This window comes from Tasmannia lanceolata, unplaced genomic scaffold (genome assembly GCF_043159265.1).
Source record: "Tasmannia lanceolata isolate RefF3 unplaced genomic scaffold, GAP_Taslan_0.1 ptg000005l, whole genome shotgun sequence".
Classification (NCBI taxonomy): Eukaryota; Viridiplantae; Streptophyta; class Magnoliopsida; order Canellales; family Winteraceae; genus Tasmannia; species Tasmannia lanceolata.
In genome coordinates this window covers 11,736,658-11,839,495 of record NW_027518682.1, presented here as the reverse complement: position 1 = coordinate 11,839,495, position 102,838 = coordinate 11,736,658, and the positions used below count along the sequence as shown (strand labels likewise).

Sequence of the window (102,838 nt, the reverse complement as noted above, 5' to 3'; positions counted from 1 at the left end):
TGAGGCTTGAGGCTTGAGGCTTGAGGCTTGACAAATTAAAGGCTAGTGATCATCTGATCCAAGGTGTTTTCACCATTTGGATCAACGGATCTGATCAATTGCATGATGCACAAGTGGGTCCAATAAGTGTGTTAGAAAGGAGCGGAAAAAGCCCTTCTTTTCGAATGTTCCTTTCCCAAAAGAAAAGTCACGATTGCCTAAAAGTTACTTGCGAAAGACGTTTGGCAGTTTTGCCATTACAAGTCTAGACCGTCTCACACGGGAAGGGTACGATTGTTATTTTCAGTAAAGTATTGGTCAATTAGAAAGTAACGAAGGACACCTCCTCACTCCGTTCCTTTATCCTGCCTCTAATCCCCAAACTACCCAAACTATAAAAGGCAAAACAAACGGGCTATTAGCCTATTTTGGTCAGTTTGCAAATAGCAAAGGGACAATCCTGTCATTTCATCTCATCCCGTTCGTCTGAGTTTCTGACTTGCTACTGTTCCCGCACGCCCTCACATCCGTGCGGTCAGAGAGATTAAAGGTGAATGAACTGACACGTGTCCATCCGTACCGGCTACTAGCCTTTGGCTGGCTAGTAAAATCCTCGTCACGAGAGGGTGAGTCTCCCCCGAAAAAAGGAGCCCCCCGTTTTTCCCATGCGCACCCTGCCCAATTTCTTTTTACTTTCTCGCCCTTTTCTCTCTATGTACTCTCTGCAGATAAATACTCTGCTTCGCCTCTACGTTTCCTCGCCTTTTTATCTCCACATTCTCCCCCAAATTCCAAACCCTAGAAATTTTCACAATTCACCTCGTCCTCAATCCGTACGGACAATCATTCCGTCTCGTGTATATCTTGGCGCGCTCTGAGAATCGCCGAGGTGAGTGTTTCACAGCATTTAAGGTTTTCTTTCTCGTTTTTTTGTAAGATTCTGGTGTTTTATTGATAATATTGTGTTGGAAAGCTTTCTGTTTTACTGCTTTTGATGATTTTCTGAGGTTTTTAGGGTTTGATGAGGTTTTTTTGTGAGGATTGATGGGTTTGGGGTGATGGCAGGGGTAATTTATGAGATTTGTTGGGATTCTGTGTTCAATTTCATGGGAATCGGTAGCTTTGGTTGCCGTTGGGGTTTCTTAAGGTGGATTTGAGTGTCGAAGGGGAGGGTTAGGGTTTCTGTTGGTGGTATTGAGTTTAAAGAGGATTTTTTACTTTCAAGTTTAGGCTTTGGTCTCATGAGAATTGTTAGGGGGATGCAGAGATCGATTTGCGAGGATCAGAAAGCGCTGGGCTGGAAAAAATCGTTCAGCCGAGGGACTGGGATCACTGCCCCAAAGGTTAGAACACGAGACAAACGGCTGATTGAGAATTTGGGCCTTTGAGTTGCGTGTGAGAGACGAGAACAAGGTGTCTGTCAGAAAAGATGACTCGAATTTTGGTTCAACGAGGTTCAACTGGTTCTTCATCAAACCCTAACAGATCTTCCTTGCCCGGGCCTTCCTCAGCGCCACAGCTCCCCTCTCCTCAAATTCCTTCGACCTCGAAAGAAGACGAATTGGAGAAGGAGGGGCAAGACCCAGGTGCTTTAGATGATCTTCTCGACCCTTGTGGAAGCAGTGATGATCAGGTTGCTAGAAATGAGGAGTTTTTAATGGAAAATGCGCTGGGTGTTAGAGATGAGATTGCATCAAATGCAAGTGTTGACAAGGAGAAAACTGCTAATGTCGGCGTTGTGGATTTGGGAGTTGTGACAAAAGAGTTGGGTGGGCTACGGATTCCAGAGAGAAAAGATTTGGATGAGAAGGAGGGTTCTAGTGTTGGTTCTTCACAGATTATTACAGGGAGTTCATATCCCCCACCTCCGCCTGTCCCACCCCCAAAACCTTCAGTGGGGAACTTGAGTTCCAGGAGAACGATGTCGGGCGGTTCAAATGCTGTGCGTATTGGTTCGTCTAGAAGGGCAGTGGCATGGCCTGTTGTTTCAACTCGGACTTCTCCATCGGGCTCACGGCCTTCTTCTCCTAGGTCTTATGGGGAAGGCGAAGGTTACAATAGCGCAGATGAGCAGAGCCCTTGTTTTGGATCATCTTATGATGACGCGGTAAGTTTTATTTTTTTGACAAATTTAGTAATGAATTAAGTGCCAAATATTTTGGCAATATTTGTTAGCTTAGATGATCATACAATGCATTCTTTTCGTTGCCTTTTCATTTTTGACTCCTGTTTTTATTTTATATTCTATTTGTTTTTGTGGTAAACAATTCCATAGGCAATTTTGTTATTTGAGTAGAGTTGTTGAATTAAATAAATGAGTTTGATCTGTCATATTCGGGCTTAGAGGGTCAAGTTTAAATTCATGCTAGTTCATGTGGCTATATTTGGGCTTCCAGCCCTAGCTTTTTACCCTTTCTGTACTGCTGTGGATCAAATTAGGATACCTGGATCATCTTCCCTAACAGTCCTACATCACCCATCTCTATTCCCCTTTCATATCACTAAAAAAATTCAGCTAACTTAAAGAAATATGGAGCATCTACAATACCCCTTCTTAAAGAATAACTAAAGCCTCTTTTTAATCGTTATAACTTATGATAGTAAATTCCTAATCTCTTAAGCTTCCAAAACTCTAATAAAAGAAGAGGCTCAGCCCCCTTGGTCATGTGGTCCTTTTGGTGGGCATGACCCTTAGGCATTTGTTCCGCAGGTCTTTCGCATGCATCATTCTCCCTGTGTTGGAGAGGAACTCCACCTCGAGTTTGGCTGCTATGTAACGCTTATCTCCTCACTGTGGTACTTGTGTAAGTTAGAAATATCGAAATTTTGAATGTTTTCATGTGCTCTGGAAAGTCAAGAAATACATTACTGGCTAGCTTTTTCAATACAATGAATGGTCCATCCTTCTGTTTACTTAGTTTTTGTATGCACCCAATTGACACTGTCCCTGTGCAAGTAGAACATTAGGGGGTGTCATTACCAATATAGAGATAGAAGAGAGAGTGAGAAGAGAGAGAGAGATAGAAAAGGCACCATTCCGAAGAAATTTCAAGCAAGACCACCATTTTTCGATTTTGGCTTGGATGTTACAAGGATGGAACAAGAATGCCACATCAGCAAACATTCAATAATTACCCATGAGACAACCGTAGGAGCCTCCGGGGAGTTCAATGCTATATTGGCCACCAAAAGGGGAATTTTGCAGATGTGGCAACCAAATCCTAAGCAAGATCCCTAAACCTCTCTTGCTTTTGTGCAGCCAAACACACCCTGAGGGTTGGGTGCTCTCTCTTCCTTGCACTTTCACTCCCTGGTTATCTTGCCACTCACAATTGGAGTTTCTCAACAAAGCTGGCTGCGTTGTTACTTCATTGTGTTGCTGTTCTCTTTTTTCTGTTTTCAACCTGATCGCTAGATTGTAGGCATCATCTAATGCCCTATATGGGTGGAGAGTCACCAAATCCTGTATGGGCATGTGCAGTCCTATAACGAAGTGATGGATACTTTTGCCAAGTACCGGGTCGAGCATGAGTCATTAGTTGTGGGAGACCATATTTCTTTATATGTATTTTAGTTTGTAGTGTTGTCCTAGTAATCAATGTTGTGATTTTGGGATCTGAGGTTGCATATCTTCTTGTATTTATTTCCTTTATTTCACAATCCCTTTTTACCCCTTAAAATTAAAGAAACAACCTGGGGGTGGGAGGGAATACCTTCTCACGAGAGTCTAAAACAGCTTGCTCAGCTTGATCTTTTGCTTCCTAAAATTGACTTGGCCATGCATATGTTTGTTCCATTTATGAGCTTTAGTAAAAGATGGACACCTGACGTTCCCATAGTGATTGTGACTTCACTTTTACTGCACAAATCTGTAAGTTATTTATGAGATGTCTGGGTCAATTTGAATTACAATTGCAGTGCTTTCACAATTCTCCTATTGTCTCTAAAATTTTCAGTAAGTGGTTGAATATTTTCCCGGAGAGGCGAGAAGCATGAAATCTTCTTCTAATTTAAGTGGAAGAATTAACCAATTTAATCTACACATCTATAAGTCCTCACAAAGGGTAATGTAATATTTATATTCATATTTTCTATGGATATTTACTTCTGTTAGAAAATATTATAGCCTAGCCTGTAATTTTCTATTATACATTATGTTTTATCAAAGTTATAAAGCATGTCATATATGATGTTAGATAACTTTTTGTTAAATCACAACATCATCTGGTATGGTAGTTTGTGAAGCTTATAAGCTTGTTGACATGGTTCATCTACTTGGGGGGTGGGGGTGGGGGTGGGGGTGGCGTAAGCGGAGTCTTCTTGTTATTCCGAGGCAGCTCATCACATTCGTTGCTTTAATTCACTCTTTTTTCACCTTGTATTTCAATGAGTTTTTATTCTCATGGATTGCTCGAGCCAAGTCAACTTGGATGTGTTTTGAGGCGCGCCACCAAGATTTTAAACCATGGTCCATTGATAAGAAAAATAAATATCATATAACATGCTGTAAAACGTTGTGTCCTTATAATGTGTAAGTATATTATAAAATAATTTTCACTATCTTGTATATTATTAATTGTACTCTTTTCCTGGTGAAATTCATGAAGCTAAATTTTCATGTAGCAGTAACAGTAGCCTTGGGCCTAGCTGTGGACCTTCAGGATGATGCAGCTGGTTTTGCTTTGTTATGCTACTGCAGTTTTAGTGGCACAAATACAGAGAGGTAGTCTCAATGGTGGTACTTTTCCCCCTCTCCCTTCTACACCTTTGGTGAATATCAGTGGGGGTCACGTCTCTCAGCATTAACTGTGGGGCAAGGAAAGAATGTCCTTGGAAACCGCTTTCCCTCACATGCTCAAGGTTGTAATTTTTGCTACCAAATTAAACAAACGTGAATCAAATTTTTTCTATATGTCACATGGTTCTAAATTGTGCCTCTGCTACCTCTTTGACGACACTTAGTAAATTGATCTGCGCTGCCTATTAAGAGATGAACCACTGTAAAAATGTTTTTGCATTGTTTTATTTTTGTGACATCTGAAAAGATCTTTGAGCCGGGTAGATCCTTTCACCTTCTGCATGAAATTTTTCTAAAGGGTTCATTAGCCGACCCCAACTAGTTTGGGACAAAGGCTTACTTGAGTTAAGTTGAGTTCATTTGAGTTGGGTTGAGTTGAAAAGATCTTTGAGCTGGGGTTTTTTTCTAGGACGGCTTGATGTTATTCTTAATTGGTGCATCGTAAGGATGTTGACACTTTGTAGAGATTGGGGCATCAGAGTGTCATTTTGGTCTTACAGGGCTGCTGAGCATCTTCTCCATACTACAATTGGTAACCTTCCGGCTTAATTAGCGTTTCTTTCTTGGATACAGAAAAAGGAATTTAATTGAATGAACACATGTTGGGCGTGACCTACAATGATTTCATCCTTACACTGATTAGGAGGCAGGCTGCTATGCTCTTCTTGGGCATGTAGAACAGACATTTACGATTACGTACTGTGTGTGAATCATTTGAAAGAACATAAATGTTCTTTTCTGCCCCCAACTTGGTTTTCTAAAATGACTTGTAATGTGATAAATGAGAGACAACATTCCTGCTTAAATATTTGTACACTAAGTCCATTAATACTCAGGATTCAGTATCATCAAAATATTAATGCCACGGTCTTCTTTCAGGAAAAAGAACGACAGTTCGTAATTGACGTTAGGCGAGCAAAGGGCTTGGAAGTCAAACGGATGGTAGAAGATGGAAATTGTCTATTCCGTGCTGTTGCAGATCAAGTTTATGGGGACACTGAATTGTATGATTTAACTAGACAGATGTGCATTGATTATATGGTATGAACATATCTGGTACTTCTGTATTGCATATTTGGTGTACAGTTGATCAATTAGCGGGCCAGTGTTCATGATTTGATCTTGTTACTGAGAACGTCAAAATGATATAGTATTTCTGCTTTTGTTTCTTCAGGAGAGGGAGAGGGATCACTTCTCACAGTTCATAACAGAAGGTTTCACATCATATTGTAAGAGGAAGAGGCGTGACAAGGTATGGATATTTGTATAGGATTTTAGCTCAACCTTTTCAGTCTAACGACCACAAACTAAATTTTAGTACATTTTATTTGTCATTCATAGTGTCTTTAATATTATTATTTTTCATTCTGCTCAATATGGTATTATCTTGGTTGTGATTAATATTTTGCTTCTTCCCATAGTTGTTTTGTTTCTAATTGAGAAATCCATTTCTCCCAGAAAACAGGATGGTTTTTTCCTTGCATGTGAAAGAATGGAACTTGGAAAATGTACAAATAATATAACATGAATGATCTTACAGAAGGTGCAGGAATTTTGTTTGGAGGCCTTGTGATTGGAAGGGAAATATTTCTCATGTGAAGAGTGAATGTGGTTTCTGACCTTGAAAAAGATCTTCTGAAAATCTTGTTTTATGATTTATTGAACTCGGTCCTTTCTCTTAAATTTAATTATATATATATATATATATATATATATATATATATATATATATATATATATATATATATGAGAGAACATTTCCTACACACTTGTGTAGGTAAGTTACCTACACACTACCTTAAAATACAGTGGGGGCCCGCATTGTTTGGGTGATCCAAACCATTCATTTGAATGATCCTCACATAGATAGGGTGTCCACAAAAAATCAGATCCATAGGATCATGCTAACCCTACGATTTGTGGAGGTAAAATGGACGTGTATAAACCTTCACAAATTAGTCCATTTTTTGCCTCCATAGTTTGAATGGTTAGGATGATCCTATGGATCTGATTTTTTTTTGGACACCCTATCTATGTGAGGATCATTCAAATGAATGGTTTAGATCACCCAAACAATGTGGGCCCCCACTGTATTTTAAGGTAGTGTGTAGGTAACTTACCTACACAAGTGTGTAGGAAATGTTCTCTCTCTCTCTCTCTCTCTCTATATATATATATATATATATATATATATATATATATATATATGAGAAAACGGTTCCTACACACATGTGTAGATAAGTTATCTACACACTAGCTTAAAATACAGTGGGGGCCACATTATTTGGGTGATCCAAACCATTCATTTTTAAGGCCCTCTCATAGATAGGGTGTCCACAAAAAATCAGATCCATAGGATCATCCTAACCATCCTAACCATTCGAACTTTGGAGGCAAAAAATGAACTAATTTGTGAAGGTTTAAAGACATCCATTTTACCTCCACAAATCGTAGGGTTGGGATGATCCTATGGATCTGATTTTTTGTAGACACCCTATCTATGTGAGAGCCTTTAAAATGGATGGCTTGGATCACCTAAACAATGTGGGCCCCCACTGTATTTTAAGCTAGTGTGTAGAGAACTCTCTACACATATGTGTAGGAACCGTTTTCTCTCTCTCTCTCTCTCTCTCTATATATATATATATATATATATATATATTTATTTATTCTGTGAAGGAGCTTCTATATGACTTTTGTCCCTCGAAATCAAGACTTGTGCATCAGTGTATTTCCTAACAGCCATGTGATTCTATTTGTTGACTGTTTTGTTCTATCTGTCATTAAGAAGTCAAGTTTGTATTGTTTTGTTTCCTCTGATACCGTGGGTCCATTTTTTCCTACCTGTATATGGGCATCTTTTTTTTCCTTTTTTTTTCTTACATTAATTAGATTTTGGTAACAGGTCTACGGAAATAATGTGGAGATCCAGGCTTTATCTGAGATGTATAATCGCCCTATCCATATATATTCCTACAGTGAAGGTGCTGTTCTATTCGAGATGACTAGCTGTATCACCAGCTCTATAGTGGGCAAACATTTTCACTGTTCTCATTTTTTTAATGCAGAACCTATCAACATTTTCCACGGAAATTACAATACAGATACACCACCGATAAGACTGAGTTATCACCATGGGAATCATTACAACTCGCTTGTTGATCCACTCCGATTGAACATTGGTGCAGGTCTTGGATTCAGCAGTCTTCAGGGGGTGAGTGTTAAGTGTGTTCTTTTTAAGTTCCTCCAGGCTTATACTTTTTGTCTATGATTTAGCTGGCACTTTGAATTTATTGCCGACACACGTGTCCTGCCGTGTCCGACATGACACGAGTGTCCATACTTGTCGACACTCCTTTGGACACTTTTAGTTTGTTGAATGAATACAATATTTATATTATTACAAATTATTATAGTAATCAATAATTTTATATGTATGTATGTGTTACTATTTCTAAATTTTTAGATGTTACCATGTCAGACAACTCGTATCCGTGTCGGAACCTGACACATGAATCCATACCTATGATCGTGATTATATATACTTTGTAATTTAGCCGTGTCCCCGTTTCTAAATTTTGGGGGTTTGCCGTGTCCGACACTCTGTTTCTGTGTTGACACGGATCACTTGTATCCGTGTCCACAAATCATAGCTTTTTGTTGAAATTTACTTTGTTTCCATTATGTTTTTATTGGGATTATGTCTTTTGTCAATCTATTTGGATCAAAGTTGATAAATTTGCTCAATTTCTATTTAGTTAAGGGCTCATTACATAAGTTGCCGTAATCCTTTCTAATGGTTCTTTGTATTTAGGAAAACGCCTCAGAATATTTTATATAGGCTACTGATATTGGCACAAACTCTCTCTTTTTTATTTTTTTGAATGGTAACACAATCTCTCTCTCTCTCTCTCTCTCTCTCTCTGTGTGTGAGTGCGCACAATTTTTATTTTTTGAAGAATATTGGATTTTTTTAAAAATATGGATGGAAGTTTCAGTAAATTCCTATTGTTTTCAAAATCTATTGTTTGCCAAAATGAATTCTTCTTGCTTCCGCATGTGAATTGTTTGTGCTCTTGATTCTGGTCATTCAGTCCGATATGGAATATTTTGAATGCATATTTATAATCCGACTATTTGTTACTGTGTTAGTTTCTTTCCTATTCTTGCCAAGGGGATTTGTTGTTCTCCATATTATTTTCCAAAAAAGAAGAGGATTTGTTGTTCTTACACTTTGCTGTTGCTCTCTTTGTAGACAAACATCGACAAAGATCAAGTAAAGGCGGCTATCAAAGCTCAACAAGATCAGCAAATTGATCATGTGAGTTATCTCAATTTGCACTAACAAGTCACACTCATATTCCGGAAATATTGAAACGACAGAAGTGATGTCATTTTTTTCCACCTGCTTCAGCCTGCGCCTATTTTAGATGGAATTGGAGAAAAAAATTGTATTTGCCTGTATGGTTACTTAATTTATTTATTGGAATTATCACTTCGGATGCTATTTAATTATATTTAATCACATTTCTCATATTCCATTATGTGTCTTTCCTTGTTGCTATTGACATGTCTTTTATTTTAATTTTCCTGAAACTTGTTAGCCACCCTCCACTCAGCTTTTGTCAGTTTTCATTCTTGGAATTACTATAGTTGCATGGATGAAGATATCATCAAATGGAGGGCTAGGGCATGGTTTTAAATTTCCACCGAAATCGACACTAAACTGTCATAGTGGTTTCGTTTCCATCCCACCGAAACTCATACTGAATTTAAATGCACACCGAAACCAAAATAAGTATATTAATGGTATGCTATACCAATATTTGTTTCCTTTTTTTGAATGGTACCATTATTTGTTTCCTAATAATATTTATATGAATTGCCTGTGAAACATGGTGTATGTATTTTGTATTAGTATTATATCATTCAAAAAATGTGGTGTCCTGTCTTTCTGTGGAGTGATAAAGACGACTGCCACACCTGCACCATCTCTTCGGGCAGCCCCATCAAAGAAGACTTGCCATAATGGTAGAAGGTCCACAACGAAAACTTCTTCATCTGGAAGATCTTCTTGTAACTCCCAATCAGCTTGAATCGGGTGGTCGGCTAAGAAGTTAGCCAATGCTTCTCCTTTAACGGCCTCTTGTGGAACGTAAATAATGTCGAACTCCGAGAGAAGCAACGCCCATTTTACTCGTCTCCCTAATAGTACCGGCCTTGACATGATGTACTTCAAGGGATCAGCTCTCGAGATAAGGCGGACTGTGTGCGCCAACATGTAGTGTCGGAGCTTCTTTGCGGCGAAGATGAGAGCGAGGCACATCTTCTCGATTGGAGAGTAGTTCAACTCGGCTCCCACCAAAGTTCGACTAAGGTAGTAGAGGGTTATTGAGTGCCCAATCCCCCTACAAGGGAAAAAGCCTTTTTGCAGGAGAGGAAAGCCATATTTTCATACTTAACCCCATGAACTCCTGTTTCAGGGTTGCACTAGTTCCAATCCCTAGTGGATGTGATACTTAAGGAATCTTTTGCACAGATGAATTAGGAAGCGGTACGTAGAGTGATTATCTATGCAATATGCAATAGCAGAACAAGTGAGGTCCCCAGGCGAGGGACCGAACGGCTAACGCTTCCGGAGTAGGAATAAAGCCCTCCCTTCCGCGCTTGCGTGCGATAGTAGTGTGAGGGAGGCTTCCGACCGAGAGGATGGCGTTACGAAACATCTCCCTTCCCCGTGCGTGCGAGAGTGCGCGAGTCGTGAAAGGGAGGTTTAGCCGACCGCTTTTAGAGAACAGATCTAACGAAGGAGTATAGAGGTAGATCCATATCAAGTCAAAGCTCTTTCGAATTTAAATTCTTTTCGATTGAGAAAATCTTTCTCCATGAAGTGAGGCCAATATATCAGACCAATCATCAAGCTCAGTACGACTAGCATAAGTACTGCTATGGGTTTGGTCGGTACGGCGTGGTGGTTCCGAGCTAAGGGCATAACTGGCTTAGGCATAACTTTCGCTTGACATCTATGCCAGAGCAAGGAGTTCAATGCATTGCATTGATTGAGTGAAAAGGGTGAAAGGTTCAAATTTGCCGTTGAAGCACGAATTGAAGCAGTTCCAGGTCCCAATTAAGGTGACTCAGGCGCCCAGTATCAGATACTACAGTTGATCCATCAAAGGCACTAGTGAGGACACGATAGCAGAAAGACTAGGCCCATAGCTATAGCCTTCTAAATTCCCTCTGTTGTCTTATGTAATGAATTATTAAACATGTGTAACAACGCATATTACTTGATGTTTTCAATGTCGTTAAACCATTATGGGTGACTTCTTGCTTTTGTGATAGTTTTATACGGTGAAATTTTTTTAAAGGGTTCATTAGCCGACCCCAACTAGTTTGGGACAAAGGCTTAGTTGAGTTGATAGTTTTATACTGTGAATCTGTGCTTATTCCATCACTTTTCGAATTTTCATTGAAATAGTCCATCATTTGTATATGTTTCTACACTTTTTTATGATTCTATAGGGTTTCTACCAAATTTACATCCGAAACTGGGATGTTTATATTTCCATCATGACCAATACACATGCTGAACCGATGCCTGAAACCTTGGGTGAGGGTGTAGACAATTATGGTCCTTATTGATAGATCGAGGATGAGGTATTAACAAGTCCATCCAAGGGGCAGTAGTGATCTTGTCTTTGCATTGGCAGGGAGATCAGTAGATCTTACTCTATGACAGTGGCAATGGTGAAGAGGAAGGTGTGATTCAGCAAAAAATTTATCTCTAATTATAGCATGGGGGAAATCCTTTGGAAATTGGACAACGGAAATGGTCGAAAAAGGAATAGTGTTTAAAGCTCTGGCAAGGGGGTGTCCTCCCCCAACCGGATTGGTGAAATTCAATTTTTTTTGTTTTGAAAGTTGACATAAGTATATTTTATACTATGAGAATTACATTGGGGACCAGAGATCCCAGCTTGCATTTACATAGTATCTGTTCAAAAGTATATTCCCAAACCAGAAGGAAGAACAAAATTAAGAACTACAAACAATTTCATCAAAATGTAATAACACTAACTAATCAATCCTTCAGCTCCGCTGCTAACACCATCTTAAGGAAAAGGTTACAAGCTTTCCATCAAGCCGACAATCTGAACTTCTTAACTCCAGAGTCCCCGAGGACAAGTAATGTCTCAGCAAACAGATGCCACTAAAAGCGAAAGGCCAGGGCCTCTCAAGCTGATGGGGTTCTTCTTCGTTGCTTCTGCTCCACAGCTTCCATGGTTAAAGCAATGCCTCAAAAAGGCCAAAGAATTTGAAGCTTGGTGAAGATCTACCTCGTTAGATTCACTCATTTACTTCCTCTAGAGACATTGTGATACAGCAACCCTATCAAGCATTTCATCTAAGAGACAACCATAATAGAATGCCTCATAAAGCGAACGACCAAAGGTCACTCAAGCTTAGCGAGGATCTATTTCGTTTAATTCGCTCCCATGGTTTCTCCAGGGAAAAAAATAATAATAAGACAGCCTATTGCCAAAATAACGACCCTCCCAATCCAGTAGACAGACAACCTATCTCCGAAACAACCAGCCTCCTAAGCCCTATGGACATCACCTACAAGCTGACCGAAACACCCGTAGATACAATTCACCGTTCCACCTCATCTGCTTAGAAAAATAATGCAACCGAGATTACCTCCCAACTAGATTCTCGAACCAAACCTCTGACCACTAATCAGCATCAATAAGAAACACCCAAAACTTATCCTCCAAAATTCCAGCCAAAATCTAAAAAGACAAAACTGAAAATAAGATATCCTAAAACAAAAACTAAACAGAAACTATGAACTGAAGAGGGCCAGAATGCTACTTCTAGAGGGTTTTCAATTCATGTCCCCCTTCTCCATCCACTCTCACTTTTTCCTTTTTTTTTCCCGGAAATTAAATTTTGATGAAAGCTCAAAAGGCAACTCCTTGATGCATGGGCATCGACAACATCTTTTGTGACTAGTGGGCGAGTGCTTACTCCAACTGGAGTGTGGGACTCTAACGAGGCGGAAGCAAGAGCTCTTCTATGGGATTTGAGATGATACACAAAGTTTACGATCAGCCCCTTAATAGTAGAAGGTGATCCAGTAAAAGTTATAGCATGGGCCAACAACAAAGCAACCGGACCATGGAAGTTAGCAGACATCATCATAGAAACTAAGGGATCCAGTTCTGAAAATTGGACTGGACTTACCGTTCAAAAAAAAATAATTTGGACTGGACTTCCATCATATGAAGAGATCGGCAAATGGACATGCTAATAAGTTGGCAAAAGAAGCAGCGGATATTGTCAATTCAGCTCTTAAGGATGTGAGGGAAGTGAATTAGGGGCTAGGATGGTGGGCAATTTTGTTGGGGGTGTTCGTGTTTTTGAGCTTTTTTCTGTAAATACTGCAGGGCACGTCTTGTCCCTACGGCTTTCTTTTTTCTGCTTTATTTTCTCTTAATAAATTTGTTATGTTTAGGAAAAAAGACATTTTGACTAAATATGTGTCGCTCGTGTGCCTTGTTGTGTTCCCTCGGACTCCTAATTGTTCATTGATGAAATCCTCACTGTAGTTTATGAGCTATATATATCTGATCGTTGATCCCACATGGTATCTAATGGCAGGCACTTTTAGCTGAGGGGCGCTTCTACTCAGATTTGGAGCTCACTGAGAAGGAAATGGAGCGCATGGTAATGGAAGCGTCTCGAGCTGAATACCTTGCTGATGACAAGTTCAAGCCACAGCTTGGCTTTAGGGAGTCATCCACTTCTGGGGCTGAACCATCCTCTTCTGGGGCTAGTAAGTCTGTTTACTTATTTATTATTAATGTTGAACTATCCCAAAAAAGTTTTCTGGCTTTCCAAGAATGACATCAAATATAATTTTGCGTAAGAGGAAAACTAGTTTATATAGCCCAAAACTTTCAAGTAACAAGCTTGCAATCATTGGGACCAGTGAATGGGACCCACACCACGTCACCAGGGCGTCGATGTGTTTAATTGCTTGCCCAGATGCCACCCATGTGGGGAAAAGGCTTGAGTACCTTCTTGGGAGGTGTTTTTGGGTACTGTTGTCTCTTTGAATTTTTTTTTGTGCTTCATCTTCTGAAACTGATTATTCCTCTGATGAAATGACTGTTTTAAGCTCATGTATAGTACAGTACCATATTACATATCGTTTGTACTCTCTAATGAGGGGAAGCACCCTATTTTTATTAGGGCAATGGGACATGTACCATAACACTGGTGGTCCCATTTCAGTTTACTGGTCTGTACTCTGCATTCCTATGTTGATTTCACATTATACCTGGAAATAGTTCTTGTAGAGGGGGTTGTTTCCTGCGCGGGGGGGGGGGGGGGGGGGGGGGTTTGAGAAGTTATGAAAATGCATGTGTTTTCTGAGAAGTTATGAAAATGTCCTGTAATATTTATTATCTCAAGGGACCTACCTTGCCGGCCAAATGAGAAAGTGGAGCTTTCTTGAGCACCGTCCTAAGAAACCAATCATTAAGCCGCCCTGTAAAAACAAGGATTCCCCGTATTAACCTCCTGTATTGACATATATTCTACAACGTTTGGGAGGTTTAGAGTTTTGGAAAGTTGTCTATACTTCAGCGGCTAGAGTTTTTCAGTATGGTGATCTCCTTGTCAAGATTTTATCTGTTTTCATCAATATTCAAAAAATCGCGGACTTGAAACTTGTGGACTCTTAGTTCGGTTACCAGCCAAAACTCTTTTAACCTGTAAATGATTGGCAACTCGGCTGATATTATAAAATCCTAGAGTTGATCACTGGTGATCGTGGAGGGTGATTCCCATGGTTTGAACCCTTAATGTGATTCATTGGAAACTTTAGCCCAATAGTGATTCCTTCTTGATTGAGGTTAAGTTTTAATGCTTTTTTGCCTTCTTTGTGATGCATCTCTGACCAGCTTGGTCATTTGCTTCATGTTTCTTTTAGTCTCCGTTTCTTTCAACCTAAAATTAGTGAAGCAAATTTTATTCCCATATTTAAGTAGAAAAATATGATTTTACGAATTTTATATGGAAAGAAACATAGCCTTAATAAATTTCTTTCTATCATTTAGAAAAAGGGAAAACCAGGAAGTTTTTCATTGAGTTGGCCGAGTCGATTGCTGCTTTTCTGAGTTGCAGTTTTTAGTTTTTGGTGAGCTAATAAAGTTTGCAACAGGGTCATCGTTGAGAGTCGAGGGTGGAAGGGAAAAGGCTTTGCCTGATACTGTTCTGAGCAGCGCCATGCAGATGGTGCTTTCAATGGGATTCAGCTATTTGCAGGTGGTGGAGGCTTACAGCATTTTCGGAGATAATGTTGATTCCATGATTTGCTACCTGTTGGAGACGGGCGGAGGCAGCACTGGCCCCTGCACCTTAAACAGATCCAAAGGGAAGGCTACTGAATGATATCGGAGATGAAAATTTTAATGGCTCCCTTCGAATGATATATGTAATACAGATAAATGAACATGTTCTGATTATAAAGCTCTAAGAACGTCAATGTCTAGTTTATTTATTAGATAAAAAGCTAATGGATCTTACATTACGTATTAGTAGATATTGCTTGTTAATTCCCATAGGACACTCCTATGGCGCATTCAGTTGCATCACTTTCCGACGGTAGGGGATGGAAAAGGGCTTAGGTTTTCTACTTTTCTGCTGCCACCATTCGTTTTCTGCTCGACTGACTTAAATACATCTCTCTCTCTCTCTCTCTCTCTCTCTGCAACAAAACATGTTTTATCTTATTTTCATTTTCTTGTATTTTCCTTTTCTTCCTGGCCGTTCACTTCCTTGTGGCCTTTAGTTATAAATGATAAATGAGCGCTGCTAGATTTCCTTAAAAGCATGGAGCCATTTTTATCATGACGAGTGCCCTAGATGACAAGAAACTGAGCCATGTTTATTTGGCCAAGATATGGTTTGGCGATCCGGGCCATTGATTTTGAGTCTAATAAACAGTTTGGAATTCCCAATTAGTCTAAGCATGAATTTGAGTCCAATGATCAGTTCTGTACTCATGATAGGTTCTCAAAATCCAAAACAAACAGGGCTAAAGGGTCAACACCTTGGACATTGTAGGGCAACATATCTGATTTTTTTTTTCAAAGATTTCCTTAAAAATTAGGTCATTGAATTTGACCTAAGAGAGAAGGTGTTACACACCAACCATTGTCGCATAGATTTAGGTACCATGAATCAAAAGGGACTGCAATCAGCCGATTGGTCCATTGGTTAGAATAGTCTAATCGATTTGATCCCACATTTTGGAAAAAGAATGGGCTCTTATTAAAATTAGAGAGCGTGCTTTCAAAGCAATAAAAAGAATATTTAATAAATATGTAAGTTGATCATTAATCAGTAATGATCAAATTAAGTACTGTAAAAAGGTTAAATCGTTCGGAAAAAGACTCTAACTCTAGTTTATCTGTATACCATGCAAGAAGAGTTACGAAAAAAAGGAATCCATAAAAGCAAAATTATGTAGTTTGAGAATGTGTTCCTCAACTTTCTATTTTGGAAGTTCTAGAGCTCAACGAAATTTGAAGTTCTCTTAGTTGAGTCGTCTTAGGATTGCAACTCTCAAGCCATTTTTTTTCTTCTAAAAAATCATAATAAAAATTTGCTTGAATTGCATCTGCAAACCTCTAAGATTACACTTTTAATCTATCGAGCTATATTAAGGGAATCTCCCTCAATAATGAGATATTGAGATGATAGAACTGTCCATGGTTCTGCCAGCCGAACTTCTTTAAGAAGTTTCTATAACTTTTGACATTTGCCACACAAGTCTTTCTCTTCCGTAACCAAAGAAACCATCTAAGCTCTCCCTTTTCCGTTTGGTTGCTGGGTTTTTTTTTTTTCCCTAAGATTTATGTGAGAGAATATTTAGTGGTCACATCAGCTTTTTCTTGGTGACATCAGCAAAATCTTGTCTTGAAAATGGTGGTCTCTCTTTCTCTCTCTACCCTCTCTCTCCACTCATCATAATATCTTTCTCTAATTAATGTTTGTCCCCTCTTTTGTCTCCTACCTTTACCCACATAAATCCCAGGAAAGTTTAACTAAAAAATCTACAATGTTATCTTTAACAAAGTCATTAATTGGTCTTTAATTAAAAGATAGACTTTGGCTTTCCTGATGAATGATTTTGATGACCCCCAAATGGAGAGAGAGTAATTCTTTTCAATGAATAATTGGATGCACAAAACCTCATATATTCCCTACTCCTCGACCAGAGAGAGAGAGAGTAAAGATCCGGGCCCCATGAAGATAAACAAATATCTGCTGACATTTACTTATTTTTCTAATGGATTTGCTAGCGTCCATCGCAAAAGGTATTTTGCAGATGTCTGTCGCATGATGGAGCAGCCACCCACGCTCACTTTTCAGCATATTGTTTCTTCATTCACGACGTGGCTGCTCTGACATGCAGTAGACCATCTGTCAAATACCTTTTGCGAGGCTAGCTAATCCCTCAGTTGAAAGTTGAAAGTTGAAAACCACTTATTAATCGATCTATACCTTTCATTTGTTGGCCCCCACGATAGATTGGTCTTCTTCTCTAAGATATATAGTGGACCCATGTCTCATTGAAACTTTGAAAGTAAGGCTTATCAGATGAACGGCTAGGATCATCGGTGTACCCACGTACACTTTTCCACGGTATTTTCGGAAAATTTTCTTTCCAAAAGTACCCTCGTCTTATCGTCAAAACAAAAGGAGGGGGGTGCTAATACCAATTTTCATGCCACAATATCAAAAGTAACTCTATATATTTCGGCCGTGGTATTTCTCGTTTCTCTCTCGCATCGGGGTTCCTGCTCATTTGGTTTTCTGGGAAAGACAAGAAAAGAGGAGTTGAAGCAGCTTACCAGTTGGAAATCATGGCTGCATCCAAAGATGAATCTATTGTTCTCCAACATTCTTCTCGAGCAACCAGAGGGAAAAGGTAAGTAATCTCCGTTTCCATCTCCCTCCCCGATCTTTAATTCCCTCCATGGCTTTCTTAGCATCTTAGAGAAGTTTCAGGTTAAAAAACCCTAATTTTCGCATGGAAACTGATACCGGACGATAAGGAAACCCTAATTTTCTCAATGGAAACTGTGGTTTGAAATCACAATGTCTGTGATCGATCTAAATTCAGAAGTGTTCTGCCGGTATGTGAAATCGTAAAACTCGGAATTCGGTCTTATTCTTCATTTTTTTATTAAAAACTGTCATTGTTTTCCTAAGCTGAACTCGGCAAAGTTAAAACCTAACCGGTCTTGGGCTGGGTAGCTTGAAATATTAAAGCACTATAAAATGAGTCGGCTCGGTTGTGGCCCTTCTGAGACCATAAAAAACTCATTTGACTTGATCGAGTTGATAGAAAACTTGTGTCAACCATTCACTCGTCTGATTAGGTTTGGTTTTAACTTTAACAAGTTTGTGCCCATTAAAAGAGTAGGTAACGCCATCTCCACCAGCTTAAGCTTTTGGAGTAATTGTTTGTTTCGCATGGTACCAGAGCCATTGCCTGGGTTCAAAACTCTCTGATATTAAAAATCCATCTGTTGGCCAACCCAAAAAGAGGGGGCCACACGTGAGGGGGAGTGTTAAAGTGGAGAGAGTGATAAGGAAGGTGGCTGTAAGTGGGATCCTACACCTCCTGGGTTCCTGAAAATCAACTTCGACGGATCGAGCCTGGGTAATACTGGGCCTGCGGGGATTGGAGGTACTCAGGTACCACGCAAGGTTTAAAATTTCGGTTTCGGTACCGGTTTCGGACCTTGAAATTTCGAAATTTCTGTCGAAATCTGGTGCCAAAAAAAACAATATTTTATTCATTATTAAATTTCGGTGAAATATTAAATTAATATTAAAAAAAACAGATTTTTATGTCAAATTTCGGAAAAACCAAAATTTCGGCCGAAATAAATGACTATTTCGGGTTTGTGTGATTTCGGTGTTGGTAGATTTCGGTCGAAATTTAAAACCATGGTACCACGATATGGGCCTTTTCGGGTCTTATAGGCATGGGAGACTCCAACGAAGCGGAGATTAGAGCAGCTTTATAGGGTATCAGAATCTCTGATTCTATATACCTGAATAAGGTAATAGTGGAAGGGGACTCTCTTAACGTAATAGGTTGGCTTAAGGGAAGGAAGACTTTTCCCTGGCGATTCTCTGCTTGGATCGACAAGATAAGGGACATGATAGGAGAATCGGTTGTGGCATTTTAGCATGTCAAATGATCAGCAAATGACGAGGTGGACAATCTTGCTTGAGAAGGCATGGGAAGGCAAGAGTTGGAGATTTTCGATTTCCTCCACCTTAGAGGAAAGACTGTTCTAGCTTTTTCTTTCATTATGTGTTGCTTTTATTTTGCTCTTGTGGTCGACTTTCTCGGTCAGCTGTGTACTATGTTTCTTTTTTCTCTTTAACGGCTTAAGCTTTGGGAGTAATTTGTTTTTTCACACCCATGATCAATTCTTGAATGCTATAGCTTCTAAAAGTAGTTGACGTGTTGGAGGACCGAGCTGATGATTTGCATGACCACAACAGAGAAATTAGTTGAAGGAGTACAAGTGGCAGTGAGAATGCAATACAATAGTACCTAATACCTATCATCCATAAACAAATGTGCATATCGACGTTAACAACAACCATGGAAGCAAATTGAGGAGTATTGTTGGTAATAGGAAGAGGGAGATTTGGGATTTTACCATGGCCGAGATAACAGCTATAGATGTAGACCAATCGAAAACAATGCTTTCGAAATTGTCTATGGGAGAAATCCTAATCTTCTACTAGACTTGGTACCCTTGCTAATGCAGAGGCTGTGCCGAATAAAAAGAGATCCATGATCAAGTGTGGTAGAGATTAGCGAACAGTCATGCTAAATACAAAGGGCAAGCTAATAAGCATCAAAGATATCGGGAGTTTCATGAAGGGGATCTCTTTATGGTATATATGCCGAAAGAAAGATTTCCAGTTGGCACAACTTTTATATGCTTTGCTAATTATTAGTTATATCACTTTTTGTTGTTTTGTTTTTTATTTAATTACTTAAAATAGGGTGTTTTGGTCTTTTACTTTATGGATCATGTATATGGTGCATTCTGGGATTTTAAAACAATGTCGGGCCTAAGGATTTCTTCTCTATCCTCTTTTCATTTCATGTTTTCCTCTTTTGATCCTCTCTTTCCTGTCCCATTCTTCTATTTTTCTGTTCCCCTTTTTATGTGGTCACCACTTGAAATGTGCCCCAAAGTTTGAGGAAATTTCTTTTGAGGCCAAGGTTAACAAAGTGATATAAATGGTTGCACCATAGGTTTCCAGCTCATCAAGGTTTTTACTATAGTTTATCCTCTGACACATCTTTTTCTCATGAGTTCTCTCAATGGGCAATGTTCCTATATTTCTGTACTAGCCACACTTTTCGCTGTTAATTAAAACTTCCTTTATATATCTATTCTATTAGTAGAGATGCCAAAAATGGGTTGATTAGCTGATCCACTTATGCAACTGATTAATATTTTTATCTTTGTTAGGATGACCAAGTTGCTTGACGAGGAGATTGAAGAGGATGAACAATTTTGGAATCAGGATGCTCTTAAAGATGTAATCTATGAATTTCTTTCCGTCAAATGTAGATGTAATTTTTTAGTAATAGGCTACTTTTTTTCCTCTTGTACGTATTGCTTGCAGAAAGTTTTTCAATGTGAATTTCTGATCTAGGAGCATCTGTATTAGTAGAATGTACTACAATATGATATGTAATTTTATAAAGGAAAGTAAACTTCTCGATTTATTAAGAGGTTGTAATGGACTGTAGTTTGAAAAGGAAGTTTTAGAGCTCTACGATTTTTTTACCTTCATGATTATCTTTTTCTTTGATGTAATATAGTTTTTAGTCTGCTCATCTGACCAATTTACCATTCAAAAAATAAAAAATAAAAAAAAATTAAGAGGTGGTAATGGAATCATATCAAACAGGGCATAATTTGCAATCCAATCTAATCTTTCCCTTTAACTTATATTAGATGCTTCAATGAAGTAGCTATGCCAATTTTGTGGGATTAAAAAAGAAAAGACAAAGAAGAAGAAGATGAAAACCATTTCATTACTAAGTAGTGTAAGCATTGCTCTAGATGCATATTCCAACTTATAAGGGTAATACAATCAAACATTGCATGAAATCCCCTTATATGCATCCATAAAGCATGAAAAAAAGAATTAACAATTTCTTAGATTAAAGACAAAAATAACTGAAGTGTTCCCACCCTATCATTGTTCTACTTCATGTTTGCATTGGCAGCCCTGTCAATGCTGTAGGAATAAGATTATTGATTTTTTGTATTTGATTTGGTAGGAAGATTCCTCAAAGCTGTTACAACTCGAACGTGATATTTCCTGGCTCGCAATTACATTTCAATTAAATGTATTCTGGGGTTGATCTTGTTAATTGTTCTAAACTTTATGCCTCAACCTTGATTTTGTAGTTCAAACCCACTTACCTACCAAAAAATAGAGGAGTTATCATAAGTGAATTTCAGTGTATTGGTTATGTCTATTGCTTACCTTGTAAATGTTGTAGTTTCAACTCTCATCGACCACATCTTTTGTTAGGTGAGCTTCCTAGCTTGTTTATCAATTAAATAGTCAAGATTTCAAAGATCACATGTCCAACTCTTCTGATCCTCTTTTATGGTGATGGGTCGACCTAATGATCTCCATATCAGTTCTATATTCATTATAGCTAATTTGTCTATCACGGGTTTGATGAATCCAATGATCATGCTCCAATAATGATTGGAAGAAGCAAGCAACTACCTAAGAAGCCCAAATAGGTAAGTGAAGAAGTATTAGACATGAAAAAGGCATGTTCTTGTCAAGGTAACCACTATGGACGATCGCCAAGCGAAAGTACATGGATTTTAGATGAAGAAATAAGGCATCTAGATCCATCCATGCATCAACAGTACTTGAATGCTTTCTTGTCGGAATTGAGTTCTCTTCAGTCTTGGGGAGTTGATGCTAGAGCACTAGTTTAGTTGCTGCGGAAGAGCTAACATTGCAACTTTCTTTTCTTCATTCATTTTAGGGGTTAGACGACTTAAGTGGTTGGGACCATCAACTTGTCACTGCTTTAATAACTTAAGTAATAAGTCATTGCTTTACAATATAAATGATGGGTATCATCGACGTAAGTTACTGCTTTAGTGGTCTTTTGGTGCATCTGCACCCTAGAGATCGCTGACGCCCTAGGGATACACAAAGAAGACTTTACCCCCTAAGTAAATGCCACAAGCGTCAAGGGTTATGGCTTGCTTGTCTTTGTAGTCTATGAATATTATGTATGGAGTTTGAAGGAAAGTTGTGTGTTTGTGTCCGTGTGGGGGATGTGGGTTGTTGGGGAGAAAGGGCAACTCTTACAATGGGATTGCTTGAGATCTTTGGAGGAGTCTAAGTCCTTGGAAGTGAGTTGATGCAGTATGAGATCTTTGTGATTTGTAGAGCATGATTTTTTTTTTTTTTTTTTCATATGTGATGTGACCTGGCCTTTGTCTACATGTCATCCTTACAGATTTTCCATTTATTTAGTTTCTAGGGCTTTATATTTAATTATGCTGCTATTTTAGAGCCTATATGTGGGGCTTGTTTGCATCAACTGGGCCCCACAACACCTCCCACACATCCCATCACCTACGTTACCCATATTACCCTGAAGTGGTCGGTGCTTGTTTTATTATTAGGTTGGTGCATTTAAGTCATTAATCTAATGACTGAAGTTCCTTATATCCTATTGGCCATTGGAGTGGGCCTATCGCTAATACCACTTAAGCTTTATTTAAAGAGGCCAAGAGGAGACAAAAGCCCTAGTTTTTGAAGTGATTTTCTTGCAGCCCCCAAGGAGCAGCTACAAGTGTAGTTTCTCCCCCTCCTTTGACGCTAAAAGTAGAAAAATCTCTGCTCCTTTGTGCAATGTATCTTTTTCCGTCCATTTTCTCCCATTCTCTTCTATTTCTTCCTCTTTTCTTCTCCTTCTCTTCCTCTTCTGTCTTCATTCTTCCTTTCTTCCTTTCTTCCTCATTCTTTCTCTCCCCCAGTCTTTATGGTTTCCCACTTTCCCCCTCTATGATAGTCCCTTGACTGTTGTCGCAGTCTTGTTTGCTACCCTCTTTGCTGTCCTAGTCTCCCATCTTATTCCAATAGTCCTAGTGACTTAAGTTCCTTATGTCCCACTGGCCGTTGGAGTGGGCCAATCACTAAAACCAAAACCTTTATTTAAAGAGGCAAAGAGGGGAGAAAGCCCCTAGTTTTTTAACTGATTTTCGTGCAGCCCCAAGGAGCAGCCACAAGTGGACTTTCTCCACCTCCCTTGACGCAAAAAGTAGAAAAAATCTCTCCTCATTTGTGCAAGGTATCCTTCCCCCCTGCCTTTTCTCCCATTTTCTCTTATATTTCTTCCTCATTTCTTCTCTTTCTCTTCCTCTTTCTTCCATTCTTCCCCATTCCCTCTTTCCCCACCAATCTCTATGGTTTCCCCCTTTAAAATAGTTCCTTGACTGTTGTCGCAGTCTTGGCTGCTGCGATCCTCTTTTCCTATCACATTTCTCTCCTCTCTACGTCCTTTGTCGTCCTCTTCTCCCATCTTATTCCAACAGTCCATAGGACTGTTTCCAGAGCCATTCGTCATATCAACCCTTCATTTTATCTTCTGCAGCCTCGTGACTCCCTTCTTGCCTCAGCTTTTTTACATTGCTGTTCGGGGGTTTACGCCAGTGTTTAAAAACGCGGATGTGATGCGGAAGTCGGCCAAGAAAAATCCTTGTCGACTCGGCACGGACGCGGCCAAGAACGCGGTTGATGCGATCATAACTCGGGAGAGTCAAAGGAGTTTTTATTGACTCTGTAGGGCAAAATGCAGAATGCGGATGCGGTGCAACGTGGAATGCGGATGCAGTGCAACGTGGAACGCGGCTAGGGTAAAAGGGAGTCGACTCGGGAACGTTCTGAGTCGAGTCAACGAGTTTTTAAACTCTGGTTTACTCGGAAATATCAGTTAGAGCCAAGTCGTAGTTTATCCAGGTTGGTTTTTCTTTGAAAATATTGTTTTGTTTCTAGAAGATTGTCTTTAGCAAGTTTTTTTTTTATTTTTATTTTTTAGAGATAACGACGAATATATTATCGAAGGAAAAAATTGATAAGAGTGGCTGTGATTGCCCTTCCCCCAAAGAGTCCCTATTTACACTTTCTCTCAATAACCATGCACCATCTCATTGGCTTCCCTTAATATATTGGTGTAAACCTGGGGGTTCGCGGATAATTCCTGGGGGTTCGCGGATAATTATAGAGAACTTTAGGAGCAAAATGTATTAATTTTCAATGTTAACATAGTACCCTCAGCCCCCCTAAACAGATTAGTGTCTGAATATTAATCAATTCATGCTAGAAAATTTACTGAGATTTAAACCTTTGAGAAAATTCAACAATAAGCCTACAATTGTACACAAAGTCACAAACATACATTAAGAATAGTAGATGACACCGATCAACAGCAAATATATAAATATGGCAGCAACAATAAAAGGTCTCAAACGACGTCTAACAGGGATAAATAAATTCATGAATATTTGCTAAAGGTCGAGGGCTAGAGTACCAATGAGTCAAAAATCAGGTCTAATGGGCTGAAAATAACAAGATCAGATATTACCGGAAGGCAATCACGTCATCCACAGATCTCACGTAAACGAGGCCATGATGGCAGAGAAGCCATCTTATAGCAATTAATATATCTTTTGACCAATTAGAACATGAAAATTAGGAAAAATAACATTAAAAGCAAGTTATACTGGTTATTGTACATAGCACAGTCTTTCTATAATTCTATGTAGAAATTAAAAGCATATGTAGGAAAAAATTTATGGAAAGAGTCTACTTAAATTAGAAATCTTGTGTTTCTTGAATATTACATTGGCTAAAAAGAATCCTTCGAATAAAATTTGGTACCCGTGATTCTGATTGTGATTGCCCTTTGAATCTGATATCTGTTTGATAGTGACTTTGTCAATAGCTCTTAACAGCCAGTAAATGTAAAGCATAGTATTTTGAATTGTTACTAATAATGTCTACGAAGCATTGTTTAAAATATCCATATTGATTGTGGATGTCAAGGTATATGTGCATTATCATTTATAATTGCTGATCTGATCAGAAAAAGGCCAGGGAATTGGACAATATGGTCAAACCAGACTGCTTGCTAGTCGTTCTTTGATGCTCTGAAATTGTGGTGGTTTCGTAATGCTCTTTTTTGTGAAGACACCGAGTCATTTTTGATACTAAGAATTGAATTTTTATCGATTTCTCTTTTTTCTGTTACATGGTAATGTCTTTTTCAGGAAGAGGATGATGTTAATTATCAAGAAGAAGTGGAGGTGGCTGACGTGTTTGATAGTGACTTTGATGAAGATGTGAGTAGTTTACTCTCTCTGTTTTCTCTTCCGTCATACTACTTTTTTGCACTGTTAGTTCTATACAGTCCTTTGTGTCTAAGATGATGTGTATCTGCTAGTAGCATATCCTGAGTGTTCTAATTTCTCCATAATTATTTTTTCGAATGGTATTTGAATATGAAAATGGGAAAACTTTTCCTGCGCTCGAGTGCAGATAGCTTATCTGCGCTCGAGTGCAAAAAAAAAAATCATGTGGGCCCCACATTTTTGGGCCGATCCAAAGCATTCATTTGGAGGGCCCTTCCATAGATAGGTTGTGTACCAAAAATCAGATCCATAGGATCATCCTAACCCATCCAAAAGTGGAGGGAAAAAATGGGCAGTGTCTGCCCATTTTTTCTCTCCACTTTTGGATGGGTTAGGGTGATCCTATAAATCTTTTTTTTTGTGGACACCCTATCTAGGTAAGGGCCTTTCAAATGAATGCTTTGGATCACCCCAAAATTGTGGGCCCACCCTTTTTTTGCACTCGAGCTTATATGCGCTCGAGCGCAAGAACAGTTTTCTCAAATGAAAATATCTAATTCCTCCATAATTTACAATCAGCTTTTGTTATAATCAGGAACCTGAACCAGATGATGAAGTGGAAAATGTTGCAGATGACAGGTTTGACTTAGTTCAACATGGGTTCATTACTGAGAAGTTCATAGTGAGGTAGAGATTGACATCTTCACTCTTGCCATAGGGAGCGGGTGAAAAAGCGACTGATTTTTCCGGGAAAGCCAGTGACAAAGAAGAAAAACAAAAAGAAGGTCCTTTCAAAATTAGAGAGAATCCCTGAGGATGAAAAATCTTTGCAGGGACAGCAGTCTAACCTTCCTGAATGTCAGGACATTCCTGATGATTTAGAGGGTGAGCGAATAGTGAGGAAATCTACTAGAACTTCAGTCATTGTGAGGCAAGCTGAGAGAGATGCAATACGTGCAGCTTTGCAAGCATCCATGAAGGTTAGCTTTACTGCCAGGATTGTTTTTCCCATGACCTGGTTTCACACCTTTCCTTTCAGTAGAATAGCATTATTAGTTGATTCTTTCTGAAAGTTTTATTGATAATATTTGATGTGAATATGAATTACATACTTTTGTGGGTATCAAGTTTTGGATGTTCTTAAATTAACGCATAGACCAGTTAAAAATATTTGGAATAGCCTTGCCAAGTTACATATATGAGATGTCTATTCATTATTTCATTATTTGTGACTGTTTTGGTTTACAAGCACACATTTACAGCTTCTGTTTTCTGCCACATGCATGAGTGATGCCCTTATTTGCTAAGAAATTGTGTACCTTACAATATAATTGGGCCGGGTAAGGTTCTCTTGTGTGCCTTGCTATGTGGTGTCTTTTTTATTGTTTAGTCGTGGCTTATTGTTTTCTGTCTGTGTGATGGGTAAGTTGGCTTTGGCTTTGGAAGCATAATTTGATTTCTAACGTTCCATAGTTTGAGTTGAGAAGTCTATCAATTTGCATGCCTTCATTTTAATGCCAAAATGAGGTTTCTCTTTAGATGGAAGACTTGGCATATGGTTTTTCCCCGTATGGAAAATTAACTTGACAATCTTGGGTTTATTCTCAGAAAGTGCAATTATTAGCTGAAGAGAGGAGTTGCATACTCGATAATGCATGTCTTTCTTTATGTGGGAATGGTCTTCGAGGAAGCTGAAGAACTCCAGCTAGGAGGACTTAGAAAACAAAATCACAAAAGATTTTTTTTTTTCAAATTAAAACGTGTAATTTAGGGCTATATTGTATGACAATACATGAGAAATTCTCAGTAGGTTGGTCGAGTAAATTGCTTACTTTGTAAAAGTCACGGTTCCAAGGAGTTTTTATATGGTGTCGACACGTATATGAAAATACAGCTGGGCTCACATTATTTGATGACCCAAACCATGCATCATTTTAGAAACATCTACTATCGAGGGTTATGATCATCCTATGCAGATGATTTTCTGGGCAGCACTTATTTAAGTCGGGGCCTAGAAAATTAACGGTTTGGATCAGCCAATAATTTTGGCCCATCATTTTTTTTGCCGTACTTGCATGTACATGTGGACACCATATAAAAACCCCGGTTTCAAGTCCCATTATCCTACCTTTTACATATATATTTTTTAAAATTATTGAGAGAAATTTGAACTTAATGTGGATTACTTATAAATTTAGCTACTAATTCGAATTTATTTATTTTTTAATTTTTTTGATTTTTTCTATTATTTGCAAAAGTTTGTGGAAAAAGGTCTTGTAAATATTTAGTGACTTCATTCCACTAGTAGTGCACAATGAACACAGGCATATTCCCATACCAAATGTCAGCTGACCAAGTAACCTTTGTTGAACCTTATAGTACAGGTTTCTTTCATAAAAGGCTAATCACATGCATGATTATAAAACAACAATAACCAGATGATTTGATAGTGAAAATGTAAAGATTGGAGAATACAAAGATAAATATCCCAAAAAATCCTAAATCAACACGTAAGTTCATAATACATGAATAGGATAAATACTTGCATATTTACAGGGAAAACAATGAAAAACAGAGTAAAGAAAAGGTGAAAACAGCAAATAATAGCACAAAGTGACATAAATTAATGCATACATGCATTAAACCTGTACAGAGCATATATTTTCCAGTCACAAATGCATATGCATGAGGGAAAAAGAAAAAAATAATGGCAAAAAGTTGGAACATACCTTTAAATTCCAAAGCATCCCTAACTATTTGATCTGCACTTGAGAAGCACATATAGTTCTTTTCCATCACTCTCTCTGGTTTCATCATGTCTATCAAAGGAAACCCCCCTACAAGTATGACTAGAAATTCCCTGAAAAATCTGCAAGATTGGAAGAAAGATTAGAAAACAAGGATTGGTTGCTTTCTTGGATGGTACCCAGGTTGCATATGCGACTCGGCTGATTTGTGTGAAACAGAGATGCAGCAGAGATTCAATGTGAGTCGGTCATGTGAATTTTGAAGTGATTGAGTCCCTTGGGTTTTTACTCGGCTTCCAGAAAAAACTGAGTCAAATCGGCCAAGTTCCAATCTTTGGTAATTGTATGTAATAGGTGCTCTGCACATGTTCCTTGGATTTTGCAAATGGCTTTTTATCTCTGTGTTTCTTAAAACAACTTTATGTCAAAATAATTTCAAGCTTAAGAAATGTTGTATTCTGATCTGAACTGCATTCATCCTTTATATCCGTTCTTCAGCCTTTTAAGAGGAGAAAGGAGGGCGAAGAGAAGCGAATGAGCCAAGAGGAGATGCTTTTAGAAGCAGCCCAAACAGGTTCTGACCATAAGGCTGTTCAATACCTACTTCCCTAGATACAATAGAGAACATGCAAAAGCTGTAAATATTGAAAATTGACAAGAAAATTTCATTGCCTTTGACGCCAACTTACTGCAGAAATCATGAACTTGAGAAATTTGGAGCGTGTGTTAGCAAGGGAGGAAGAAGTTAAAAAAAGAGCAGTTGTGCATAAAGAAGTGTACAGTGGCCCTCAGATACGATATTCTTCAAGAGATGGCAAGTCTTTTCCTTGAGCACAATTTTCTTTCTTCCTTTCTTTCTTTGTTTTTTGAATTAAATTTCGCGCATATTACAACCTTTTCGGTACGGAAAATCAGCCCTCAGGCAAATCACAATCTTTTCGGTAGTAAAAATCAGCACAAACTGCAGGATTTATTGCGAATTTTTTGAGTTGATTTTCCCAATTGGACCCATTGAGCACACTTTTCTTGAGAAATTCTCAGTAGCAAATCGAAGGATTCAGATGTTGCTTCTGCTCCTTTTTTTTTTGTTCAAGGTTTATTTCATTCAGTTTGTTGTACTTGATGGTTGTTTCATTTTGGTCTTGAACACTGTATAGGTAAATCATTTCTGGAATTCAGCAAAGGGTTGTCATTTCAATCAGAGATTTGTACCACACCTGTCCCATGTAAGCACATGCAAATTCCTTTTACTGTTTTGAATTTTTTTCTCTGTTGGATCTTATACAGATAAATGGTTGTAGCACGCAATATATATAAATATTAGGTCACATCCTCTTTCATTATTTGTGCATAGTTGTTAAATTTAGTATGGCCTTCAGCACATCATATTTTTATCTCTCAGTGTATGCCGTATGATTTGCTTGAGGCATCAAATTACATTGAGCATGATGATTTATTCTGCATAATGACTTTAAATTTCCCAAGGCGCCATTTCAGTCCCAGTTCTATAAATATAACACAAGGCTAATTCTATTTTGTCAAATAAAAATGAATTCATAATGTTTATTTTGCTCTCTCTTTGAGGCTATTAAGTTTGTGAATAAGGATAATTAATTCCCGAGGGTGTCCTTTCTCAAGGTTGAGTAGGCGATGGCTTTTAAGCGGAGGCTGTGAAGATTTAATGGGGCCATGAGTGTCTAAGTAGAATGGATTTGAAGATAAAGGATATAAGGACTGAGAGAAAGAGAAGACGAATTTTGGAGAAAGAGTCCAACTGAAATTTCATGACCTTTCTCCTCTCCAATATTTATTAAGTGAATCGTAAATCAAATTGTGTCATTGCTCTTCCACATGCACATACCTAACCCCCTACAACCTGTATACACCATAAACCATAGACATCATATCAATAGTCTGGAGCCTGCTCTGAAGATGGTTATAACTCAACTCAACTCAACTAAGCCTTTGTCCCAAACTAGTTGGGGTTGGCTTCCTCTGAAGATGCTTAGAAATCATAATTTTTTGATGTACTTGAATTTTGAAAAACATATAAAGAAAAGATTACATAAATAATGTACTTGAATTTTGAAAAAAAAAACATATGAAGAAAATATTACATAAACGTTCCTATAGCGCGCCCATAGATTGTTCTAGATGCCCACGCTTCCCTGCCCCTTCACCCGTTTCATGCTTCTAAGGTCACAGGCTACCGTCAAGCTTCTATAATCACTGCGAAAAAACAACAAGGTATCCCTTTCCTCTTCTTCGATCAGAAACTTGTCTTCTCTTTGTCGTTGGGTAAAAAGGAGAGGAAAGAAAACCCAACCCATAATCTCTTAGGCTTTATAAAAACGAGTAATATCAGCACTGACAACACTCTTTTCATTTTACTCTTTTTTAACCGGCTATCAAAGGCTATAAAATGAGGAGAGTGGTGTCATTATCAAAATATGGTGGAATGAAAAGAAATATTACAAATGGAAGTGCTTATCAGATAGGTGACTGTTTGTAATGCGTATAACAAAATATATATTAGTCCCTTTTTATAAATTATAACTATCTATTTATTCAGCACTACCTTATTTTGATAATGCAATATATTGTTCCAAACATGACGACAAAGTATGTCACTAGGTGTTCGATGTATTTACACTTATTCTAGCATCTTTTGAAGCTTCATCTTACATTTCTATTATTTTTATTTTTTTTAATGGTAACAGAATTCATTAAAAGAAGACTGAGAAGGTCCCCCTTCAATTACAAAGACGCACATATAAGCCAAGAAAGACAGATACAACCCCGCAATATATTAGGGAGGTAAAAAATCAAAAAGCTCTAAAACCTGCTTAGAAACTCCATCTTTTGCTAGCTTATCTGCCATAGCGTTAACAGATCTTCTCACATGCTGATATATAACCGAAAGCCCTTCCGATAGGTCTTTTATCTCATCAAAGAAATGAAGAAATCTCCACGGAGGAATCAAAGAGCTCCTGAGCCATCTTATAACGTTAAGCGAATCACCCTCTACAATACAACTGCCTAACCTATTCCTTTCCAAACTCAGAACGCCTTGGTGAACTGCTCTTACCTCTGCTTCACTCGAATCTGCTGTTCTGATTGGACCAGAAAAAGCCTGAACGACCTCTCTGGCACTGTCTCTCAGGACACCACCGATCCCAGCAGGGCCAGGATTACCCAAACTGGAGCCATCGAAATTTAACTTTATTAGCCCCTCAGAAGGAGGACGCCAGACCTGAGTAGTAACCATAATATTTTCCTTACTATTGCATACTACTCTCCATCCCTCCCACAGCTCGAAAGCCGAAACAAATTGGAAAAGCGGAAGAGCCCGAGCCCGAGCCCAAGAGATAGTTAACGCAATGGCCTTGATAAATAAAAAATAAGAAAATATAGATTTACCTTCAAATACTCTATTATTCCTTCCGATCCACAGAACCCACAATGTGGCTATCAATGAAAGCCACCATAAAACTTTTCCTTTTTTCCTCCATGGATTACATGGCCAGCTTTCAAATAATTCTTTAAGAGAGGAGGGAAAAACCCAATTCATTCCAAACCTTGCTAGAATCCTTCCCCATACCTCTCGAGCAACTTTGCAATGGATGAATAAGTGATCTACCGACTCTCCTGATTCGATACACAAAGCACAATGATCAATAATTATCATATTCCTCTTTCTCAGAAAGTCCACCGTTTGGATCCTATTGCCTATTGCTGACCAGCCAAAGAAACAAACTCTTGGAGGAGCCTTGATTTTCCACACCCTTGCTGTCAATGGATTTTCCTGGTAAGGAATCAGGCTCTTATAAAAAGACTTAACTGAAAAGAAACCGGATGAATCTAAAACCCAAATCCTTTTATCCACCCCTGATAAACTGATGTAATTCTGTTGAAGGACCTGGAAGAAATTGAGCACCGAAGGCATTTCTCTATCAAAGAAATTCCTTCTAAAAAGAGGTTTCCATATAACTTTACCAGCTATTCTCTCATAACAATCTTTCACTAACGCTGACTTATCATCAGCAACTAAGAAGAGGTCAGGGAATAACTCTTTCAAGGGGGAACTAGAGCACCATCGCATGGACCAAAAGGAAATCCTGTCGCCAGAATACACTCTATATCTAACACCTCGATCAAAAACGGAATTTAGGCAGAGAATATCCCTCCAAATTGTATTATTTGCATAGGTAGAGAATTTAGGCAGAGAATACACTCTATATCTAACACTTCTTACATTTCTATTATTTGCATATGTTTCCATATATTTCCGCAATTTTACTTGATTTCTACCAACATTTTCAACCAGAACCAAAATGTTTCCATTTCCACAATGACCGAAATACATAGCAAAACCGACATTCTAATCCTTTCTTGTGTTAACAAAGTGTTTTGGGGGCACATTGTAACAAGTTTATCTTTTCTAGCTGCAGTTATTGAATAGTTAGATTGTTAATGCAATTTTAACTACTTTTGCAGATCCTGAGAAGGCTATATGTGTTGTTACTGCACTGGCTGCCAAGTATGTCATCTTTGTCAATAGGGATGGTCAAATTTTCTGTATGTATGGTTGAAATATCACTGGCATTAGAGAATTGCTAGATAATCATTCTTGAACATTTTATCAACAATTTTGTGCATGGTTCTTCTTCTACTTTAGTGAAGGTGGTGTTAATCAAAAACAATATTTTACTGCTCCCTTTTAACTCTGCATTTACATTCTATTTGATAACCAAATTATTTATTTATCATTTATTTCACACATTTTACTCCAGCCTTTAAATTCAGTTCAGCATATTCTTCCTTGCAGTGGTGGAAAATGTGCCTCGTGGTTGTCTAGAACCATATTTGGGGTGCAATATAATTATATCATTTGATTTTTCTATTCAATAACAAGTGACTAAAAGTTAGATATAATACTGACAAAAAAAAATTATAAAACAAAAGACAGAATATAAATATTCATGGGATGTCTGGTGCACGAGAGAATTTATTCAACATATAATAAGGGTTTATGGGTATGGTGAAATATAATCAATACTCTTGGAATGTGCCATATCATGCAGGCCTGTTTAGTGTTTTATATATGGAGTTCGACTTGTATTTGTTCTGTTTTGGAGCTGTTCTCTGTTTGTGTGTTGCTAGCCTAAATATTCATTTGAGCTGATGCATTTCAGTTTGTATTTCTCTATCCCTTATGGTCTGTTTTGTTTATTGTCTGTGTTCAAGCAAATTTCATCACGTGTAGTAAGAAGGGAAATACATGCACGCAATGGAAAATGACATTACTTCCTCCCTCGGGTTTTTTTTATCTCATTAATTTCAAGTGATTATGGCTACAACCCGTCTGCTCTGAAGACAGTTAATTTCATTTTTTGGATAACAGAAAACTATCTTTAATTATCAGTCATGCAGTCCTAAGAAAACTTCCAATGTTGAGAATATAGCTTTTGTTTTTTGAAGATGGATTTTATATATATAAAGTGTGAAAGAGGAAAAAAAGCAACAAAACCTACAAACAATGCATCTAATGCCACAACATCAAAATTCACCAAGTGATTGCTGGAAGAGTTTCCTCCTTATGAATATGGGAGGAGCACACAATACAACTCAATAAGTCAAATATCTCTTGGAATAGGGCGTGAAATCTCCGTGGAGGGGAGGTCTCCATTCTATGCCATCAGATTGTGTTAAAGGGAATCATGCTGCTTTGAAGCTCCAATCTTTGAAACCAACATGATGCCATGCCACACACATTACGAAGGTCTGCCTCGGGCGCATAACTATCTACACAAGGGCCTGCAAAGGAGAGGATAACCCTAGAATTAGGAGGTTTGACCATGGGGGAGAACTCCTCATTGATCTGAATCATATTATAAATAATAGCATGTGCCGAGACCCCGTCAAACCATTTATTTATTTTGAAGTTCACTCAGAAACTTCAATGATAATCTAGTTTATGATTTTACCAATTGAATTAAATTTGTTATTAAAATTTCTCTCATGCCTTTCTTTTTACATCATCCGTTGTTATGAGTCTCCACCATTGTTATTTAATATATTGTTAAATTTGCCCATTGTTATTGAACAGTCTCCACCACCACTAGCCTCAAGGTATCATTATGAGTTACTAACATTCTGAATTTCAAGACCTCCAGCAGACTGAGAATGACACATAACATCCCAGTTAATCAGATTAAGTTTCATGAAAATCACATCACTGGTCCATAAAAAATTACAAAATTAAATTAATTATTTTCAGCTGAGGGGAATCATATAGAAGGATAAGAAATAGGTAGGGATGCTAACAAGAGAAACCTTTAACAGAGTAATCCTACCTGGGAGGGAAAGATATTTTCTTTTCTAAGAATCGAGACAGGATTTGATCCTTTCTATCACAAGATCTCAATAATGGGACAGAGGTTACCAACTTTAAGATGGCATCCCGTGGTATTTTTTTTGGCAAGGTGGTCACAGAAAAATCGAGGACAATGACAATGGGATCTATCTCTGAGATATCGAGACTATTACCGTACACGTTAGATTTACTTTGATTAATCGTTTGAACAATAGTTTCTTCAATGAGTGAGATCAAAACACCGATCCTAGTAGCAAGCGATAAAGAAGCCTCTACAACGACAGTCATGCATCAGTATACTGAAGATGGAAAATCACCAAGGCAAGCAGCACCAACAAGGAATTCCGAATCAGCTGTTCTAGGGATAATGAATTCAATATCTTTAACCAACAGTGAACAGAAAAAGAAACATGGTATCACTTGCCTCTGACACCTCTGGAAATACCAAATTGGCCAAATTGACCCCCATTAATAAATATGGAGAAATGGACAGACAGAGTACACCATTCAATCCACTTTCTCCACTTAAGACCAAAACCCATTTTCTGTGTAAGGTCTACATAAGATGAGGCCACTCAATTCTACATAAACTTTCTCAAGATCCAACTTAAGAAACATAACATGAGAGCAAGTAGATTTTGTAGAATCAATAACTTCATTGGCTACCACAATTCCATCGAGAATTTGATGAGTGAAGACAAAACCACTCTAGTTGGAAGCGACCAATAATAGCATAACTTGCTGGAGTGTTAAAGATAGAACCTTAAATGTAATTTTATATAAACTATCGATCGGAGTAATAGGTCTAAGCTTATTGATATCCTCTGCATTCGATGAAAGATGCATTGAAGGCATCTGAGTTGCGATTCAAGAGGTGATGCTTCCTCCTCAGAGGTTTGAGGCATATCCCCGAATATCCATGATATGCATTGCCATTCAGTTTGGAACATTTTTTGAAAATATTTCACCATTTTCTCCTCCGCTGAAAGCGGGATTGACTCCTGTTTCCTATCTAAAATATCAATCTCCTCCTCGATTATAATCTTTCGAATTGCGTGATTATTAAAGTGAACCGCATTCCAGGAACCTCATTCTGAGCGCGAAGAGTCCCTTTCAGTGCTTTAAGCTTACGAAAGAGGCCTTTAAGCTTATGAAAGAGGCTGACCCCAAGGGTCACTCATAGGTGGAGGAGGACCACCAATTGGTCACACAAACGGTTTGAACTCGCTATTCGGTAACCAAATTTTTTCAAACCTAAAGGGTGCCGACCTTCACAGGTCAGCCTTCAATTTAAAGATGATCGACGCATGATCCGTTATAGGATGGAACAGCAATCTTTTAAAAGACCTAGGGGAAGCGTTCTTTCCAATCCGGAGAAATTAGGAATCTATTTAATTGACACAGGATTGGATGTTTCTCTATTGGTCCACATAAATAATTCCCCCCCACGGCAGAGAAAGGTCGATGAGGTCATGGTTGGAGACAACATCAGAGTATCTAGTTATCGCATGAGATACACAAAGTACTGAATATCTCTTCAGGCCAGCTTACCACATTGGAATCTCTAGCCACCCATCACCCACCATGAAATCCAGATCTGACATTGTCAAGTTTGGCCAAGAATAGGGGTCAATGATTAACTACTCTGAAATTTACCACTCATGAATCATCATACCACTTTGAAGACAAGTGGGCTCCCACAATACCCATAAACCCTTGACTAAACCTTGAGACAGGAGGATGGCTATGAATATCCTTGATAGAGGTCAATTTGAGCTTAGTTTCCATAATCAAAGCCACATCCGTCTTGACCGAATAGATAAATCCCTAACTGAAGATTTTCTATTTAGTTCCATAATTTGCATTCAATACAAGGTCGGTCAACTCCCTAGTGCTCTCCTTAACAGACTTGGTAGAATTCTTACCCAATCTACCAATAGATTTTGCACTAGAGCTATTTTTAGGAACCGCAACTCCAAGATTGGAGGCCCATTCAGAAACCAAACAAACATTAAGAGTGTTGCTTGCCGAGTCTGATGGATTGGTTGTGCTATTTTACGAGAATATAAACTCATTAAGCTCCAAAAGGTTCTCTTGATTAACCTTGCAAACCCCAGGGTTTGCACTAAGTTGGCATCAGAGCTAAGTTCGCATCAATTTAGTATCAGAGCTAGGTTTGCATCATGGAGCCATTGTAGACTGTCATTGCAGTATATTGCTTACATGGCCCAAGTCTATACTTCAAGCCTGTTTATAGGGACATCCCCATGTGGTTGTAACAATTTACAATAATTCTGTAATACTTTGAGAGATTTGGTGAATGTTCTTCCACCTCTGTCAGACTGCTGTTGCGGTATTGCTTTAGCCCAAGTCTACTGCACGTCTGCAAGCATGTTTATAGGGACATCCCCATGTGGTGGTAGCAATTTACAATTTTCTCATTTATCATTCAGTAATACTTTGATAAATTTGGTGAAAATTCTTCCACTGATGCTCTTCCCTTCATCCCCCCTACACCAACAATCCCGAAGCTAAAAAAAAAGGACGTGAGGAATATTATTGATTTTATTGTGTTTTTTTATTGACTATATGTGAAGAAATTTTGCTTGATATGATCCTGTTCTTGGATGATGGGGTTTCATAAATAGAATGACCTCTCTTTACAGGTAAAATTATCATTCAATTGTTTAGTGCTTGATGTTGCAGGTATCGTGACCCCAAGACAGGATTACCTTATGCAACAAAAGAAGCCTTCAAAATTATTCGGGAACGGTAAACCTTGATCAGTTGCCCTTTTAGCATTCTATCTTAATTTTGCTGGAATACTATGACAATCTCTTGTTTGCTTTGATTTTGGTTTTTCCATGTTTGTATCATTTGCCTTTTCTTTTCGGATTTGATCATTCACTCTTGTATCTTTACAATGAACAATATTTGTGTGGTCATTTGTACAATTGCCACATGAGGCATCTTGTTTGTGAACCATCTTTTGGAATTGGTTTTGCAATTTTCCTAGGATTGTGTTTTTGCAAGTGTTAAATTGATAGCCATGATTACTGTTAGTTTTTTTTAATCATAATAGTAATAGTAAGAATATTATTAGTATACTTTTTTTTCCTTCTCTCTAAATGTGGCTCAAGTGACTGGAAATTGGCAAGGTTGAGAAACAGTTAACTCTTTTAGTTTCCATTTGGATCTAATAAAAAAGATATTATGGAAAAAATCATAAAAAAAATTCCATGGAGAAAATAGTTCCAGGGTCTTGTAGGACTGCAGTTTTTCCTAGAGAACATGGAATTGGAAAATGCGCTAGCCAAGTGCCAAACATTGATAAAATCATTTTATATGGAAAAAAAATTCAAGATAAATTTCTGTGCATTGAAAGGACACCTAAATTTATTAGTATATCTGTGCTTGCCATTTTGCAATAACGTTGGTTTCATACTCTTCTAGTTGACGGGATCATAGTATGACTGTGTCCTCTGTTAAACGATGGTGCTAGCCAGAGTATACAAAGGCATTGACTGGATCATTCTGTAGTTCTGATAGGTGTTCTATTTGGATCGCATGTTCACAGATTATTTTTCTAGCTCTGCTATTTTTATAACAACTATAAGATTGGTTGCCCTGCTCTGTCCATCTCTACAATTTTAAGAATCACAATAATGCGCCTCCGCTTGTCTTATAGAGTGACCAATTCCAAACATTAAAAAAAAAATGAGAAATAGTATGATCAATTCCTAGCGTAGAAAGGAGCCAATGTTCATTGACTTTCTTATCTCTCGATCTTCTTCAAGTACAATATGATTGTGCTTCATTTTGAATTTTCTATTTGCATGGAGTTATGTCAATTTTTCTTCATTTAATTGTGTAGAATGGATAATTTCTGTTAAAAAAGAAGAAGAAAAGAATGGATAATCATGTTGAAAAATCAGTGGTTCCTATTCCTTACTATGTTTTCCTTCAATTGTTAACAGCATGGCAGGTAAGGTTAGCAGAGGCAAAAATATTATCAGCTGTTAATAGTGCCAATTTGCATTGACATTTTGATTTTAGAGATGATATGAGTTTTTCTGTCATTGTAGTTTCCAAATGGTATATATATTGCTTGGATTTTTTTGGTAATGTCCTGGAAAAATGTTTGCACCTCCTATTTTTCACCCTTTTTCAGTTTTCTAATACCCTTTTATTTCTGTGACTTGTGTCATAGTAGATTGAGTGCTGCTATGGAGACCGAGAGTGAGCCGAACAAATCCCCACATGCCACATGGCATGGGAGGGGTAGTTTTGCCGTTTAGGGGGAAAATCCAAAATAAGGGAACGAGATATGGGAAAATCAATTTGTTTGGCTCCACTCCTGGTCCCCAACTCGGTTACCATATCGTTATTCTAGTATATTATATTTAGTTGGCCTCCAACTCTTTGTTGTTCTTACAGTTTTTCTCAAGAGGAAAACAATCGGGCAAAAATGGAAAAGATGGATATGGGCTATCTATTCGAATCGATTTCGGGGCAAGGATTTTTGGTCAGGCGGAAAAGATCTAGAGCTACAAATACAGCTGAAAGTTTGGATTTGCGATTAGGAGCCCGCTTTCTGAGGATTCCTGTTCTTCAAAACCATGCACTGGATTAACTGTCCAAGGTCAGGAGGTATGTAGAATTATCTTTTTGTGTTGCAAGATCTTTTTTTTTTTTTTTGTTTAGTTCGAACTCGAGGGATAATACGTGAGGGACTATCTCTGATATCTACTTCCATTCTTAGATTAATTTGATCCTAGTATGCAGGTTTCTGATTTATGGTTTGGAGGGCTGTAATATTGCCGATACTGAGAAAACATCTATATTTAGCTCTGATGCGTAGATAAATAATCAGCATACTCTCTAGAGAAGTTCCTCATACATACAAATACAATGATAGGTGATCTATATAGCAGACAGTTATATTATCGATGACTTCCGATACCTGGAGCTTTGTAACAAAGGCCATCCATTTTAAAAGCAACGTTGATTGGACATATATTAGTAACAAACCTAAAAATATCTTGCATTGTTGTTCTACTCATATAGTAGTAGTTTGAAGATATTTTTATTCAACGAAAACGAGGGGCCTATTAAGTAGCAGCAATCCTTTTTTTATTTTTATTTTACCATTTATATGCAGGGTCAAATAGTGCAACCAGGATTATCTGATCGGTGTGGTTTTTGCATCGCAGCCATCCATGGAAGGGTGTGATATGCTCATATTAGCATACACGCTTTTTATATGGTGGACACATAAACAGGACACCAGTTGTGATGGAGATTGCACAGTGAACCAGTCCTCTTTTATTTATTTAGATATAATTTCTGCACATGTTTTCTGAACTAATATCTATAGGTGACAGTATGTGCATTATTGGGTCTTCATTATTGCATCATTGGGCACTTTTTGTCTCTGTTATGTATTCTTATATCTTCAGTAATACAGAGTATACACACCAAAAGTGTTGATGTAAACGTGCAGAGTAGAGAAATTGTTCACCAGTTCTGATTACTTAACTTCTTCCAGGTCTTGAGTTAGTCCCTCAGTGCCCGGTGATGTGATTCTTTGTCTTATTGATCGATAAACAGGCAAGATGGAAAGTCACTGCCATTAGTGCCATACACCATGGAAGAAGTTCGCACATGTTTGGATTGAGGTACTCTTAAGGCAGTCCATTTAAGCTGAAGTATGATTGTGGAGTTTCTTTTACCCTATACCTGGTTCCATAATGTGAATTAATGTCTAATTGGGTTTTTCTACTTTATATGCACACTCTAATATTTTTTAATTGGAACTGCAAGTTAGGCCTTATTCTTTAAGATTGTACGTTCTAATAATCGACTATAAAATATCCAACGAACAGGACCTTAGCGGACGTTTGGATATCATCATTTTTAAATCCTAGATTGAAGAAAGCTGGATTATTCTATAACAAGACTACATAAATGAAGGGCCTAGTATCATCTGATCAAGGTGTTCTTCAACGCAAATCAAATATTTGTCTCCTCCCTGTTGACTACTGAGACCAGCGACTTTTATTTTAGCATTTTTAAGACTTGTGTCATTTGTCTTTTAGGATAGAGCCTAGCAAGTAGCAACATTAAATTGAGGCTCTAATAAGTAACAAGGGTTTTTATATGGTGCCAAGCCTCAAGTTCCATGAAAGCGGTGTTAGCGGTACCACCCTTGATATTTGATCCAATAGCTTTTTAAAAGGCTGTTGTTGGATCAAATATCAATCAAGCGTGGTACGTTTGATGTACCACCTACCTTCATGGGACTTGCCACTCTGGCACCATTTAGTTTCTCTAGGTTACGGGGTTTTTTATGATGCGAGGTATCACCCTTGACATTTGATCCAACAGCAGCTCATTTTTTAAGAGGTTGTTATTGGATTAAATATTAAGATTGTACGTTTGGCGTACCACCTTTACGGGACTTGACACTCACACCATATAATTTCTCTAAGGTTACGAGAGAGAAAGCGAAAGACAGAAAAGAAGAAGAAAGAGGGTTTCTTCTTGGGGTGTCTTCTCATGTTTTCTCTTAATTTTTCTCGGGGTTTTCTCTTGTATTGCTCTTGGTGTACGGTCTTGGGTGAGATAAGCAAGGAAAGGGTTGTGAGTTTGGGATTAATTTATTGTAATCATTTTATATTATTTTTCTCATATTGAAGGTCTTGTTTCTCGTTCGTGGATGTAGGCTTAGATGAACCACGTAAATCTAGATGATCATCTTGGGGCTCGTGTTTATTTCTACATTTTCATTAGCTTGTACACGATCGGATCGGATTTGCTAGGTGGATTTTCTCAACAATTAAGAAAATTAAAAGGATAATGTAAATTTGTAAAAGGATGAAATTTGATTCACAAGCAGACAAAAGTCAAAAAAAATGATTAGAGGTTAAACAACAAGCTATTCCATAAGCTTAAGTTGTTGGAGAAAGCATCATTTAATCTTTTATACTATAACACTTCCCCCTCACGTGTGGCCCCTCTTTTAAGGGTTAGCCTACACGTGGCATCACATATGGATTTCTAACAGCAAGGAGTTTTGAATATATGTGGATTTTTAATAGCAAGGAGTTTTGAACCCAAGGCAGTTGGCAGTTGCTCTATTGATCTGAATGACAACCAAAGGCCGGCCAATTGGTGTTCAGATGGTTTTGAGATCAACTTGATCGGATGTTCCTACGCCGTTGATCCCTCAGGCCTCAACGGCTCAATTAAACCTCATTTAGGGTCCCACCAAGAAAAGAGAAATTGTTGATTTTTTTACAGGGGAATTGCTATATTCATCCCCTTTCCTTCCTCGGGCCACCCGCAATGTATTTATTAGTTTATTACTACTCTTTTTAAGACCAGTAAAGGGTTGCCCGGGGAAGAAAAGGGGAAGAATTTTTTTAACAACCCTCACCTTTGCATGTGAAGGAAGGGATCCCTTTTTCACAGAATTAGGGTTTCTCGCCTCGAGAAAAATGTTGCAGAACGGTAAATTGATGCCGAATCTAGATCAGCAGAGCACCAAAGTTCTAAATCTTACCGTCCTTCAGAGAATCGATCCCTTCGTCGAAGAGATTCTCATCACGGCAGCACATGTCACCTTCTACGAGTTCAACATCGAGCTCAATCAATGGGTTCGTTCTCCGTTTCTCATCTTCTATTTGCATCAATTTCTCATTTTTTCTTCAATCTATTCATATTTTTTTATTTTCGCAGAGTCGCAAGGATGTCGAAGGATCGCTCTTCGTTGTCAAAAGGTGAGGATTTCTGTTTTTTATCGCGTAAATCGTATTTCGGGTTAAGATCTGTGATTGAGTATCAAATTTTTGTTTTTATGTTCACCTTGTTTATTTCTCTATTGGCACGATTTTTTTCTTCAGTTTGGCTCTTTTTTTAGCTTGATTTGGTTAGGAATTGGGGAATTTGGGTTCTAGGGTTAGGGTTTTGATGTTTGCAATCCGAGCAATTGTTTTGTTTGTCGATCTTTGGGGAATTTGGGTTCTAGGGCTTGATTTTTATAGTTTCAGTTTGAGCAATGATCCAATGCAATTCGTTCCCACCATATAATATGGTGCAGTTCTCATGCATTGCATGCATCGTGTGATGTTCATAGGTCAGCACGGTTAATTGGGTGTGTGCCTCTACAGTTAAAATCATCTTGTCAGTGTGCTTCCTTGTACTGTGGATCATCAATGTTGAAGAGTGATCCAGTGCATATTCTTTGCTTTATTTTGTTGTCATCACACGCACACAAAGTTATATTAAAGGGTCCAATTTTACAAAGAAATCATGTTGTTTTTGCAGGAATACTCAACCCCGATTCCAGTTCATTGTTATGAACCGGCGCAACACAGGTGTGGATTCATGCTCTATTGGATCATTTATTTATTTCTTTCTGTTTGACTTTAAGGGGGCAATAGTTCTAGGGAAATGATGTCTGCACTCCATAGTTTTTATAATGACACTCTTCTCTCTCTCTCTCTCTCTCTCTCTCTCTCTCTCTCTCTCTCTCTCTCTCTCTCTGTGTGTGTGTGTGTGTGTGAAAATAACACTCTTCACAAAAATTGTGGATTTTACTTTCGTTAGTGTTTGTTGCTGTGAATTCCTGTTCATTTGACCTAATGATAGAAGGATCCTTTTTGTTTTAGTGATTTTGATAAGAACTCACGATACAATCTTTGAAAAGTAGAAAGGATTTATAGAATTTGATTTTAGTACAGTTGGAATTTTCTCTGATGGCTTTAAACTATGTAAGAGATGGTCTCCTATAGGCGAGGTGGATCTTGCCATTCAAAAAAAAAAAAAAAGGCAAGGTGGATCTATTTTGTAAGGCGGCAATATCTTGTGTAAGGCAGCTCTAAAAGAGAATTACAATAAGATCATCATCAGATCAAATGGAGACAACAATCCATATCTAACTTGATGAAGTAGGGTGACAAGAACATAACATATTTTCACAGCATTACCAATGCTAGAAGGAGGTCCAATCACATACATCCGTTATATCAATTGGTCCACGAGCGATAATCCTATACTGACAAGAGATTACATTTCATTTGATCGACGTGGCTACCATTAAGGAGCTGGAGCATGCATTCTCAAAGGATGAGGTGAAAATGATGTGTTTTCCATGAAAGCGGATCGTACCCATGGCCCATAACAGTTTTGTTTGGCATTTTTTCGAGAGGGTTGAGAACAGACGAAAGATAATATGTTGGATTTCTTTTGCAAGTTCTTCGAGGGTCGAGCATCGAGAAGAGTATTGTGGCGTCATTTATCACTCTTGTGCTCAAGCGCAATGTAGAAGACTGCTTTACGAATTTCCAACCACTAGCCTTGTGGGCTTGTATTCAAGATTCATACTAAGTTCCTTGCTAATGGACTGGTTGTTTCCTGGTAGGATTATCTCCAAACCCCAAAGCTCATTTATTATGGATTGACAGATTCTTGACAATGCACACATTGCAAACGAGTGTCTTGACTACTATCACAAAAAGAGATTTGGTGGGGCCCTTTGTAAGCTTAACATGGAGAAGGCTTACCTCTTATGATAGGGTGGAGTCCATATGGAGAAGATGGATCCAGTGGTGCTTATCTTCCGCTTGGGTACTCCATACTGGTCAATGGATCTCCCAAAAGCTTCTTCTTGAGTTCTAGGGGATCCATTCTGTCCTTTCCTCTTCGCAATTGTAGTGAAAGTCTTAAATCGTATGCTGTATAGCTGACCTCATCGAGAGGTTCGTCATTAACTCGATTAATGAAAAAATTGCTAGACAAGGGGAACCATTGTCTCCTTTTACGTTCTTTGTTATATTTTCTTTATAACAAATGTCTATGTTTCAATCATTCTAATGTTTCCTGTGCGCTGATGTACCTGATGATCCTGTTACATCTTACTTGGCTGTTAGTTTAATAAAACTATAAGTTAAAATCAAGTGAACTATTATGCTAAAAAAAAGAAGCAAGTGAAGAACTAGAGCAGAAAATAATATTATTATACATCGTTAAGAAACAATATAATTGTGTAATACGATATCAAAAGCTACACAATGTCAAGTTCACTGACACAAAACTGCCACGATACTCCAGATAATATTATTATAAGATGAATATCCAATAGTACTGCAATATGACATAGGTTACATACTTACATAATCCATGGCTTTAAATTTTGACCGAAATTTCGGATTTCGGTGAGGAACGAAACCAACGAAATCTCGGATCGAAATTTCGGGAATTTCGATGAAATCCGATACAAAATATTAATTTTTTATTCCGTTGGATAATTTCGTACGGAATTGCCGAAATTTCGTCCCAAAAAAACGGCATTTTGTTAGTCGTATGGCATTTCGCCTGAAATTTCGGGATTTCGGCTGAATTTCGGTTTCGGATAAGCCCGAAATTTTAGCCGAAACCGAAATTTAAAACCATGACATAATCTATGTTACATAACACATGCATACACACAGATCTAGGTAAGGAAATGTCATATATCTAGCATAGAAGATATATATATATATATATGTAGAGAGAGAGAGAGAGAGAGAGAGAGAGTGAGTGAGAGAGTGAAAACCCAATGGAAAATGCAATTTTTTTAGTAGCAAAAATGGCTTGGTAACTAGACCCTTAGATACACTCACCAAAGCTCAAAGATATGTAGATAGCTCAATGGAAATAAAATTTGCATCAACCCCCCACCCCCCCCCCCCCCCCCCCCCCCACCACCACCACCACAAACAACACACACACGCGCGCACACACACAGAGTCCCGCCACCCACCCTCCAATTTTCTCCATAATGAGGATGCAAAAAACATGAAGAACACACCTGCATACATTAAAAGATGGAAAGATAATATATAAACAAAATGTATATATAGAATAATGTAACAAAATAAGATAACATATATATATATATATATATATATATATATATATATATATAATATTAATCTCATCAATTCACACCAAAACCGTGCATAGTCAATGAATCATGCATGATTTTGATTGTTTACTACTAACCCTAACAAAAAATGGATGAAAATTAGATTGTTTGCCTCAACTGAGCGTCACCAAATCCATCAGATCCTCTTTTGATTCATGCTTCAAGGAACTATAGGCACACAACACATGGTGGCGAGGGATCAGCAACAGAGAGATGAATTCGACATGAATAAAGAAGAAAGAAGTAGAGAAGGAATGGGACTAGGTTGGAGACAGAGTTTGTGAGGGTTGAATTTCAACCACATGGTCCACATAAAGTATAGATGTGCATTCACATATGCTTATTACAACTTTACAAGTATGCCATTAGGGTCATCCATGATGTGCCCCATCTTAATTGGACATGAATAATAAAAAATTACATAATCAAAGTAATGTAAATAATACTAACTATCCCAACTCATAAAATTCCCTCTCAAATTGGAACCTAGATATCATCCATCCCCATCTTGGGATGGGTTTTAAGTTGGCAAGCTAATGCAGATGTTTTATGATAATCAAGTGGCTACTTAAATTGCTAATAATCTAGTATTTCCATTAAAGTAGATTGTCAGTTGGTTAGTGAAAAGGTCGCTGGCAAATTGATATCTATTTGTGTAAGGTCAAAAGATCAACTGGAAATATATTCACGAAGACACTTGATCGTAGCCAGTTTGGCATGTGGAGGGTAGACTTGAGGAAGGCAACTATTCAAACATGATCTTTTGGAACCACATGAGTAGCTATGTTCCATGTAGGTATGCTAGATATATCAATGAGATTAGAGATACGAATAGTGGTTGGGAGATAGTTATGATTTGTTCGACACTTTGAATTTATTGTTGACACACGTGTCGTGTCGTGTCGTGTCTGACATGACACCTATCTCCACACGTGTTGACACTCTTTTCGACACTTTTAAATGTCTGCTAGAAGTGTCGGTAACTTTATATGTATGTAAGTGTATGGGCGTGCCACTATTTCTATATTTTAGGGGTTAGCAGACATCACATATCTGTGTTGAAACTCAGCACACAAATCTATATGCACAAATCACTTTCTATTTTAGGCTTTTTTGCCGTGTCCGCGTTTCTAAATTTTGGGGATTTGTTATGTCCGACACTTCATGTCCGTGTCCACAAATCATAGGGAGATAGTATTTGTTAAAGTATAAAAGATAAATAACGCCTTTCTCCAACAGCTTAAGCTTTTGGAGAAGTTAGTAAGTTAACATGGTATCAGAGCCAAAGGTCTCGAGTTAGCAAAAATCCACATGCGATGGTCAGCCCAAAGTGGGACCACATGTGCCACGTGTTTGCCAAGTGGGCCACACGTGCGGGGGAGTGTTAAAGTATAAAAGATAAATAACGCCTTTCTCCAACAGCTTAAGCATTTGGAGAAGTTGGTAAGTTAACAGTATTCACTCACATTCCGAGGAGTACTGATGATTTAGCCGACAAATTGGCTAAATTGAGTGTTACTAGAGAGCAAATGTACTCATTGCCTTTACTATCCAATGATGTGAATCTGTAATCTATTTTTTGTCCTTAATAAAATTCTTGTTATTTGGAACAAAGGCTTTGTTGAGTTGAGTTGAGTTGAGAATAAAATTCTTGTTATATTTGTCAAAAAATGTATCTCCAATACGAGTCAATATGAGTTTGTATCATAAAATAATGTGCATATTGAACAATAAGCCCATAATTTTATCGTATCCCCATCATGGTTTTAAATTTCGACCGATCGAAACCGAAACCCACAATACACGAAATGGTATTGGATTTCCCCGAAATTTCGGTAATTTCGCCCGAAATGGGTGAAATCTCAAATTTTTAAATCCAAAAATCTAAAATTTCCTAATAATATATAGTATTAGTCGGAAATTTCAGCCGAAATTTGCGACTAAATAAAATAGTATTTTTTAATGGTGAGAGGATTTCGGCTGAAATTTCGGTTTCGGGGAGGACCGAAACGCATACCGAAACTGAAATTTAAAACCATGACCCCTGTTCCAAAAAACTGATACATATCAGGGGACACATGTTAGACTGGATGATAGTTAATTCATTGCCCTTGTTTCCTAAATGCAAATCTCATTACGTCAATGGTTGCAGCAATCAAGGAGTGGAAAGGGGTATGTGAACCCATCTCGAACTTGAGCCACTTCAAAAAATCCTTCCGGCCTTCTAGTTGTACAAATGAAGCACGTTGTTGAAAAAACAAACATGTCCAATTTCGCCGTATTCTTCAAACGCCCATCCTTTCCAATGCTCAGATAAGTATTTGCAATTTGATAATGAAGTGTTTGTCTAAACTTGTTTATGCAAGTAAACTACTAGGAATCCACCTAATGTAGAAAGTTTACTAGGGAATTAAGCAATAAATATTCAAACAGATCTTCACACACAATGATATTTGATCAAAACATGACCAAGATAGGGTAAAATCCAATACCCACATAGGCAAACTTGTGACTATTCATTTACCTCTTAAAAAGTACATAAAAATAAAAAATCATATATTTAGGCTGGAAACAGCTTTAAATTCTAGATCAGTTTCAATACATAGATCAACCCAAATAAATCCTAATTTCCTTTCTAGATCAAGCCCATGATAAAAATAGAAGGTTTATTACGTTGTCCCAAAAAATACCATACACATTTTCATTACTCAAGGCCCACCAAAACCTACTTAAATTAAACCAGAATCGCTATAAATCACCATAAACTCTCATAACAAAGTTTACCAATTTTTGACATTGGAATGACATTGCGGTTCCCTTTGAGCCTACTTTCGACATCTGAATGAAATTTCGGTTCCCTCTGAGACAACTTTTGGATCTCTATCGACTCTCTTATTCGCTCGAATCATTTTTTCTGAATGATGGGCGGCTTCATGAACTTTGCTTTCATCACCTATCATGATAGCTATGCTCACAAAAATAGTTCTTTATGCCAACATTTGAGGGTTCAAAATAGTAAGGCAAATAAATTCCTGGGATCCATCTCTTAGTGATGTGTATTTTTTTATTTTTTTTTGAAATGGACTCTTAGTGATGTGTATTCTTTGTTACTGTTGTAGCAACAATTCATGCTTGTTTTTGCATTTGTAATTTTCTATGTTCAGCTTCATGAATCATCCAATTTGTCTTCACCATCTTTTCTTCTGCATCGATGGCTCAACATTTGACATAATCAAGCCAAATGCAGGATTGTTAAGGAATCTATCCTAGGGATTTGCACTATCCAACAAGATTCTCTAGGGCATTTCATTGGGCAGCGGTTCTCTCGGATTTCAGAGGCATTTCAGAGCCTGCCATCTGATTCTCTTGGCACATCTTTTGCATTAGTGTGGTACAGGTTCATCAACCTTCTCCTCGGTGGTTCTCTCCGGCCTTGGGTTTATGAAGCTGAACTTTGATGCTTCTCACTTGGGGAACCCAAAGCCTACGGCATTGGTGGCTTGCTGCATAGTTTTGGAAACCCAAATCCTACGGCATTGGTTGCTTTCTGAATAGTTTTGACTTTTGAGAGTATTGTTAGGTGGGCATTTTCGTGTTCTCTTGGATTAGTCGACTCCATTGATTTCCATGTGCTTTGAGGTCCATGTGCTTCTGAGTAGGATTCGTCTCTTCTTGATTCTTTCATGGTGGGAATGATTCACACAATGCCGTTCTTTGGGTGAAAGATGCAAGGGTTTCCCTTGAAGATTGGCCAACACTAAGGAGGAGATTTTGGACCTTGTGGATGGTCATGCCACCACGTTCCAACATATCTTCCATTCCACCAATCTTAAAGGGAAACCCTGTAGAATGTAGTTGTTAGTGCCTTCAAAAAATGTGACCAACTGCGTAGGCATATGATTTACTGTCACAGGGTGTTTTTAGCTTCTAACTAGCTAGGGAATGATTCCTCGCAGTATCTTTAATGATTAGGATTAGGACTTCCGAGTTCTGGTTACTATGACTCACTGAATTTATTGATCTTATTGTGGTCAATCTGCTGTTTGATCAACTTATATCTTTTGATTGACATGTACTTGCATGCAAGGTTTTAAATTTCGACCGAAATTTTCCGAAATTTCGGGTTTCGGTCGATAACGAAATCGAAATCGACTAAACCCGAAACTGTAGTTTATTTCAGCCGAAATTTCCGAAATTTTGGTAATTTTGTCTGAAATTTCGGGATAATATTAAATAATTATCAAAACTTGAGATTTTTGGGTGAAATCGGGGGAGAGAGAGAGGTGGAAGTAGGCTATATTTTGGGGCGATGTTTTAGGCTCGAGCAGAGTCGTCGTCCTGGCCACACAGAGAATGATTTCGAGGGTATCGAAAGAAGAGAGAGAGAGTAGAGAGACGACACGTAGGGCTGCAACTTGAGCCGGGTAAAGCCCGACCCGCATCGACCCGACCCGAAAATAGCCTGGGTTGGGTTGAGGTTTCTCGGGTTTCGGGTCAGGTAGGGTTTAGGTTTCTAAAACCCGGATGAATCTCGGGTCGAGCCAGGTTTGAAGGGGCCCGACCCGACCCGAGTTGCTTAAGTTAGCATTTTTTTTTCCTTAAAACTTCAAGCGTTAAAAACTAGAAATAAAGTAATAAACGATTAAACGAAAGGTCGAGAGCCGCGCACACGCCTCTTTCCCTCTTCTCTTCATTCCCCCCTTTAGCCCTAGGGTTTCAAGAGGAGAGAAAATAGAAAAAGACCATTACAAAAAAGTTCAGTGACAAGTTTTTTTCCTCTCGAGAAGACGTCCAGTGAGTTTACTTTCCTTACATGGCTTACTAAAGACATCCAATATGTTTAATTTCATTGCATGGCCTGTAATTTCGTTCCTTTTTTGTTTTTTATGGTCATCTTCTTTGTGTCATTAAAGAATCAGATTCATTATTTATCTGTTGTCTTTGCCCAATTGCTTATAATATTTATCTCATATGAGTATAATCATTTTCATTTGGTAATGCATCAATTTATTCTCATTGGACTAGTTATTAGTTAATGCACTAAAGAGTTTGCCATGCTTGAGTTTTCTGCTTCTATGAGTTGAATTGCCTTGCCAAACAAGAGTTTTCCTTAAAAAATTGCATCAATGTGAAAAAATCCGACCCGACCCGTGATTTTTCATGGGTAGGGCCGGGTTCGGGAATCGTGGGTTTTCCGAGAAAAAACCCGACCCGACCCGACCCGAGATATTTCTTGGGTAGGGCGGGCTGGGTTTTTCAAAACTCGACCCGCCCGACCCGAGTTGCAGCCCTAACGACACGTTTAGGGGGACTCAGGAAGAGAGACACGTTGCCCGTGAAGAGGATACGTGGAAGACCGAGGGAATTTCGCTGGAGTAAAAAAAATCGGAAAAACTGAAGATGGGGCACAGAAGGAATATTTCTATTTCATGCGGATAGAATTTATTACGAATGAAAAAGTTTCACCCAAAAATCTGAATTCTTGATAATTATTTAATATTATCCTGAAATTTCAGAAATTTTGTTTGAAATAAAGTCGGAGAAAAATAGCCGTCGAATAGATTTCGTCAAATTTCGACCGAAATTTGGAAATTTTGAAATTTCGGTTTCAGTGTGGACCGAAACGCATTACGAAACCGAAATTTGAAACCTTGCTTGCATGTCCGTTGGGGGCTCGACAGCCTAGATATTATTGTAAAACTCTGTTCAGTTATTATAGTTTTGTTTCTTGTTGAGTAAGCAGTCTGTTTGTCTTCTGGTTTAAACCTTTAATCATCTTGTGCAAATGTGCTATAGTTAGGCCTTGCATATGAATCCTTCAAACTGACTTTGGACCTGTTAGAAGGGAATGCCATCTGCTTCTCATGTCTTTTACTTCAATTGCTACAATTTGCACTTTCAATATTTTAAATGCAAGAAACAGAGCTTCATTTAAATGTTTTGCATGTGTGGTATCAGAACTTTGGTATTTGACATCAGATCGACCCCTTTCTGCAATGCTGCCTTAACTTTTAAAATATATTTCTTGTGTATGCATGGTGTAGGCTTGTATATAACCATGTTTGAGCTAAGGAATCTCCATATATCTCTATAAACAGATAACCTCGTGGAGAATCTGTTGGGAGATTTTGAGTACGAAGTCCAGGTTCCATACTTATTGTACCGGAATGCAGCCCAAGAAGTTAACGGTATTTGGTTTTACAATTCACGTGAATGTGAAGAGGTTGCAAATCTTTTCAGCAGGTATATGCAGTTGCAAATATGCCTTTTGACTCACATACAGTTTGTCTTTTATGGTTTAGAGCTTTTTCTATGTGGTTTATATGATGATTGACCAACATAAATGAGAATTTGAGGACGCCTCATCTGGTTGCTGTTTTTTTTTGTTTTGAAAGATTGCAATTTCATTCATAAAAAAAGAGAAGACCGAGATGGTCAACTCCAAATTACAGCAAAAAGAGACAAATAAGATAGATAACAATGATAACCACAATCGCGGAGGAAGGAAATCAAACATCTCCAACCCCGCTTTCCCCACTCATTGGCGTGCAAGGCTATCCGCCACACTGTTCGCCGATCTTCTAATGTGGTTGAAGACAATAGAAGATTCTCCAATCTTATCTTGAATCTCATCAAAGAAATGTGCAAATCTCCAAGGAGGGACAATAGAGCTTTTCAACCGCCGAATGACGTTCAAAGAATCACCTTCCACTATCATGATATCCAAGGAATCTCTATTACGACTTTGTATGCCTTGGTGACCGCCCTAACTTCCACCTCACTAGTATCTGCCTCCCCAACCTGACTTGAATAGGCCCAAATAACTCCCCCCCCTAGAATTCCTTAGGACTCCACCAATGCTAGGGCTGCACATGGTTCGGTCCGGTTCGGTTTAAGGGAATTTCTTAAACCGAACCGATCCCATCGGTTTGGATTTTTTCCAAACCGTAACCGAACCGATTGGCAGTTGAACCGAACCAAACCGAACCGGTTTTGACCGGTTCGGTTTGGTTCGGTTCATGGTTTATTTGTATTTTACCTATAAGTAATGGGCAGTCATAAATAGAAAAAGACATAATAGATTAATATTGGACGAACCGTTTGATTTTGGGGATAATGGACAACTTTGGACCATTTGATTTTGGGGATAATGGATGAACCGTTTGAAGTTTGAAGTTGAACGGCAAAAAATACTAAAAAGAGATATCTGAACCGGTCGGTTCGGTTCGGTTCGGTTTTGCGTATTAATATTTTCTGAACCGTGAACCGAACCGATTGGATCGGTTTTGTGAAAATCGTAACTGCGACCGAACCGGTAGATATAAAAACCGAACCGAACCAAACCGAATGGCCCGGTTCGGTTTATCAGTTTGAGCGGTTTTGTTGTGCAGCCCTAACCAATGCCTCCCGGACGGGGATTGCCCAGGCTAGACTCATCTAGTTGCTGATTAATGGTTGAAGCTGAAGAATAATTTTTAATTATAAAGAACCTTAGGAATACCTTTGATGGGGCCATCAACGAAGGAGGAAGATTCAAATTTTACAAACGAAGAAAGAATCGTGGGAAGGAGAATGACTGATTTTTGCATGAGAGATAGACGTTCACACATGTTGCATATACCACATGTGCTGGGCCACATGACATGCGTATTGGGCGTCCACTCTATGTTGATTTTTTCTTTTAGTTGTTTTTTTCTATTTTCGTCATTTTATTAGTAGACTACTTTTTATGCATCAAATCTCATCCGTTTGGTGTGTTTTTTGTATTATTAGAAAGGTTTTTCAATTACCTATCTAATGGGCCCAAGATCACATGATTTAGATGTGATTTGAGCAAGTTATGAGTGTTTTTAGGAAGTGGTATAGGTCTATTTCGTGATTACTATTTTACGTAAGTTTCTAACTTTATTTAGTTTACTTTGGATTAGATGAATGGTTGAGATTAATTGATTAGGTTTTAAGTTATCTTCTAAGGTTTATTTTCTTATAAATACATCTTATGAAAGCAATGTGAGGGACTTTTGAATATTGAATAGAATTGACGTTTTTTTGCGAGAGCTATTGTGGCTTGGACTTCTTCTTCTCTTCTCCTCTTGGTGGCTTGGAGCCATTCTTCTTAATCCCCTCTCATCTTCTCACTTATATTCTCCTCTCAAATCAGCCATAAACAAGTCATTAGTTCTTCAATTATTTTGTGTTTTTGAACCCTAAAATACAAAAACCCAATATCCAAATATCTCCTACATCGTTTAAGATCTCATCTTGAGACTTTGAAGGACTTTATTTGGGACTAAACCTCAGCCAAAGCATCCAAGATCCATAGTTTTAAACCCCTTTTGCAGCCAATTGAAAAGTCGCACCCTTTTCAACCCTAGTTAGTTAACCCGTAGGTGTCTTTAGCCTCTTAAGAGTTAGCCCTAAACTTTCCTAGAACCCATTATCCCATTAGGAGTGTAGGATTTTCCCTCATTTAGGTATTGTCCTGCATCAACCTTTCAAAAAAAAAAAGAAGCATCTTACAAAATGTGATGATATACCTTTTCAATTTATTGCTTATGTGTATTTGTCAACGAAACAGAATATGCGTTAATTAGTACACAGTGTTTAATTGTTTATTCATTACTGCTCCAAAAATGCCATTCTTTCTGTTGCCAACCCTTTATTGTGGATAAAGGAGGGATTCCGTTCTATTTTCTAGTAGAATTCTATTCACTATTGCATTTTAATTCTCTGTTACCTAATATGGACAAGGGTACACTTTTGGACCTTAAAATCGAACCTTCAGACTGGGGTATGGGCCTAAGTTGCAACTTTCATAGTGCCTGTATCTCCTTCCTCAATTCTTGATCCAAAACTAAGTTTGGATGCGGAATAATGAGCCGCTCTCTACACAATCTGCTCTTGGTTTGCAGCACAATCGTAGCTCTCATTAGATTTCCCAAAACACACCAAACTTGCCCTTTCAAAAAAAATACCTCACGGTTTCAATAATGGCAAAAAACAGAGACCTTGTAACATAGATGGGCATTATGATATGGGAGTGGAGGCTACCCCCACCACCCCCTCCCCCCCCCCCCCCCCCCCCCCGCTCTCTCATTATCTCCTTTTATATGCTAAAGAAAGAAAACATGAACCGTGCGATCTAATGCCCAAGTTACATAGAATTCTAAGAGAGAGAGAAAAAATCCCCTAAAAAAGCTCTCTTAACCGAATTAAAGAAACTATGCTATCTATGCATCTATGTGGCATCCAATAAGAGGACTTTGCAAGTTTTGGGACTCCAAGTCTCAAGTTTTGAGATAGTGCTGATCTCATATACTTCCAGATTTTGAGAAATCCACTACACTGGTCGTCATTCCAACTCCATTCTTCTTTCCTATATTTTAACAGATGTATTTGTCTCTTTATTTATAACATAGAATGTTGTAGTGCTATTTGTTTGATGGGATTTGCTTGGCAATTTCTCGGAAAGGCATTTCTCAAGCGTCTTTTGCATGTGATGACAGCCACACGTTGACTTTGTGGCAGATTTTGTCTTATTCAATTAATTCATCTGACATGGAGTCATCACTTGCAAAAGATGGCTGAGAAATGGCTTTCCGAGAAATTGCCTAGCAAATCCCTTGTTTGATAGGTAATATTATAGTAGTATTATTATTCATGGCTGATTAGATAAATCGATATTTCTCATCGACTTTTATTTACTCTTCTTCGTGTTCTATTATAATTTGGTAGATTAAATTTTGAAATTGGCAATTTAGTTTTAAAACTGTATCCCCATATCTTACATCTAAGATCTTTACCTGCATTGGATAAAAACATATTAGATCCCTTGTCATATTGGATACGTGTATCTAGATCTAGGCAATATAGCCTGCGATAGAGGAGTGCACACTACAAAGACTTACCAATGAAACTACTTTTCCCATCCAAACTGACTTATCTATCCCAAACAAGGAACATAGCTTTTCTTAGTTTCTCCAACCTACCCAACTGCTCCAAGGTTATAAATTTCAGTTACCGTTTCTTGGTTTCAATTGCCGTGAAAACGGAAACTTTTCGGTTTCTGCTGGAAATTTTGGTGGAAATCATGTAAAATCACGGAACGGTATAGAAACATATGCAACTGATAGAGTTTTAATATGAAACTTCAGGAGATGATAGAAGAAAGCACACATACACACCTAGAAACCATCACATTAGCAAGACAGCTATCCATAATGGTTTAACAACATCGAATGCCTAGTGACCTCCACTTTTGCGCATTTCTAATAATTCCCTATGTACCACATTTCACATGTAAGGCATATAAATGTGTATACATAATACATATATTGCATTTCATAAGCAATTTATATAAGAGCAATGATAGATACAAGGGAGCCCTTGCATAAAGAGCCGCAAAAGAGCTCTTCATTGGATCCAAGTCATTTTCAGTTACAATTTAAAATTGGTTGAAAAAGTAAAATCAGTTATATTTGATGACGTGGATCCAATCAAGAGCCCTTTTTTGGCTCTTTATGCAAGGGCTCCATTGTATCTATCATTCCTCTTTATATAAATATAAATATGAAATGCAAGCAGATATAGTGTACCACTAAATCACTAATCACTTAAGATTCTGGTTTTGGTACACGTTTTCAATTTCGGTATTGGTTTCGGTGGGGAGGGGAACAAAATATATCAGTTGTTTCGTGTCAGTTTCATTGCAAAATTAAAACCATGAACTGCTCTAGAACATAAACAACCTCCTTATCTTCAAGGTATCTCCTCAATTCACTAAACCAAAGAATCTTTTCTTCCATCTAATTAACTTCCAAACTACAACACCGCCCATGTGCCTAACTCCCATGAGCTTGAATATTCGACACACAAAGCCTTCTTTCCTTACCAAATATCCCCTCAATCTTCCTGTGGCTGTTGTGGTAGTAGAGAAACATAAGGGCCATCAAAGGGGTCTTCAGGTTGGTGCATGCGATTCGCCAAGCTATTTTCTCCACGGTGTGATGGTTTATGGGCAAGAGTGAGTTTAGTAGTGTTTTGGAGAAAGATCTTCAAGCTGTGAGGCAAGCAAGCAATTCAGATTGGTCCCTCCATGCGCCCTCTGAAATTCTGGATTTAGTTAGATTTGACCCCCTCAATTTCGGGATTTTTTTTGTTTCCCCTTCAATTTGGATTTTTTTGTTAGGTCGTTTTCTAAAACTCTCTCTCTCTCTCTCTCTCTCTCTCTCTCTCTCTCTCTCTCCAGATTAGCTGAGCTAGCAATGGAAAAAAACTGAATAAGGGGCTTTGGGAATGGCACCGTAGCTATGTAACTAATTATGAGATTTTTTATGTTGTGTGGACCTAAAGTCTGGTATTTTTCAAAAAAGTATTGCGGGCCCACTTTATAGGATGATCCAAACCATTCATTTGTTAGACCGCAACGAAAATAGGCTGCAAGTGTACATCATCTCCATAGGATGATCCTAACCCTCCGATCTATTGTGGCTTTTATAACAAGCAATCCCAATGTTGTTGGGCCACAATGTAAATAAGTTACTCCCTGTAAATCATCTCCATAGGATGATCCGATCGGAGGGTTAGGATCATCCTATGGAGATGATTTATGGGGTGCAACGTATTTACATTGTGGCCCAACAAATGGGATTGCCCGTTATAGAAACCTCTATAGATCGGAGGGTTAGGATCATCCTATGGAGATGATTTATGACATGCAGCCTAGTTATGTTGTGACCCAACAAATGAACAGTTTGGATCATCTTATGAATCGGGCCCTATAGTATTTTTAAAAAAATACTGGACTTCACACATACAATATATAAAATTTCTCATCTAAAGCACTAACATTGTTGGGCCATGTTATGCATGGGTGTAAATTAGCGGGTAGTACGCATCAGAACATGATGTGTAAATAATAGCCCCACTACACCAAAATATGAGGCGTAAATTGTGGGCTTGACCATATGCATGGGTTTGGGGGAGATAGTGGTACCACCTATCAAAGCGTGAAGGGTAAAATGGTGGGGCCAACATGCTATAAGAACCATTCTCTGCCCCCCCCTGGAGCAGATTCCTGGCTCCGCCCCTATGCCAGACCAACCCTCTATTCAGTGGTCACCTCTACCTCCTAGGGCCCTTAAGGGTAACTTTGATAGTTCAAACATTGGCAAACCTGGTCTGGCTGGGATTGATGGTATCATTGGAGGACACGGCAACTCTGTTAGGTGGTGTTTTGAGGGCCCATTTGAGTGGCATATTCCATAGAGGCCGAAGTCCTTCCACTGAAGATGACAATCGTCGTCGATTTTGTCACGTGCTTGACTCCTTGATTTGTGTGGGTGATTTGCTTAATGTCTTTCATTGGTGAAAGGGGAGAAGGGCCTTCCCTGGAGACTTGCGGATGCGATAGAGGAAGTTCTTAGTCATATTGTTGGCTAGACGGTTGTTTCCAACATGTCTATTGGTCAACTAACAACGATGTGGACTCCTTAGCCTATGTGTTGTGATTAGTGAGACCTTGACCAATTGTGACCATTTTCCCCTTGGAGGTCTTGCTTGAGCTTATGCTTTGTTGTTTCTTTTAATTCTTTTGCTTGACCAACTCGGTCAAGTGTGTTCTTCCTCAACTTGTAAATTTTCTATACTCGGCATATCAGTTTAATGATTGGATTGGTCTTTGAGGATCACTATAATCAGCACCACACAAACGAGAAACAAAATAAAACACCCAACTTCAAAGATACATTTAGTATCTGTTTTAATTGAAGAAATCTTAGAAAACCAAATTAATCTAAAAATCCTGAGAAAAAACTGAAAAGTTCAAAATAACCCTAGAAATTTTTTAGAACCATATTGCCACACTATTCTTGCGAATAGCTACTGCAAATGATTTTCATTTTGGTAAGGCTTTGAGTTAGCCCTATAAAGTATGTGTGAGATAAGTTGTAAATTTGACTGCTGTAAATTTGATTTTAAGCAGTTACTTCTAGCTGTAGTGGATCTTACATCTGTTTTGAAGGAAGATAGAAATTGTGTTCCAGAGACATTCGACTATTTCTCAGAGGCGTAGTTAAGTGTTATCTAAATTGAGATCTTATTATTTTAACCAACAAATGGTCGTGAGCTTATCCTGGCATGTAATTAGTTATCTGTGGATAGCTAGTAATCCTATAGAATATTTGATAAAAAATTGTTAGTTGTGCAAAATTATCTGTAGGGGCATAGTAATAACTTGATTAAACTAGAAATAAAAACAATTATAAGGAATAGTTTTTTAAAAAGAATGAGTTTAGATACTCAATGGACAGTTTTATACATGGATGGAATTTTATTTTAAGCTCATTGTATGTTACATGTACAGGATACTTAATGCATTCTCCAAAGTTCCTCCAAAGCCTAAAGTATCTTCAACGAAAAGGTAGTGTCTAATTCTCCTTATCTGTGCTAGTCCAATAATTAGTCATACGTATCCATGCCTTTACAGATTGTTTGGCCAATGGTGCTTGGCTTCATAGAACTTGAAAGTCAAATTTTTGTTATTGCTTTCTAAAGGTTCATGTGTGGAGCTTTTTCAATGCTTCATCTTTAGAGCTATTTACATTGTAATGTACTGTTGTTCTCTGTTGTCTTGCTTATTTATCTGCGTCCAGGATTTTTTCTCCTTTTTAACAAGTATCTCATCTTCATCAACCATGGTTTTTAATGCGGAGTTTCGAACCAGATGGCTGGGCTCAAAAGGAATGAATGTGGGCAATTCCATTTTGTCGGTATAGGCCGATTAAAATGATTGAAAGTGAGAAAATGGGCGTAATAGTAATAAAATTCTTAGGTTTTAGATAAATGAGAAGATACGTACATTAAAAAATGTAGGTATTAGATTCCAAAACAGTAAGCAGAAACATCACATGCTACATAAATTACACCTTCATCCTTAAGCATACTCCTTCATTCTAAACCACATCCTAAACCATACATTAAGACCATCTAAAAAAAGAAGAAGAAGAAGAAGAAGAGATTCTGAATACTATCGAAGGGCACAACTTCAGTTTTTAGCATGTGAGGAGACCAGCAAACTGCAAGGCTAATCACCTTCCAGTTTGCTGCAAGGTGAAGAGTCCAGCAAACTGTGATGTAGGACCGTGAAGAAAAATAGAAGAAAGGGGAGAAAAGAGACGAAAGGGGATAGAAGAAGAAGAAGAAGAAGAAAAAGAAGAAGAAGAGAATAGAAGGAGAATAATAGAAGAAGAACAGGGGAAGAAGAGGAAGAATAGAAGAAGAATAAGAAGAGAAGAAGAGACAAAATTAGGGGAGAAGAGAAGAATATGAGAAGAGGAGACGAAAGAAGAAAATAGATGACGAAGAAGAAGAAACCTGTAGAGGGGAGAATCAATCTTTATTAATCATCAAAGTTAACAATAAAGTTATAAAGAGGCCTATATATAGGCAAATAAGCAACCTAAGAAATAGAAACCTTCTAAAATAAGAATTCCCTAAAAGACTAAACTTCCTAATTCTAAATAACATGGAAAATAAAATCCTAGAAACTAATAACATGAAAATAAATATACTAGAAACTAAATAATATGAAAATAAATCCTAATATCTGCATCATTCTCCCCCGCTTGAAAAGAACTCGCCCTCGAGTTCTAATCTGCCTGGATCAAATACGTACACAACCCACTCAAGTAGCATGAGTCGCAATCCGCCGAACTCTGGAATGCTGGACAACGCTCGTAATGACTGGGATAGTGGTATGGAATGCGAGCATAGTAAATTGATGTCCCACTGCCTCGCCTTTTTGATAAAATTTGTAACCATTATAAAAAAAGAGAACTTAATGTCCCACTGCACTTGGTGGTGCAGGACTGCATGTTGTAGTTGTCTTAGGAGCTTAGATTCCTCCGGAGTGAATTATGGGTCACATAATAAAGAGGGTCAGCCCACCATTCAAAAAATAATAATAAAGAGGATCAGCCCCTCAATTTTATTTATTTAAAGCACTGCATACTATAGGTGCAGACTTATATATGTATAGAGTATAGACTCATTGTCTTGGATTAGAAACTTGAGGTCTCACTGCACTTCGTAGTGCAGAACTGCATGTTGTAGCATAGTAGCCAGAAACTCCTTGGGCGGGTGGGAAACTTGTTTCCCCTAAAATGCGTTTTGGAAACATTTCTGAAACGTGATTGAAAAAAAATAGGGTAAACGTCTCCGAAACACACGGGAAACATATAAGAAACTCACGTGAAACATGTGTGGAACGTGTGACAAACGTATGAAAAAGTCATAGAAAACTTATTGAAGCATGTGGGAAATATGTGTGAATAAAAACAGATAATATCGTGTTTTTTTTTTTTTACCATTAAAAAAAAACATGCGTGAAACTTATGAAAATCGTTTTGGAAAAATGCCAAAAAATTGTGGAATAGGTATTAAAAAGGAAAACAATATCATATATTGTAATAAAAAAATAAAAAAAAAAGAAATATTCAAATATAAACTTGAAATTAACAAATTTTAAATGTACAAAACCATATATTTCGTGTTTTCCTTGTCTTTCATATGTTTTCATTGGCGTTTCTCCGTTATTTCTGAAACATTTCTAATGTGTTTCTCATACGATTTTCTATCGTTTTTCCGTTTCTCATTTCCCCTCTATTTTCCCCCAGAGTTTCCCGTTTCCGTTTCACGTTTTGCTTCCCGAATTCATTTCCCACCCTAGTAACTACTATTTGTTGCAGTCATCTTAGAGCTTAGACTCCTCCTTAGTGAATTGTGGTTCATATAATAAAGAGGTTCAAATCATTCTTAACCATCCATTTTTAGCCTTCGCACAACTGTCATGACTTCATCATATATAGGCCGCACTAAGGCCTAATTCAAGGATGAGTCATGAGCCAATACGGAATATTCTTATGTTCTTTTTTTCTTTTTTATTTATTTATTTATTTTATTTTGGGGGGGGTAGGTAAGCTGGGATTGAACCCCACGACATCATGGTTGTGATACAAAGCCTCATCCAATTGAGCTGCAGGCCCCAGTCCCAACCCCGTTATTATGGTTTGAAAAAGACAAAGGATATTTTAATATCGTAGCACGACAATGCACACTTTGAGGGCATGGAATGTCTAATTTTTCGGAAAGAGTTATATCTATACATATGGGAAATTATATTTCCACCCCTTTCCTAGCATTTCCACCCTGTTCCGATAAACGAAAGCTTTTTTCAAAATTGGCAAAAATGCCCTTCTTGCCTTTCTTCCCCATTGCCCATGAAGCCCCCCTCCTCATTCTCCTCTCAAACCCAAAACCTTAAATAAAGAATCTCTTTCTCTAACCACTCTCGCCAACCTCTCCTACAAACCCTGATAAACAGTATCTAAAACCCTAATCCTAATTTCCTCCTCTCATTAATCACATGTCTTCCTAAACCCTAGGCAGGAATTCCCACCTCTGTCAAATTCTCGGTCCCTCCCTCGACCAAATCATCGAGAATGTCGCCTGGCATGAACACTCCCACCTCATCTCCACCTACAAATCACTCTTGGCCGTCTCAAACCCTAATCGACTCGTGCGATCCCAATCACGACTCCCCAATTCAGATTCATCTCCTTTGATGTGGAATACGTCTTCTATCCTCTCATCCTAGCTGTCGATTTTGCCTCAATGAAGGTTTTCGAATGGAACAAACACATCTCCCATGGCCTGACCCCATTGTAGATTGATTGCGATGAGGACAACGCAAATGCCTATCCCCTGTTGTCGTCTTGTGGCCCGTTGATTCCCCTTGTCATTGTGGCAAGCTCGACAACGATGTTGTTGAGCTCTTCGATCTCAAAGTATTGTTGTCTTGCATCCGATCTCCCTCTCTGTTGGCATACAACGATTGTTTGGTCCAGATTCTTAGGAGATGCTACAATATGCATCTTGACGGCCTTGGTGAGACCAATCGGATCTACACAAAGGCAGTCTTGGCATAGATTATGTGATTGTTTAAACAGGTTGAATTGATGAAGTTGCCTTATAAGATCTCGACTGGTTGGAATTCAATTCAAGGTATTCAAATCCTCACTAATGAAGCCATGTATGAAATGAAGGGCTCCAATTATTCCAACTTTGAGCCATCATCATTGTCACCTCCACTGTCAGAATCTCAGAATGGTGATGTTCTAATGTCAGCCGAGAGCGGAAAAGACAAATTACAATGTCTCCATTATCGATCTTTCCGACAACATGCATCAGCAACTTCGGCAGGCCATAGAGATTGGGTTACTTTCCAAGATTGGGTTACAACTTTGGCTATGCCGACCAAGTCCGGGTGATCGTACACCCCTTTGTGAAGGGAGTTTGTTCCAAACTTGGAAAAAATGCTTATGTACTATAAGTTTAAATAATGTGATTATGAGAGAATCTGCTCATATTATGTCTTATTCTATGTAGAAGAGGATATTGTCCTCATGCAGAAGAGGATGGTGTCCTCGTGTAGAGATAAATCTATGGGTCCAGATGATACAAGGGGAGTTTGCTCTTCATTTCTGTCATGTACAGGCAATTGGTAAGTGGATTGGTCTACATATGCTGATAGGAATGGAATTCCCATGGCCTTTGTAAGGCCAAGGAGTTTGAACTCCTGTCAGATAATGTGACACATTCCATGTTGGCAACTTGGGTTGCTTGGTGTGTGGCTTTGAAGCCATGCTGGAACTCGAATTCCAAATGGGACACATGATCTTACTGCTATGAATATGTATTCTTATCTTTTTTTTTCATTTAGGATCTTCAAAGCAGGTGCGTAAAGACCGCTAGATCGTCGCAATAGAGGCCATCAGATGGGAGAGATAAACACATCGAAGGAGATTTGTACTTCACCTTTTGGGAGTTTGTAGCTTTTCAATCCGTTAGATCTTAGGCTGGATGGTTTTGGTTGCACACCCAAGAAGGGATAGCTTTGGCGGGCTTTTTTATGAAACTCATAGGTTTCCGATGCTGGAATTAGAAAGCGAACTTAATTAGAATTGTGAATATTCCTAAGAATACCTCCAAAACCTCCGCACGATGAAAATTACCGAAGTACTCTTTGCCTCCTTTTTTTTTGAATGGAAGTATTCTTTGCCTCCTAATAATTATAGTTATCCACAATATTGAAATTATTTACAAGATTTATGCTCTTATACTTACTATATTGTGTTACATCCGCCTAAAAATGATCAATCAATGGCACTAAACCAAACCCCAAATTACTCCTGTCTAGACATTTAACTTTGATCTATCGTACTTTGAACTAAGCGGCTAGACCTTTGTGACAGTACCAAATTCCCATCTGACGAGCATGAAAATATATTGAATCCATTTTACTTCCTTAAATTAGCATGATATACACTGAAGTGGCTTAGGTCCAACCTCTTGCAATCTTATTGCTTAGATCCTTTATTCACCCCATGACGCACATATTCACTTATTGAGTAAGCAACTATTTTGCTAACCCATGTTCTTGAAATAGATATGTTGACTATATAGATAGAGAAAGCAATTTGCAAATCAACCGATAAATGACAATAACATGTGGTGGATAAATAAAGTTGTGTCATGACTTATCTGTCTGTAATTAGATGCCCCAGTTGATTAACAAATCTCCTTTACTCAAATTGTAGATATAACATAATCTTCCATGTTATTAAACATCAGTCTAGTTGCTTTCCCAGCAATGACTGTCAATCATATCAATCTTGTCCATAGGTAACATGTTAAAGTACCGATTACTAAACTTTAGCTTCCTAACAAAGTGAATGGTTGCGAAGGGCACGAGGTTTGCTTACAATTGCGACTTTTCACATAACATGAAGTGGGGTCAATTTCATACCTATAGGTAATAGTCTCTAGCACTTGTCATATGATATGCAAGTTATGGTGTAATTTCAAAAAGCTCATAGCGATTTTGAACTAGAAATTTCATCGTATAATTTTTTTTTTCATCATATAATTACACCATGCAAGGTTTTTTTCCAATCACTGTTAGGGTTCATCCAACTCATCTAACATTTCCTATTCTGGCTTTATAACTAGTTAAGCGATTAAACATGATCTCCTAAGGAATCAAGGCAGCTTATGACCTCCGTGCGGTTCCCCTCATTCTGGACACCTACATGGAATTGGTCTATGGTGTACGACTAGCAGACCTCCCTATTGATGATCATTACTTTATTTCGCTATTAGTAATTGTTTTCTAATTATAAGATTGCATTCACATAACACGCGCGTGCGCACACATATAATGGAAAAGAGAGCTTTATTGAAAATAGAGAGAAAAAGTCAAGAACCGCAATAGAGATAGATACGGTCGGTACGAGAAGATAGAAAACATAACAAACCATTCAAAAAATAAGTGTGCGCTCGAGCGCATTTCACCTATATGCGCTCGAGCTTTAAGGGGCTTTCCTATTGGTCGTTGAAAGTGGGCCCACGCGCATAATGTAAAACCTGCAGTTATCGATATTGTGTCTTCTTGAAAAGTTATCGAGAAACCCTAGATCTGAACCTCGACTACTCCTCTCCGAGCTTCGACCTCGACTTCTCCTTCTCCTCTCCGACCGAAGCGAGAGGCAATCCGACGATCCTCTCCACCCAACCGACGATCCGCAATCCGACAAGGTTAGTTCATTCCTGATTTTACTCTCTTTTTCTTCTTTTTTGGCAAGTAGGGTTTCACTGCTTATTTTCTTCAAGAAAAAGTGTCCAAAATTTTCCAATCTCTCTATGAAATTAACTCATGAATCGAGTTCCCATTCTTTTCTTTTTTTTTTACTTTTTTTGTGACATAGGGTTTCATCTTCTTTTCTCTGTGAATTTTTTATTTCTTGTCAGATAGGGTTTCATATGCGTGTTTTCTAGGGGAAATGTGAATTTTTTTTTATTTTTCTCTCTGTGAAATCAAATTTTTCATAGGGTTTCATCTTCTTTATGGGTTTCATATGGTTTCATCTTCTTGTTAGAAATTTTCGATTTTTTTTCCGAAAAAGATAAATCTAGACTTTTGATGTTTGAAACAAAAAAGTGGAATAGTTCTGTCCAGTTCTGTCCCAACCCTTAATATAGATTAACACATCAAATCATCAATATATTTTAGAACTCATAGTTCTGTCCAGTTTTAATCTGTATTAAAGCAAATCAGATTCTTAGAACTCATCAAAGTTCACTTTGATGAACTGGACAGAACTATTCCTTTTCTTGTATTTCACAACCCTTAATACAGATTAACTCATCCATTCATCAATATATTTTAGAACAGTGGTTAGGGTTTGGGACATAAGTAGAAGCCACATTTATGGGCTTGAATTTTTATTTTGGGTGCAATTTCTGTGTGGACTAGCAATCTAAATTTGTGTGGTAGAAAGTGAAGACAACTGCTATAAGATCATCCCCTAAGATTGTTGTTGATTACAAATCATCATATGTTTGTTGTGGAATTAATGATCCTTCAAATTTTTAATGATCTGTCTAATTGTTAATGATCAATCTAATCTTTAATGATATGTTTTATTGTTAATGATCTGTCAAATTTTGAATCTTAGATCATTGTTTTCTAGATTATTTAATGATATGTCAAACTTGTATTCCATACAATTTTTTCTTATGTGGTGTTTGTAGTGTTGAAGCTGGTTAAAGAGGTAGGGCATGCTCATGTTTAGGGTAGTAAAATAGTGTACATATTTGAATGTCTTTGTTGGACCCTTTGTGATGAATCTAATGCTATTGGTTGCACTTTTTTTGGTATTCAAGAATTTAAGTTAAATATTATTCGAATAGGATGGCTCAAGTCTCGAACAATGATTTGTTGGCGTGGCTCAATGGGTTGAAAAATGTGGAAGTCATTAATCTTGGCAGCGTGGGCTTAGGCAGCTTACGCAATATTGCCTCTGTCCGTGTTGATTGGGATTTGATTCGGGTTGCAATCAGATTTTGGGATCCCGACATGCATGTGTTTCGTTTTAGAATGCAAGAGATTTATTCGATTCATAAAGATATTTGCATGATGCTCAACATTTTCCACGACGGTCTCATATTCAAGCTTGCCTTTAAGGACGGCTATGGTAAGGCACTGAGCCATTTGATTGGCGTGCCAAAGAAGTCTCTAGCTCACTACCGTGATTTGAGTAGTATCTTCCTAAGCTAGTACAAGCCTTTTCAGCAAATAGACTTCTGGATGAGGAATATCGTCGTTGCCATGGAAAATGCCTTAGCACTATGTGCTTATAAAGTTTTTCTCTTCCCGAGCCGATCAGAGTCATCGGACTTGATCCTGTTATTTTTTGTAGACTTGGTTGATCAAGTTTGTAAACGTGCAAATCTAGCTTACTGTCTTGACCTAACTTTTTCATAGTCTAGATAGTGCTTGCTGGTGTCCTGGATCTGACTTCTTGGGAAGTTCCGTCATTCTTTATGTAAATATCAGATGTTCCGTCATTCTTTATCCAAGGGCAAAGGTGTTTTCCTCATCAAGGGCGATGATGGTTCGTCGATTCTAGTCTTTAGCAATCGCAGTTAGTCTCCTCGTGTTCAAGGGTTGAGGCCGAAAGGAGTCCGTCACCGTAACATCCATCATAGCTATGTAATGTTGGGCTCTATAGCTTTGTCATAGGATCTGTTGAGGGAGGTAAAAGGAAGTGTTCTCGAAACCCATTATGTGAATGCACTTGTGACCAATTGTCTTAAGGACTGCAAAGCGAATCAGCGACAATAGGAGAGTTCGTTCAATATATGTACTTTTGCGACCCTCAAGCAATATAGCCCAACTGACGGGGTCATCGAATGAAACCAACACCTCCCTAGTATTAATATTCCTCATCCAGGGTCTTACTCTCTTCAACGATGGTAGAGCCAAAAATCGTAATCTGTCCACTAACCAGACCTAAATAAAAAAATAAAGTCTCGAATAATTATCCATAATCAAGCACATCACACAAGCATTGTTTCATAATCATCTAATACATAAAGAATGACAGAACTTCCTAAGAAGTCAGATCCAGGAGACCGGCAAGCATTATCTAATCTATGAAAAAATTCGGCCAAAACAGTAGGAGCTAGATTTGCACGTTCACAAACTTAATCAACCAAGTTTACAAAATATAACGGGATCACGTCTGATTACTCTGATCGGCCCGAAAAGAGAAAAAGATTATAAGCACATGGTGATAATGCATTTTCACGGCAACGACGATACTCCTTATCCAGAAGTCTATTTGTTGAAAAGGCTTGTACTAGCTTAGGAAGGAAGATACTTACTCGAATCACGGTAGTAAGCTAGAGACTTCTTTGGCACGCTAATCAAATGGCTCAATGCCTTATCATAGCCGTCCTTAAAGGCAAGCTTGAACATGGGACTATCGTGGGAAATGTTGAGCATCATGCAAATATCTTCATGAGTTGGACAAAACTCTCTTGCATTCTAAAACGAAACATATGCATGTCGGGATCCTAAAATTTGATTGCAGCCTGAATCAAATCCCAATCAACACTGACAGAGGCAATATTGCGTAAGCTACCTTGTAGCTTACTACTTTACTACCCTAAACATGAACATGCCTCTACCTCTTTAACCAACTTCAATACTACAAATACCACATAAAAAAATTGTTTGGAATACAAATTTGACATATCATTAAATAATCTAGAAAACAAGAATCTAGGATTAAAATTTGGATAGATCATTAACAATAAGACAGATCATTAAAAATTTGACAGATCATTAACAATAAGGCAGATCATTAATTCCACAACCAACATATGCTGATTTGCAATCAACAACAATCTTAGGGGATGATCGTATAGCAGTTGCCTTCACTTTCTACCACACAAATTTAGATTGTCAGTCCACAAAGAAATTGCACCCAAAATAAAAATCAAGCCCTTAAATGTGGCTTCCACTTCTGTCCCAAGCTCTAACCATTGTTCTAAAATATATTGATGAATGGATGAGTTAATCTGTATTAAGGGTTGTGAAATACAAAAAAAGGAATAGTTCTGTCCAGTTCATCAAAGTAGACTTAATAGTTCTAAATTATGAGGTCTAAGAATTTCATTTGCTTTAATACAGATTAAAACTGGACAGAACTATGAGTTCTAAAATATATTGATGAATGGATGAGTAAATCTGTATTAAGGGTTGAATACAAAAAAAAAAAAAAAACAGGAATAGTTGGACAAAACAATGGTTAGGGCTTGGGACAGAACTATTCCACATTTTTGTTTCAAAAATCAGAAACTCTAGATTTATCTGTTTTTTTTTAAATGGAAAATTTCTAACAAGAAAAAGATGAAACCCATAAAGAAGATGAAACCCTCTGAAAAAATTGACTTCACACACACACACACAGAATCGAAAATTTCTCACATTTTCCCCTAGAATGGGAAATCGATTCATGAGTTGATTTCACAGAGAGATTGGAAAATTTCGGACATTTTTTCCTGAAGAAAAAAAAACAGTGAAACCCTCCTTGCCAAAAAAGAAGAAAAATAGAAATAAAAATTTCACAGAGAAAAGAAGATGAAAGTATGAAACCCTATTTCAAAATAAAATTGTAAAAAAAAAAGAATGGGAAATCGATTCATGAGTTGATTTCACAGAGAGATTGGAAAATTTCGGACATTTTTTTCTGAAGAAAAAAAAACAGTGAAACCCTCCTTGCCAAAAAAGAAGAAAAATAGAAATAAAATTTTTATAGAGAAAAGAAGATGAAAGTATGAAACCCTATTTCAAAATAAAATAGTAAAAAAAAAAAGAATGGGAAATCGATTTATGAGTTGATTTCACAGAGAGATTGGAAAATTTCGAACATTTTTTCCTGAAGAAAAAAAACGGTGAAACCCTACTTGCCAAAAAAGAAGAAAAATAGAGTAAAATCAGGAAGGAACTAACCTTGTTGGATTGCGGATCGTCGGATTGCCTCACTTAGGTCGGAGAAGAGAAGGAGAAGTCGAGGTCGAAGCTCGGAGAGTAGCAGTCGAGGTTTAGACCTAGGGTTTCTCGATAACTTTTCAAAGAAGGCGCAATATCGATAACTTTTCAAAGAAGACGCGCAATATCGATAACTGCAGGTTTTAGAGTATGTGCATGGGCCCGCTTTCAACGACCAATAGGAAAGCCCCTTATAGCTCAAGCGTATATTGGTGAAATGAGCCCGAGCGCACTCTTTTTCCTCACACACACACGTGTGTGTGTGTGTGTGCGTGCGCTTGTGTCCTTAAAACAGCATTTTACGGTCAAGTTAAGAAGATTTATTTCGTCATTTGTAGTGAAGTGACTGGAATACCCTCAAATTGGGATTTGTGGATGGAATACGGAGTATTCGAGTCTTTTCCCATGGTATTGAACCATTTAAATTAGGTTTGCACAACTGATATTTATTTAGATTTGGCATGAGTGAAAATCCCTTTTCTTTAGTTCCCATCAGGGCCAATTAACACATCGCACATGTGTCCATTACCACCCTGCATTCTGCGCGCTTTTTCATGCCATTTCATTGTACATGACAGTGTCTTTAAGGCTCTTTAGTCATTGTACAGGAATTTAAAATTTCCTGTGGAACAAGTGAAGTTTCCAAAATGAGGTTTTCTTTTTTTTCCTTTTTTGAATGGTAAAATGAGGTTTTCTATTAAATAAAGTTTTGGGAAGATATGCCATTTTGTCATTCAAAAAGCAGAGAGAGAGAGAGAGAGAGAGTTTTGGTGTTAGTAGTAACAAAAAAATTGGTGTGTCATCACTATAACTTTAGTCTTTTGGCATTGAATTATTCAAGGGCCTTGCCAATGTTTATCCTTTTCATGGCTTATAATGTTAATTATATGGGAGGGCCTACAAGCTCAAATGTGGTTTTTCAAGTATTTGATATGATGTGATTTTGTTTTCAAATGGTTAATGATTTAGGCTAGCTTTTATACTTTCTTTTACTTTTCTTCACAGCGACTTCCTTTTGCTCATGATGTTTTGTAGATTTGACATCCCAAGTATCATGACTATAATTGTTGGATCTATTCTGCTTTTCCCTTTTACTTTTTCCAACTTATTTACTAGTCCCCTTGCTGAGAAATGTCTATTGATATCGTGAGCTGCTTCCCTTTCCCAGAAAGCCAAATGCACATATCCACTTAGTTCGAACTCGCAGATAACTTCCTTTCTTTTATTTTTTAAATTTTGAGGACTTTCCCATGTGAAAATGCACTGATTTCACTGTGTAGTTCTCGTTTTTTGTTTTCCTGTACGAGGTTATAAGTAGTCTACTAATTGTTTCTTTTATTTTCTCCAGCTTTGACTTACACTTGGAAATTCTGCCCTAATTTTACTTGTTTATGTACCAATTTTTGTTCTGCAGCAGTGAGTTTGAGGAACTTGAAGCAGTTCCAACTTTAGCGGTGATGGAAGGCCCTCTGGAGCCATTGGCATCATCTGCTCCTACCGTGACAGATGTTCCGGATGAATCATTTGTGAACTTCTTCAGCGTATGTGCCCCTGTAAACATTTGACTTGCAGCCTTTTTTTTTACCCCTAATTGGAATTGTTTGAGCTTTATCCTATGTTCTTTTTTACTTTAAAGTGCTTTGCTGATCTATGTTACCAAAATACTGGTATGAGTAGTCGGTTACTGCGAGGATACGAGACTTTGATCCTCCAAGTTCCAAAATTTTAGGATAAACATACGGGAAGGTTCTGATATGTGAGCGTAGGATATGGTTGAAAATACTTTAAGAAAATGTTAAAATCGTTTAAACCAAATATAGATTGAATTTGGAAGGGCACACACATCACTGTCGTACAACAAATCAGCACCTCTTTTGCTAAAAACCTCTTTCTGGCTTAGGATTCTAATTTCCTTTATGATGTGGAATATAAAAGAAGAGAAATGTTATCAGCGCTACTGTATTTTGATGATCGCACTCCTCACTTTATTAAAAGTACGGCATGGCTAGATCGGAGGGTTACGATCAACCTATGGAAATAATTTTTGGGGCACAACCTATTTATGCTGTGGCCCATCTAATGGACGGTTTTGATCATCCTATGGTGCGGGCCATGCCGTACTTTTAATAAAGTGAGTAGTGCGATCATCAAAATACAGTAGTGATGGTAACATTTCCCTATAAAGAAGCATTTTAAAGTTTATGATTCTTGAGATTCTCATTTTTTATGACGAGAAATATAAAAAGAATAAAGAAGTTTTATTCTTAAAAGACCATCTTTCTTTTGTCTATATATAAAAAAAGAAAGAAAAAAAAACAGTACCTCACCAATAACAGCAAAAGAAAGAGACAAAATGAGGATACAGATCAGACGTTTTCCACCCCTTTATTCTTGGTGTATCCTATTGAGTCAAGGTAATTCACCCATCTTGAAGGATCTTGGTTTCATAGTTGCTGACTTTTGTGATCTGATGCTAATAAATCATGCACTTCTGGCATGACTATCTTTTCTATTTTAACGGTTTATGGTCCTTTGAGTGTTTACAAATCTCATGGTTTAGTTAGGACTTTGAAAACTTCTCAAACATCCATGACTAACTTCTGTGATCCTTTCTTTTTTTGAAAGAGATATAACTTGATTAAATAAAACTACTAACTTCTGTGATCTTCATGGTCCATATCATCAAATAATCAGCAGCGGAATGCCTTAAAAAGTTTGTGAAAATGCATGTAGCATTTATTAAAATGGCACTTACCTGCATAATTGCTCCTGTCAAATGCCCGTGTTGTGGATTTACTTTTTATCATTAATTCAAAACCACTTATCGTTGCCACAGATGCAATTAGTTTGTGACTGCGCTTCTGACAGGAAGGGTTATTTTGGTCAAATTTTTTGCAGGCAGCAATGAGTATGGGAAATGCTTCAAATGTAGCCCTTACAACACAACAGCACCAGTCTCCTGCACCATTGTCTTTATCGTCCCATGCACCAAGTGTAATTCCCTCCCCAGTCCCAACCTTGCAAATACCATCTCCCCTCCCAACTTCCTCTACTCCTCTAAAGCCCCTCTTGGATAATCCGGATTCTAGCACCAGCAGCAATCGGGCCGCTAATCTTGTAAAGCCCTCTTCCTTTTTCGCGCCACCACCTTCTTCTTCTGCATTGATGATGCCACCTATTACACCCTCTATGCCCACTGCTCCTCCACTTCATCCGCCTGTGAATCTGCAACGCCCTTATGGTACCCCAATGCTTCAACCCTTCCCACCACCCACTCCGCCACCATCTCTCACTCCTACCCCAACATATGGACCAGTTATTACAAGAGACAAAGTCCATGATGCCCTAGTGAGGCTTTCACAGGTATGTTCTCCGTGCCCTTCTTCATTCTTTTGTTTTATCTCACTGATCTTTATTAAGGAGAGTTACATAAATTAAAATTATTGTCCTTGATTTTTGCCATCTTAGAAGTATACTTCTATGGAGTGTCTAGAGGCATCCCTTTAAAAGCATACTGACCTGTTTCTTCAGTCTTGAGCCCAAGATTGGAACTGTAACTTGGTCTTCTAGCCGCTAAACTAGAGACTCTTTGATGCATAGAATTGAAAATTTATATTCCATTCAAAAAGCAGTGGAAGTATCCCAAAGGAGACCTAGCTCTTTGGGGAATAAAATTTCCTATGTTGGCTTGTTTGCTCCACCCTGGTGTTTGCTACGAATGATTCAAATGGAACTAATTTGTTGTTCACTAGCGAATAACCCATCAAATATTTTTATTTAATCTACTAATTATTATTTTTCCGTGCTCACTTCCTCCTCAATTAGCTTTTAATCTGCCCCCACTTGGCCAACCCAACTTAATATCCCCTTGTACCACTTCAAAGACAATCTATTAGTATCCAATGATTAGTAGTATTGAATGCTATACATCCAATTTACCAGAAAAAAACTTCCTTGTTGAACTATTACTTGACTATGGTAATGCTAATTGTTAAAATATTTAAAATATATCATAAATATTACTGAATCAGTGCCTCAAAACTTCACAATTGCTCAAACTTATTGAGTTAATATCACATAGTAAATATTGGGAAAGCGGAACCCAACAAACAGAGTTCACTCGGGACCTGTGAATTTAGAACTGCGAGCCAAACCCAACAAACAGACATCTCATTTCCTATGAATAACATGTGCTTTTCATTGGCCCTTGGGTTCAAACTGTTCTCAATTTCAGTTGCATGAAGTGGTTTTTGCCTGAAGTTTTTTTTTTTTTTTTTTTTCCCCACTTTGAATTGAAGAGGATCTAATGGTTACCCGTTGTTTGTTAACGTGTCATTGTGTGATAGAACAACCATTTCATCGACATGGTGTACCGAGAGATGCTGAACGCACATTATTCATGACTCTGTGACTGGGAATAAGGATGGGGTTGCTGGGCTTTGTTTCTGTAGTTTGATGAATTCAAGTTATTGTAAGATGATTCCTGTATAGTATCTTTTGTTGTTTTTTTCATGTTTTTGTTTATGGAGAACCTTGGTTATATAATTTCATGGGTTTGGCAAAAATGCTATCAAACTTAGAAAAGTAGGTGTAGCTGGGTGCTGTTGAGATTATGCATTGACACAATGTTGACAAATTTTGCCATCAAATCCAATAAGAAAAAGTGTCAGAGGAAGCCATTTTCCTTCCATTATTGCCAAATATTATATTGCGAGCTTGTAACCACCGATGAATCATTTTATCCTCAAGTAGAAGGCATTTAATAGGTATAAAGAAAATGAGGTATTTAATAGCTGTAGAGAAATATAAATCTAAAGCTAGGTACTAGCTACAAAGAAATTAACATGTATTATTTCTTTAATAGCTATAAAGACATTTTCATTTGTAATGGCTAGTTACCTTTTTTTATAATAAATTAAAATCCCATTATGGTATAATTTATATAGGGAAATATTATCAGCACTACTGTATTTTGATGAGGGCACTCCTCACTTTATTAAAAGTACGGTACGGACCGCACCATGGGATGATCCAAACCGTCCATTAGATGGGCCACAGCCTAAATAGGTTGTGCCCCAAAAATCATTTCCATAGGTCGACCCTAACCGTCCGATCTGAATGTTAGAGGGTTGATCCTAACCCTCTATAGATCGGAGGGTTAGGATCAACCAATGGAAATGATTTTTGAGCCACGACCTATTTAGGCTGTGGCCCATCTAATATACAGTTTGGATCATCCTATGGTGCGGTCCGTACCGTACTTTTAATAAAGTGAGGAGTGCCTGAGATTTAAATAACCTTTTCTACATATATAATACAGAGAAATCGATACATTTATGGTTTTAAATAGCTATAATGGGCTTTATAGAGAATTTTGCATTTCGCGGCCTGCTGTTGCACGAGAAAAAGGCCACCTCAAATGAATTAAGTGAATAAGACAAAATCTGCTGCAAAGTGAGCATGTGTGGCTGCTTTCTCAAACAATAGCTGGTAGCGAAACCCCTTTATGCAAAAGTCCCTAGCAAATCCCTATAGATGAATCATTTATGCTATCAACATGAGTTGATGTACGTGGTCTTGGTGCCACGCCTCGTGGTCACTCCATCTATAAGATTAGTTCCTACAAAATATCAATGGCTTAGCTTTTCTTACTTTAGTCCCTAATGATGCTTTATCGAGGAATGATATATGATCATCCAGTCAAGGTGGGACCAACTACAATGGGTTGGAACCAGAAAATCTGACACTTCAATTGCAGCGAAATCAACTCTCCTAATTCGATAGCCTTGTGAATTAGAGCGACTATGCAGAAAGTCACTCTTACATCATGGGTAAAATGGAAATTTTTGGGTCCTACAAGTGCTCTCAGCCTCTCATCGGCAACCTGCATCACAATACAATCAAAGGGGCAAACATCAAGATGTGCACCCGTAGTAACTCTAGGCAAAAGTAAGAGAGTTACCCACTTTTTTATGTTTTTTTTTTTCAAGTAGTTTGTTAGTATACCATGGCATACGAGAAGATACATGCCAAGTAGTCTCCTAGTAGATGGAAACAATACATGCAACCAAATAAAGCTAGTAGATGACATGGCACTTATAAAATCAGTCAAAACACCTAATAAACCCGGGATATTGTGCAACCCAACAAACCCTACAAGGATAGAAATACTTGGATAAGCTTTCCCTGGGCTTGTCTACAATGTTTGTATAGCATATACCCTACCCATTTGGGCTGTTCTCAACATGTATCAGTACAGGAACCCATTTGGGCTGTTCTCAACATGATGGTAGGTAGTACAGGAAGTCTAATCCAAGGATAAAATAAACCTAGCTTGCTATCCCCGTGGAGTACAGGCCCAATAGAGCTAATCATTTTAACTAATCCCATAAGGTAATGATAGTCCCCCTTGTTTCAAAAATAGCACTCTACTCTTTCAACAATTCAATTGTTGAAAGCATTTTTTAGGATTGTAACAACCTTTAGAGCTAGTTAGAATAAGTGTAAAGGGTGTAGTGCCATGATTGAATAAGAGTGGGAAATCATTTTTTAGTGTGCATGCAACTTGCCTCTTTACAATTAAAGGATTTAATCAAAAATTTCTCGCATTGAAAATCTGAGTGCTTGCACAAATAAACAATTTGAATTCCCTCAACAAAATAGAGCATATCCGACGTAATTTAACCTACATGCGGCACTCCACTGATAAATAGAATGCCATTTTGCAACACTCACGTGCGTAAATGAATAACCTCAGGCTGTCTTCACCTTACGGGATGGAGGTCGCCGGAATATACTGATGAGATCATCAAGACCCTATATGAACAACATTCAGTTGATAAATTATTTGTGTAATAGTCAAACTGTAAAAAATGGTTTTTTTTCTTCTTTTTTTTTTTGCGAATGCTCTGTAAAAATTGGTATTTAAGTAAAGGCAAATACCCTGGTTGTGATAACGAGAAAACTGAAGAGGAGAATCAAATAAGACCCCAACACAAGAAGTAAGAGCAGGTCGAATGTTACACTGGCAACCTGCAATTCCAAAGGCACTTTTGTCAAAAAATAGAAAATTGGTAGAGAGTAGTAAAGTATGATGCCATTACTGGCTATTTTGCAGACATCAAGTCGAAAGAGCCCTACATGGCCCCAAGGTTCAAGACCTGAATACCAGGACTCTAAGATGGCGTTTTGAACTAAACAGTTGTAGTTTCTCAGAAGGAGGTGTAATAGCTGGGACAAAGACCCAGTCGTCCAATTGACCTATGTGGGCCCAACAGTAAACTAACATAGCCGACCACCTGAAACTAATGATGAGACACCTACCTGGTATATATTGAGCTTGGCGCTTGTCAAATCATAGAAACTGAACATTCCGTCAAGCACATCGTGCTGTACATTCACCTCAACAGTATGGTCTGATAATTCCTACAAGAAAAAATGGATGTGTTTGAACATTTCAAAAAGAAAATAAGGGAGGGTATAACTGTAAAAGATAATTGTTTTAGTTTTTATTAAATAGAGCAGAGAAAGCATCACCTCTCCAACTTGAGGAAGCAATGCCAAGTTGATGAGATAACAGAATGAAAAGAAAGTGTGTGCATATAAATTAAATCCATAAAAGAAAGCGTATTAATATTTGATACCACATAAAAAATTTCATGTGGCTTGGAGCACAGATTAGCAGGTTAGCCACTGGCTGTGACGCTGTGTAACAGAAGCAGAGGATTTCTGGGCAAATTATTTTTTTTCTTTTATTTTTAAGGATAATGGAAAATTGATTGAAAGCTAGAAAACAGGAGGTGTCGCCTGAGCCCTCAACAAGGAAGGGACAAAAGACAAACAAAACAGCAAGAGAAACAGTAGATTACAATATAGGAAGATTATCTCCATCCCATAAGACCTCCCCTACATTACACGGATTCTTCTGAATAGGCGAAGTATCCGTGTCGGACACTTCTTGGATTCCAATACTTCAGGATTCACAGCAACACTTCTAGATCTCTTTCATTTGTTTTTTTCTGAATAATACTACCACAACTTTACAATTACTGCATATTTTAAGTTTTATTCATCCTAATAGTAAGATTTTTATATGAGAATAAAACATTAACTTATTAAAATTTTCAATATATTACTTGTAATAATTAAAATTTGAGAATTGATTAAAATATTTTGACGAATACCGGATCTTCTGTTTTGAGGTTTGTCGAATATGACAGTCGATAAATGTGAAAGAATAAATAAATTTTTTACCATAAAAAATAATAATTCTTCTCTCTTTTTTTCTTTCGTTCCCACAAATATGGATTTTACCGACACTCGTACCCGTACTAATACAACATAGGACCTCCCTATAAACACGCTATCTAGCTAAACCATCAGCAACATGGTCATAAGCTTACGTCGAATGTTATGTGCATATAATTATAGTGCATATGGGTGGTTATAATCTAATTATTATCTAGTTGTGGGAATGTGTTTTTAGAGTTATGGGTGTTAGTTATGGTGTATGAGTTTAGCGTAGTGGGTGTTCTCGAATCGAGCCATTAGGAGGTCCGATTGCCTCGAATCAACCATTCCCCTCTTTATTTCTCTTTTATTTAGTTTATTTGTGTTACGGCCGATTAGGCACGTAACAATTGGTATCAGAGCGGTAGATCTTGCACCATGGCTGCGCCGTCAGAGCTTTTGGAATCCCTACGCGATGATTTCCGGCAAATCAAAGTGAAGTTTTTGAAAATGATAGAGGAACACTGGCGAATCACGTAAGGTTTGGAAAAAATCAGCAAAGAGATCAGAGAAATGCGTAAAGACGGAGAAAAGTTAAATCTTGAGAAAGTTGATGTTCACTTTGAGAAAATTGTGAAAATCAATGGCGACGAGGATGAAAAATTATATTCCCTTCCAACTTTGAAGCAACAAATTTTGAAAGCGGGGTTCGAAAGATCACGGTCGTTACTTTTGAAGAATACGGAGGTCTAAAGTTGACTATATTTCTCAATCGAAGTGTGACCAACAAGATTTGGGACCCCGGCAGATTACAATCTTTTCTACGGTAATTCGACCTTGAGGACACGCTCGATTCTAAGGGGGAAGGAATGTTATGAGCATATAATTATGGTGCATATGGGTAGTTATAATCTAATTATTATCAAGTTGTAGGAATGTGTTTTTAGAGTTATGGGTGTTAGTTATGGTGTATGAGTTTAGGGTAGTGGGTGTTAGTTGTTGATGGTGTGTTTTGTAAGTGGGGAAGTGGATGGGTGATGTGTAACTACTTTGTGTTAGTATTTAAGTAGTTGTATTATAATGAAATGAGGAAGAAGCTGAATTTTTAAACAGCAAAGGCAACTTTATTTTGGAGGGTCATGGCTCCTCTCGAATCGAGCCATTAGGAGGTCCGATTGCCTCGAATCAACCATTACCCTCTCTATTTCTCTTTTATTTAGTTTATTCGTGTTACGGCCTATTAGGCACGTAACATCGAACCATGTATATCATGTGTTCTCTTTCTCTATGTGGCTTGTCATCGTTATTTTCCACAGACAAGATCAGTTTTCTCCCAACAAATTTTTACACGTATCATCTTCTTTACATAAAGTTCATATGCTTCCCAATCTAAATTTCTTCTTCTTCAGAACATCTAGGTATTAATGTTTTCAGATATAGCCATACAAAAAAATCTGCAACACAAGGAAAGTTGATCGAACACGCTGATGGAAAACAAGGGCCAAGATCCTCTATATGACTCTGGTCCAAGTGATCGGTTTTTTTTTTTTTTTTTTGGTAGGTATGCTGGGAATGAATCCACGACCTCAAGGTTGAGATATATATTCTCAACCAATTGAGCTACAGGCCCAACCCAAAATTAAAATTACAAAGCGAAGTGATCCTTCCTACTCCATAATCCACCACCGCATTCTAGGCATCACAGTGTTGATGCGATTAAATTTGCAAAGCCTATTTTCTAGGCTAGGCTTGCAACCTCCCTCGCAAGATGAAGAAAGTAGCAGACTCTTCTACTTCCTACTGCGCCACTATAGAAAAGGATCCAGTAAATTCGCCAAATATTAGATTATAAATATAAAGGTCAATAGATCTTTTTCTTTTTCTTTTTCTTTTAATCAATGGAATTTGAATGCAGTCAGGTCTTGTAGGCTATCAAATCTTCCATTTTCTCATCCAAAAGGTAAAAAGTATATTAGGAGAAACAAAAGCACATAAATTAATGTCCAATAAGATATTAAAGCAAGCTCAATTACAAACTTACAACTCTAATACATGGCCCCATAAAACAAAGCCTCGCATTCCACTTCAAAAGCTGCCTACTCATTCAACGGGGATCCTATCCCCCCACCCCCACACACGCGAACGCGCACACCACCACAGACACACAACAACCCAACCCAAAACATGTATATTAGTATATGAACCCGAAATAAATGTATTGATATAAAATCCCTTGTAAAAAAAAGTGAATCTAATGATCAAATAAATTAGGTATTTCATTATCAAATGAACTTTAAATAGAATTATACTGTAAAAAAAGATATTAAATGATCTTTGATGCAACTAATTTCTAAAATGAAGAGAAGTACACAAGTTCAATCCAAAGTCAGAAGAGATTGCGATCAACAAGCCTGAACCAAAAGGTGACATAATTGTATTTGCTTCTTTTACTTCTTCTTTTTTTTTTGTTGAAAAGTGACAGATTTCATTGATATTGGAATAGCATTAGGGACCAGGAGTCCCGTCCTGCTTTACAAAATATCAGAGATAACTGGAACGGGCATACCCGAGACCGGTAATAAGTTCATTACTGAACATGTACTGAACATGAATAAGTACATTATTTCCCTAATATATTTCTCCTTACAAAAAGAAGGGAAAACTAGAACAGGAATGCATATTAAGATAAATTTTCAAATTACTCATCATGTTGCACAACTAAATCCAATTTTGTAACAAAAAACTCCAATGAAGTTTCTGTTATTAACCAGGTAACTAGGTGTTGATTAGAGAGGGCAAACAAAAGCTGCACCACCAAGTAGATGCAGAAGGAAACAGAGATATAAGAAAATAATACCTTCTTCAATGCAGAAATAAATGGGTCAGTCTTTGAGAGAAAGGGTGCCACTCGGGGTGTCCGTGACAAAAGATCCAACCACAAATGTATGTAAGATGGACTGACAGCCAAATTACTATCGTCTGCAAAAATCTGAATATTCTTTCCTCGGTGGCCATAAATATGCCTCTGTGGAAGGAACCGGCATTTCATTAAAAATCAAAACCCACTAAGTGATATCTTTACATCAAACTGGCAGAAACGGTATCTTTCTCTGCATAATGTGAAGTATGATAAACAAAACTAGCAGTAGTAGTATATTTAGAATAACTTCTCTCATATTTAATAAAAGTTCCAGCGGCAAATGATACATAAGATTGACCATACCGCGAGACTCTCAGCAACCAATTTGACACTTTTAAACACCGAAGTTTCGTTCACAAAATGCCTGTACCAAAACACACACGCTTAGCACAGACCAATGAGATGTGTAAATCAGAATAGAAATTTCAGCAAAGGTTTATTGAAATTCAAAAACTTACCAGCTGTCAGACAGACCTCCAGTATTTTCTAATAATTCAGGTGCTGCAGAAAGTTCAGAAAGGGTAACAGCAGTAACCCGTAACCTTGAAAACTGTTCATGCTCCCAAGCTACCTACAGCAGGCCCCCATCAGTTCTAGTGCACTTTTTAGACAATACAAAATCATAAAAAAGGTGATGAATACATTAGCATGCATGTATTTTAATTTTTTTTATATTTTCTTTATTATAACATAATTTCATTAATAAGATAGAAAAGAGAAAAAATAGTCTGCTCAAATTATATCATGAAAAATATGATATATTATCAATTATAAATTAGTCTGGGAGGATCAATTTGAAATACCATTTTACACGCCTTTGGACAGTCCCAAGTTGCAGGCAGTTGCCAAATTGAGTTAACCCTCCTCTAGGCTACTAGGTATTTCTTTTGACAATAAGAAGACTATGAACATGCCAATATGCTCCAAGAATAAAGCATGTGAATGCCATTCAAAAATAAAAGCATAAAGCATGTGAAGCTCAACATTTGGAACATATACATACACTAGCGTCCATCACAAAAGGGTTTTCGCAGCTGGTCTGTTGCACATCAGACCAGCCACCTCATTAAAGAAGACAACAGCTTTTGTCTCCATTCACGAGGTGGCTGGTCTGAATGTGTGTGTGTGTGTATAAATGTGAACCCTTTTGCGATGGAGCTTAGCAAATCCCTATATATATATATATATATATATATATATATATATATATATATATATATATATATATATATATAGAGAGAGAGAGAGAGAGAGAGAGAGAGAGAGAAAACGGTTCCTACACATATGTGTAGAGAAGTTATCTACACACTAGCTTAAAATACAGTGGGGGCCACATTATTTGGGTGATCCAAACCATTCATTTTTAAGGCCCTCACATAGATAGGGTGTCCACAAAAAATCAGATCCATAGGATCATCCTAACCATTCGAACTGTGGAGGCAAAAAATGGACTAATTTGTAAAGGTTTAAAGACATCCATTTTACCTCCACAAATCGTAGGGTTGGGATGATCCTATGGATCTGATTTTTTGTAGACACCCTATCTATGTGAGGGCCTTTAAAATGGATGGCTTGGATCACCCAAACAATGTGGGCCCCCACTGTATTTTAAGCTAGTGTGTAAAGAACTCTCTACACATGTGTAGGAACCGTTTTCTCATATATATATATATATATATATATATATATATATATATATATATATATATATATATATATAGAGAGAGAGAGAGAGAGAGAGGAAAAGCTCACCAAACTTATGGTGAGCTTAAGCGCCCAATCACATTGGGGCCTACTTTGTTAGGATGATCCAAAGCATTCATTTGGAAGGCCCTTACATAGATGGGGTGTGTACCAAAAATCAGCTCCATAGGGATCATCCTAACCCATCCATTTGTGGAGGTCAAAATGGACAAACATTATTTGTCCACAAATCTGCCCATTTTTGTCCTCCACAAATGGAGGGGTTAGGATGATCCTATGGAGCTGATTTTTGGTACACACCCTATCTATAATAGGGCCTTGCAAATGAATGGTTTGGATCGCCACAGAAAATGTGGGACCCATGTGATTGGGGCGCTTAAGCTCACCATAAGTTTGGTGAGCTTAAGCTCACCAACACTTTCCTCATATATATATAATATGAGGAAAATGATTGTGAGCTTGAAGCTCATATAGCTTATATGAGCTTGAGGGCCCAAACACATGGGTCCTACATTTTTTGTGTTGATCCAAACCATTCATTTACAAGGCCCCATCATAGATAGGGTGTGTACCAAAAATCAGCTCCATTGGATCATCGTAACCCCTCCAAAAGCGGAGGGCAAAAATGGGCAGATTTGTGGCAAACGGTGTCTGTCCATTTTGCCCTCCACTTTTGGATGGGTTAGGATGATCCTATGCAGCTGATTTTTTGTGCACACCCCATCTATGTAAGGGCCTTTCAAATGAATGATTTGGATCATCCTAACAATATGGGCCCACATGTGTTTGGGCCCTCAAGCTCATATAAGCTATATGAGCTTCAAGCTCACAATCATTTTCCTCTCTATATATATATATATATATATATATATATATATATATATATATATATATATATATATATAGAGAGAGAGAGAGAGAGAGAACTGTTTGTGAGCTTAAGCGCACCATTTTTTTTGTGCGCTTAAGTTGTTATAACGCCTCCCATTGGTGCACTTAAGCGGGACCCAGCGGGACCCAAACATTTAAACGAATGGGAGGCATTATAACAACTTAAGCGCACCAAAAAAATGGTGAGCTTAAGCGCACCAACAGTTTTCTCATATATATATATATATATGAGAGAAAAGATTGTGCGCTCAACCGTTTTCTCTCTACTGTGCGGTCGAAGAGAGAGGCTTGCTCTCATTGGCTAAGAGAGTGGGCCCAGGAGGCGACGAAAAGACGACTGTAAGTCTTATTTTTCTCTCCCGTACGAAACCAAAATCCAAAAAAATATCGATTTGGATTTGATGCCTTTATTTTTTTCGTACGGGTTTCATACCAAAAACCCAAGAAAGAAATCGGTTCAGCTTTTATCTCCTTCCTCTCTTCTCGCTGAAAGCTGTGACAGTGGAAGAAAAACCCACCCAAAATCGTACCTCGCCGTCGCCCAAAACCCTTCTCCGGCCGCCCCCTAAGGTTAGTTTCTTGTAACTTTTCTCTTTTTTTCTCTTTTTTTTTTATGAAAATGAAAATCAAATAACGTAGGGAGAGGGTTTCATTGTGAGGAGGGTTTCATTCCTGTAGAAAGAAAAAAAGAGAAGATGGTAAGATTATTTTACTTTTTTCTTGGTAGTTTTCTCGGTAATTGTCATATTTTATTACAATCATTTGGTATTGTTTAGGTAATTTTTCTACTTTGCATCCTTTTTGCGGTAATTTTTCATTTCAAACTTAGTATTTCTACGATTCTTTGCCAAATCTGTAATGATTACTTCTCTTTTTATTATCGTTTATTGCTAGCCACCTTTGCCCGTAAGTTACTTCACCCAATCTTTGCAGCTAAGGAGGGGCTACAAGCTGAAAAATAGCCCCGGAGAAGGTGGCTAGCAAATCCCTAAAAAGTGATATAAATATTGGGAAATGTTATCAGCGCTACTGTATTTTGATGAATGCACTCCTCACTTTATTGAAAGTACGGTAAGGCCCGCCCCATAGGATGATCCAAACCGTCCATTAGATGGGCCACAGCCTAAATAGGCCGTGCCCAAAAATTCATTTCCATAGGTTGATCCTAACCCTCCGTATGAGGAGAAAGAGTATATGTTGTTAAAGCTGCTGAAGCAAAGAAACCCAAATCGATTCCGACGATTCATGCGGTTTCTCCTCCCACAGGTTAGCAAAAAACCCCAAATCATTTCCATAGGCTGATCCATGCGTATGAGGAGAAAGAGTATATCTTGTTAAAGCTGCTGCAGCAAAGAAACCCAAATCGATTTTGACGATTCCGACGGCTTCTCCTCCACAGGAATCGTCGGCTTCTCCTCCACAGGTTAGCAAAAATACCCCAAATCGATTCCGACGGCTTCTCCTCCCACAGGTTAGCAAAAAAACAGAAATCGTCGAGCAGCACCACCAAAGGAAAAAAACCCAAATCGAAGCCGACGGCTTCTCCTCCCACAAGTTACCAAAAAAACCCAAATCGAAGCACCAGCAGCAAAGAAAAAAAACCCAAATCGAAGCCGAAGATCCATCCGACGGAAACGCTCGAACGATCTTCTCCTCCCACAGGTTAGTGCCTTCTTCCTCTTTTCCTCCTTTTTTTTATTTTTTCTCCCTACGGATTTCTCTGTAAAGAAGAGGGTTTTTCCTTTTCTTTTCTTTTTTGCCTAAGGATTTCTCTGTAAAGAAGAAATTTCTTTGCTACGGTTTCAGCTTTATTTTAACTTCTCTCTCATTTTCTATCTCTTTGCTGCAAAAATCTTTCAGAAATTTTTGATTTTTGATTTTTGAATTTTTCAGCAGGAAAAAACCAAATCCTCGAGGTCTCGAAGCCGACGATCGTCCCTACCCAGCCGGAAAAAGGAGAAAGGAAAGGAGAAAGGAAAAACCCAAATCCTCTGTGAGATAATTTTCTTTGCTCCGATTGCAGCTTTATTTTAACTTCTCTCTCATTTTCTATTTCTTTGCTGTAAAAATCTTGCAGAAATTTTTGATTTTTGATTTTCTCTCTTTTTTATTTTTCTGCTGAGAAGCTAATCGATTTAGGGTTCTTTCTCATGAAACCCCCTTCGACTGGAAACCATAAATCCATGAAACCCCCTTTGGGTTCTATATTTTAAATTTTTTCTTCTGTTGATGCTTAATTTATAACGGTTCTCTCTGTTTTTTTTTTTTTTGTACAGTGGGTTGGTAAAAGCTAATCGATTTAGGGCTTTTTTTTTCATGAAACCTCCTTCCACTTTAAACCCTAAATCCTGTTTAAAATTTTAACACAGAAGCTTATTGCTGCAAAAATCATGAATGTTGCACAAATTTTTTATTTTCTCTCTCTTTTTCTCCTTTTTTCCTGCAAAAACCCTACTTTCAATGTACCTCTATAACCCTACTTTAAGACACACAGTAGAAAATATCTGTAATATTTTACCATTTCTTATTATGCTGATGGGCCATGTATATGTTGGTTTTTTAGGTATAAAATATGGACCCCTCTATTGACGACGTACATGCAAATGGTTTAATTGAGTGTGACAATGGGTTTAATCTGAACGATGATAATTTAGTATGGGATGGGAATATAATTGACATTAATGATGGGGTGAATGTCAATGATGATGATCTACAATGGGAGGCTACTGATGGGAAAGACGGAGATGAGGGTTGTAGTCATACAGTTACTACTCCCAACAAGGTTGTCGGTGAAGATAGTATTGCGAATATGCCGTTTGAGGATCAGGTTTTTCAAACTTGGGAAGCTGCATATGAGTTCTACAATGCTTATGCGTATGCTACTGGTTTTGGACTACGAAAATCTAGTACTACCATATCAAATTTAACAAAGACGGTGATATCGAGAACGTTTGTATGTAATAAAGAGGGAGAGAAAAAGGATAAGGAGAAGAGAGATGATGTTAAGGACTTGAGGGAGCGTCGCCTTGCCAGAATGAATTGTAAAGCAAGGATGATCATCAAATTGAGAGATAAAGAGTGGAAAGTTACAACATTTGACGACATCCATTCTCATGACCTTACTTCACCACTTAAAACGCAAATGCATCGTTCACATAGTCAGTTCCGTAAAAACAAAGGCTGTAAGAATTTGATTGAACAACTCAGTGGAAGCAATTTCAAGCCTGCTCAGATAAAGAATGCCATTAACTCTACTTCCAATGCTCCCGTGGTCTCAACAAATCAAGTTATTGCCCATTTGAGAGCAGCTAGGGAGAGTAATATGGGTAAAGAAGCGGTGATAGTGGCGAACCATTTCCAAAAGAGAAAGTCTGAAGACCCGAACTTCTATTTTGAGTTGGAGTTAGACGCGAATGGAACTTTGCGTTCGATGTTCTGGGCTGATTCCAGGGCAAGACAAGCATACCTTACGTTTAGTGATATGATCGTATTTGATGTGACTTATAAAACGAACAGGTTTAAAATGCCGTTTGCACCGTTCACTGGGGTTAACCATCACAGACAGTCGATTCTTTTTGGATGTGCACTTCTTGCGGACGAGACAGAGGAGACTTTCACCTGGTTATTTGAGCAGTGGCTCACGTGTATGTTTCGTAAAGCTCCAGGTGCTATAATAACTGATATGGACGGGGCTATGCGAAATGCAATTCGAAAAGTATTTCCACATACCAGGCATCGGTTTTGTTCGTGGCACATAAAGAAGCATCTCCTTGAGCATGTTGCGGACATGAGAGATGTCGACACTGATTTCTACAAGGATTACAATCACTGGTTTTACAGGAGGAAAATAGAGGATTCTGAGACAGAATGGAAATCTCTGGTTGATAAATATGACATTGGTGAAAGTCATTGGTTAGGAAAAATGTGGGATATCCGCGAGCATTGGGTTCCCGCTTATTGGAGAGACACATTCACAGCAGGAATGACATCTAGTCAACGGAGTGAAAGCATAAATTCCTTCTTTGATGGTTATGTTAACCAGAACACCTCCTTAGTTGAATTCTTGGGTCAATACGACAAGGCACTGGTTGAGCGGCGTAAAGCCGAATTGGAAGAAGATTTTAAGTCTAAAAATACAATTGCCAAAATGAACACAACCAGCCCATTGGAACTAAAGGCTGGGGAATTCTATACAAAGAAGATGTTCACCATATTCCAAGATGAGATTATGGGTAATTTTGCCTTATGGAAAGACAAGTTGGGAAAGAACGGCAATGTTGTGGAATACAATGTAGGAATCAGGACAGATGACAAGAAGAAATACCTTAGGGTTCTGTTTGACAGTTCCAACGATGTAACTGCGACATGTCAATGTGCTAAGTTTGAGAGGGAAGGAATATTATGCAGACATATCCTTCACGTTATGGATAGAAAGCAAGTACCTACTATCCCCAAACGCTATTTATTAAAGAGGTGGTCAATTGATGCAAGGTATCGAGCTGGAGGCACAACATCTATAACCCAAGGAGATACTAGTGGCGTGAATGGACTGAAGAGGTGGTGTCTAATGTCAACATGGCAGCAACTGATTGAAAAAGTTGGTAATGACGAGATTCTCTTCAAGAAGATGACTGATTTTTGTAGAGAGCTTGCTGTAGAAGTTGAGCCCAACATCACATAGCTATGATGGATGTTACGGTGGCGGACTCCTTTCGACCTCAACCCTTGAACACGAGGAGACTAACTGCAATTGCTAAAGACTAGAATCGGCGAACCATCATCGCCCTTGATGAGGAAAACACCTTTGCCCTTGGATAAAGAATGACGGAACATCTGATACTTACATAAAGAATGACAGCTTAAAATACAGTGGAGGCCCACAATGTTTGGGTGATCCAAACCATTCATTTGATTGGCCCTCACATAGATAGGGTGTCAACAAAAAATCAGCTCCATAGGATCATCCTAACCCTTCGAACCGTGGAGGTAAAAAATGGACAGATTTGTGAAGGTTTATACACGTCCATTTTACCTCCACAAATCGTAGGGTTGGGATAATACTATGGAGCTGATTTTTTATGGACATCATATCTATGTGAGGGCCAATCAAATGAATGGTTTGGATCACCCAAACAATATGCCCTCCATTGTATTTTAAGCTAGTGTGTAGAAACCGTTCTCTCTCTCTCTATATATATATATATATATATATTCATCTCTCTCTCTCTCTCTCTCTCTCTCTCTCTCTCTCTCTCTCTCTCTCTCTCTCTCTCTCTCTCTCTGTGTGTGTGTGTGTGTGTGTGTGTGTGTGTGTGTGTGTAAATGTGAATATAAAGAGAGTGAATTATGTTAGTTATTTTTCCTTTCTTTCTTTTTTGAGTAATTGTAGGTAAGGGGAGCTAGGACAAACAATTGTCCCAAGTACTATTTATTGTTTTCTTTAAAAGTGAAAAAAGAATTTATTAAAAGAAGCTGAACGGAAATGTACAACTAGATTGACCAAGGTGGTCATGAACACCCTAAACACAAGAGTAACAAAGAATCACATGAAACAACCAAAAAGAAATGGGAAAAGACAACTGACGACCAACGATCCCCATGCTACCCATCCTTTGGCTAGAGATTCTGCTTCCGGATTGGTCTCCCGCCTACCATGACTGAAAGAACTTGTAGATAAGAGAAATCAAGGGCCTCTTCGATTTCTTTTGTCAACCGCCAAGGAAACTCATGCATAGATTTCATCCACCGAATTACAATCAGTGAATCTCCTCCCACAATGAAAGGGCCCTGAAACCAGGATGCTAATATCACAATCCCCTTTTTCTCGAATGGAAGTATCACAATCCCCTTGTGAAGAGCCAAGACCTCCACTTCACTGTAGTCGCTAACTCTCACTGAACTGATACCAAGAGTGTCAATCTTACCAATCTTTCATGATCCCTGATGATACTAACAACAATGAGGCCGTATCCTCAGTTCTAAAACTAGTGTCATCAATAGTCAACTTGAGAGTATGTGAAGGGAGGGATCCAACATGCAGTTATAGTGTAGTTTGGGAAGGTTGGACTGTATTCGTGGTACATTGGGGGATGCCATGCAGTTATGGTAGAAGATAAAATATGCGTGGAAACGTAGAATTCCGGATTCTCCACAGCTCCAGGCTTGATATACATTGAAATACCTCATCAACGCTAGCCTAGAAATTAATTCTATTGCGACCTTTAGAGCTTCAAGAGTTCTCATTTTACCCGGAAACTTCCATTATTCCTTTCTTCCCATAGAGACCAAGGCAAATCCAACAAGCTGATCCCAAAAACATCTCCTCCATGCACCAAAAAGGCGCTCATGCGTAGGTATCAGTCAAGTTGTCAGGCGAGTGATGGGGGACCACCCATGAAGCTATGAAGAAAAGGAGATCATTTCCGAAAGGATGATGGTCAAGTGGGGCCCACAAGTCCCCTCAAGCCCAAAAGGCCCCTAAGTTTGGGTTTCTTTAATTAATGAAAAGATCATAATTAATGTCTTGTTGATAAAATTAAAGATGAGAGTTTCCTATTTGGTTTTAGTCTAAATTTAGGATTCCAAATCATGTCATCTTAGGATTAATTTTTATTTTAATTATTGCTAATTTTGGTTGATTGAAGAGTCCTTGGGTAGTTTCCATTTTGAAGTTGTTGCTTTTGATTAAGTTGTTAATAAGAACTATTAGTAAATTTATTTAGAAACTATCAATTTATAATTCTACCTTTTCTTTAATGAATCAATTGATTCAAGAAAAAAAAAATTGATCCATAGCCTCAATTAATCAGATGAGAGGGGTGCCTATGTGTTCTTACTAGGACATTGGAGATCCATTAATCACGATATAAAGACAAACAGACAAAAGACTAAGACTTCCACCTCAACCATATGCATGAATATTTTACGTCCTCACTGTCATGACATCAGTTTCTCATTTTCTTCTACAAGTAGGCCACTGAATTTTACAATTCCCGTACGGATTTTGAGTGTAAGCATTAAAACGGAAGTACTTGATTGTACTGTACAATTGTGAAACTAGATCTTTAAAATAGTTTTACGCTAATCTCTAATAACCAATAACCTAAAAATCTCAAAAGAAGGACAAAAGCAATAGCATTGGCAATTCTTCATTGCATAAAATAGGACCCTGTTCTGCAGTATGCTTACTCTTGGATTTGAAATATTTATCTTTTTGTGCTTTATACCAATGTTAACTCCCAACTCTTCTGCAACATCTGAGAAACTCTGCAATAAAAACAACCCGTCAACTAATAAAGGGGTTTGGTTCCATCTAATTTGGTACCAACTTGGAGCTTTTTACTGATAGTATTATTGTACTTACCTCAAACACTTGCTTTATATAGGCATTTTCGGGAGGCTTGGACACATGAATCCATAAGTCATTGTTCCATGAACCAATACTATTCAAACAAATAGCATAATCAATGCTCTCACGTAAACGTTGATCGAAACTCCGAAGCCACTGAACAGAATAAGGTGAAGTTTGTGAACCATGAAAGAAATGGAAGTGAAAAGACAACTTTGATTAACAAGTGACATGTCAAAAAAGATGAAGGACCACCACCATAAGGGACTAAAACTGACCTTAAGAGTTCCATTGTAGTTGTAAGGTCCACCGGATGTTAAACCAAAAAGTAAATTATATCTTCCTCTTGTCTTTGGATTTGAATAAAGGCGAGAAAATAGTCTAGCTATTTCTAAAAGTGCCACAACACCACTTCCATTACTGTCACTTCCCACAGATAGTGCCTATAAGAATAACTACGATCCATCAAATTTTGAAAAATTATGGAAAATATTTAAAAAAAAACATTAATTGGGTGGTAAATATTCTTTTCATACTGGTGCAGCACCAAATGTGTCATAGGAAGCAACTATAGCAATGGTTGGGAGCTGATTAGCATCTCCTTCACCCTTCAATCCTGGCAACCATCCCTGTCACAAGAGAGAACATCATACAAGTTACAAGAAAGGTGTAAATTTACCGGCAAGTAAAAGCAATACCCAGCAACACAATTACCATTCTGTAAACCATATATATCTGAAACACAAGTATGGATTTTCTCGAGATGACATGCACAGAAAGTGAACTGGCATCAAAGTAATAGAGCACATGGAAGGCACATACAAGTGTTGCTAAACGAGTTTATAAAGCACATGAGACTTACTCCTGAAGCCTAGTAAGAAGTTTAGTGGTAGCATTATTTGTTGTACAGGTTGTGGAGTTTTAGCAGTGGCAGAATAGTCTTGAGATATGACTGTAGAGATAATAGAGTGAGAGAGGCAACATTTAGCAAAATGAAGATATGGTTGAAATGAGTTTGCCGCTAGCACAGAAGATAAAAACTACACCATCAACAGAATAACTGGAAATTATATAATTTCTGCTTGGAATACGCAAAGTAATAATAACACGCGTGTATTAGAAAATACTAACATGTTTAGAATCATAACATAAAGAAAATGGGGTTTGCTTCTCCGTGAATGCAAGCGACAGGGGAAGACCTCTAGTTCCATGAATCTCCTACTTACCGTATTCCCAGTTCGAACTAATGTGATTCTTAAGTGCATAAATCCCTGAAATAGCTTATTTTCTACTTTTAAACGATGCGCTCCTGTGCTCCATATCCAACTCCCGCTTCCAGCAAATTCTAGTAACTTAAAAAAATAGCCAGCCCAAACGGCAAGTAGTCCAAGAATCTTCTCAAATGTTTCAATCTCATACTGAAAGCAGAGAGTGATTAACTTAATAAACACTTGAGAAATTCAAAGCAACAAATCCAAGAAAAACAGTACTGAAATGGGCACCTTTGATCAGTAATGTTATATGGATAAAGATTAGATTCACCGTGCTTGTACAAGTGAGGTGTTGTGAAATTATGTATTTTGCATCACAACGCTATGGGTGCTTTTATTTTTATTTTTATGAAAAATCTATGACACTCGGATACTTCTAGGGGCCAAATGTTTCCCGTCCGACAAAACACAATACCCAGATACTTCATGGATACTTTTGCTGATCAAATAATCATCTTGTTTCAAACATATGCCTTTCTATTCGAATTAACTATCATAGTTTTTGCTTGTTAATGCCTTATATTTGCGATTATAACTTTGAGTATGTCGACCTTACATATGCTATTTTAAATTTATTATTAATTCCATCGTCTAACTTAAATCAAGTTAAGTTTTACGGAATTTTATTTAAAGAAGTCTTGTGTCGTATCTCATGGCATGGATACCCATCCGTCCTACATTTTGGAGAATGCCGGGCCGTATCTTCGTTCCCGTGTCCGTATCCATATTTAGGTATCATAGGGAAACATTTCAAAGATAAAATGAGAAAGAATCTGCACTTTCATGAACATTGATCACACCTATCACCTAATATGTAGGAACAGCAAAATTAGATAAAAAGAAATGAACCCTAACAGTTTCTAAAATGATAACAATGAGAAAAACTCCATATTCTCAGGTCAAAAAAGGAGACTACGGGGTAAATTATTTACATTCGTATAGTGAAAGTGGACACCCCATGATCGTCAATATTACATTATAAAGATTTTGCCGATAAGATTATACCGATAAGATTGCTCTTGCGAGAGATGGGGTTTCTTAGGACGCTCTTGCTCTTTATGATTCTCTCCCTCCTTAATTCCCGTGTCTTTGTTTTTTATACTTTTTCTCTTTGGATTTTCTCTGTATCTTGACCATCTCGGTCCTTTATCAATAAAATGGCTATCAATTTTATAAAAAAAGATTATACCGATAAGATTAGATATAGCATACTCCTATCAGTGAGATGGTGTGAAATGATGTATTTTGCACTTAAATTCCTGTAGGAAAGTGGGTATCGTTTGATCAGAAATATTACACAAGCTTAGATTTCTCATGCTTGTACCATTGATGTGGAGTGAATTGATGTGCTTTGCTCGATATGCAGCCCATCCCTATTGACTCCGTTAGCAGTAGTATTTGCACTTCAAGGAATATGCATTAACTTGGGAGTTCTCTTGCCAAGACATAAATCTCTATGATGGCATTTGCTAACCTCCAAGGATCCAAACTCAATCTAGATGCAAAAGAAATCGCATTTTACAAATCATCTTCAATGTATAGGATTCCTGGTAAGTCTGCCTAGTGATGCGAAGTGCAAAGGCCTGTGACGGGCATCCAAACTTTCTCCTTTTTTTCCTTTTCTTTTCTTTTTTTTATTTTTTAAATGGTAGCATCCGAACTTTCTCTTCATTAGAATCCTTCAATATTGGTGGGATTGACTATAATTTTGCACCAAGGTCTATCCCTGCCTTCATCCACTCTCCATATCCAACTCCAGCTTTCATGATGACTAAGAGAAGGAAGTCATTTTGTCGACCATGTGTCTCCCATCCTTACATGTGAACTTATCATTTAAAATACAAGCATTTTCCTCCTAGTTGCCTAAAAACGGAAAGGTGAAGAAAGTATCCAACGTCACTTCAATGAGGATGACCCAATAAGATATTGTTACTGGAGAGATGTTTCCCTATAAATTCAAGGAGGCCAAAGTACCCCCAAGCATCCAATGAGGAAGATCCACATAATATGTATGCATAATCACCTATTAGAGTCCCATAACACAACAAAGAAAGTCATTTTGCGAGATTTCACCCAAACATACAGTTCTAAGAAAACGAGTATACTCTCAAAGCAGTTATTACCCTCAAGATTTTCATTTTCCAGCTGGAAAAGGGTATACAACCAAAGCAGATATTCCCTCTGAAAATATTTTCTCCTATAAAATTAGAAAAATAGAATTCGTATAATCATGAGCCTGGTAAAATGGCATATCTAAAAACATATTATTTTGCAAATGGGGATAAAATTTTAGTTCTAAAGTAACACCGATACACTGAAGGATGATTGTCTTAACACATAAAAAAATATGGCAACATTAAACTTCTAGAGGTGGTGAACCCTGTGTATACTTTCTTCAAGCAATTCAAAAATATTAGCACTAATTCTCCCATGCAACATCAATCATGGCCGTTACTCCCAGTATAGAGAAAAATGAGTGAGACCTGAATGTTTGTTATGGTGGGAGACGCAATTTTTTTAGGCTCTGATGTTGACACAACCAGCTTGTACCTGTAAATTTTCAAAAACAACAAAACAAATATAAAAGGCCGATAGAGTCACTTCACTCATATAGAAAGTATATTCCTTTCAAAAATTCTGAGATGGGTGTGATAGATAAACAATAAAGCAAAATTTCTTATGCAGAAACTGACATGGTGAATTAATATATTCCTTTCGCAGATAAGAAACATGCACAATGGGTCGTGATATGACAAACAAGCTCAAATGTAGGAGATTGAATTGAAATACAGAGGATATGTCAGAAATAATCACAGAAAGTCAGAAGGAGTGAATAGATCAGATGAAATGCTGCAAGAATGTCACAAAATGAGTTATTATTTATTAAGCATGATATCAGGTTCATCATGTAGCTTATAACAAAAAATCAATGAGATTGTTGACTTCTTTATAATGTTTTTTAACCGCATTGATCTTATAACAAAAACAGCTACATTATTTGCCCAATAATTGTTTTTCAACCGAAACTTTGACCAATAACTCTGAGACCCGTGAGATTGTTACGGTGTACCATTTGCGGGGCTAACGATTATGCGGCTACACAAACATTTACAACTTATTTCAATATGGTAACATTTGCTAATTATTAGTTTTTTTTTTTTATGAACAGCAACTTTCTAATTATCAATCTGGTCTTTTAAAAACAGGGTTTCCAGTTTCGGTTTCAACATATTTCGGTTACCACCGAAATGTTAACATGTTTTTTTTTTTTTTTGTTAGAAACTTCGGTGAAAATCCTGTAAATATCACAAAAAATAATGAAAACATATGATGGAAATAAGATGAAACTTCACAAAAATCACAAATTAAAGGGCTAACGATGCTTGTTGATTTGACAAAAGCTGAAGTTTATTTTTTTATCTATGGAGTCTTGCCCTAGCTGAGCCTTTTACTCACTTTAACCATAGTTTTTTCAGACTTTAAACAGACTGAAAGCTCTGTAACAGCTGACATGCCAGCTGTCCCAGAGGCTGTCAAATTTGTAATGTTTCTCACAAAAGCTGTCCAAAGGCTGCCTGTTTTAATTTCCTAATAAAGGAATGATGCAAGACATGGACAGGAGAAAAAGAAAAATATACAATAGATTTTATATTTGCCATCTATGCAGATGTGGGTGTGTCCAAACCCGCGTCGACACGAGTCCACCACCGTGCCCATGTCTACACGGGTCTATACTTAAAGTATTAAGTGTCCAATAAATTATATCTTCGCACAGATTTTCCTTTTTTTTCAAATTTTTTTGCTCAATTATATTTCTTTATTCCCTTTAGCCACATCTCTTTCCCTTCTTTTTTCAACTCTCCACATCTATCTACTAATGTTCAACTGTTGGTTTCCATTACCATTCGCTATTCTTTATCTTGATTTCTTGATTTCTTGATTTATTTATTCCCCTCGATCCTAATTCATCATTTGTTTTCCAGCAATTCTTTTAACTAGTTACTGACTCTAGTCCAATCTGATGTCTGCTATTATCATTTCTTGATTCTTTGTCTTGACTTCTTGAATCCAAGTTATTATTTCACTATTCAATTCCAACATCATGTAATCTTTTCTTTTCTTTTTTTGAATAGTTGCAATTTCATTCAAAGAAAAAGGAGAAGACCGAGATGGTCGACACCAAGGTACAAAAGGAAAATACAAATAGAGAGAAAAATAAAAGGAAAAAGCGATCACTAATGTTAACTTACCAACTTCTCCAAAAGCTTAAGCTTATTTATCTTTTATACTTTTAACACTCCCCCGCACATGTGGCCCACTTAGCAAACACATGGCACATGTGGTCCCACTTTGGGCCGACCATCGCATGTGGATTTTTGCTATCCAGGAGGTTTGACCTCGAGACCTTTGGCTTTGATACAATGTTAACTTACCAACTTCTCCAAAAGCTTAAGCTTATTTATCTTTTATACTTTTAACAACTAAGAAAGAAAATCAAACATCTCCAACCCCGGCTTCCCCACTCTCCTTAAAGAGCGAGGCTATCCGTCACACAATTAGCCGACCTCCTTATGTGGTTAAAGATGATTGAAGATTCGCCTATCCTATCTTGAATCTCATCAAAAAACTGAGCAAATCTCCAAGGAGGGGCAATCGATCCTCTCAACAATCGGATTACATTTAAAGAGTCACCTTCCACAATCGTCTTATCCACGGATTCTCTATCTAGACATTTTATTCCTTGATGGGCTGCCCTAACTTCCAACCTCATGTTATCTGTTCTGTTTTTGCACTAAAATCTTAGCCAATAAGAGGAGAACAACTATTCTACCCTAACCCAGAATTCAGTTGAGCGCGAATTGAATAAGTTTCAGTTTCTTTGAAGTCTAATCTACAGTTGTGTCTCTTGACCTGTTACACTAATTCCTGAACTGAAATGTGTCTCTTCATTATTTCGTCAACCTGAAATCTGTTATTTGCATTATATTCTGTATTCCTGACCCTCGCCTAGTCATTCCAACCAAATTTCCCTGCATTCGCATTCTTTGTTTTCTGTTTCCACTTAAGTTTTTTTTTTCCTGATCTGATATTCCTGATTAAGGACCGTCTCCAAAGGTTCTTTATTCATCCTCTTAGGGCTTTCCTACAGCATACGCATTTAGCTAATGGTATTCAGCCAGCAGCCACATTTTGATATATATCAGTATCTAAACATGCTCAAAAACCTCTGAATGAAAAGAAACTACACTGGAATTCCACTCCAAGATCTGCAACCCTCTCCAGTCACTAGTTTTGATACTTTTTAATTGTGATTTTTGGTTTTTTTACTTTTTTTAGAATGGCAGTAAATTTCATTAAAAAGAATTGTGATCTTTGGTATCAATTACAAAGCATGGATTTCGCAATAAGGTCTAATAATAAAGATAGTTAACAGTAATATTCCTTATATTAAAACTTAGTCACTGCACAGCATCAATGATCCCTAGCATGAGTGGCATCCCTAGAAACTAAGAAAGTGTGATTTCATCTAACCTGGCCAGTTGGTTTGTTACATATTTTGATGCTGTGAAAAGTCAGTTACATTTTTTAAAAGAACAGAGAAGTCTTAACATGGGCTCTCTTCCCCCTTGAGCTCTCTTCATTTTATTTTATTGTATCGTGTCTGTCCCCCCTTTGTATTGACCATCTCGGTCTTCTTTTCTTTTAATGAAATCGGCTACCTGTTTTAACAAAAAAAAAAGGAAGTCTTAACATGGGCTTGTATGTTCCAAAAACCAAACATGGAGATCTTCTTCTCTTTTTTAGATTTACTTAGTTTCCAAGTTATAAGGTAGTCCCTCAACTCTGTTCAATTCAAAAACATTATGCATACTAATGCATAAACCTAGATGTAATCATGTAAAGCAGCGATGTTCAAGACCCCTGTCTGATTTAAGAAACCAGAAATAGGTAGAGCAGGACATTTTCATTGATAAATGATAAACAGACTGATATCATTCAAAAAAAATTATAAATAGACTGATAATAGACAAAATAAGATACATGAAAGAAAAGAACATTGCATTTACTGGATGAACCTCTACCGCATTTGTAACATAAACTAATAGAATAGAGACAGTATTCCCACATCGTTAAAGTGTTCATTTATCAGCTTTAATTAAAACCAGACAACATATCCGAATTCATATAATCATGCAATATCAAATATATGAATAGCTGATGTGCATTGGAATGCACATAAATCAGATTCTAAAGAAATAAACTAACCCGCCAGTGGTTGCAGTAGCAGGTTGACCGGTAGCATCATTCCTTTTGATATCAGCTAACACGGCATCAATCTTGTCATCCTCAAGGGCGAAGTACACGGGATACTGCAAGAATATAATACTCTCAGTCATAGACTAACCAGAGAAGATAATGGAAAAGAATGTATCTTCACAAAAAGATAGAAGTTGAATGAACTAGAACAGGTATTTTAACATCTGAGACAACGAGAACTAGAACAAGTACTTTAACAGTGATTAGAGATGCAGAATGAAGTTTAAGATAATGATCTCCTTTGCCACTCACAGGTATGTTAGCATGTACAAGAAACTGTTCCAACTCAGCCAGCATGCTTCTCAAGAGCCCATTTCCATAAATTGTGCCAGCTTCCTTGGTGTCTTCTCCACTTTCACCACTAAACTTTTGAGGGAGCAAAAGTAGCAAGCCCCCCAATGGTTGTCTATTTGTAATATATTCTGCAAATTCATTGTTACAAAAATCACCAGCAGGATAAGATAATAAGAACCATTTCAAAAAAAAAGGATAAGATAATAAGAAAGGAGAATCAGGAATAATTTGATTAAATAAAAAAAGTACACGAAAAATGAGCATTAGCAAGGGAAACATTCAGAACATGATGAGTGTTCTGCGTGCTCCTCATAATGTGAACCCAGTAAATTGGATCATGCGCGAATTTAAAAAATGATGCATCACGTAGCACCCATGTATTACTAAAGATGAACCCGAAAAAACATCTGGATCAGAAAAATGACAAGAAAGATCATAATGATTCCTATATAAGCATGAAAACTGCAACTGAGTAGAAATGATAGGCTGTACATATTTCATGACAATTAGAAGTACTTCTAATTTCTTTTCATTAGCACCCTTAAACTGATATTACAGGCTGAGCTTATTCCTGTAGTCAAAAGATTGTCAATATTCATCTTATATTGAGGATGAAGCAATTAGATAATGAAGTCTCTGCCAGTACAATTACGATAAGTGCATCTGTCACCCCCTTCAGGTAGCATTGTCATCAAAGAAAATACTCAATTAAACCAGAAGAATAGGATACAAATATATCTACCAAAACGGAAAAGACAATTAATAAAATAAATCTCAGCCATGTTAACCAAGCATGCCTTATGGCTCAAGTATGACAAGAGTTATTAAGACTACTGATTCTATTAAAAAAAGTAAGACTATGTCTTTCACTTAAAATTGAAGGTGCTTTGAGAGAGAGAGAGAGATATATATATGGGGGGCGATTTAAGATATCAGGGGGTCGATTTATCACTGCCCTAAATAAATTCTGGTTGTTTCTTTGTAAAGGGGTTTTATCTTTTTTAGTTAGAGGCAACGTTCTATATCCTCCTCTTCTAACTATTCTTCCTTACTGATAAAATTTAAGGTGCCGGTCCTAGATAAAAAAAAAAAAAAAAAAAATTGCCCAATCGGAGCTAAAATCTAGGTATTAGATCCGAAACAAAGGATACCTCTAAGAAAAGTAATATTGACTTCTCGGATGGGCATGATAACAACGGTCCGAGAGAGATCCGCTCCAGGTGCGAAGGGCGAAGATCCGGCATGGTGATTGAGGCTAGCGAGACGGGATCCGAACGGAACTCCGGCGAGATCGTACTGAATAAGACGGTAAACATCGACGACTGTGGCAGCATCACAGAGCTCGACACAGGCCACTAAGATGAAAACGAGGGCGAGAACTGAGTACACGGATTCAAGGATCTCCCTTTCGGGGCCCTTTCTCCCCGCCATTAAAGGGGAAGGGTTTCGAGGGTTTTGCAGAGAAGAAGTAGAGATGGGGCAGAGAAGAAGTAGAGATGGGGTTAGGGTTTTTTGGTTTTGGGTTGGATCGGTTCTTTTGATCTAAAACAAATAATTAATTGGATGATTACGTAGGTGGAGAGCTGAGTGGCGTAATGCGAAGTGAAATCGATTTGGATCGGAGGGTAGGGTATCTTAGGGTCCGGATACTATCTATTGGCCTGGGTCCCAGAAGGCGGGATTTCTAATTGGGCCACGTGTCAAATATCTGTGTATGTGGGACCCAAGGCGATAAATGTGGGAAGTTGTATACTTGCTTGTTTTCTTTACTTGGGACAGCCCACTTTAGTGTATTTATGACTGCAGTTTTACACTAGAAGGGGCTGTCCCAAGTAAGAAAAGTAGGAGAATATATCATTTCATAAAAAGATTCGTAAGAATTAGGGAAATGATATATTCGCCTCTTTTTCTTCCCTGGGACAGCACCATTGTAGTGTAAAAAGTTTTTTTTTTTTTTTAATAATTGTATTGGGTTACTGTTGTAGGAGCTTGAAAGATATTCATAAGAAGAACTCTGACGATTCATTAAATTCATTTGATAAATTGGAACAATAATAAAATCTGGAGAGTAGAAGTAAACTTAGCTGTAGAAAATAGAAGAACGGAAACAACTAAGTGACTAACCGTTAGGCCTTGTTTGGGTTGCAGAATAAACATTTGTCGAGGAAAATTTTTTTCGTTTCCCGATTTAGAAGGAACTGATAAATTAAAAGGTAGTCGTTATAAATTACAAGTCCCTGTAAATAAAAATTGGATTTGCTAGGGACAATTGCAGAAAGGCATTTCCCGGTTGGCTGTTGCATGAGAGAGCAACCACAAAGTCACATTTTTCTGAAGATTTTGTCTTAATCATTAAATTCATCTGAGGTAGCTGCTCTCTCATGCAACAAGCCATGGTTTCAAGATTTCAGTTTCGGAATGCGTTTCAGTACTCACTAAAACCAAAATTTCGAAATTTCATATGAAATCCAATAAAATAATATTTTATCTCATACAAAATTTCAGGAAAATATTAAATAATTAACTGATTTCGAGATTTTTGGGTGAAATCCTAAAATTTCGGTCAAAATAAATTACAGTTTTTACTATATATGATCTCGGTTTCGATCTCCACCAAAACCCAAAATTTTGGGATTTCGGTCGAAATCTAAAACCACGGCAACAGCTAGCCGCAAAATGCCTTTCCGCGATAGTCCCTAGCAAATCCCAATAAAAACGTGAACTGTGGAGGTTCAAGTTACGTTTTCCCATGTATAATCAATGGGATTTGCTAGCGTCCATCGCATAAGGCATTTCACGGGTGGGCTGTTGCATGTGAGAGCAGCCACCTCGTAAATGAAGACAAAATCTGCTGAAACCTGAGCTTGTGTGGCTGCTCTCACTTGTAACGGCCCATCCGTGAAATGCCTTCTGCGATAAACACTAGCAAATCCATAATCAATTAATGGGAAAGCATGAGGCTTTGGAAAAGTTTTTCTTTTCAAACTTTGTCAAAACAGTACTGCAGTCCAAACAAGGCCTTAGTCTAAATTTTGTAGCTTTTTGGCCGCACACCAAAAAAGAGCAAAAAGTAAAGAAATAAATGTGGCTCTAGGCCATGCATGTCATGTGTCTAAAATCAAATCCATTGAACTTGAAACTACAAGTCTAGCATCTTACAACTGATACCTAATTGGGTGATCCTTGGACCTTGATCAATAACTCACCTTTAAGAGGGTTGCTAGGAAAATGGGATCCGTGCTGAAAAAAAGAAGCATTATGGTGGCATGTGGGCAACTGACAAAAAAGGCTGCACATATCCCCACAAATACCAAAAAATTGTAAAAACTACCAAATCCAAGGGTCCTATTCACCCCTTCTTTATTTTCTGAGGAATTCTAGACTGAAGGGAGCCCTTGCAAAAAAAGAGGTGAGTGGGCTCCCCCATTAGCTGCAAATCAGCATCATGTTTGACTTTTCGGCAGTTATTAATGCATGATGGTGATGTGCAGCCGTTGGGCCTCTTATTTTCTACACGTCATTACATTTTCAAAATGTTTTCTTACCTTTAATTAAGAGCCACCAAGAGAAGACAAATTATTATTTTTGGTCCACATTGATCTTAAAATCGGGGCATTCACATGGCACAAGACCGTTAACATATAGGTCGCATCACGAGGAACAACTAAATCAAATGTCTTGATCACATATGTGTTATTTGTAGGGCTGCAACTCGGGTCGGGTTGGGTCGGGTTTTTTTTCGGAAAACCAACGATTCCCAAACCCGGCCCTAGATAAATCTAGGGTCGCGTAGGGTATTTTCATGTTGACGCAATTTTTTAAGGAAAATTCTTGTTTGGCAAGACAACTCAACTCATAGAAGCAGAAATTACACTCACATTATACTTGAATCAAACAATGATGTAATTACACTCACATTACACTTGAATCAAACAATGCTGTAATCAAACAATGTTGTGATTACAATAAAAAATGCTGAATCAAACACTAGAATCAACTCAACTCATAGAAGCAGAACTTACACTCACATGCAATAACAGTGGGTGCGTGGGTTTTCACTTTTAACTTTTAACTAACAATAGAAAAAAATGTACATACTATAACTTATGTAACTCGGGTCGGGTCGGGCCCCTTCAAACCCGGCTCGACCCGAAACCCATGAAACCTGAACCCAACCCCAGGCTATTTTCGGGTCGGGTCGATGCGGGTCGGGTAAAACCCTGCTCGAGTTGTAGCCCTAGTTATTTGTGACCCAAGATTGATAAGTAAGGATGATTATATATTATTATCATGTGAACTCATAGGTCTTGATCCAAGATTTTTTTTTTTTTTTGCTACGTAAAAAAATGTTATTTAGAGGTAGTCTATTTTGCAAATATTATTTGAAGTCAGTATAATTTGCAAATGAGACATAAGGTGTCTTTGGAATCCATTAACTAAAACATTTCTAAGTCTATTATAGTAATAAGGGATTTGCTAGCATCCAATTGCAAAAGGCATTTCACTATGCTCC

General features: G+C 37.8%; 4 protein-coding genes across 16 annotated transcripts; 3 read left to right on the top strand and 1 right to left on the bottom strand.

The window, feature by feature from the left end:
- Positions 1 to 689: 689 nt before the first annotated feature.
- Positions 690 to 15,392, top strand: OTLD1 (OTU-like cysteine protease family protein). Of its 3 annotated transcripts, none has more exons than XM_077379582.1 (9): positions 690 to 868; positions 1,245 to 2,086; positions 5,657 to 5,818; positions 5,952 to 6,029; positions 7,683 to 7,761; positions 7,846 to 7,991; positions 9,033 to 9,098; positions 13,445 to 13,619; positions 15,012 to 15,392. In XM_077379582.1, the coding sequence occupies exons 2-9, from the start codon at positions 1,409 to 1,411 to the stop codon at positions 15,239 to 15,241; spliced, it is 1,614 nt and encodes a 537-aa protein (XP_077235697.1). In that variant the 5' UTR covers positions 690 to 868; positions 1,245 to 1,408; the 3' UTR covers positions 15,242 to 15,392. The 3 variants fall into 3 exon arrangements, with proteins under 3 accessions (XP_077235697.1, XP_077235695.1, XP_077235696.1); XM_077379580.1 differs by having other exon boundaries at positions 1,045 to 2,086; XM_077379581.1 differs by lacking the exon at positions 690 to 868 and having other exon boundaries at positions 1,032 to 2,086.
- A 2,236-nt stretch (positions 15,393 to 17,628) lies between these two features.
- Positions 17,629 to 40,266, top strand: SWC2 (DNA binding protein SWC2). 8 transcript variants are annotated; one of them, XM_077379576.1, is made up of 13 exons: positions 17,629 to 17,786; positions 20,371 to 20,440; positions 25,222 to 25,293; positions 25,898 to 25,941; positions 26,021 to 26,282; positions 28,548 to 28,623; positions 28,744 to 28,863; positions 29,207 to 29,275; positions 32,547 to 32,589; positions 37,132 to 37,197; positions 38,511 to 38,546; positions 38,863 to 39,067; positions 39,974 to 40,266. In XM_077379576.1, the coding sequence occupies exons 1-12, from the start codon at positions 17,722 to 17,724 to the stop codon at positions 39,056 to 39,058; spliced, it is 1,119 nt and encodes a 372-aa protein (XP_077235691.1). In that variant the 5' UTR covers positions 17,629 to 17,721; the 3' UTR covers positions 39,059 to 39,067; positions 39,974 to 40,266. The 8 variants fall into 8 exon arrangements, with proteins under 8 accessions (XP_077235691.1, XP_077235687.1, XP_077235692.1 ...); XM_077379572.1 differs by having other exon boundaries at positions 38,863 to 39,075; XM_077379577.1 differs by lacking the exon at positions 39,974 to 40,266 and adding an exon at positions 39,639 to 39,860.
- Positions 40,267 to 41,756: 1,490 nt separating this feature from the next.
- Positions 41,757 to 74,056, top strand: DCP1 (decapping 1). Of its 2 annotated transcripts, none has more exons than XM_077379571.1 (8): positions 41,757 to 42,083; positions 42,166 to 42,206; positions 42,754 to 42,803; positions 51,493 to 51,637; positions 58,758 to 58,814; positions 70,768 to 70,891; positions 72,249 to 72,713; positions 73,697 to 74,056. In XM_077379571.1, the coding sequence occupies exons 1-8, from the start codon at positions 41,925 to 41,927 to the stop codon at positions 73,751 to 73,753; spliced, it is 1,098 nt and encodes a 365-aa protein (XP_077235686.1). In that variant the 5' UTR covers positions 41,757 to 41,924; the 3' UTR covers positions 73,754 to 74,056. The 2 variants fall into 2 exon arrangements, with proteins under 2 accessions (XP_077235686.1, XP_077235685.1); XM_077379570.1 differs by having other exon boundaries at positions 41,768 to 42,083; positions 70,765 to 70,891.
- Positions 74,057 to 74,967: 911 nt separating this feature from the next.
- Positions 74,968 to 99,860, bottom strand: LOC143877494 (M28 Zn-peptidase nicastrin). Of its 3 annotated transcripts, XM_077379567.1 has the most exons (16): positions 99,477 to 99,860; positions 98,284 to 98,453; positions 97,981 to 98,084; positions 94,197 to 94,263; positions 90,979 to 91,071; positions 90,721 to 90,885; positions 90,458 to 90,598; positions 90,283 to 90,360; positions 80,958 to 81,070; positions 80,803 to 80,863; positions 80,437 to 80,604; positions 79,621 to 79,671; positions 76,674 to 76,775; positions 76,293 to 76,382; positions 76,086 to 76,166; positions 74,968 to 75,234 (listed from the first exon to the last, which is right to left on the bottom strand). In XM_077379567.1, the coding sequence occupies exons 1-15, from the start codon at positions 99,754 to 99,756 to the stop codon at positions 76,104 to 76,106; spliced, it is 1,746 nt and encodes a 581-aa protein (XP_077235682.1). In that variant the 5' UTR covers positions 99,757 to 99,860; the 3' UTR covers positions 74,968 to 75,234; positions 76,086 to 76,103. The 3 variants fall into 3 exon arrangements, with proteins under 3 accessions (XP_077235682.1, XP_077235681.1, XP_077235683.1); XM_077379566.1 differs by lacking the exon at positions 74,968 to 75,234 and having other exon boundaries at positions 75,938 to 76,166; positions 99,477 to 99,859; XM_077379568.1 differs by lacking the exons at positions 74,968 to 75,234; positions 79,621 to 79,671 and having other exon boundaries at positions 75,938 to 76,166; positions 99,477 to 99,857.
- Positions 99,861 to 102,838: the final 2,978 nt, after the last annotated feature.

Excerpts from the sequence above, each read along its gene's own strand:
- LOC143877494 (XM_077379567.1), bottom strand. The coding sequence starts at position 99,756 with ATGGCGGGGAGAAAGGGCCCCGAAAGGGAGATCCTTGAATCCGTGTAC. Across the intron at positions 80,605-80,802 it reads TGGTTGCTGAGAGTCTCGCG|AGGCATATTTATGGCCACCG; the intron begins GTATGGTCAATC and ends TTCCTTCCACAG. Across the intron at positions 76,167-76,292 it reads TTCTCGTTATCACAACCAGG|GGTCTTGATGATCTCATCAG; the intron begins GTATTTGCCTTT and ends TTGTTCATATAG.
- DCP1 (XM_077379570.1), top strand. The coding sequence starts at position 41,925 with ATGTTGCAGAACGGTAAATTGATGCCGAATCTAGATCAGCAGAGCACC. Across the intron at positions 42,084-42,165 it reads ACATCGAGCTCAATCAATGG|AGTCGCAAGGATGTCGAAGG; the intron begins GTTCGTTCTCCG and ends TTATTTTCGCAG. Across the intron at positions 58,815-70,764 it reads AAAGTATCTTCAACGAAAAG|CAGTGAGTTTGAGGAACTTG; the intron begins GTAGTGTCTAAT and ends TTTGTTCTGCAG.
- OTLD1 (XM_077379582.1), top strand. The coding sequence starts at position 1,409 with ATGACTCGAATTTTGGTTCAACGAGGTTCAACTGGTTCTTCATCAAAC. Across the intron at positions 5,819-5,951 it reads AGATGTGCATTGATTATATG|GAGAGGGAGAGGGATCACTT; the intron begins GTATGAACATAT and ends TTGTTTCTTCAG. Across the intron at positions 13,620-15,011 it reads ACCATCCTCTTCTGGGGCTA|GGTCATCGTTGAGAGTCGAG; the intron begins GTAAGTCTGTTT and ends AGTTTGCAACAG.
- SWC2 (XM_077379576.1), top strand. The coding sequence starts at position 17,722 with ATGGCTGCATCCAAAGATGAATCTATTGTTCTCCAACATTCTTCTCGA. Across the intron at positions 32,590-37,131 it reads GTTACTGCACTGGCTGCCAA|GTATCGTGACCCCAAGACAG; the intron begins GTATGTCATCTT and ends TTGATGTTGCAG. Across the intron at positions 38,547-38,862 it reads ATATTGCTTGGATTTTTTTG|TTTTTCTCAAGAGGAAAACA; the intron begins GTAATGTCCTGG and ends TTGTTCTTACAG.